This window comes from Zootoca vivipara, chromosome 8 (genome assembly GCF_963506605.1).
Source record: "Zootoca vivipara chromosome 8, rZooViv1.1, whole genome shotgun sequence".
Classification (NCBI taxonomy): Eukaryota; Metazoa; Chordata; class Lepidosauria; order Squamata; family Lacertidae; genus Zootoca; species Zootoca vivipara.
Window position 1 is genome coordinate 34,013,708 of NC_083283.1, and position 144,179 is coordinate 34,157,886.

Genomic DNA, 144,179 nt, shown 5'->3' on the forward strand with positions numbered 1-144,179 from the left:
TATTTATCTACTTGCACTTTGACGTGCTTTCAAACTGCTAGGTTGGCAGGAGCAGGGATTTGAACTGCCGTCCGCCAACCTTCTGATCGGCAAGCCCCTAGGCTCTGTGGTTTAGACCACAGTGCCACCCAAGAACACCCAAGACCACAAAGCTATATTACCGTTATTCAGAAGGAGTTATATTTACAGCATATTATATTAATTTCTGAGCCCAGCTCAAGGTGTTGTTGTTTGCCTTAAAAGCCTAAATGGTTGAGAATCTAAACATCTGATGGACCTCCTTCTTCCATACCAACCTGTGCATGCATCTTCAGCTGAGACTTCCATCTGTCGGACAGGTGCATCTGTAGAACATGGAGGAGAGGGGTCTTTCCATTAGCAACTTTCTATTTTGGGAATGCTCTCCCAGAGGAGTTAGTGGTCCATCTGCACTATAAACAGTACATTATAACTGAAAACAGTCATAGCTTTTCCCAAAGAATATTGGGAACTATGGTTTGTTGAGGGTGCTGAGAGTTAGGAGACACCTATTGCCCTTACAAAGCTATAATCAGCCATAGCTGCCAAGTTATCCCTTTTTTTAAGGGATTTTCCCTTATGCTGAATAGGCTTCCTCGCGAGAAAAGGGAAAACTTGGCAGCTATGTAATCAGCTTAATAATCAATCCCTCTTCCCAGAGAATTGTGTTGCAGTCCAACAAAATATAGAGGGTCACAGGTTCCTTATCGCTGACCTAGCTGATGCAGACTGAAATCTGGCTGTAAACCTGAATTGGCCTCTATACCTCATCTCCAGTGCCTAGCACTCCTCTGGTGTCAAATAAATGCTAAGTACCGACAGTAAATGGAAGCATGCTGTTGCCCCAATTAACTGTATCTCTTCCCTTCCAACTTACAAATGATCTGATTCAGTCTTTAAGATATCTATTATTTCTAATAGGGTTACAATTCAAATGGTTTATTAGAGTGCAGATCAAGAAAAATGAACAGCAGTGAAAACTGCTCATGTAGAAAATAAGGAGGTTTTAGAACAAGGCTATAACAAAGAGGGCGCTTTAAAAAATTGTTATCTGTCAGCTTTTGAGTAAGAGTTAAAAGCTTGGTAAGCAACCTTTCTTGACAGGCATTACTATATAACCCACGTTTAAGTTGCCTTTAAAACACTGTTTCAAAGCAAATTGAAAGTAGACACCTTGTTTGCAGTGACAACATTGCTTTCATATAAAAGCTGCGGGGTTGGAATTTGAGTCATACATTTCTACCATTCAGATTTTATGTATTTTCTAAACATGGTTGCTAGTCAAACATTAGGCGAAACAAATTTTCTGACCAATCTTAAAGAGGTTTTTTTTAAAAAAAACAAAAACAAAACAATTTGCAGAAGATAATTCCTAAGATACATATTTAGAAGAAAAGGACATTAAAAATATGACACAGATTTAACAGAGCAATCATTCAGGCTGGATCTAGACACATCAAAGAAGTGTTTCAGTTAAATGCGTTGCGAACTTTGTATGAGAAATCAGGTTAGGAAAAATGGAACTCCATAGCGCCATCTGGTGCCACAGGGTCATAATGCATATACAACACATATAAAGCGCTTTTTGCAGCCTCTTGCCTGACACATTTCCCATAGCTGTCAACTTTCGGATTTGAAAATAAGGGATCAGCAGCCTCACCTGTCCTGGGGACAGTCTACGGTATATCTAACAATCCAGGATAGCAGCAGGAAACGGCGCTGGAATAAGGGAATTTCCAGCAAAAAAAAGGGAGGGGTGACAGCTATGCATTTCCTGTGCTGCTAGGCTGGTGTGGTAGAATGGGAAGTATTTGATTCTGTGGGATGTGAAACACAAGAGCAGTCAAGTACAACATCCCTATAGTGGACATAAAAGGGGATGTCTGCACCAGCCAGTCGGAACTTCCTGCTTCTCCTAGGCTGGGGCAGACTTCCTCTGCATGTGACTAGAGGTGGCCATGACCCAGGTAACAAAAGAGCAGGACTGGTCAGCCATCTCTCTCTCTCTCTCTGACCACATTCGTCGAAGATGCAACATCTGCTTAGCCTCAGATGCTCTCTTGGCTTGCAGCCAAGAGAGGACAATGGAGCTGTCTCCTTATGGGATAGTTTCCAGACGTATATTACTTTTCTAACTTAAGTCTACCTTCTGGGATCCAATTGTGAACAGAATGTGTGAGTAAACTCTTTTTTATACTTTAATAGAAGACTCTGTCGTGTCTATCTTTTTATGAGTGACTAAATGGGGAATTACCAAAAGGAAAACGTATTTTAGAGGCTTTAGCGAGCCTGAGCAAACGCATCTGCTGTGCAAGTTTAAAAAAGGGGAATGTTCCTCTGCTAAATTGTAGAATTTGTTAACACAAGTTGGAAAGGATATAATCAAACAATATATCCTCTCCTGCATCCCTGAACACGGATTCCTCTAAGTCAAACTTGGGGGTGGCATGTGTGAGGGTCCTGGATTAGGCTCTTGAGGTCCCAGACTGTTAGCCTCAGGTTCTGTGGGCTCCAAACCATCAGTCCTTGGGCTCTGATGACTCAGAAATACCAGTGGCAAGAGCCGGACCTGATTCTCCAGTTGGTGGTACAGTCACCTCAGACTTGTCTGGCTTATTCTCTTTTGACTCTGAGCTCAATACCATGATACAAATGCTCCTCAGTTGGTAAACCTCTAAGTATGGGTTTGCACTATTAGTCAAATAGTAAATTCCTGTATCAGGGGAAACACCTCTTATTTGCACTCTGCTTGCAGTTTCTGTAAAATTAATTGACTGAAAATAAGAGTTCTAATTGCACTTTTAAAAGGTTGCTAATTAATTTTAGTAAAGAACAAGATTTCATTTCATTTAAATGATCCATTGTGAAATGTGAACCACATTCTAAAATGTTTTGAACCAATATTGTAATAGCCACTCACAATTAGCATGTTATTTAAATATTAGACTTGCACATAGTGAGATGTCATTCCCACCCCACAGTTGTACGAGTTGCATGGATTCTGCACTCATGTGCAAATTAAACTCATCCAATAGACACTACAAGCATTGTATTTAATTAAAACAAATATTATTCTTTGAAAATAAGAAACTTTGAAATATATTCAGCTTCTGATTTTTCTAGGCTTGTATCATAATGTAGTGTAGATGTTGGCAATGTGCTCACACAGGCTGTCTGTACAGCTGCATGTGAAGTAATGGATAGAATAATGTAAGCTGGCACAAACTGGCATGGGACATCAGGGAAAGAGCCTGCCTTACACTTTAGGTATTGTAAGTTTACCTGTGGGCTCTCAGCATCCTCAACAAACCATAGTTTACTGTGTGTTTGCCTATATTTGCATTCCCATTTAGTGTCTTGGGCCCAGACAGAAAAACAACTGCTTTCTCTATCAGGCATAGGCAACCTTGGCTCTCCAGATGTTTTGGAACCACAATTCCCATGATCCCTAGCTAACAGGCCCAGTGGTCAGGGATCATGGGAGTTGTAGTACCAAAACATCTGGAGAGCCAAGGTTGCCTATGCCTGTTCTACATTGTTCTTTGCTGAACTAAACAAATTCCATGGCTTTCAGTATCACCCATATGGCAATGATTTTGAGATGATGTAGAGATATCAGACAGAGAGATATAGCAAAGGGTCAAATGTCAAAATTGCATAATCATTAACCATACTGTTGACCAGGTACATGTAGATGACTTTATTTTTATTCCTCCATCTCCTTTGCTTTTAATCCTTTACCAGATAATATTGCTTTGCTCTACACAATATCCTTGGTGAAAAATGTTGTTCATTCTCTGGTAATCATCTCCTTGATACCTTCCTAACCTCATGAGGCTCTGGTAACAGGTGTACCCCAGCCTGGAGAATTCATATCATAAATCACAATTATTACCTGATTGTATCAATACTGTGGCCTATCAGTTCACCCGTCCATTTTTGCTACAGGGCTAGAGTTCTGTATGCCATAGCAAGTGTAAGGTGACAAGCAGAGACAAGCTGAGAAGAGGAAACAAAAGACGGTGGAGAAGAGGCGTGGTAAGCTAAGGAAATATTTTCCTTTATCACAGTTCTCTCAAATTTCAAAGAAAATTATTCAGGAACTCTGTTTTCTCTCTCCTTCTCATACTTTGACACCTTCCATTGTGCAATCTTGGATCTTGCATTATACTCCACTTGCATATTTGTTTTGGCACCAGGAGCAGGAAGTGGCTAGAGTTCCATGGGATTGGTGCTGTTGGTGTTTTCAATTGTTTATGTTTCTTCTGGGAATTCTCCCCCTCCTTTTACATATATAATGTTATAGTCTGGCACGTGGGGTTTGTTTGGAGGGATGTTGTTACATCAGTTCAGTTGCCCTTTAAACACACTTATATGTAACAGTATGGGAGTGATTTCAGCATGATGCAATCTATGTGGTCAGGGTTGTTTTTGAGGGTCTTTTCTGCATAATTGTCATCCAGAATTGCCAGCAGGGAAGCTTTCAATTCAGTGTGAAAGGCCCATGTGATTGGCCTCTTGGTCATACTATTGACATGTTTATCCCTGTAGAGCAGGAGTAAACAATTTTGGAAAATGTCCCACACTACTGGATGTTTGTGTGGAAAGCACTGTGCCTTAAAAAAGTAAAAATAAAATCAATTATAAACAACCTGATAGCATGTCCAGACATACAATCTTGTTCTTGCTAATTCTTAAGATGCTTTATGAAGGAACATGCATTCTAGGCATTTATAATGTGTCAGTGATTTAGCATTATGTCTCAGTCTGATTAAAAGCCTGGAAATTAATTGGTGGTACCCTTGGATTTAGTAATTCCTCTATATAAATAAAAAACCATGAACAGCACTACATCATTTGTAGAAGAATTATGGTTCCTCAACTATTGGAAAAGGAACGTACCTTCTTATATGAAACACAATTCCCCTTTAGTAAGAATGTTGCTTTTTTGATAGTTTTCAAGCGATGCCAAAATTGCGTATCTCCAATAAGTTGCATTCTGGCTTCCACTCTTTTAAACTTTTATATAAATGATTTGCTGCCATAATTAGGCAATGAAAAAACCCCTTCTCTGGTAATTAGGAAAAAAGAGATCTCAGTCTTGATGTATGCAGATGATTTAGTGCTCCTCTCTCTTTCCCAATTGGGCCTCAAAATCTATTTGAGGTATTCAGCACATACTGTAATCATGTCTATCTATAAATTACTCTCAAGGCCAATATTATGATTTGGAGCAAACATAGTCCTAGGTATAAATGGTGTTCAAATCAGCAAGCTAGAACAAACTTACTTGTTTAGATACCTGGTGTACTCTTTAGTAAAACCCTCTCTTGGAAGTGTCATATGTGTATACACTGCTGGAGTCCATAGCTGCCAAGTTTTCCCTTTTCTCGCGAGGAAGCCTATTCAGCATAAGGGAAAATCCCTTAAAAAAGGGATAACTTGGCAGCTATGCTGGAGTCTAAGAAGGTAACTGGGCGGAATGAGTGAGTTCTTAGGTATTAGGGATGTCTGAAGTGTACCAGTGATTAAGGGTCAACAGCACGCCAGGAGTGCTGGAGTTTCTTCCCAGAAGACTTACATTATACTATACAAAGCTGTATACAGTACAAGACTAATTATTTACTTATTTTTATATCCAGATTTTCTTCTTTCATGGAACCCATGGTGGCATTCATGTGGTTCTCAAGGCAGTCCCAGAGTAGACCCAGCCCTGCTTAGCTTCAGCAAGGCTGTGGTTTCCTGTGCTTTCTTCACACATACCCTGCAACCTATCATTTTTGTGAGCTGAAGCAGTATGATAAGAGCCATTGTTTTCCATAGCTTACAACACAATTCTTTTCTCATGCTAATCCTTTTTGGGCGAACAGGTTTTGTAGGTAATTGAAGCACTACAAAACCATGCAAACAAAGGCGAGAATGCAATGAAAGTGAGCAATTGTCAACAATGACTCTTATCATGTCACCTTGAGTCCTTCATCTCCTGCCATCTCGCAGAGAACAGGCTAGAAATTGACAAGGCAGTTGTAGGATGGGTTGAGGGGAGAGGAAAGAAGGAACTGGAGACACACAAAGCGAGGCTGAGCCTGAGAAGTGTGTTTTTGAGTGCAGCAGCAGCTGCAAACAAAAGAGCCGAGTGCAACTTGAGTCCCTTCAAAATGTAACTCAATTTATGTGAGATTCTTTAGGTAAGATAATTAAAGCAGGGGCGAGGAGGGGGAGGAAAAGTCGGTTGGATGTTGCGGCCATGAAGTCTGCATTCAGTCAGAACATAAGTAGAGATTTTCTCCTCACGAGGTGCTGGAGAATGAAGAAGATCGAAGCTTTCTAGGGAAAGAAAAAGAAGATCCTATATACTGAGCAGGGAGACAGAAACGATTGTGAAGAAAGCACCCGCCCTCCCTTTACTCTCCCTTAGCAAAGCAACGGGGGGTAAGCCAGGCGGGTGGAATGACGTCACGACGCACAAGCTCCGTCGGCGGCCCAGCTGCGCATAGGCGCGCCGACACACAGCCTGCCCGTCCGCTCGCCCGCCCTGGCTGGTGCTTCCCTGGGCGCGTGCGCTCGCCTTCGCTTGAGGCTTGCGCCTGACTGCGGGCGCGGGAGAGGCAAAGGCGGCCTCTCTCTCCTGCACGCGCAGCTGCTCTCCCCCCACTGACGCTTCCGTCGCCTCCACCACAGCTGCGGCATCACCAACCGCCACTACCTAGCCCCTCCCCTCGCGCGGGGCCGCGCCTCGTGCCGGACAATAGCGGCGCTGCCGCAGCCGAGTTGTGTCTCATCCTAATCAGCCCGCCGTCGCAGCTCTCGCAGCGACCCGGGCCCGCTCGCCGGCACCCATGAGCGGCGGCACGCGGCCGTCCCGGCTGCGGAGCTGACCGGGGGACTCGAGACGGGACTTGCCGCCGCTGCCGTGGCTGCTGCTTCTTCTCGTCCTTTTCCTTCCTCCTCGGCGCTTGCTTCCCCCTCAGCCTTCCCTAGGGCTGCGTCGGCGATCGCGGAGCGGGGTGGGCCGGGGTGCGGGGAAAGCCCCCTCAGCGCCGCTTCTCTTTCGACTGACCCGTTCCCGGCGCGTGTTCCCTGGGGCAGGTGAGGGCGGCGGGCCTGGCCTCGCTTCGCTCCGGGAGCCTGGCCTGGCTTTTGTGGGCGCTCCAGAAGACGAGGCGGCGGCGGCGGCGGCGGCGCCTCCGTTTCAATGGAAGTATGTTACCAGCTGCCGGTGCTGCCTCTGGACAGGCCGGTCCCGCAGCATGTCCTCAGCCGCAGAGGAGCCATCAGCTTCAGCTCCAGCTCCGCTCTCTTCGGCTGTCCCAACCCCAGGCAGCTCTCTCAGGTGAGGCGGCCCCGAACCCCCCCCCTCGCGCTTCTCCCTCCCCTGCAGAAATGGGGTGGTGGAGGAGTCCGTGGAATTGGGGAGTTTGCAAAACGCACGAGATCAGCAGCAAATATGCCGAAGAGGCGCTTGCCTCTGCGGAATACGCTCTTTGCTCTCTGTCAAGTTTTGTCATTTGTAGTGCTGGGTAGAAATGCACTCCAAAGTACATAGGGATGGATGCCTTTGAGGTGCTTCACTGTACAGTACATTTATACAGTACAGTATTGTCCTGCTTTTGTTGACACGTTTCGCCAAGGAAAGCTACGGTAGCTTCTGCTTTTATGGTTGTCTTCTACTAAATGTTCCTCGGCTAAATAATACTGCTGAGAATCTGGAGGGGGAGCTACCAGCTGGCTATTGCCAATACACTTGTGTTTTTATTTTGTAAGACAGCTGTAGTGACATCTTTTAAAGACTTTTTTTTACCCTTCATGTCAGAGTAGTTATAAAAAATTACACAGGGTGTGATTCAGTCAAGGTTTTAGATGGAGAATTAGTTGTTTACATTTGACTGGATTGCGGCCAGTCTCTTAAATGTTTTGTGAAATATTGGATTCCTTCCCTAGCACCATATGGACTAATGTACAGTATAATGTTCTTCCCTTATCAACCACTGAAAGCTTTTAGATAGAACTCTCCTAGATTTGCAGTGGTTTCTAAAAAAACATGTTGTCTATGTAGTTCACATTGAAGTATCCCATTGTGATTAACACATTTAACCATAATAAATGTAGGTAGGCGGTGGAGTGTGGAAAAATAGATTTTGTTGCCATTTTTGGCTCTCTTCTCTTCATATGTTTTCAGGAATCATTTGCCAATCTGTTGTTGCCCCGATGCAGTCTGCTGAGATTTCCCTGCAAATGATAACAAATCTCTGAACTTTAAAGCATCTGCCCAGAATAAGATATAATGTGCTTGTTTTATTGTCTGATTTGTGGGTATTCTCAAATAGCATAACCCTTGTGTAAGTTTGTACGCCGGCTCCCTCGGCTAATAATGCGAGATGAGCGCCGCAACCCCAGAGTCGGTCACGACTGGACCTAATGGTCAGGGGTACCTTTACCTTTACCTTTGTAAGTTGACTCAGAAGTAATCTGATTTTATTTCTTTATTTGTAAAACTATATACTGCAATAGAATATTGTACAACAGCTACAAAGGCCTGTGGGTACAAACAGTAAGTGGGGCTTACTTCAAAGAGGTGTGTATACGATTGAGGTCTAAATTGAGTATTTTCTAAACTTATTTAGGCTTCAGTTTTATACCCACTACCCTGGAAATAGGCCCCATTGAACTCATGCTGAGGTGATATGTATAAGATTGAACTGTTGGGTATCTAATACTAAGAGAAGAGTAAATCCAAGGTTTTGCCTCTTCCTCTGGTGCATAATAATAGCACGTCAGAGTTTGTTATAGAATATGTTTGTTAGGGAATATTCATTTTGATAGAACATACATAGTTGGCCCAATGTTTAAAGTGCTAGCAGATAGGGCTACTTTTATGAACATTGCCTTAAGAGTGGAATGAAAAGTATGTAAAATATAGTTATTTAGAAGAAGTACAGATTTTGTTTGGTGGAGATTCTCTTATTGGGAACTACATACAGGTAGGTAGCCGTGTTGGTCTGCTGTAGTCGAAACAAAATTAAAAAATTCCTTCTAGTAGCACCTTAGAGACCAACTAAGTTTGTTATTGGTATGAGTTTTCATGGATCTGAAGAAGTATGCATGCACACGAAAACTCATACCAATGACAAACTTAGTTGGTCTCTAAGGTGCTACTGGAGGGATTTTTTTTTATTTTGTGTGAACTACCAGTACATGTTATGCATTAACTGTCCTGAGGTCTTTGTAAAGAAAATTAACTTTAAGGTTTAACGTTGAAACTGCGTGGGAAGAGGGTGGTTACTTCTTTTCCTCTCTGTCATTTTTCTTTGCTAATCCCCCCCCCACAACAGGATGCAGGTAGTCATGCAAATAGTGTGGTGTTGGTGCTTCAGTGACAACATTAAAATGTCCTGTTCTAGCTCTAGTCTAAAATAATTCATACACTGTGTTTTGCTCCTAAAAAGGGTTCATGTAAGAATTCAGGAAAAATTAAATCAAAAATCTGCAGTTCCTGCCCCAGGAAGTGATATGCTCATGGATCTCCTTGTCTGGATTGTGGGGTGTGTGTGTGTTGGCACTAGTACATGAGCCCTAAGTGCTTTTACGCTTTGAACATGTTTGCATGTACAGGCATATCTTAGAGATACTGCAGGTACAGTTCCTGACCACTGCAATAAAGCAAACATTGCAATAAAGGAGATCACTATTATTTTGCGTTTCTCCCTGTGTATAAAAGTTATTTTAAGCTAAGGTTACCAGATTTTTTTCAAACAATCTGGGGACACTTTTAAAAAAAATGTTATTTAATTTTTTTTTTAAAAAGAAGTAATATCTTCTCTTCTGTGGTCGCCTCTGTTGTGCGGCCTTCATCTGGGCTCTGGCCTGCTCTCTTGCAGCGCTATCCGCTGTGGAGTAGGCTCGGGTCGGGTTGGGCCTGGGCTCGGGCACATGTCTTTGCCCTCCCGGTGCTCTCCTACCTCTCCTCCTCAGTGGCGGCGGTAACTCAGCAAGGTCGGGGCTCCCCTCTTTTTTCTCCTTCCTCTTTCTCTCTCTCTCTTCCTTTGCCTTCTCCTCTCCTTCTTATCCCTGCATCGGCTGCAGGGTTTCCCTGGCCCCGGAGCGCCGCTGGGCAGTCGATTTGGGTTGTGGGGTGGGTCATCAGTTTCCCCAGTTGACGTGCCAGACATCCCTGGTACCCCCGCGGCAGTCTCAGCAGCCCGGAGCCAGCCTAGTAATGCAGTTGGCTCTGGGTGGCTTCAGGAGCTGCTCGCTGCCATCGCGCCCACCATTTTGCCTCGCCGGAAATCCCCATATGATGTGTCTTGTGCCATTGAACAAATCACGCAACATTCATTCCGTACTAATAAATATACAACATTTAAAATATAAATCCGGGGACATTAAATGAAATCTGGGACATTCCAGGGACGGATTTTGTCCAGGGACAGATTTGTAAATCTGGGGACTTTCCCCGGGAAACGGGGACATCTGGTACCATATTTTAAGCTATACTGTAGTCTGTTAAGCCAGGCCCTCCTGGCTTCAGGGGTGGGAAGGGAAAACTTGGTTCTAGCCCTAGCCAGCTTTGCTCCTGTGGTAGAGCTGTAAGGTGTGTGTGTGTGTGGGAGACGGGCTAGCCAGGTTTTTTGCCCTGAGTGAAACCTCTGGAGGGGGCACCATTTAAACTCCCAGCCTGTGTGTGTGTGTGTATGCAAATGCATGTGGGGTGTGTGTGCCAAACTGGATCTTTGATCCAGGTGAAATGAAGCCTAGTTGTGCTCCTGCCCGTGGCCAGAAGAGGGGCAGTGGTGGCAGGGTGTGTGCGTGTGTGTGCGTGTGCTTTCTTCCCTTGAGAACGGCCAGGCTGCCTGCAGCTGCACCCACATCCTAGCACAGAGCAATATCTGAGAAGCACAATAAAATGAGGTATGCCTGTATACACATTTTTCTGAAGGTTAGTGAAACTTACTTTGAAGTTTAGGCCTGAGGATCATAGCATTTCTTGACTGATGGCTTTAGCTGAAGCTGCTACCCCTATTAGCTTTTAATATATATATGTCTGTTTAGCTTTGGGGTATTTAACACAAGCAAGTTGGCTGACATCAGCTAACTTTGTTACATGTTAGTCAATTTTCTGTGTAAAAGGTAAAGGTAAAGTGACCCCTGACCATTAGGTCCAGTCGTGACCGACTCTGGGGTTGTGGCGCTCATCTCGCGTTATTGGGCGAGGGAGCCGGCGTACAGCTTCCAGGTCATGACAAAGCTGCTTCTGGTGAACTAGAGCAGCACACGGAAACGCCGTTTACCTTCCCGCTGTAGCGGTACCTATTTATCTACTTGCATTTTGACGTGCTTTCGAACTGCTAGGTTGGCAGGAGCTGGGACCGAGCAACGGGAGCTCACCCCGTCGCAGGGATTCAAATCGCCGACTTTCTGATCGGCAAGCCCTAGGCTCAGTGGTTTAACCCACAGCGCCACCCGCGTCCTGACCAATTTTCTGTGTACTAAACGTTATTTCTGCCTTGGTCCAGGTATCTATTACATAAGAGCAAAGGTTCTTCAAATGTCTTTTGTTTAACAGTTTTAACTATTGTAGTGTGAATCAAATGCCTGGTTATTACCAGTGAAAACCTTAACCTGAAATGCTGAGTTGGAATTCCCCTGAATAACTTCACTGAAGGAGTAGGGTGAGATCTTTTCTTTTACAGGTCAGGCAAACCTCTTTACCACATAATTTTTATTGTCATGAAGTCCCCTTCTCAGTTTAAACTTTAAAGACTGTAGGGTTTGTCATTTGCATCACAAGAAGTGTTCTCCATAAGCAGCCAGTTTGAGAGCCTGGGATAGAGATAAGTATTGCATTCAGAATCTTTTTCCATTTATGCTACCCAAAACAAAAGAACGTACTAATTGATTCTGATGAACCTTTTGTAACTTGTTACAGGTAGGTAGCCGTGTTGGTCTGAGTCGAAGCAAAATAAAAAAAATCCTTCAGTAGCACCTTAAAGACCAACTAAGTTTTTATTTTGGCATGAGCTTTCGTGTGCATGCACACTTCTTCAGATAAGTGTGTATCTGAAGAAGTGTGCATGCACACGAAAGCTCATACCAAAATAAAAACTTAGTTGGTCTTTAAGGTGCTACTGAAGGGATTTTTTTCTTTTGTAACTTGTTTTACAATTGACAAATCAGTTTTAGTAACCAATCAGGTTTAAACAACATGCAATATTCAGGAGGGTTCATAAATCGTTCTAGTATTGTGTTTATTGTACATATGCTGGTCTTGGATGGTGTAGCAGGGCAAGGCCTTGTCTTTAAAAGAAAGCATACTTTTAGACACATTTTGCTAGTGTGGTTAAAATCTTCTTCAAGAGCACTTTCAGCCCCCTCACAGCTGTATCAAAACAGAAGTGAAATACCGTATTTTTCCATGTATAACACACCCCGTGTATAAGACACCCCCTATTTTTTGGGACTCAAAATTAAGAAAATGGGGGGAGATTGCCCCTTTGTATAGGACTACCCCCCTTTAACACTTTTTTAAAGTAAAAAACAACAACCCTAGTCTTGGAAAAGTATGGTAATATTAGCAAACAAAAAAGGCAGAGCTTTCCCCTACAGTCACTCTGTTTTTAAAGTCAGAGTTCCTTTGATAGGCAATATACAAACACAGGGTAGATGGATTTCTTTGAACTCAAGCAGGCAATGAGATTGGATCAGTTGAAATAACTGATAATATCTTGGTTCCTTGACTGTACTGTTGTGTTCTTTTGTCAGCTAACCTGCACGTCTTAACTGTTTATGTTTCATGGGGGTAATGTCATCTTTGGGTTCCTTTCCTTCTGTGTTTCAGAAGTAACCTGTGCTTTCACATGTTCCTTGGTAATGGATAAAAGTAGCTTTTTCTTGAATGATAAATTGTGGCAGGTTTGGTAGTGGTGCTTTGTTAAAGGCAACAATAAGGAGACAGTGGGTTAATTAGTGTGTTTAAGTTAGCAGTGGATTAGTGTTGAAATATTTTGTATATTCTTAATGTTGAGGAGCATTCTAAGGTCAGATAGTAGAGAAAATAAGCAGACCTAACCTTCATCCTTGTTTGATCTGATTTCATAGTCTGATTTTGTGTTAGTGAAACATTAGACCACCTAGTTTTAGAAGGAGTGCAAGCTTTTAAATTGCATGTTCTTAATCAAGCTCAGGGTATTTAGAGAGGGAATGAATCTTGTATGTGGAAGCTGATAAGTGATTAGGTTTTCTAAATTCTTGATTAGAATGTAGAATGAAGTTGATGAGAGTAGGCTGTATCAAATGATGTTTGTCTTGTGCAGTAGTAGTATTTTTCTGAAACTTTTAGTAGCTACCCCATAGACTTGCACACTGGTTGTTCTCCCATGAACATTTCATCTTCCATCCTGGCCCAGGAAAGGTGGATGTGGTTTGCCCAAAAGAGCTAGGCAGGCCTAATTATACCCATGTGCCAGAGGTTCCCCACAATTGAGCTAAAGCTAATTATGGTTAACATTAGGGTAAATGTAACCTTATATCATGGTTAATATAGGGAATGTAGGATGGAATTTGTGTGGAAACGAGGAAGATGGGAGAGAAGTTTGTGTGGCTCTACATTTCTGATCTTCAAAGAATGAAAGCTGAAGAAAGGTTGGTCTCAGCTGTAGCTCCTCATTTGCTTCAAACATGCAACCTGTGTCCACAACACTTTTGAAAACTGCTCCCAAAATAATTTGCTCTATACAAGTACAGTAGTACCTCTGGTTAGGTAACCCTCTGGTTATGTAAACTTCAGGATGCGAAAGTGGCAAACCCGGAAGTATTTGATTGGGTTTTGCCGCGTGTGCATGCTCAGAAGCTGTCCTCAGGTTGCGGAAACCTTGGGATCTGACCAGACCTCTGGAGCAGATCCTGTCCGCAACTGGAGATATCACGGTAATGAGGCATTCCCAATGTCACTAAATTTTTGATACAGTCTTTGCAAATAATAAATGGAATTCTGATACTGAGTTGCTAGTGAATTGCAACTAATTGACTAGAATAGTCTGTACTTCCTGGGTTGCACAATTTTACTGCTGCCCTGTGCACAATACTTAACTTGTACACACAGTCCTTTGGTAGTTATTACTGATTAGTTTCCAAAACCATCAACACTTCTATCAGTGCAGATGAGCTAGGTTTAATTTGGACATGTCATGAACTTGCTATTTCTGAACATAGCTGCTGACAGCATGGAAGGTGTCCTGTGAACTGTAAGCGCACTGTAAATGTTTTGGTTTATTTTACAAAATTTATATATTGCTTGATCATAGTAAAATCTCTAAGCAGTTTGCAAGAAATTTTGAAATTATCATTTTTTTATTCTCAGCAGTGAAAAAGATTAAAATGTGTCAAGAATTATGTGTCTGGATAGGCTTGCCTAAATAAAAACGTTTTAAGCGAACGGGGAAGACTCCTGCCTGATGCCAATAAGCAGGGAGTTCCAAAGTGTAGGTGCTGCCACACTAAAATAACTGTTTCTCACAACCGTGAAGTATTACATGGCCCTTGTAACAGTGTCGGCTCTGCAGATCAAAGAGGTTGAGTGGGTACTTATGAATAAGGCAATTGTGCAGATAATTGGCCCTAAATTGTTGTTAACACCTTGAACTTGGCATTGTAACAGATTGGCAAACAGTGCAGATCCCTGAGTAGAGGTGCTATATGCTGACAGGGTCATACTTACTGTGCCAGCACTATTGCAGCAGTGTTCTGCACTAACTAGAGTTTCCATGTCAAGTGCAAGAGATGATCTACACAGAGTGCATTGTATTAATGCAGTCTTGAGTCCCCAGTGCCTGAACTGCTGTGGTAAAGCTCTCCTAGCTCAGGGATGTTTGAAGTTGTTGTACCTTGTAACAACTTGTAAATGGCACTTCTAGCCATGGAGGCTACCTGGGCCTCCAGAAATGGGTAATATTATTGAAAATTATATTATTATTTCATAATATTTGTTGTTGTTTACTCATGTCCAACTCTTCGTGACCCCATGGACCATAGCATGCCAGGCACTCCTGCCTTCCACTGCCTCCCGCAGTTTGGTCAGACTCATGTTGGTAGCTTCGAGAACACTGTCCAACCATCTCATCTTCTGTTGTCCCCTTCGCCTTGTGCCCTCCATCTTTCCCAATATCAGGGTCTTTTCCAGGGAGTCTTCTCTTCTTATGAGGTGGCCAAGGTATTGGAACCTCAGCTTCAGGATCTGTGCTTCCATTGAGCACTCAGGGCTGATTTCCTTAAGAATGGATAGGTTTGATTTACTTGCAGTCCATGGGACTCTCAAGAGTCTCCTCTAGCACCATAATTAATAATATTTAGCATGCTTTAAAAATATTGTTGATAGTTTGAAAAAACAGTTTGACTCCACATTTAGGTGATCAGCTCAGTTTGTATTATGGCAATATAACAGCATTGATAAACAATGGGTACAAAATTATTAACTTGAAGTAGTCCTTATTGGCTTCCTTGATAATCTATAAATGGTTATTTATATTTTTACACATTTCTTCTGAGAAAGTATTTCAGTTCTTAGCATAAACATTTAGCTGCTTGAATAACTAGGAACCCATAATTTTTTCAGACATGTTACAAAGAGAGGTTACTTTCTCTATCTCTCCCATACCGTGCAGCAAGAGTAAAACTTGGAGCAATCAATAGGAAGATCATATGTCTCTTGTTGATCCAAACCAATCACATGCCTGTAAGCTTTCCATCAATATCCTCTGATATTCTTAGTAGAACCAGCACCCCCTCCTTTGCCATTACTGTAATTATCCAGTATCAGTTATCTCCTTAAGAGTCCCTCACAAAGTTCTGTAGATGCAGACCTCAGTAGGCAGTTGTACCTCATGTAGATATTGCCTGTGAAAGCCATTTTCATTTTAGGGGATATGTAATTTTTTGAGGTAGTGACATAGTGTATTCATTAGAACACTAGACTTCTGGGAAATATTATAACAATTACAGAGCATTATTTTTCTCATTAGAGATAACTTCTTAATGAACCAGTACTGTACTTTGATAGGATTGGAATTTGTGCCTTCTTTCCCAAATGATTCAAAACATGAATTTTTAAAGCAGATTTTTTAGTTGGCTTTTACAGGCATCTCTTACATTTGTTTAAAAGGAAACTTAGCGGATATTTCCTGTTAATGTATAAAAACAGCAGGTAGCTTTTAAAATTATATGGCATTAGAATAGTATTAAAATGTGATATTCTAATCTAACCTAAAATTCTTTTAATATTAATATAAAAATATTACACTATAAATAACAGCTTGAATCCAAAGATCCTGCTGAGCATGGATCATACAGATTTTGTCTTTGTGTGCTTGTGTTGCTAATCTCCTCCCTCCAGCCTCTGCTCTTGAAGTTCTTCGATCTACAGGAGCTTGTTGTGTGGGTGGGGTGCAGACAGGAAAATTTGGTGACTTCCCATTGTGAATAGATGTACCACTTCAGTAGTTAGATTCTACTTGTTTTCTGAAGTATTGGGATATTGTGCTGAAATATGTATAATAATAATAATAATAATAATAAATTATTATTATTTATTTATTTCTACCCCACCCATTTGGCTGGGTTTCTTAGCCACTCTGGGCGGCTTTCAACAGAACATTAAAAACAGAATAAAACTTCAAACATTAAAAGCTTCCCTAAACAGGGCTGCCTTCAGATGTCTTTTAAAAGTCGGATAGTTGTTTATTTCCTTCACATCCCTTGACATCTGATGGGAGGGCATTCTACAGGGCAGGCGCCACTACTGAAAAGGCCCTCTGCCTGGTTCCCTGTAACTTCACTTCTTGCAGAGAGGAAACCGCCAGAAGGCCCTCGGTGCTGGACCTCAGTGTCTGGACTGAATGATGGGGAGACACTCCTTCAGGTATACTGGGCCGAGGCAGTTTAATAAAAACAGTGGAAGCTGGAACATTTGTGCTTTCATTTTGCACTAGTGCAGATAGCACTCTGTTTGAAGCAATTTAGTTTAAACTAATTAAAAACTAGATATAAGTTGCTTGTAATCAAAGCTGGGTCTTCAAAAAAAAAAAAAAAGCCCAGTATTGCAAATACTTATGTCTGTATTTTCTAAGCTAGAGTTGAGTAATCTGTGGGCCTATTATTACTATACCCTACTTTTCACATAACCTGGGTCTCAAAGTGGCCTAATTGTCTAGTTGTTGGACTAGAACTGCCATTCCTGACTCTTGGTCATGCTTTGGTTATATTAAGTAGGTATGAATCTTATACTGTATTAATATTTGTACATATTACTTTCACGGTTGCATGGTTTTAGTTTTTATTGTGAAAAATGTAGTGATTCGTATTTGTTCCCTGTCATTTGTCATTCAACAAATTTCATAGTTTTATAGAGAAATCCCTGCTAGGATACTACTATGATATCTGATATTTAGGAAAAGAGAGTTAGGGTTTATGTGTCCCTAAGTATGATGAAGTAGTATGTTAACAGAAACTAAGTCATAGTTCATATTCTGAATAGTTTGTGTGTGTGTAAGTGTAAGTATGTATCTATATGCTATTTATATTGGGGGTGGTAGAGAGAGAATATAATTATTATGCTTGCGATGATTTGCAAAAGGAAAAAGTTGTGACAAAATTTGAAGTGCCATGATTTCCAAGGTAACATTTGGTAGGTAATAAGTTGGCATGTTTCATTTATATAGGTAACTCCCCATTTACACACATTCAATATGTGTGCGACCACACATACACACATTGCGCCGAACTTGGAAGTGACCCAAAAATGTCACAAAAAGGGGCGTGGCAGGACTGAACGGGGTGTTTGCTGGCTTTTTCAATGGTGTTTCAAATATATGCAGTTTCACTGATGTGTACAGTACCTTGGAACATAACCCCACATAAAGTGGAGTTGCCTGTATATCCAATAATTAATGGGTGATCATACTCAAATGGACATCCATTAAAAACAGTGGACTTAATTTAGTCCCACTTGGGCTTTCTGAATCTGCACAGAGCTACTTTAGGAACTTTCTAGAGCAAGGCAAGTATTTTGGTGAGAAGCCTGCCGTCTTGAGTGCATGATCAAGGGGTGTGACTTGCTTGGACTGCCATAGCCATGTGGATCCTGGTGCATTTTCACTTGCTCAGTTCTCCTTAGAGCATGAGCTAGGCCTCTCCCCTTCTTTCTCTTCTGTTTACTTTTCTTTCTAGTATTTACTTTTTTATTTCTTGTTTTAGTTGTTTCCTTCAGTTTCTCTGTGCTGTTGCCACCCTCATGACTAAGCCTATTGCTCAGAGGACATCATTTTGGAAGTGTTTGGGCTTGCAGCAGCAAGTACCCCACCACACTGATGAGTGCTGCCTGTATCCCCTGTTTGATTGACATGTGCATACCTTCCTTAATAATTAGTAGTAGTTTCCTCAGGGTTTTTCATCAACTTGGGGTCAAAATTCCCCATAGGAATTTTTTGGCTCGTTTTTGGATAGCAAGACCTGTGTGTATTACTTTTTCCGTGTTTGAGAAGTCTCTCTTTTGATAATATTAGTCATTATACCAATCCCCATCTTATCATTCTCCTGTTTGCTTGCCTTAGCAACCAACATACCTCACACTAAGCGAAAGGAGTAAAGAGGACTTGGAACCAAACAGACATGGAAACAAAATTTTCAAGAATTAATGTAGACATACAGAAGTGAGCAAAGACAGTAGTGCTGCTGTCTAGAACAGGGATAGCTAACCTAAAAAAAGGTAAAGGTAAAGGGACCCCTGACCATTAGGTCCAGTCGTGACCGACTCTGGGGTTGCGCGCTCATCTCGCATTATTGGCTGAGGGAGCCGGCATATAGCTTCCCGGTCATGTGGCCAGCATGACAAAGCCGCTTCTGGCAAACCAGAGCAGCACATGGAAACGCCGTTTACCTTCCCGCTGTAGCGGTTCCTATTTATCTACTTGCATTTTGACATGCTTTTGAACTGCTAGGTTGGCAGGAGCTGGGACCAAGCAACGGGAGCTCACCCCGTCACAGGGATTCGAACCGCCGACCTTCTGATCAGCAAGCCCTAGGCTCAGTGGTTTAACTAAATGTTGTTGGATTCCATGTTCCATCAGTTTCAACCAGCAAGGCCAATAGTTGGAAATGGTTGGAGTTGTACTTCAGCAACATCTAGAGGGCACTAGGTTGGCTTCTTCAAATCTAGAAACACAACTATGCCACAGTTTAAGTTTTGGGAAGTTGGGACACAAATCTTGGCGAATGTGGCCAGCATCTTACTAATATAGTCAAAGAGATGGACTGAAGCCAAATTGTGGGGTGTGGTGGGGAAATACGGAAAACAGTTAAAGAGATGTAGCTGTAGCCATAGACATAGACAAAGACATGTATACAGTAATGGTCCCAAGGAATGGGGAGAAGGAAGTAGGAGCCAAGGGAAAGAGAGAGGATAGAAAGCAGTCGGCTTAGAAAAATGCCAGATTACTAGTATATTTTAAAGATGCTTGTTTGTGATTGGTTCTTAGTTAAGAATGGGTCTTTCCTATCACATGGAGTTTGATTCCATATTTGTGGCATCATTGCTGGAAAGCTCTGGTACATATGCCTACTTCAGCACTGCAATGGGAATTTAGACACAGGTGTTCAGGTATAGGCAGATTCAAATCCAGGAGGTCCTTTAGGTAACCTGCTTTAGGTAAGGGCTTTAATGGTAATCACAAGCACTTTAAATTGGCACAGTTTAGTGGCATATTACAGTGATAAGTGGGTTGCGTATAGAACAGGTTAACAGTGCTCTACTAATTAACAACCTCTTTATACAGTTGTTCACAGTGTTTCATCTCTGTTAGTCATGAGCCCATCCTGTATATGCTGGATGGACTTCGCTATTGCTGGCTTGGGAGGAAGAAAGCTTCCTATACACATTTGGAGGTCACTCTTCCATAGCTACCAGTAGCAGACTTGAATGTACATAGCACTCTGGTTTTTAAAGAAAGGCTTTAAAGTAAACCTTTAATTAAAATCTAGACTCAAGCTTTAGTTCTGTCATGCCAGCATTCTTTTTATATAAGCTCACTGGAAAAAAAATGACTAAAAGGAATACATTCTTTATATGTGGAAAATGGTTACCAAGAGAACAGGTGAGAATGGATGATGATTGTCATTCAGCTAATTCTATGCATGTAAAATGCATATTAATGTCTTGCATTCACTACATGAATAACTGTAGTAGGATTACATTCCTAGTGTTTGAAGGTCTATTTGGGTGCTGTAGACTTTAATTTTCTCCAATCATTAACTGTAGTTAAGAGATTATTATTACTTATATTCTACTTTCCCATGCAAAATAGTTCAAAGCAGTTCAGAAGGACAGGGATTGTAAAGATTGGGCTTCAGCACTGTGTGAACTTGCACAATTGAACACTGACCTCTCCCTCTTGCTGTAGCCATGATTAACAGCTACATCAGTGCTGACATTAACTGTAATTGACTAACAAGTGTATGGGTAACCATGTTAATTTCCTATAGATGGGAGGTACGTTGGGAGAAGTATGCTTCAAGTATCTAGCACGGATAACTGACTAGCTCTGGTAAAAAGCACTCCTAGTTAGCACTGCCACTGGAACCTCTGCAAACAGTGCCAGTCAAAAGTAACCCTATACAGTGGTACCTCAGGTTACAGACACCTCGGGTTACAGACACTTCAGGTTACAAACTCCGCTAACCCGGACGTAGTACCTCGGATTGAGAAATTTGCCCCAGGATGAGAACAGAAATCGCGCGGCAGCAGCAGGAGGCCCCATTAGCGAAAGCGTGCCTCAGGTTAAGAATGGTTTCAGGTTAAGAACGGGCCTCCAGAACGAATTAAGTTTGTAACCGAGGTACCACTGTACTACAGTGGTTCCCAGTTAGCTAAGTACTGCAGACCCCCTGTTTTTAAAAAGCCAAGCCATGGACCCCCTACTTTTGAAAATTTTGCTATCTCTTTGGTAGTTTTCTTTAGGTGAATGGTGCAACGGACCTCCTGGGGTCCGCGGATTACCAATCTGGAACTACTGCCATACTGCAAACTTGATCAAAGAGAGTTGACTCTGTCCAAAGCAGGGTAAACCTCAATTTCTTATAATACCAGTATAGTCCTACCTTGTTACTTGAACGGAATCCATTCTGGAAGTCCGTTTAACTTCTGAAAAGTTTGAAAACCAAGGCGTGGCTTCTGATTGGCTGCAGGAGCTTCCTGCATTCGGTTGGAAGCTGCATAAGGCACATCAGACTTTCAGGTTCCAAATAATGTTCGCAAACTGGAACACACACTTCCGGCGTTCTGGAGTCAAAACGTTCAAGTCGCAAGTCGTTTGAGAACCAAGGTACAACTGTAGTTATATAGATAGTAATGAAAGCATCAAACAGCACTTCAGATAGGTTTGTTTGGGATCCTGGTAGTGTGCTGCTAATCACTGAAACCATATATTTATTAAAGTGACTATAACTAATTTTAAATTCTTATAGCAAAATACTTGGTCTTCCATCTTCATCAGTTGCTCTGATAAAGCAAATAGTGAGTGAGATATACATACAGTAAATATCTCACTATCACAATCTCACATCTTTAGAGCATAACAACTATGTGGTTGCATTCTAGAAACATATCAGTGGTTAAAAACATAAGAATCCAGAAGCATAAGTAAGCACTAAGTCTCAAGAACCAGCAGTCTAAAAACATTCTTAAAGAAAGGCAGATTGGAGCAAATAAGCCTCTAACCATGGTTAAGGTGCGGGGGCTGGGGGTGGAGGTGGGAACGTGTAGTCCGGTGACCCACTCCTTTAAACATGATTAATGGAGCTAAGCCATCCAAAGCCTAATTTCAGAAATAATTATTTTTCTGTATTTTTTTGTTTCCAGAGACGTGGGGCAATATCCTATGACAGTTCTGATCAAACTGCATTGTACATTCGCATGCTAGGTAAGTGTGGTTGTTTGTTTCAACATCCAGATGTATGTATATACGTGTAGCTGTCTGCTGTTAATTAGATGGTGTACACTACTGCATTTAAAAACCTTTCTGGTTTTTATTCCTCCCTCTTCAGCTTTTCACAACCTGTGTTGCTGTTGCTTGCTGTTTGGCTCTAAGTATTTCAATATTGTTTAGCACAAATTTCACACACCCAGGCACTGAACAAATGCATAAGGTAAAGGTTATCACAAAATAGGAGATCACAAGCTCCCCAGCAATGCAGATTTGACAGAGAAGAGATGGAGGCATTGGGGTGGGTGCAAATATTAGAGAAAATATTATATTTCAACATTATTCATATTGCACATTTTATGTATTAAGGCTGATATATTTGAGTAGTAACAACCTTTGCTTGCTTTAAAGGTTAGCTCTTGTAGCTGTGTTTCTTACTTCAAATGCACAAGGAGACTAGCAGAAACTTGGTACATAGGAGATTAAGAATTTGTTTTCTTAAAGTTGAACTTGAGTGACTAATATCCAAGCAAATATTTGTATAGGAAAGTTTCAGCTTAAACTGTAAACTGAATACTGTATTGTTATGTGATGGCAATCGTGAAATAGCACAATGGTGACTGATGGGAAATGGATGAGTGGGAGGAGTTTCAAATAAAATCATTTAAATTGCTTGCTATAAATATTAAGTAAATGTTGGAGAAAATTCCAGCATAATATGTAATCAGTGTTCTGTGCCCCTAAAAAAACAAACAAAAAAGCAAAAAAAATTGCTTAGGTTGTTGGCTTATTTATGTTTGGCAGGGACTTGTTAATAGGATTTTAGCTTTGAGATCATTGGATCATGAAGTTGCTGTTGCTGAACTGTTAAATTTCCTACCAGTAGTAGAAATTGATGGCTGTCAGTAAGTTGCACATTTGTTACCTGTACATTCTTGTAGCCTTTCTGAGCATCTCTCATTTTAATCATTCTCACAAGTAGAATAATATGTCCATTTGTGTCCATGCATTTATCTTTGTCACTCTTTGCTCTCTACAGTCCAGCCTTAGAGAATTAGCTGCTCTTTCCAGGACTCCATATAGGATACTTTCATCAGACAGAGCTAGTTTTCAGCTGCACTGCAGCCATTGGTGTTTCTGCTCATTCTCTTTTTAAAAGGAATGTCATTGTTGGTGCCTATCCTTCCATGGATCTCCTGGTGTTTACATTTGTGGAGTCAGCTTTTCCTTAGCATTCAATGTAAACCATTTAGTTTCTACTTGGATTGTTATATACCGTACTCTTTCACAGGGTTCTTTTGAGCTATTTGGATAAAATTCAGTAGCCTTATGTACTATTAATTAAATATGTACATGTAATATCAATGAGTATCAGATCATTAGCACTAATAGTCATTTACTATCTTTTAATTTTGCAGTTAAAGTTTATGGAGATAAGTCATTATATGATACAAGGGGAAATTATGGATTTTCTTAGGCAGAGACTAACATAAAATCCAGTTATTTTATTAATAGAATTACATATCATTAAATGATATTTTATTGGGTCTACACTATGAATTACACAAAAGTTTGAAGGGGCAGCAACATTGGTTTTGCTTGCTGATAACCCCCTTGTGTATTGCGATGTAAGCAAAGGGATCTTTACCCCACCAACTTCCTTCAGTGTGAGCTGAAGTGTGGTCCTTAAGTCAGAGTAGATTCACTGAAAGCAAGTCTTCTCTGAGTATGACTTGGTTGGATGTCCCTATTAAGAGTTCTCTCCCAGAACTTCTGTTTTGCGTCTGAGTTTAGATATAGTCAAATAGAGGTTTAAACACATATACAGAAGAGCTCTGCCAAAGCCTCTGTTGCTGCTCACAGTGGCAAAGAGGCTGTTTAAATAACCCCACAGGAGTAAGTTTTTGAGTGCTTAATAAGTGGGGGCCTTGGGATTTGGGGCTGGGCTGGGCTCATATAGCTTCAAAGCTTCAAGGGAATGAGTTTGTGGGTCACCAGTTGCCTACTCCTATTATAATTGACTTAGGTGTTCTATTTTGTGATGGTACTAATGTTTGAAAGTCATTAAAAAAACTTTTCCTTTCCATCCAGACTACATAGCCCATGAGGGGATTGTTAATTGTGTAGCAAAAGCAACTTTGCTTGTTCTACTTATCTCTAGTGACTGTGGAGGTATATTTGCACAGTAACCTATTTAATTTATATGTGTCAGGAGATAACATAGAAAGTTTTAAACTGTATTGTGGAATTGTTTCTACCCTGCCCTGGAGCTTATGATAAAGGGTGGGTAATAAATTGCAACTAAATAAATAGCGATAGTTTATATACTCCAGTTTAACTAAGGATTTGTTCAGTCAGAATTCTTTCTCTCAGTTATACTAACAGTGAAATCAGAAATGGGTCACAGGGCTTGCCTGACTCTTCCACTTCTGTGTTAACTGGGAGAGCCTGTATCATTTGGACTATGGAGTCTCTAATTAAGAGAAACAGAAGTTAATCTGAAACCAGTGTATAATAGAGAATCTGTTGGTCCAAAATGCCGATGAAATTTTGATAAATAACTTGGGGGCAACTGTAGATTTTTAAAAATGCAGACTAAAATAACACATGCAAATGCTATTCTATGAAATACTGTACTTAGATAACTCTTGTAAAAACATTGGCCTTCAAAGCAGGTAGAATGAGGAAAGAGCATTATGCAATGCATAACTGCTATAAATGCATAACTGCATAACTGTCTATAACCTTGGAGAATTATTGGGCAACAGGTGAGGTCCCTGCAGATTGGAGGTAGGCAAATTTGTCCCCATCTTTTTAAATATAATTTTTATTAACAATTTCTTAGTTTACAAAAATATGTGCATTGTCTCTTTGGGTGGCAGGGGGTGGGGTGGGGAGACCCAACCAGTGGTGAACTTGACATTGATACCAGGAAAGTTCATGGAACAGATAATGAAACAGTTGGTCTGTGAGCACTTAGAAAAGGATGTTGTGATTACCAAGACCCAGCATGGGTTTCTCAAAAACAAGTCATGTCATTTCTTGTTTTGATAGCATTACAAGCTGGGTGGATCAGGGGAATGCTGTGGACATAGTGTATCTTGATTTCAGTTAGGCATTTGACAAAGCTCCTCATGATATTCTAGTGGAGAAGCTGGTAAAATGTGGATTGGACAAGGTAACTGTTAGGTGGATTTGTAGCTGGTTGATAGACTGAAACCAAAGAGTGATCACTAACAGTTCCTTGTCATCCTGGGAAAAAAGGGACAACTGGGGTGCTATTCAACTGTGGAAGAAATTCCCATGAGAGGTGGTGGACTCTCCTTCCTTGGAGGTTTGATGGCCATGTGTCATGTATGATGTAGTTGAGATTCATGCTTTGCAGGGGGTTGGACTAGCTGACCCTCTGGGTCCCTTCCAACTCTAAAATTCTATGATAATATATTGTTATATTGATCAGTTATAGAAGATAAGTGCAAGTTAATGGTCTTCAATCTATCCATTTGAATGCTGACTCATTTTTAAAAAAAGCTAACATATCATAGAATGGCATTGTTAAATACTGATTTTATTCTGCATTTGTTGATCAGTCTCTTACACATTTATTGCACCATTGGATAATATATATAGATCCTTCTTTGGAGTCCAGTTTGCTTCCATTCTCTTTCAGTTTTTGATGCTGCTGTCCTTTTGTTTTTTGGATCTATAGTATAGCCATTATGATTAAATCTTATTTATCACTACATGTGCAAGTTGAGTGAGTATTGTCTGAAGAAGTCCTAAGTAAGCCCTTTTGTCTAAATTTTATTTAGTCAATCTGTTGTGGAATAAATGTAATTTGTGAATGCTATTAAAAGAAATACATACCTTACTTTATATCTAACAGTTGACAACTACTCAGTTGCAGTTTAATTATTTTTCACAGGACACAATCCCTGGTATAAGTAAACAAATGGACACATGCTACTTTAAGTGGTCTACTAACAGTTTTGCTGAGATCATTAGTTAGCTTATTAAATACCCTCTCTTCTGTTTGATAGCATGGTATTTTGCAGAATCTTGTACAACCTTTTAAAATGTAATAAAATTATTTAAAGAAGTAACCACTCTCCCAATTTATTCAATTGATATTCCAAGAGGAAAACTGTATACTGTAATAGACATCCTGAGTTGTCCTTTCCTTACTTGAGGTTGCATCTGTTACCAAGGAAAGTGCCCTTTCTCTCTCTACTGCTTGGTATTTCAGTTATTTCTGGTTTTTATAAAAAACATTTATTCTGTTCCTTCTGTGCTAGATATATAGGGTGATATCAAGTCCTAGTTATACTCAGTCTATTCATTGAATCAAATGAATTTAGGTTACTTAACAGGTTTCAGTGGATCTACTCTGAATATGATTTAGTTGACTATAATCCATTCCCTCCCCCTCAATTATCTGAGCTACTTAGGTACAACTTGTGCAAAATTATATCCTGGATAGGATATAAACAGGGCAAAAGTATATGCAAATCCTCCTAGCTCGCTGGTGTTCCAACAAGTACTACTATGCAGCTCAGTCGTCTGGCCTGGAACTGACTGTTGAAGCAGCTGGATTAGTCTGTCATAGGCCAATATTTCTTCACTTGGGTGGTGGCATTTGCTACTGTATTTCACAGGAGGCAAATTCCCTTCCAGTCATCAAGTACACTAACTCTCAAACTTTAGAGAGCTAACAATTAAAAAAGAAGGATAACACTTCTAAACTTAAAGAGTAACAGAAAGAAACACAGATGCCAACAGCAGCACTACTGCTGCCAATTCAGAAATATATGCAAATATATGCAAAACTTTTTAAAAGCAAGGTAAACTTTTTTTCTGGTAAACTTTGTATCTTGGGGCAGTGACTTTTAAAGGCCCCCACTTCCTACTCATAGATATCCTTAACTTCAGTGAGGGAACTCTCAGCAGGGCCTGCTCAGAATATCTTATCTTATCCAAGAACTGAGGTAAAAGACATGTAGCTTGTTTTAAAACAGGCATCCCCAAACTGCGGCCCTCCAGATGTTTTGGCCTACAACTCCCATGATCCCTAGCTAACAAGACCAGTGGTTGGGGAAGATGGGAATTGTAGTCCAAAACATCTGGAGGGCCGAAGTTTGGGGATGCCTGTTTTAAAACAATAAAAGGAAAAATTAGATGACCTGGCTATGTCTAGACATAAACATTGGTGGTGTAGTATATTTTACTGTAGCATATTTTACTGCTACTTAAAAATGCACCACGTAATTTGCTCTAATTACTGATACCAATTGCTGAGGGCGATGCTAACAGAGTGCGTGATTTGTCCTGGGACAGTGAGTCTTACTAGGCAGTAGTAGTACACTGATCAGCTTTAGCTAAGTAAATGGAAGTGGTCCTTGAACTTGAGAAAGCGTATCTTTTGTGAAGCACTGCTTTTTGAAGAGCTCAAACATAGGGAGAAAAAGAACATTCTGACTTTTGAAACCAAGCAGTGAAATAAGCAAATAATCAGTGGTAAAAGCAAAATATTTAAATCAATGACTGTGAAATTCAGACCTTTTAAAAATCCCAAGTAAGTTTTTGTAGGAACATCTTATTTGTAATTGAGTTCATTATCTGTTTGGGGTCAACTTAGATGCAACTCTGTGGTGCACAGTTAGTGCACAAACACTCTGGCATTCTTTCCTTATATCTGATACTAAAATGCTTGATCAGGGCTTCCCTGGTCCCGTTCTCATTTGAATTTCCAAAATTTTGGTAACAGGCTTAGATGCCATGGTTGAAATTATTAATATTAACACAACATTTAAAGCACTTTGTATGTTAAGATAATAAAAGTATAAGACTCCTGTCTACTGGCTCACAATCACAAGAGGCGCAAGGCAGAGGGGAAAAGGAAGGGGGAGCATTGGAACAGCTGTTGTTTCACTAGTTAGTAGAAGGGACCAAGTTGGTTACTCACTTTCCGTGATGATCTCCTTGGAATAGGGTTGGCCCATGACATTTTGTGTGAATGAAGATCTACACCAGGAACAAGCAGGGAATAAAGATGTACATTGGGAGTAAGGCAGGGAAATCAAATTAACATTACTTGACAGTTGAAGTGGGAATCAAAGGCTGTTGTAGGAGGACAGGGCTCCTCCTCTGAACCACACTGGATCCCAGGAGGGCAGTGCCTTTCATTTCCTCCCAAGTGTGTGAAGAGACCAGAATCACCTATTTGCCAAGAGTCCTCTGTATAGGCGGTATGGGGTGGGGGTGTGGCTTGTCAAGGACGCAGCAGATCTGGCCTCCAAGGAGTGTGTCGCAGCAGCAGCAAACAATGTATTTGTTGGAGGCCAGATCATCTGCCCCTTGTGGATCCTGCCACCTGAGGCAGTTGTCTCACCTTACCTTAAGGGTGGGCAGGGCTGACCGAGCCTTGGAAGACAGGATATACAGTCCATGGTCTGCTGGTTGGTGAAAGAGGTCAGAGTTACTCTTGTTACTTTGCTATATATCTATTACTGTGAAATTGTGACAACATTCTCCTGAGGATGTGTTTTTATAATTGGTGCTTGCAAAACTTGGGGTGCTTAAATTTGATGCAGTGTTATATAAAATGCTACATTTGAGGTTGCCTTTTGTCTTTGAACATGTCTTCTGTGTAAAGCAGAACAAAACTTCTAAGATAACAAAGTAACGAAAACATTTTATTGAGTTGGAAAAGGTTGAATCCAAAATAGTCTATGCTTGTAAGAAGGAACAATTTTCACTTCCAGCTGCATCATCATTGAATGTGAGTTGTAGGGGAAGGCAAGGAGGTAGCACAGTGGGCTGAAGTAGTTGGTGGCTCCTGAAAGCCCATGTACATGCACAAACCTTTTGATTCTAGCCATCAGATGCAAATGCAATGTGGAATCCACAATTCAGTATTGTAGCCATTTGTAGTAATAGATTACTATCAATGTTACAATTAATTTTTTTTGTTCTCAATACAGATTGTATCTTGTCTGTATTGTAATCTGAAATCTAGGTTTAATTCTATTTCTAGGAAAGTTTAATAAAACTCAGCTTAAACATGTTCAGTAGCCAAAGTTTGATTTCTCACTGCACATTTGCCAATTTCCATGCTGAGCATAATGGTGTGCTCTTTAATGTTGCAGTAAATGGTAATAAATCTGACAGATGATTGTATATTGTGGCTACAGTGGCTACAGTAAAACATACAAAATTGAATCAGTGCTTATGATTGAAATATGCTATATTTAGCAACATTAAATTTTGTTACAATAGAACAAAGGTGGAAAAACTCATGCATGGGGGCCAAATGCAGCCTTCCAAACCTCTCTATCTGGTCCTTGGCACTCTTCCCATGACACACCCCTCAACAGCCTTTTTTCACACTCTCTTTGAGTGTTTCGCTTAACTGGAATGTGTGCTTGAACTTTTAATAATGCCTCTTCTGGATTGAGCACGTGTGTTTGTGTAGAACCTAGCCAACTGTACAAAGGTACAATTTTCTTGGTCATCCTGATAGATGATGTTTATTGGGAAAAGGACAGGGGAATGTGACCCTGTTATTCTTCCTAGGTCTCTCGGTTGCTTTTGATACCATTGATTATAGCATCCTTCTGAGCCAACAGTGGTATTGGAGGCAATGTGTTACAGTGGTGATGATCTTTTGGCACCCTGGTAGTTGTGATGTGGGGTGCTGCAGGGTATAATCTTATCCCCAATGCTGTTTAACATCTATATAAAGCCATTGGGAGTGGTCAGTAGGAAATGAGGATTGAGGTATGCTGATGATACCCAGCTTTACTTCTCTGTAGCATCTGAACCAGGAGATGCTAGGCAAGCCTGGATTCAGTGGTGGGATGGATGAGGGCCAATAATCCAATAAACTCTGAATCCTGGCGAGACAAAGGCACTGTGAGTGACTCCCAAGTCCAGATAATTGGTCAATTGCCTGTTGTAGAGGAGGTCATAGGTCCCTTGAAAGAGCAGCCTAGTAGTCTGGGGGTGCTCCTGGATCCATCTTTGTTGCCAGAGGTCCAGGTGACCTCAGTGGCAAGGTGTGCTGCTTCTTAGCTTTGACCGATAAGACCGCTAGCTGCAGCTGGTGCAAAATACTCTATGGTTACTGGGACAGGATGTAGCCAACACACCCCACTGTTGAAAGAATTGCATTGGCTACCAAGTAGCTGCAGAGCTACATTCAAGGTTTTAGTTTTGGTGCATAAAGCCCTATACAGCTTAGGTCCAGAATACCTGGAAAAATAATCTTATCCTAATATTCCTAATCAGTCACTGCACTATGCAGGTGAGGGCCTCCAACAGGTACCATCTCATCAGGATATCTGTTCTGCACAGCGTAACAACTGAGCCTTTAATGTTGTGGCACCCACCATTTAAAATCTCTCCTTTTTGACAGCTGCTGTCTGTTTTATTTTTGTCACTCCTTTCTTAAGGAAGCATTTTAAGTTGAGATCCTTCCCAGTCTTCAACTGTATTTGAATTGTTTTAAATATCACTCGGTTCAACACACGTTTGCTGCCCTGGGCTCCTTTGGGAGGAAGGGTGGGATATCAATTTAATAAATAAGTAAATATTTTGTTTAGATTTTACCAATGTCATTTAATGCATGAATAGAGTTTGGCATAACATGAGCAAGTAGATGGGGTCAAATGCACAGTGCTAAAAGTTCATAAAATGTTTATGTAAATGACTCACAACTCTGTACCAGATATTCCTTGGCCATTATGACATTTTGATTTCCATGTAGTGTTTCAGTGCCCCCATACCTTGAATCAAGTGAAATACAGATTTTTTTATTATAAAAGTATGTGGGGTCAGTTTTACCATTACAGTGGTACCCCAGGTTACAAACACCTCGGGTTACAAACACTTCAGGTTACAGACTCCGCTAACCCGGAAGTAGTACCTCGGGTTAAGAACTTTGCCCCAGGATGAGAACAGAAAACGTGCGGCGGCAGCGGCGGCGCGGCAGCAGCGGGAGGCCCCATTAGAGAAAGTGATACCTCAGGTTAAGAACGGTTTCAGGATAAGAACAGACCTCTGGAACAAATTAAGTTCATAACCAGAGGTACCACTGTACTGTGGTGACTGACAGAACTTAAAAATACATACACATAAAATCCTAGGGATTGAAGTGTCCCTGCAAAATGCTGCTCAGTTTATTAATTTCTTTTCATGGATGTTGTGTTATGCCTGCTCACACCATGGGACTACTACTACTCCTTCCCCTGTAGCTCCTCTCATCTGCTGCAGTGATTTAGGAAACCTGTTGGAGCAGATTTTGAGGGCTTGCGGGGTGCTGGAATATGGGGATAAGAGAAACCAGAAGACCTGCTGTGCAAGCAGATTTCTGTAGTGGATGCAGTGCAGACAAACATAACTACAGATGCTTAGCCCAGAATTTGCTTGTTTCATACGTATTTTGTAAGAAAAGAGAAAATGGGTTATTTGAAAACAATATTTTCATAATCATAATCAATGAACTTTAGGTGATCCTTTTACTCCTATAGGAAGAAATTTGCAAAATATGTTGTATTTTTATAACCAGCCAGCTCTAGCAGCTAAAAACATACACCAGGCAGTGGCTAAGAAATGAACATATTTGTGGAGAATGGAATGTAACAACTGCTGACTTTGTCATTAATGTGCCACTAGCCAGTTGATAAACTAAGGAAAACTGTGGCCCGTTGCAGGGAGGCAGACTGACATGAAATTCCCTCAAGATTCTTTACTGACAAATTCTGGAATATCAGTACCAACCAGCATTTTTGTTCTTAAGGATATTTGATACTGGTAAGTTCATAGCTGCCAAGTTATCCCTTTTTTAAAGGGATTTTCCCTTATGCTGAATAGGCTTCCTTGCGAGAAAAGGGAAAACTTGGCAGCTATGGGTAAGTTACATGTCAGAGAAAGAAGATGATTCTCCTTTTTTTTTTAAAAATAAAAAAAAGCAGTAGTGAAGTTTTGGCTCATAGGCCTAAATAGGTCTGCGAGGGTCAAAGCGTAAGCAGCATTTCTCTTACCCTAAACCTTAGCACTAAGATTAAAGATAAGCTTTTTTCTGCTCCGACTAGTTGAATTTTGAATCAGCTGACATACAATGTCAGGTAATTGACAGCTGAGCAATCCTGCCCACCAGACAAAAAAGCCTGTAGAGCAGGCATCCCCAAACTTTGGCCCTCCAGATGTTTTGGACTACAATTCCTATCATCCCTGACCACTGGTCCTGTTAGCTAGGGATCATGGGAGTTGTAGGCCAAAACATCTGGAGGGCCGCAGTTTGGGGATGCCTGCTGTAGAGTGTTGGCCAGTTCTGAATTTGACCCTCTGCACAGATCAGATTATTCACCCTTGCTTTAATGCAGAATGTTGAAGCAATCTTAGGCCACAAGTTCAAGCCTGAAATCACCATTATAACAAAAACACTTGAGATCATTTCTTTCATTATAATGAAAGTAAAGGTGGTATGGATACTTGTGAAGTGATGAGTCTCTATACCACATTAAAACACTTAATGAAATGGGGGCTAATAATGTATTTTTCAAATGTAGTAGACATTACCTGTTTAAATGCCAGTACTGATTAGAAGCTAATAGCCACAATGGAGTGAGTTTGGAGTTGGTTATACTGTACTCTGAGATGAATGCAGAAACATAGTCATATTATCTGAGGTGTCAAGAGAGGAAGCTTCAGAATTGGTAGGGCCTTCCATCAGGACAGCATAAAAGAGGAAGCTATTGCCTCTGTTGTTAATGTAGAAATAGAAAATTGCAGCAACAATGTGCTTCATGTAACCATTTTGTCTGTTCTACTCGCGCAGTTGTGAAATGTGCTGCTTGAGTAATGTGTGCTATGGTTGCAAGGTCTGTAAGATTTGTTGTTGCAGGTAATTCACAACTCATGATTATTGCACAGTTATACTTGTGTAACTGTTATAATATGTATGTTAATAGCACAATATGTTTTATGTTTTAAAAACTGTGGGGTCAGTTACAGGTAGATCCTACAAACTGTTCTTGGAGCTTTATGTGCTTTGAGTTGTGGGGTATTGTTCACCCTGATAATTTACCAGCAGGTTTTTGTTTTTGTTTAAAACTGAAAATAAAGTTCTCAGTGAAGGCATACTTTAGCTTGCAAATGGTGACATGCTCAATATAGTTCTATTGGAGCACATTTGACTCAAAGATTGTAATTTGAGGCTTTTTTATGTTGACAGCGCTAAGCTCACATAGACCCCCCCCCCCAACTTCCATTGTCAAAGCAATAATAATTTGCCATTATGGTTGAACTGATCAAACTATGATTTGTGCAAGCCCAATTAAAATTTAAAACAAATGAGGAAGTTGGGGTAGGAGTGAGTGTGTTGGTCAAAAGCTAACATGGTTTGCTGCTATTTCCAAACTGGATAATACCGTGAGCTGTTCAATTGTAGTAAGAAGCAAAATAAAATTCTATGTTTAGTTATTTTCACCCCATTATGGTGATAAAGCATAGCAGATGCAACTTCATCTATGTACCTATGGCTAGATTTGATGAGGTAGGAAAATTTTATGGAGAGCATGCAACTGCATGTTTGAAAGATTTTAAAGACTTTGTTTTGAACTATCATCTGTAAAATAAAAGGCATTGATCAGGGCATTGAGTAGGTTGAGTAGGTATGACTGTTACACTACATACAGAAACGTCTACACCTTGCAACTGTGCTTGGTTGCAATTTTCTCTGTAGCTCTTCGACACGGTGTATTTCACTTTTGACCCTATTTCTAGGAGATGTACGAGTAAGAAGTCGGGCAGGATTTGAAACAGAGAGAAGAGGTTCTCATCCATACATTGATTTCCGTATTTTTCACTGTAAGTATTTAAATAATAGCAGAACAGTAATAAAGGGTTCCATTTGTGTTTGGCTGTGGGGCTTCAAATAATTGATGGCTGATTTAAAATGGAAATTTACATATATATTTCTCATTTCCCTGCAAATAATACAGTATCTGTTTGGAGAAATTAAGAATTTACACATTATGCAGGATAGTATATATATATATATTTAATGCATGTGATAGAGGCGAAAAATAAACAGTTTCTTTTAAATTAATGAATAAAAGGTCCATATTCTCCAGGGTGCTATGCAGTCAGCTTAATATGAAGCTGGTCTGTTTCATATTCTTATTCCCAAGTATGGAACCAATACACCAACAATACCTGTGCACCAGTAACTTCTCTCTGTATGACTAATAGAAGAAAATTCATATGTAGCTATGCATGCTGAATATTAATAGTTTCCAGAGATGTAATTACTTAGCTAACTGGACACTGGTGGATGATATTGACTTTTTCTATTTCCCCCTGCTGCCTCCCCTGAAAATTTCCTCTGAAAATCTGCTCTGGTAAGGGGGAATCCTTCAAAACAACATGGTAGATGACATGGGAGAAGGTGAAATTGTTAATTGCCAACCCTTCACCTCTCTTGGATCAGACTTGCTTTTGTGAATAGAATGAGCCCTCTGTGGAGCGGCAAGTCTGTATTCAATCTATTGCCTATGCTGTTGTAATTCATTTGGTAGAGCTTTCTTGTTTAATTGAAAATTCCAATGGTAAAACTTCTCAGCAGTACAACTTTTGGTTTCTAGCAGAATCTTGCTCCCAGTAATTCAGGTTTCCTGAAGTTTAGCTTAGCTATTTTTTCTGCAACATGAAGCCTGTTTCAATAAATACTCAAAAAACAGAGCTGAACCTAACTGCAGTGCATGGAGTCTTCACCTACAATGTCAGGTGTTAATTTCCCCCCCATAATTTTGTTGATTGATTTATGTATACCACTTAGAAATGCACATAATGAAACTGTATATAAATGTATTGAATAAAAGAAGAGAAGGGAGTTTAAATTGCAAAATAACCTCCTGTTTGTGATATTCTTCTCTTTCTCCTCTTGCTAAAGTTAAGAACTGAAAGATATCATGACAAAGAATGAATTATCTTTGTCTATTTTAGCAACCATTATCTTTAGATGGAAGTGGAGATATTTGTCCTTTGGCATGAAAGTTTGAGAATAACATTGACAAGTTTCCTCAGAAAGAGAAATCATTCACTATCCACAAGTAGTAGCACAACAATAGAATGGTACTTGATATGCCTTGGTAAGACATCTAAAGCACTATTTTAGATGCAATTATTCCCAGAGTTTCCCTCTTGGGCAGTACTACACCAAAGACTAACTTTGCATATATATATATTTCTTACTTGAAAAATTATTTGATTAATTTTCTTATCTTCAAAATGAAGATGCATCCATATTCCACAAATATTTCAAAATGTTTAGCTTGGTCTGAAAGCTGCTTCCTAATGTTCATGTTTCTGAGAAGACTTGGCTTGGCTTCAGCTAGACATTGTATAAAGAAGCAGCATTATGCCTGAGATATTTTTCTTCCAAGGGATACTCTTAAAGGCTTACATAAATTTGCAAAAACATCCACCTGATCTCCCACACATTCTGTGTGTAAAGCTTTATTTATAAAATGTTTATACCACTTAATGTAATAAAATCTCTAAGTTGTTTCTGTTGATATAACAATTAGTAACATTTTATAAAAGCTAAATAAAAAGCAATACAAAGTATAAATTGCAAATGAAACTCAGCAATGTGCAAAGCAGAAAATTTAAACTTTGAGTTGGAGTCCAGAAAAGCTTGAAACGGTCAGGTCATTACTGTCTTAGCATTCCAATTATCTGATGGAGAGTATTTGAGAAGCTGGGATGCCAAACTGTGAATAACATGGCGTCTAACTACTTGGAAGAGTGCCTCTCCTTATATAGTCCTGTCCTGGATGGTGCATGGTGGGCTATCAGTATTTGAAATAAATAAAGTGGAAGAGCAATATTGAAATAATCTGTCAGTTGACATGATAACACTTGTCTGGAGGGCTGTTACATAGTAGAGGGGAAATACTCGGTGCTGCTTCAGTGGGCAGGAGTAGATGTAATGGACTTCTTTAGGAACCTCATGCAGGACTTTTGTCATGGTTGTGGAGACTGGACCAGACACTGTTTTCCAGAAATTGAAGTTTGTAGCATTCAACTTTATAGTCACTGAAGTCCCTTAAATTCTGACAAAGTGCTTTTTAAAGGCCCATGCCCTCATTTTTTTAAAAAGCTTGCCTTTTCCAAACAGAATTAACATATGAAGTATCAGTTTCCTTCTGTAACAAGTGATGAGCAAAGTTTGAATCTTGAACTGCATATTCAATTAAAATGGTGTTCTGTTCCGTAGTGGTAATATTCTTGTTCCCTGGTCGTCTGCTAATTCTTAATTTTGAACTGAACAGATAGAGAATTTATCTCTGCAAATTGAGACACAAGCAGAGGGCTTTCTAATTTCTTCCTCAGTGTAAACAGCAATAGAGGGTTTCTCAGGGTTCTCCTCTTACATTCCCACACTGCTCACTCCCCTACACAAAGCAAGACAGGTGAATTGAAGTGAGCAGCCAAAGCATGTAAAGGAAGAGTGCTTAGCAGTTGCTGTTCATTCTTTTCTATGTGGGGTGAGCGGTGGGTGGAAATTTAAAAAGCAGTATGCCTGAGAGTGGTATACTCCTGCCAACCTAGCAGTTCGAAAGCACGTCAAAGTGCAAGTTGATAAAGCGGGAAGGTAAACGGTGTTTCCGTGTGCTGCTCTGGTTCACCAGAAGCGGCTTTGTCATGCTGGCCACATGACCTGGAAGCTGTATGTCTGCTCCCTCGGCCAAATAATGTGAGATGAGCGCTGCAACCCCAGAGTCATCCGCCATTGGACCTAATGATCAGGGGTCCCTTTACCCTTTACCATTATGCCTGAGAGTGGTATGCAGCTTAAGGGGTCAAATTCTATTTACACCTGAGGGGGCCAGATTGAGAAGCAATATGCAAAGCTTTTGAGGGAGAAAGCAATTGAGGTCCATCATTGGGGTGAGATATGGTGGCGACCAAGTAGGAAGCTCTGGGCTGCTTTTTGTTTATCTCTACTCCAGGGCATTATTATTAGCTTGAAGGTTTTGTTAGCTAAATCTTAGGAGGCTGCCTTATGTTGAATCATACTATTGGTCTCTTTAGGTCAGTATTGTTGTATTTGGAAGCAGCTCTCCAGGATTTCAGAGAGGCCCACATGGAGGTGTTGAGAATTAAAACTCTGACTTTCTATGTGCCAAGCATGTGCTTTATCATTGATGTATGCTCCTTCTTTTAAATGCCAATCACAGATTATGGTATTTGTGCTAGGGGTGCGCAAAACATTTGGACAAATGAATAATGGGGCTGCTTTAGACATACTTAGGGCTTGTCTAAATCGAGCAGGATATCTCTGAAGTGTCCTAGACTGAAGCAGGGCGTTCAGAGATGTGGTTTCCGCAGACAGTGTTTCTGCAAAGATGGAAACATTTCTACTGAAGTTTGCCATTAAAGGAAAGGTGTGTGTACTTGGGTGGGAGGGAGGATTAACTCTTTTGTGGCTGATGGGTCTGGATTCTGATCAAAGAGAATGATTTTGCCAGGGTGCTTCAATCACAATGCTTTGGGGAAGGAATGTTAAAGTAATTTATAACTTTGTTATTCTATCTCCTGTCCTGTAATTGTTGTTCTGGGGTTGCTTGCTTGGAACACAATCAGCATCCATTTCTCTGTGTCCACACATCCACTCCTGTCAAATTAGCATTGCACTTTCTATGGACATAATCCAATTGATACGTCTAGTGCAAGGATTTCCACCTGTGACATACTGTAACTTCCCTTCCCTTTTATCTTCTACACCCTCCCTCCCCTGGTCCTCCAAAAATCATCTCAGAAGAATTGGGGGAAATGCATGCATTTAAGGGGGCATGCAGGGAGAGGAGAGGAAGGGGAAGTTGCTGTGTGGCCAAAGTCCTTGCACTAGCAGATCTACTTAGTTTGATACCACCCTATAAGTTTGGGTGCCAGTTGAGCAGAACACAAGCCTGAAGCTCAATTTTTCATTAATCAGAATGTCCTAGCCTGTTCTCTCTTCTATTTGAAATTTTGCAATTACTTTCCTTGGGCACCTCTATAATGTATGACATAGGGGAGAACTCAAATCCCCCCTCCCAGAAATTAACTTTAAAGGCAACTAGTACAAAATCTCCTAGACCTGTTGATAATTAGGCTGGGTTCTTACATTGGGGTACCTCTTCCCATGTATGCTATACTGAATTTTAATGCAGTTCCTCACAAAGCAATTGGGGGGGGGATTTAAGTGAATCTGTTTTACCCTACCTCAAATTGTTATGGTTTCGTTGCAGAAAAACTACTGCAGCTATCCAGTGCAGTGAATTCATTCCTTCAGAACTGGCAATGATGCCTGCATATTTCTTTCAGTTATCCCTCTAAATAAAAATACTGTTCCCTTTTTGGGGGAGAGGAGGGGGCAGTATCACATTTTAAAAGTGCCCAGCAGAGAAAAACCCTGAACCTCTTAGTACGGTAATTCAGCTGGTGCTGTCTGCTCAAGATGGAAAATAGGTCTGCAAATTTCATTCATTTCTTTCAAAACAGAAAAAGTTGAAATTATTTTTTGAAATTCCTCATGAATGTTAATGGAAGGAGCACAAAGCTTCATTTTTCTGTTAATTGGGTTTTGAATTAAGACCCTGAGCTCAATTTTACAGTTTATGAATTGATGTAAACAACAGCAGCAGCATGTTGGTGTATAATAGTGTGTAAACGGACTAAGTTTGTAAAGGGTGCTTTTGATCATTGAAACATTAGTTGAGTTGGAGCATAGAGATATGAGTGTGTGGAATTTATAATTTTAAAGCTCAACCTATTGTATATTAAAATTCAAAAATGGTTATCTTGAGATATATACAGTATGCTCACAACTTATACACATTTAACTTGTGCAGCTTGCTTGGCAATGAAAAAAAAGGGGGTTGGGAAGAGGGCAGTTATCCAGGAAAAAAGACTTTGGTAGTCCTGCCCTCCATTAAACCCAATGTGTTTTGATTATGTGCAACTTTGACTTTAGGTGTGATCCACGGAACATATACCCAGCATAAGTTGTGGGGTTACTGTATTTACCTTTTTATATGCTTTCCCATATTTCTCCACTTTCCTCTTCTTCCTCCTATTTGAATGACATATTTCAATTGGGCTGATGGTGTTTATTTTTTTTAAAAAATAATATGTTCTGTCCCCGTTTTTTCCAGTTTGCATGCTTCTTGTGTAATACTTTTTCACTTGGGTATATCCCCAAATAATCAGTGCTGCTTTGGAGTTATTATGGACAGATACAGACTCATTATTTCATTTGTGTAGGTCTTTTAAAAACTTGTTCTAGAATGAATGGAAGAGAACTTTTCAAACCTTAGGTTCCGATAAAAAAACAGACTGACTGGTTTTTATCTCTGATCAGGATCATGGGATCTTTAAGTAGAGGTGAAAGATTTAAAATCCTGTGGAAATGTCAAGACATTGCCTTGTAAAAAGAGAGCCTGGGGAAGATGAAAGGTTGTGTTCTTGTGAGAACAATGAAAAGTGTTGAAATTCACTTTTTAGTATGATACTGGGAGCATGTGTAAGGTTTCCAAACTGCCATGTATTATTTTTGATTAGCTGAAATTAATGTTTAATGTGTAAACTTGGTAGGGCGGGTAAGGTTATACTGTAAATTCTTCTTTTATTTTGGGAAGGATAAAAACAAAATGGATTTCAGAATTTGCTTTTCACACTATGAAGTGTAGCTGTTTTAGAGGATTTGATGTTCACCACATAATTTTCAACATTTTTATTCGACTGAAGGCAGCAAATGAAAGAATTTAACAATCTAGATCCATTATTAATAGTTCACAAACTGAAAACACAATAAAACCCACATAAAAATACTTATATATACATACATACCACCCTTCACCTGAAGTTCAGAGGGCGGTTTACAACATAAAACCACAAAATGAGAACACAAAAAAAGTAATAAAAGCAAGAACAAAAATGTAAACAAACCCTTTCCACAAACACATTTAAAAGGCCATAGAATGTTAATGAACTAAATGCCTGGATATAGAGAACCATTTTCGTCTGTCCCTAAAGATGAAGCTGCCAGGCGAGCCTTATAGTAAATAAACCTGTAGTACAGACCATTGCAGAGGTGGAGAAACGTCAGCTGTGTTGGTTCTGCTTTGGTTTCTTTTATACTAAAACCCCAAGCCAAGTACAAAAGATATATAGTTGAATTAAATAACATTGTGCCTCTGAGTCCATTCAAAGCCTAGAAACTCATTTCACTACAAAACAACTGAGCTCATGGTCCTTCCACACAAAAATCTTTCTTTTAGCTCTATTTCAGCAGCATGATTTAGATGGGAAAGTTGTTTTGTTGAAATTGTTCTACAATTGGGAGTAAAAAAAGATGATCTTCTGCAAATCACCCTGAAATATCCTCATTCTGCCTTCTGTACACCCTTGAGTTAGTGAATTTAAGAAATTCTGTTTTTATTCTTAAGTCTGTATTTGTTTCGTATTGGAGAATTGTACAGTATAAGGTAATTCCTTCCAGTAGCACCTTAGAGACCAACAAATTTAGTTGGTCTCTAAGGTGCTACTGGAAGGACATTTTTACAGTATTTTGTTTCGACTACAGCAGACCAACACAGCTACCTACCTGTAACTACAGTATAAGATTTTAGTTCAGAGAAAGCAAGAAATATCTTAGTCCCCTTTTCATGCTAGCTTTTGGGAGGGTGGCCTCTTCCCACGCTATTCAGGTAATGTGGGACACCCCTTGTTCTGTGGGAATCCAGATCCTAGAAAAGAAGATGCTGGTGTTTGGGTAAGCCACAATGTGATCCCCTGTAGGATGGGCTGGAGTTTCTCATTCAGTCTTGAGAGGCCCAGGAAGGAGGTGACTTTCAGTGACCCTTATGGCAGAAGAGAGGGACAGAGTGTACTAGTAAAAGATGAAGCAAAACAGTTGTTTTCCTGACCAAATTGTCTCATAACTCCATGAATATTAGGAATGCTTTTGTGTTGGGGAGTGGCTGTAGTGCTTGTAAGAGACCATAGCACAGGCATCCCCAAACTTTGGCCCTCCAGTTGTTTTGGACTACAATTCCCATCTTCCCCGACCACTGGTCCTCTTAGCTAGGGATCATGGGAGTTGTAGGCAAAAACATCTGGAGGGCCGCAGTTTGGGGATGCCTGTCATAGCAGGAACAAATAGTAAAATGAGAAGTACACTTTGGAAATAAGTGCTTTCTGCTTGGTGCAAATGCTCTAGCACCTAGAGACTGGGAGCAGGTATGGGATTGTTAACTCCCTTTCCTACCCACCTCTTTATGTGTTAGTTCCTCACTCCCATCACCCTCCATCCCACTTTACTGTTTATGTTTAGTGGTGCTTAACTCTGTTTCAAATTTAACCTGTTCATAATCCTAAGATTCATTTCAGAACCAAACCTTCCCAGTGTATTTTACTTTTTGGTAGTATTATGTCTGATGCAGATATCAAGAATTTATTCACTGATACAGTAACTATAATACATCAAATATACCACTTGCTAATTTAATCTTGAAACTGATTTTAACAGGGGATTGGGTTTTGTAAATCCCTGTTAACAGTTTAGTTGCAAATATATGATCATTGTAGTACAAAGTAGCCAGTGTGGTTGGTACCTGCTAGATGATATGAACTACAACTTCCATCAGCCAGCACAGCCAGAGATCAGGTATTTGAGAAGTTGTAGCCCACAACATCTGGAGGGCACCATGTTGGGTGTCTTTGTTGTAATGAATCAAGCATTACAAGCCTAACAAGTTTTCCAATAGCTTTAGTGTGTTTGGAATTCAAGAGTTGGATCCTAAGGTCCCCTGAATGAAGCTCCATTTATGGAAAACATGTTCCCAGCATCCTGTAACAGAAGGGGGACCATGCTTTTCACCACTCCCTCCCTACACTTTTTTGCAGGTGCTTGCACTTTCTGGAACTGTGCTGTGAATCCTCCAGAATAGCAAAGGAGAAGGACTGGTGGATTGGGGGTGCTATAGTGAAAGGGAAATAGCAAAAAATACCTCCTCCCTTCTGTTAGTGGTTGACTTTGATAGCTGTAACCCTAAATGTGCAGTACTGTTTTAGGTTACCATGGTTCTATTTACAAATATGCTCATGGTGCAGAACACACTGTTTGAACTGAATGCTATTCTTATAGATCAATTTTTTAAATCTTTTATAGACTCATCATGCATTTTAAGGCTCTTTATTTTCCCCTCAGCAAATTCTGAAATTGATGTTTCTGTGTCTGCAAGAAATATACGAAGGTTACTGAGTTTCCAGCGGTACTTGAGATCTTCCCGTTTCTTCCGTGGTATCACTCTTCCAAATTCTTCAAACATTTTAGATGATGATTATAATGGACAAGCTAAGGTCAGTTTTTAAAACTACCATATAACTTTGCCGTGAATTTTTTTTTGATGTGTGTTAAGATTTGCAAGTGACCATGTATTGCATGTACTAAATACTTTTGGACTTAGATTTATCTTCCATAAATAAATAAATAAATAAATAAAGTAAAATAATAATAATAGGAGGGTATGAGAATAATCAATAATAAGATTACTACAGTTGGCAACAGGAAATAGTTTGAATCTGCTCAGAAAATTCATTCACTGTGATGGCAAGCTGAATGTGTATTGTTTTAGAAATTATAGTAGATACTGTACTAGACTTGGCCAAAATGTCTTCAAAGGCAATGAAGTATAAAACCTAATTGGATAACAAAGTCAAATGCTGAAACTTCATTATATATTTGCATTTAGTTGTGTTATAATTGGCAATACCTTATTCAGTCTGCCTCTTTTTGTTCTCTAGAACTAACATTATTTCCTTCAGATATTCCCCCTCCCTTATCACTTCATTAGTGGTTTTAGAAACTGGACACCTCTTGAGTAACAACAAATATTTCTAGATAATCATACATGCAGTAAACTAAAAGTTTTCCTCTTTAGTATTGTTTGTAAGGGAGAAGTCCTGTCTGCCAATGCTCTAGAAAAAGTCTTAAATTATGGCCCAAAGCCACTTGTTCTACTTTTTCTTCCTGTCCTGGTATAGGTTGTGAATGTGCTCCAGGAGCGGCATGCACAATATGACGCTCTGCTCATTCTGTGCATAAATATGTATATGCGGGTATATGTATTGTATATTGGGATGCGGGTGGTGCTGTGGTATAAACCACTGAGCCTCTTGGGCTTGCCAATCAGAATGTTGGTAGTTCGAATCTGCGCAACAAGGTGAGCTCCTATTGCTCTGTCCCAGCCAGTGCAAGTAGATAAATAGGTATCGCCATGGCAGGAAGGTAAATGGCTTTTCCGTGCACTCTGGTTTCTGTCAAGGTGTTCCATTGCGCCAGAAGTAGTTCAGTCATGCTGGCCACATGACCCGGAAATCTGTCTGTGGACAAATGCCGGCTCCCTCGCCACACAACCATAGTCGCCTTTGACTGGGCTTAACCATCCAGAGGTCCTTTACCTTTTTACCTTTACCTTACAAATACGTATAATGACTTGTGCACAAGTTTATCCCTTGTTTCCACAGGGGGCTGCTTAAATCAGTCTTAGGGTATTGTTACTCTGTACAGTGGATTTGCCACATCTTCTGGCACAATATAAACTGAACATTTTCAGAGCCTGTGATGAAATCCTTTTAGTAAGCCAATATGTGCATGAACTACATGTACTCACACACAGCCCCCTTTGCTCCTCCCTTTGTGTGAATTGAACAAGCTAGGAAGCCACAGTTAACCATACTTCCTGTTGAGAGCTATCTGGAAGCCAACTTTTAAACCATGGGTTCATATTCTAGCTTGTCCCGTCCCCCAATGAACGGAGGAGTGAAGTGGAAGCAAAAGGGCTATATGGGAGTGCATGAAGCTTGTGCATATACCTGTTTATTAAACTGAGATTTGGCTATGTTTGGGTGATCAGGGTATCTTAAGGAAAGAGTGTTTATCAATGCTTTTTCCATATAAGATAATATTGTAACTTCCAGAGGAGAGAACATTGTGGCTGTAAGAAGCCAGCTAGCTGCAACTTATGACCCATTAGGCAAGATCAGTTGCAGAATGACAGTTTCTGGGGTTTGTGAAACAGAAATAAGTGGTATGGTTACAAACATGCTCCTGATCACATTTTAGATCTTTGCTAGTTCATTTTCAGTATCCTGTCTTGATTTGTGGGGTGAAAGGAAGGTGAATCAAATATGCAGTGTATTCAGAGAAGTGTTTTTAACTTATTTGAAACTTTCTTGTTTTACTTTCAGTGTATGCTAGAAAAAGTTGGAAACTGGAATTTTGACATTTTCCTTTTTGACAGGTTAACGAACGGTAAGATTAGTTTTTTTTATTATATTACTCTTTATGTCAGTTGTCCACTAAGCCAGTCCCTTACTCCTACTTTGCATTGGAGAAAGTACCTTTTTAAAGTTGTGAATGAGTGGCTGTTTCATGCAAACATTAAGTGCACGCCCCAGGCTCACTACTGATACTGCATTATTCAGGTATGGATAGCCCATTTGACCTTGTTATTTTTAACAAAAATATGCTAATTCCTTACATTCAGCCCTTTATACCTTGATTACCATGTATCCTGTATGGACTTAAATTTGTAGTGTTGGGAATAACTTCTTTCTGAGAAAGAAATCCTGTGACTTAAACAACTTGAAACAGCCAGTATATTCAGTTTTAAATATCTGTTGTACACCATATATTTGAAATGGGCAATATTTATGTAGGTTATGGTTACCATATTTTAAATTTTATTCCTCTTAATGTAAAAAATATTACCATGTATATTAAAACCCACTCAATTCTCTTTGATTAGCTTTACAGAATGTAGTTGACTGTTAAATTTGACCACTTGTCCTGAGAAGCATTTGCTAGACACTTATGCTGTTTCCGTGAAATGAGATAAAGTTACATTTTTAAAAGGTGACTGCACATTCCATGAAGTCTGAATTTTTAAAGTGGTTCTCAACCTTTATGAGTATGCGTACCCCCCTTTAACCTCCCCATTTATTTATTTTTACATACTTGTAGAAGCTTTAAGATTCCCCCCCAAATGCTCTTATTTGAGCATCCAGAGGCACAGAGGGCATTGGGATGGGGTTGCTATATTAAAGCCCTTGGGAAAATATTTCTTTGAAGGAGCCTCTCCCTCCTTTAAACTAAAAATGTGTTACATTTCACAATTTTCATATTTGTTTGAGTAGATTATCCAATACAGAAATTTCATTTATATGAGATCTGTGTTTTTATAAATTTCTGAAGAACTGACAAATGCTATTAAACTGATGGGTTCACTTTGCATTACTGAGAGAGATTTTTCTCAGTCCCAATTCATTGCTGATGGATCAGATGTTTTACACTGAAGTAAAAACACTAAATCTTAAAGCTTTAATTACTATTCTGCATGAGTAAAAAATAGAAACAAAATGTGCTCAAAATTCTTAATCATTATGTTGAATGAAACCATGGTTGTTCTGTGGCACAGGAGGAATAATTATGGTAACTTTATACCACAGAGGTTTGCTAGTAATGTGTATAATAGAGATAATAGAATATTAACTGTCAGTTACTTGCAAAAACTAGTACCGTAAGTAAGATTTCCTGTAGCTGGTCTGGAAGCATGTGCTGTATCAATGGCTTGCTTCAGGCCCATGCAATAGAGTGCCTTAAAACATTTAGCCTGTCTACATTTTTGATGCTTCCCATTCAAGATGATTTTGTGTTTTTTGGTTGTTGTTTTTTAGGAAACAGTTTAGTCACCTTAACCTTCCACCTGTTTAATCTTCATGGACTTGTAGAGCACTTCCAACTAGATACAATGAAGCTCCGCCGATTTTTAGGTAAATATATTCAGAGGTTCACTTAAGTCAGTTTTGCAAAAATAGGGTACAACAGCCCATTTGCTACTTCAGATTATGCTGTCCAGCATGGAGAGCCCTAAAGAACTGGGGAGAAGAGAGAAAAGAGTGATAGACTCATGAAATGGTTGGTATTGCTGTCACTGTCATGCTAGTTGCCAATTTATTTTGCAGGTTTTAAGGTGTTTCTGTTAAAAGTGGACACACATCTTTTAAATACTTTTTAAAAACCTGCTGTATATAGTTTACTGGGGTGGGGGTGGGGGTGGGAGGAAAGAATGTTGCATGGCATAGGTGCTAGCCAGGAGTTGCCATGTGCTCCACCACATCCGACCATGCTTCACAAAGCACTGTGAAATATACTCGGAGTCGAGAGTGAATTTCATGCTCTTTATTCAGCTCATAGTCATCAAGGAGGAGAAGAGAAGACGAATGGCTCTTTTCCCAAAACCATCTGCTTATATACATTATTTACACAATGGGCCTTGCGTGATTGGCTACTTCAGGGCTACACCTGTGGGCCAATTATATTGTGGATTGACTTCTGCCTGCAGCCTGATTGGCTGCTCCTACAGGCCAATCAGGTAGCAGATTCACTTCTGCCAGCCGCCTGATTGGCTGCTCCAGCAGGCCAATCAGGTTGCGGATTCACTTCCACCTGGAGTTGGATTGGGTAGCTCCCGCTGATTCTGAATCCTATTGTTCTAGGATTCAGCTCAGTACATAACACCCCTCCCCTCTAAGTTCCAGTCCTGCCCGGGAAGTTGCATTCGTAGTCCCCAAGGTCTGCTGGCCGCCTCCGTGTGCGTTGTGGCCTGGGGTGTTCCTTGGTCAGGGGTTCTGGTTCTGGCTCGTGTTCCGAGGCTGCTGGCTGTGCCGGGGCTGTCTGGTCTGGCGCCACTGAACCACTAGGTTGTAGCTCTGGTTCCGGTGTCCTTCCAGCCTCGGGGCGCCCCTCTGTGCCTACTGCTTCTGCTTCCCCTGCCCACCCCTCTCGCTCTACAGGCCTCACTGCCCTGCTGTCCCCTTGGGACCCCTCTGTCCCGCTCTCCTCCCGGGTTCCTTCTGGGAATCGTCGCCGTAGCTGGTCGCAGTGGCGGCGCCAACATTGCCCCCCTTCCGTTAGTACCTCGTACGACACGGGACCGGTCACCTTGGTGACTGTGGCGGGTACCCATGCTGGGCCTGCCCCAAAATTCTTTGCATACACTGGGTCCTGGGCCACAAATGTCCGGGGGTTCCTGCCTTTCCCCACCACTACCTCATCCTGAGCTCTGTCGGGGTGAAGTCGGTCCAGTCTAGTTGCAAGGCGCCGGCCCATTAGTAGTTCAGCGGGGCTCCGGCCCGTCGTTGTGCTTGGGGTGCTGTGCTGTGCTAGAAGAAATGCGGCAAGGCGGTATTCCCAGTCCCCTTGTGTCATGCGGCGGAGGCTGTCCTTGGTGGTCCGCACCATGCGCTCCGCTTGGCCATTGGTGGCAGGGTGGAATGGTGCTGAGCGGATGTGGCGGATGGCGTTCTGCACTGTGAAGGTCTGGAACTCCTCTGACGTGAATGCGGTTCCATTGTCCGAGACGAGGGTGTCAGGGAGCCCGTGGGTTGCAAACAGCTTACGTAGTACCCGGATGGCTGCCGCCGTAGAAGTGGACGGTACCAGTGCGACCTCCAGCCATTTGGTGTAGGAATCCACCACTATGAAGAATGTTTTTCCCTGGAAGGGGCCAGCGAAGTCCACGTGCAAGCGTGACCATGGATGTCGGGCGGACTCCCAGGGCTGGACTGGGGCCCTTGGGGGATCCGGGCGGGATTCTTGGCAGGTCTGGCAGTGTTGGACCCAGGCCTCTATCTCTCTGTCAATCCCCGGCCACCACACATAACTCCTGGCAAGGGCCTTCATCCTCACTACCCCTGGGTGTGTCTCGTGTAGGGCTGTGAGGACCCTTTTGCGGAGGGGCTGCGGAACAACAACCCTGCTTCCCCATAACAGGCACCCCTTGTGGGCCGACAGTTCATGTTTGCGGTTTGTGTAGCCAGCGAATTCTGGCCCGGGGCTGCTGCTGGGCCATCCTCGCCACACCCAGTCCAGGACCCGGGAGATGACCCTATCTTTTGTGGAATGGTGCGCAACTTCTTGTGCCTGAATGGGTCGGTCGGGAAGCAGCTCCAGGGTCATAACCTCTTGCGCAGGCGCTGGGTCGGGGCCTGTTTCTGGTAGTGGTAGCCTGCTGAGGGCGTCTGCGTGGCCCATCGCCTTCCCAGGGCGGTGGATTAGTGCATACTGGTAGCCGGCAAGGAAAATTGACCACCTGAGGACACGTGGAGACAACACTTGGGGGGTCTGCTTCTCGGGGGCAAACAGGCCAAGCAACGGCTTGTGGTCAGTCACTATGGTAAAGGGCCGCCCGTACAAGAAATCATGGAATTTTTTTACGCCCTTCACGATTGCCAGACCCTCCTTGTCAATCTGTGAGTAGTTTCGTTCGGCTGCAGCAAGCGTCTGGGAGAAGTATGCCACCGGCACCTCTCTTCCATCCGGGAGTTGGTGTCCCAGGACAGCGCCGATGCCATAGGGAGAGGCGTCGCATGCCAGCACCACTGGCAGCCTCTCGTCGAAGTGTGCCAAGACCGAGTTCGAGACGAGCAAGTCCTTGACTGCCTGGAATGCGGCCCTTTGTCGCTGGCCCCACACCCAAGGGGCCCTTTTATCTAGGAGTCTGTGTAGGGGCTCCGCTACCGCTGCCTTATGGGGAAGGAAGGCATGGTAAAAGTTCAATAGTCCCAAGAATGACTGAAGTTCGGGCTTGCTCTTGGGCGCTGGGGCCTCACAAATGGCCCGTACCTTGTCACCGGTTGGATGGACCCCTTCTGCGTCCACCTTAAATCCTAGAAAGTCCACCTGCGGCACTCCCAGTAAACACTTTTCCCGCTTCACCTTGAGGCCCGCCGTCTGGAAACGGTGCAGGACGGAGCGGAGGCGGTCCTCAAATTCCTCTGGTGTGGGCCCGGCGATCAGTACATCATCAAAGAAGGGGGTGACGCCAGGGATCCCTTTAAGGAGAGAGTCCATTAGATTCTGGAATATGCCTGGTGCCACGCTAACGCCAAATTGCAGCCGCTTTACTCTGAATGCCCCTCTGTGCGTCACAATCGTCTGAGCCTCTGCTGTGGCTTCGTCCACAGGCAACTGTTGATACGCTTGGGCCAAGTCCAGTTTGCCAAAGATTTTTGACCCAGCCAGGGTGGCGAGGACATGGCTGACCACTGGCACTGGGTATGCATGGGCCGTGAGAGCCTTGTTTATGGTGCATTTGTAGTCTGCACAGATGCGGACCGAACCGTTAGGCTTGACGGGTGTGACAATTGGAGTTTCCCAGGGGGCGTTGGGCACCGGCTCCAGCACTCCTTGCTCCACGAGCCGGTCCAATTCCTCGTCTATGCGGGGTTTCAGGGCGAACGGGACCCGGCGGGCCTTGTGCCTGATAGGTCGTACAGCGGGGTCTAGCTGTAGGGCAATGGGGGGTCCTGTATATCGTCCCAATGCCCCATCGAAAACCCCTGGAAACTCTTTGCATATGGCGTCCACGTCCACTTGTAAGCTAGTGCGGTTCACCCCGGTAACGGCTAGCCCCAGAGGTCCAAACCATGCCAGTCCCAGTAAGCTAACGTAGGGGCCCTTAACTACCAGCAAGTCCAATTGTTGCTTTCGTCCTCGATATTGCACCCTGAAGGTCCCCACCCCCATTGTAGGGACCTTATGTTTCTGGAAGTCCCGGAGGGTGAATGGGGCCGGCCTTAGTTTGGGACCCCCATTAGGGCACAGTTCCCTTAATGTTCGGGCCGAGATTATGGATAGAGTTGAACCCGTGTCCAGCTCCATGCGGCATGGGGCTCCCTCTATCTGTACCTCTATATAAATTTTCTCTGTGCTGGGATGGGGCAACTGGAATACCTGGTAGTCTGTGATCTCCGTCGAGTTGCCTTGGTGCATGGTGCCGTGTGACCTGGGGCTCCTGGGTCGGTCATCTGATGCTTGTCGACGGGTGAGTCGAGCCCGACACACCCGGGCGATGTGTCCCAATTTTCTGCACTGCCTGCACTCTGCGTTGCGGAAACGACAGGTCCTCCTCTCGTGGTTCTCCCCGCAGCTTGCACAGTTCCCTCCTTCTCGTCGAGGCTGCTGTGGTGTGTGTGCTGCTTGAGTGCGCCGCTGTACTCGGTGTACTTCCTCCCTGTCAGATTCGGATTCGTCAGTGAGGTCTTCGTGGTAGACCCTCGGTTGGGATGGCGGGGCCGGTCGTGCCTCTTGCGTTGACCTCTCAGCGGCTTCGGTTGCCAGGGCTTCCTCCAGAGCAATCTGGAACGTGAGGTCTTTTTTGGCGTAGAGGCGTCGTTGCAACATCTCGTCCCTCAGGCCACCAACGAGGCGGTCACGAAGCATGTTCTCCAACTCTGAGAAGTTGCATAACCGGGCGGCTTGGCGGAGGGAGGTCGCAAACCCAGTTATGGTTTCCCCCGGGGCTTGCCGCTTTGCGTAGAAGGCATTTCGGCAAGCTACCACCGAGGGCTGTGGTGAGAAGTGCTCCTTCAGCCGTTCCATTATTGTTTTGTAAGAGACGGTAGCGACATCTCTAGGTGCAAGGAGAGCCCGGGCGATTTCAAACGTCTCCTCTCCACAGACGCTGAAGAATGTCGCCCTCTTCATGGCATCGTTGGTGACTTCTTTCGCTTGCAGGAGGAAGTTGAAACGGGCGGCGTACCCTTCCCAGTCTCCTGATGCTGGTTTGAATGGCGAGAAGCTGCTGTCGGTTGCCATTCTGGGTTCCTTGGGTCCTGGAGCTGAAGCCTGGATGCACGGTGCGAGGCAGCGGTGCAGCAGGTGGCGGTGCTGCGGTGCAGTGCGTGGTGGCGGTCAGCTCAGCAGGATCCCATCCTCGTCGCCAGTGAAATATACTCGGAGTCGAGAGTGAATTTCATGCTCTTTATTCAGCTCATAGTCATCAAGGAGGAGAAGAGAAGACGAATGGCTCTTTTCCCAAAACCATCTGCTTATATACATTATTTACACAATGGGCCTTGCGTGATTGGCTACTTCAGGGCTACACCTGTGGGCCAATTATATTGTGGATTGACTTCTGCCTGCAGCCTGATTGGCTGCTCCTACAGGCCAATCAGGTAGCAGATTCACTTCTGCCAGCCGCCTGATTGGCTGCTCCAGCAGGCCAATCAGGTTGCGGATTCACTTCCACCTGGAGTTGGATTGGGTAGCTCCCGCTGATTCTGAATCCTATTGTTCTAGGATTCAGCTCAGTACATAACACACTGCAAACCACAACAGATGTGGTTTGGAAGCCTGCATTAAAATATTACTGAAAAATGAGAAGAACCCACATCTAAAATGCTTCCTTGGAGAAAGGTGGCTCCTTTGCAACAATTGTGTTACAGTTTTGTGTTATTTAGTAAGCAATGCAAAACACTAGTCAATAAAGGTTTTTGTTTCAATGTTACATTTAGATCTGTATATCAACGCATTTTGTATCATGGGATTTTCCTATTATAGAACAGCTTTACAGTTGTACCTTGGGTTACGAACACCTTGGGTTATGAACACCTTGGGTTACAAACTCCGCAAACCCAGAAGTATTTTTGCCACGTGTGCGTTCTGCAAATTACTATATTTTGAACCTGCATTTCTGAGGCAGCAATTGCCATTGTGCATCTGCTAAATGCTAGGTTAATATATAATGCAAGTACACATGGGTGTATGTATTTTGCTTTATAGAATGAAAAATGGAGATTAGCATGTTCTGCAATTCACATTTCTCTAAGTAGTGTAGTAAGGAGACAAACCCGCTTGTTCTTGTGAGGGCAGTGGAGAAGCAGTTACTCCTAAAGAACAGGCTTTATTTTGTCCCAGATATGTTACATTTTGAAATAAATTGTCAGGGCTTAGCAATGGTAATGCCATCAAAGACCAGCCACTGTTTGTCAGTTATTTGTTTGATGCATGCAATTATATTATATTCTTTATATATCAGAAACCCTATGAGTAAGGAAATCTTTATTTCCCCCTAAATTTATTAAAGTTTTAAGAACTAATATACTGGTCTGCTCCCTGACCTAGTAATCTACAGTAATTCTTCTTTTTAAAATTAATACAAAACCACATTCTTTATAAGCATGCCCATTTTTTTGGGGGGGGGGGAGACTGGATTAGTTCGAAATCCTCTATGAAGAAAACTATTATTGAAGCTCAGTCCTACAACATACATCCTGATGGATAGTTTTGATACGTATAAGTACTTTGGGTAGTGTCCAGCTGAACAGTTCTTCTAAAGCAAGGGCTTTTAGCTGTGCATTAGAACTTTCCCTCCCCCTCCCTGCATACTCTCTAAATCTGTTCTGTGGGGGTCCCACAACCCCCTGGATCAGATTTACTGGTCATGTGGGAAATGGGAAGAGCAGGGAAGTTCTGTTGCACAGCTAAAGTACTGGCAGAACTGTTTATAATTGGATACTGTTGTTTAGTAGCGCGCGTGTACACACACACACACACACACACACACACACACACACTTGAAGATGGTTCTGCTTAAATAATATACTGGTCTGTTGAGTTGGTGGCACAAGTGTATATGCCTTGGTTTATACTTTTAGTTGTGTCTGGAATGCTGCAATAGTAATATGGTTGAGTGGTGTAAGTTTCTTCTAAAATTTATATGCTATGTAAAGTGTGAGTTAGATCCTCTAAGTGAGCACCTGATAAGGGCGAACGCCTGGTTTACATGATTACTCCTCCACCATTTTTTGATGTGGGGGAAATAATGTGCACTGGGACTTTATGGACAGATATTCTAGTGCATACAGCCTGATTTGCACTGAAGATAATCTGCATGGTGGAAGGAGGATCATGGGCTCAGACTCCTGCTGGCTGAATGTGTGACCAAAGCTGTTTGGTTTTTCAACAGTAACTTATAAAATAAAAGTGCATGATAATATGAAGGGTAAATTAATGCAAGATTTCTTCTCATTTGTAGTAATGGTTCAAGAAGATTACCACAGTCACAACCCGTACCACAATGCAGTTCATGCTGCTGATGTGACTCAGGCCATGCACTGCTTTTTAAAAGAACCTAAGGTAAAAATATCTCCTTAACAGTTTTGAGTGAAGAAGTTACACAGTTTCAAAAGCAGATTTCATGTGGCATAGGACCTGCCTTTTTTAAAAACAAATAAGTAAATACTAGTTTTGTGTAACAAAAATGTACACCTCCCTTGCTGCTTTATTATTGGTCTTCCTACAGAGAACTCCGAATCCTATATTCTAGATAAAAGTATAAATAAATGAAAGAAGAATTTGATGCATTGAAAGATGAAATTCAGTGCATTTTTAAAAAGAACAGATGCAACCCAAGTTTGCTTGAAGTGTCAGTAGTGAATATTCATGTGGCCATGCTTTATATGTTACAGCTTTCCCATTCTCTGACTCCATGGGATACTCTTCTTGGCTTAATTGCAGCTGCCACTCATGATTTGGATCACCCAGGTGTTAATCAGCCTTTCCTTATTAAAACAAACCATTATTTAGCAACTTTATACAAGGTAAGTGAGGAAAAATATTTCTGTTCGGAAAAACATAACCAAGTGCAAAAATGCTTACTTGCTGGTAGTCACAAATTCTTGGTGGGAGAGATTTTTAAAGGAGTGATTTAATTATTTATAGCAGCTTTGGGGAATGGATTGGATCAAAAAGTGGCCACACCTCTGGGAGCAATCTTTGACTGGTGGGAAGGTCTAAATCTGCCAGAAAACATTGTGTCTTGTATTTGGTGTTGTTTCAATTCAGCACTGAATGCAAGCCATGCTGCTTTCAGCAGAAAACTTCCCCGCTTAGGAGCTGCAATTCCCACGAGGAATCAATTCAGCCGGGGTTGCGTTTAACATAATATTTACGGTAAATAGCACCAAATGCAAGCTCTGCTGCCAAGGAACAATTGGGATTGTGCTTTACGTGCCAATTACCTGATGCCATATGATTGACAGCTGGGCACGGCCAAACAGAAAAGCTGTACAAGCTAAATTGTCCAGCTTGGGGTGCCTATTGCACAACGATCTGAAGCTAAAGTTGGTTGGGGCAGACCTTGTGTGACTTAAGGTTTTTAACATCAAAGCCAGTGCCTGGGAGCAAACCGGTAACCAGTGAAGCCCATAGAAGAGCTATGTAACGATGGTCTGAATGGAAAGCTTCTTCCAGCAGCCACATTCTGGAATCCAAAGCTGTAAATGAGAGAGCTGGGTAGCATCTTCTGCATACTGATGATGCCGTATCCCAAAGCTCTGGGTAACCTCCCAGTGATTTCATGTAGATGTTGAAAAAGCATGGGACAAGGGCGTACCCACCATGGGGCAAGTTAGGGCAGCTGCCCTACTCTAGAAGCCAGCTGGCAGCTGCCCCTCTCTAGAAGCAAAAGGACGCAGCGAGGGAGAGGAGGGGAGAGAGCGCAACACCCTCCTGCTGGAGCTCGCCCGGGCTGCCTCCCCACAGCCTTCGCTCGTTCAGCTCATTCTGCCGCTGCTCTTACTAGAGCAAACAAGGAGGGGGGAATGGAGAACCAGAATTGGAAGAGCTGGGGTGTGGAATAAAACACTGTACGTAAAACACCACACTCACTCTGATGTTCCTCCCAGGGATCGCGGTGGGAGGGAGGGGGGAAGAGAGCGAGAGAGAGAGAGAACTTGAAGCTGGCTGCTGAAGGATTGAAGTCAGTCAGTCTCTCTCTCTCTCTCTCTCTCTCTCTCTCTCTCTCTCTCTCTCTCTCTCTCTCTCTCTCTCTCTCAAAGAGAGGAGGCTGGACAAGGCGAGCCTTCCAAAGCTCCTGTGCCAGTATTTAAGATACAATTTGTTTCCTTGTTTCAGGTAGCAAATGGTCGGCACCACAGCTTTTACTCTTGTCCTTGGGGAGGGGGGATCTTTATCAGTTTAATGAAACCTCCAGCGATAATGAGGTGTGAAAGGAGTTCCGTTTTAACTGGGTGGTTTTGCATAAGGAGGCTTGGAAGGCATGGGAATGCAATGGTGTTATATCTTTCCCAATTGTCCTCCCTCCTTTGTGTCTTTTATCATCCAAGCTGTTTGGGCAGCCACTGTGTGATGTGATCTTAAAAGATGTGTGTTAGAAAGGGTGGGCATGGATGTCTCAGTTTTCTCTTTCAGCCTTAAAGGGCCAGCACCCCTTTATTGCTATAAAGCAGGCATGTCCAACAGGTAGATCATGATCTACTAATAGATCACTGGACGTCTGTGGTAGATCACTGGCTCCCCCCAAAGAAGCTCAGCAACTTTGGCTCCCCTAAAAAAAGCTCTACATCTTTGCCCTGAAGCCCCCAAAACAGGGCTTTCCTTCCTAAAAAAAGCTAAACTTTGACCTGAACCCCCTAAAACATGGATGGCTTTCCTTCCTAAAAAAAAGCTCAACAACCTCAACCTGAACCCCCAAAAGGAGGTAGATCAATCACTGCCAGTTTTTAACTCTTGGAAGTTGGCCACCCCTGCTATAAAGAGTCTGCATGTAGCTTCATTGGAAGCGATGGTATGTTGGCATTGACAACAGATATTTTTTATGTTGTTATGTATTACGGTTTTTAGTTTCTTTGCTGTCTCACCAATAGAAAAACCTGGGTGGTCACTGTTAGGGAATTTTATAGGGGGGGCACCCAAACGAGGCTTCATTTGGGAATCAAGATTGGCACAAATGCCCTCAAGGGGACCCCATTTGATCCTACAACACCACTCTAGTATCGCACCAACACGAACCCCCTCAAGATCAAGCCCTGTGTAATAAAGGCTCCCTTTCCTACCCTTTCTCTGTTGCCTGAGACTCTATGTAACCATATTTCTTTATGAATGAATACCGTGTATCTTTATTTCTAAATGAAACCCCCTTTTGCTACTCTGGCCAAGGGCTCTCAGGGATGCAGGGAACAGCCATAATCCTTTAAGCAAGAGGTCAGGTAGCCAGGGTGGTGCTCCTCTGCATATCCATAATCCATTCAGGTACCATCTCCTGCCATTCCCAACCCTCCGAAGCCAGAGGCAATACTCACACCTGGACCCATTGCCCCCCCCCCCGCCAGGTACTCAAGGATCCCCTCCCAGATACTTACTGGTACTTGCTTAACAATGTCCTGGGACATCGTGCATTGTTACCTTATGTTAATCCTGTTTACCTCCTGTTTACCTGTATGCTAATGCCCCTTGCCCCTTCCCCTTTTCTGACGTTTTACCCTGTCACAAGTGATGTATGTATGATGCTTTCGATGTACATTATGGGATGGTGGTGGGAACTTTTAAAAGTTCTTGCAGCCCTGTTCATGGTGTTCAGTCTGGCATTGAACCTGCTGCGCAGTAATAAACCTTGCTGTTTGCTCCGGATCGTGGCTGGACTCCTTCCTTTTATACTCTGCAACGACCACAGGCCCTTGCCTGATGAGCTGGGTGGCTGAGCATTCTCGCACCCAGAATTTTGCCCTAACAGTCGCTTTTTATCTTTGGGCGATGCTCAGAACAAAACAGGAAGAAAGCAGGTGGTGGACTTTTGGGGGAATTGGAGTCCTTTTACTTCTTCTTCTCTCCTTTAGGAGGAATATAACTTTCCATCTCCCTCTCATAACGAACTTTGCCACTGTTTGCCATGTCTTCAAACTTGCCTATTTGTTTTGCTGACATTGTCCACCATTCAGACGATTGGGTTGCATTTCGCAGGGCAGAAGAGTCCGGACCTTGGTGTATTCAGCTTGCTAGGCTTACAGGAATCTGGACGTATGAAAGGGGTCGGTCTCGCTGTGGGCAGGATTCCTGCATTACCGGGGGGTGGACTAGATGACCCTGGGGGTCCCTTTCAGGCCAGCTCTACAGGATTTCTGTGAGGGGTTCAAGTGAAAGGAGCGGCTGTAGATAGTTTCTGTGCTTCAGGCTGCTATCCTATACAGGCTTACCTAGGCATGGATTGATTTCTTAAGATGGTTGTGTGAAAATTATTATGGACAAAGTATAATTATGTAGCGCCTGTATTGTAGGCTCAGCTTATAAATATGTGTAAATAAGCAATACATCATAAAGACACCACTATCTCCACTGTGGAAATATGAAGCCTGGGCAAGTGCCTTGGCCCCTGGAATCTCACTGTTGTGGATATTGGGGTGGCATGGAACAATATTAAAACTTGCAGTTTGCCCCCCTCCTCCATTCCCTCAATACTTTTCATATAATCATAGAATCACAGTACTCCAGGTGAGGTCTGACCAGGGCAGAATACAGTGGTACTATTACTTCCCTTGATCTAGATACTATACTCCTATTGATGCAGCCCAGAATGGGATAAGGCAAAATATGGGATAAGGCAAAAGCAGACAAACTTTAATTTATTTCTGTACAGCAGGCTTTGCTAAGCTGATTCCCCTCCGTGTGCTTTGGACTACAACCCCCATCTGCCTCTGGCAGCGCAGTTGTGGTCCAAAGCACGTGGAAGGTGCCAGGCTGGCAAAGGATGCTGTTCATTCATAATATGAGTGCCCATGTGCGTAGTATGGGATATGCCTTGTCCTTGCTCTTGCGTAACCACAGCTGGTCCTCAGCAGGCTCATTGAGAATGTCCCTTTTTATAGCTGCTTGTCCTGACCTTTCTCTGATCCTCCTTATTATTTCCCTGGATTTCCCCCCTTTTGGTGTTATTAGACTGGAGTCAGTTTCACCTGGGCTCTGTAGCCCCACCCACATCCCCACTTTGTGACACCTCCCCTCCTGTGCCTTGGCCCCGCCCCTTGCCCCTCCCCTCCCATGCCTTGGGCCCACCCCTTGCCCCCCCCTAGTTTTGATCCTGGGTACGCCCCTGGCATGGGAGATTAAATTAAACTTTATGCCACCCAAAGGACCCTGCACCACATGCTGGAACTTTCCCCTACGGTAGGACTGGAGCCATTTTGAGCCACAATATTGCCTACTCCCAAGTTGGAGAGAGAATTCTGAAGGATGTGATCATGGATGGCACTGAAAGCCACAAAGACAACCAGGAGAGGTTGTACTCCCCCTGTCTATCCCCTAGTGAAGTATTGGCATAAAGGAGTGTTCATTCATGAAAATACAATTCAGAATTCAGTGAATATTTGATAACCATAATTCTCTCTCTTCCTCTTCCCCTTCCTTTCAGAATACCTCAGTACTGGAAAATCACCACTGGAGATCTGCAGTGGGATTGTTGAGAGAATCTGGATTATTTGCACATATGTCACTAGAAAACAGGTATGTGTCAGATTTGCAGTACCACATGCTTCTATGGAAAATAAATTGGAGAACATTTTAAATGGATGTGAAATGGAAGTAAAAACACATTTCCAAATTATATAATTTACTGCTGTTTCGTATGATGAAGGCAATTGTATCCCATCCACCCCAATCAAAACAAAACAAATCTTGATGCCTAACTTTCTACACTTGTAAAGTGTACACTTTTCATGTTTATCACAATAATTTTGAGTGATATGAAGACTTTGTTAAATCATTGAGCTGTTGCACTGGGTCTTAGTTTGTTAACAAAACTGTATTTTATAGTAATTTAATCAGGGTTGGCCTGAACTTTGTGTAAACAAAGACTGTTTAAATGTTGGTCACTTATTTCATTCTTCTTTCTGTGTATCTCCAATTTAAGGCAGCTGATGGAAAGCCAGATAGGAGCACTGATACTTGCCACTGATATCAGTCGGCAAAATGAATATCTATCCCTATTTCGCAGTCATTTGGACAAGGAAGATTTATACTTAACAGAGGAAAATCATCGTCATCTCATTCTTCAGGTAATTGTTTGGTCCCTAAATAGAAAAGTAGTACAACTGTTAGTAACAACTGCTTTGCCATCTACTGTACAATAGTTTTTGGTTGATGCACATAGGTTTGAAGATGGCATTCTGTGTTCTCTGATGGCCTAGTTCCATTTGTCAGCAAAATGGTTGCAACTCAGTAGCAAATGTTTATCTTACTCTGTTCACCACAATCTTAAATCAATTGAAATTATTAAAAAATAAAGATATCTTTAACACTTTAAAATCCTGTTAATTATCTAAGTGATCTTGCTGTTGTTGCAGAACGTTGGGAAGTGAGAGTAGCATTTTTTAACTGAGCACTGAGGAAAAATGCTAGCTACCTGCTTTACTTACTATCTTACATGTACAAGTAAAACAATCAAATTGCTTTCCACAGCCTCCAGCCCCAGTGGCTACAGGCCTAAAATAACTCCTTAGGAATCAGTCCCCTGTGCTCATTAACATGGAAGTAAGCACCACTGAACACAAGTGGGACTTGTGCGTCTAAAGCATACCATAATCAGGCCGGATTAAGATTCATTGAAGCTTTGGAGGTTTGCTAATTTGAGTGAGAGAAAGCTGAAAAACATTGCCATTTATAGTACAGAAATGCATTGTTCTGATTAAAGGAATCATAATTTGTTGCCTCCAAACATTAAATCCCCATTTGCAGCCATTTTATACTTTCTTATATGTATTCACAGCAGCCTTGTAGTTAGGCTAGGCTGCGAATTGGTAAGTGGCCCAAACCAAGAGGTGATCAAAAACAATGATGAGAAGGGGGCCCTATTCTGGGCATTTCACCAGACCCCCAACCACCTTAATCCAGTCTTGCTTCTGAAACTTTTCCAAACAAGAAAGCAATAGCTTAAGAATGTAAGAAGAGCCCTGCTGGATCAGGCCACAATCCCATCTAATCTGTTCTGCTCTCACCATGACCAACCTGATGCCTGGGAAACCACATGCTGGACCAGAGTGCAACAGTGTTTTCACCTTCGTGATTCCTAGCACTGGTATTTAGAGGCATACTGCTTCCAATAGAGGAGTCATCATGGTTGGTAGTCACTGATAAGCTTATCCTCCATAAATTTGTCTAATTCTTTTTTAAAGCCATCCATGTTAATGGTCATCACTGCCTCTTGTGAGAGTGAATTACGTAGTTAACATTCCGTAGCCCAAACAGTGCGCTCTGTTGCCCTGGACTCCTTTTGGAGGAAGGGTGGAATACAAATTTTAAAAAGAAATAAAAGCAACGTTCCATTAATTTACAGGCAGGCATTCGTAAATGGTGAAGGATGAAGTGCAGTGTATTGATGAATGATCTTTCATGATAACCAGACATAGCCATATTAAATTGATATAGCTTGCTATCAGACTTCTTTTTTGGTGCTATGGAAGATGAATGTTTTCATAATTTTCCAGGATTGCATGGATGTTTCTGGGAGAGGTTAACTCATATATGTTTAAACATATTTCCTTCTCAAAACACACCGCTTGTTCAGCTAAGTTACATTGGATTTAGTGATCCACATGTGTGCTGCCTTGTAGCCCCCTTTGTTACTTGGTGTCACTTGTCCATTACATATTGTTAAGGATTTTAAAAGAAGCTGACTTAGAAGTCACAGAATGAAAGAGTTGGAAGGGACTGTCAGGGTCATTTAGTCAGCCTCCTGCAATGCAGGAATCCTGCTCACAGCCATCCCTGGGTGGCTCAAACCACCATCCTTCTTTTTAATAATAATATTAATAATTTATTATTTATATCCCACCCATCTGGCTGGGTTTCCCCAACCACTCTGGGTGGCTTCCAACAAAATATTAAAATACAATAGTCTCCCTAAACAGTGCTGCCTTCAGATGTCTTCTAAAAGTCTGGTAGCTGTTTTTCTCTTTGACATCTGGTGGGAGAGCATTCCACAGGGCGGGTGCCACTACTAAGAGGCCCTCTGCCTGGTTCCCTGTAACTTGGCTTCTCACAGTGAGGGAACTGCCAGAAGGCCCTCGGCACTGGACCTCAGTGCCCGGGCAGAACGATGGGGGTGGAGACGTTCCTTCAGCTCCTACAGCCAGATGCACTGACCCATTGTGCCATGTTATTCAGTTGGGCCCAATATTCAATTGGGAGCCGCCCAGAGTGGCTGGGGAGACTCAGCCAGATGGGCGGGGTATAAATAATAAATTATTATTATTATTATTATTATTATTATTATTATTATTATTATTATTATTATTATTTGACACTTTGCATTATCTGAAGTTGCAAAACTGAAGTGTGTAGTTGTTAGCAGGCCACAATATCTTGCATAATATGTTGCTGATGTTTTGCCTTATTTACTAGATGGCTTTGAAATGTGCTGATATTTGCAACCCCTGCCGGACTTGGGAACTAAGCAAGCAGTGGAGTGAAAAAGTAACAGAAGAATTCTTTCATCAAGGCAAGTAGCTAAAAGTGATTTCAGAAAATGATAAAAGAATTGTAGTGAAGCATAGCTCTTACAGAAAATAGAAAATTTTATTATTTGCAAGTGCCCCTAATGAATGCAGCTTGAATGGTTTCCACAGACAAATTTTACCATATAGATTGCAGCTTTGTAGAACACTTGACATTTCTGCCTTACCTTGACTTTAACTGGATGAGAAGCTATTTCATAGTAATAATGGCTTTATTTTCACCTGCTACTTCAGTCCAAAGCCACATGTATTGAGAAAAAAAGCTGAATTTATCTCCGTAGAATTGCTGGATGATTAAAAAACATTTAGGACTGTGCTATGCAAGTTAAAAGGTTGGACACACCGTTTTGTGTACATGGATTAAGGGTTTTTTGTGCCCTAGGCGAGATCACCTTCTGCCCCCCCCCGGCGTCTGCCTCCTCCCTGCGGGCCTGGCCCAGCCTTCACCCCCTTCCCTTCCCAGCGCCCCTCCCGCTTACCTGCGACGTCGAAGGCTGGGTTGCTCTGGCCGCCCTCGGGCTTCAGCCACGGACCCCCGGGCACAGCAGCAGCTGCTCCCGCCTGCCCTAGAAGTAGAGCGCGGTGATGGCACCTGGAGCCGAAGGGAAGGGAAGGGAAGGGGCTGCTCTCGCCCCATGTGTCTCCACCCGCTGCTGCCCTCGGTGCTCTGGGCACGCCTGGGCTGCACCGGCACTGCTGCTGCCGCCTGCCCTGGGCGTGGGTAGGTGGGGTTCGGGTTGCAGCGGCCGCGCGGCAGAGCGAGTCCTGTGAATCCAGCAGCGCTCCCCGTCGTGCCAGCACCCCCTCCATTTTGGCACCCTAGGCAACTGCCTAGTTCGCCTTAATGGACACGCCGGTCCTGGTTGTCAGTGCAGTTGAGAAGGAATTGCAGTTAGGTTTCTGGAGTCTTGCACTTTTTGAAACTGTACATAAAATCTTTGTGCAGATCTTCACTGGTATTGCATTAACTAATTTGTAAGCTATTAATGATATTGATAACAACCAATGCCTACTCATTAGCTCAGTTTTTGAGTACAATATACTGTTACTGGATCATTATCACTTCTCACAAGCAGCGATTTGCCTCCAAGTAGCAAGCGAAGGTTTGTTAAGTCTTGTCACTTTCCTCACTTAGGATTTTTTGTTTTTGAAATGCATTTATGTATTTCAGCAATATGGTTTTTAAGGCAAGGAGTGGGAGATTTTGAACCTGAAGCAGCTAACTTGGCCCTGTGGTTTGCATCTACAGCCTGAAAGTTCACCTACAACCTTTCTGCAAACCATTCTTGTATGAGAGATTATTACAATAGTGATAATCATGGCTGTGCTACAGGTCTTGTGAAGTAGTTCAACTTTTGATATATTTTTAATGGAAAAATTCATAATGGAAAACATGCTACTGATCTTTCAAGTTGCATTTGCTCATTGAGAGATAAATGGGTAACTTTCCTGCTGGGTCATTCCATATCAAGTGATCCAACTTTTTTACCTCATGTCATCCAATTTTCTCAATATTTTGCACACTTATTGAATGATAAAAACGAAGTTTAAATCTAAATTTTAGCATTTTATCTCATCTTGTTGCTCAGCCCAGCATTGAGATAAGTCAAAACTAAAAACACCAATCTCTTCAGAACCTCATGGGCTTTAATATGTGTCACAAGATGGACTTACTTTAAATTTTAAATTGAAGTTACAAAATTTAAAATTTTAAAAAGAATGGATACAATTAAAATATTTCAAGAAAATCTATTATTTAATATTTCTAAGAACTACAGGTACCTGCAAAATTTCATCTTGGGATCTCATTGAAAAAATATTTTGTGTATATGTGTATGCCTTATTGGGCTCTTTAGGATAAATGGGTCTTCTTGGAGTAAAATATAACAGAAGAAACAAGACTGCAAACTATAATATCAATTACTTCAGGCAGTTCTTTAGAAAGTTATGCAATTAAAATATATCTGAAAAGCTAGTTAGGCTTTTCTTGTAAAACCGTGTTCCAAAGCAGAGCAACAGCTTGTTGCATTATAGAATTAACGTTTAGAAAGAATTATTGTTAGTACTTCATTTCATGTGCAATACAACAAAATGCTAGATCATATATGCTAGATCAAGTGTATTCTTTCATTTATATTTTTAAACAGTTATGAAGCTAGTGTTCAAATGATAAAGCTGTGGTTTTAAATATTGCAGTGTTATTAAACAACTGAAATTACATTTCTTAGATCTGTCTGGTATGTGTTAAAATTAATGCTAGTTAAATGAAAAACCTTAACACTTTGTTTTGTTGAATTGTAGAAAACGGCTTATTAAATCAGTATTCTGTTTATAGGAGATGTTGAGAAAAAATACTGCTTGGGCGTGAGTCCGCTGTGTGATCGACAGACAGAAACCATTGCCGACATCCAGATTGGTAACTACAGATCTATGTGATAAGTTACTATAGTTTCCATTAATATATAATATAGGGAAGATAAACTATGTGATGTTTAGTTTTTAAGAGAACATTTTGCGTGGTATTCAGCTACGTTTTACTGAGTGTAGATCCACTGAAATGATGAACATGTCCAAGTTAGGTGTATTAATTTCAGTTATCTACGCTTGAGTAAAGTTTAGTGAATGCTACCCTATGTTTTGTTGTTGTTGAAATGTTCATTTCCATGAAATAGAAAGTGTATAGAGAGAATTTTCTGTTCTGGCATTTATATTTCTTTGCCTGGATAAATTCTGACAGCTGTTAGTGAAGAGGGTTTAATTGTGACTTTAAGTCAGATTCAATTTTGTGGCAAATTATTTATTTTAAAGAAGATGCTTGTTTTCTACTGGGCTACTTATGAATCACTCTGAGATTTATGGATGAAGGGCGGTATACAAATTTATTATTTTTACTATTTTTAAAAGATGGAAATTTAAACATTGACAGTGTTCAATGAAAGAGTTGTGCTACTGCAAGTGGTGCCCCCTCTGCCCTCCCAGATCTGCTCATGAGGGTTTGGGGGAATCCACAGAACAGATTCAGGAACTGCACCAGCGGTGGGGGTGGAGCGGTGGGAGGAAATGTTCCATTTGCTTCATGCTGTGTTCCCAGAGTTGGAAATTTGGTTTGAAGTGTGTTTTTTAATTCTGGGTTGTAGGCAAACTATGGTCAGCATGTCTTATTTGGACATCACAGCAAACCATGGAGACTTGCATGCACAACAACTCCTTTCCACACATCCTGGTTTGATGTGGAGGAAGGAGTTGCTATGCACACAAGTCTCCAGCATGTTTGGTCTCAAGCAATTGAAAGCTAGTAACAAAAAGAAGCAGCATTTAAATCTCTTGACCAGTATTTACCCACTAAGTCCCTTACTTGATTCATGACTGCACTACCACATGTTTCCTGTCATAGCAGCATGGTGAAATCAGAGGGATTTCCTTTATCTGATCAGTTTGAAGTAGCAAATATTTATGGTTACTGATCTGACCCATATGAGATCTTTTGAACCCAGGAGGTTTGTAATTTCATGCCTCTTAGCAGTTTTTGTTGTGACTCAGTAGCAGCCTCAACTCTACACAAAAAAATATGTTGTATTCCTTAGGGCTTGAAAGAGAGAGCTTCTGTGCTGCTTTATTTTGCATTTGTACTAAAATGTATACAGTATATTATTTTATTTAGTTTATAAATTGCCTTTCAAAAAGCACTCTGGGCAAATGTAATAAGTACAGGAAGATAAAACACAGTAAACTCATTCAAATAACTCTTACTATTGCAATGTTACATGGGGTTCTAATTCCAAGGTGTTTTTTCTCGTTAGGTTTTATGACCTATTTGGTGGAACCGTTATTCACCGAGTGGGCTCGTTTCTCAAACACCAGACTATCTCAAACGATGCTTGGTCATTTGGGATTGAATAAAGCTAGCTGGAAGGGTGTGCAGAGAGAACAATCCAGCAGCGGTGATGATACTGATCCTGCATTTGAGGAAATGGACTCTGATGTTATACCTCAGGAACACCGGCTATCCTGACCCCAGGATCTGCTTAACAAAAACTGCCTCTTGCCTGGTATCTATGGAACAGGGTTTGAGGATAAATTTTGTCTGACTGCCAAGGTTTCAGTGTAAACAATGCCAGCATTATTTATTTCCAAGTTTTTCCTTTGATAAATCATTTGAACCCAGTTTTCAGTTACAAGACCTGAACATAGAGCAATATGCATATGCCTTGTTTGGCTTCTGCATGGATCCTTGAATATGCAAACCAGAGGAGTGGTTGAAGCTTGACTGAGGGGAAAGTACGAGAAAATATTGTTACGTGCCACATCGCTTAGTTTTTATTTGTTTTTAGAGAAAATTTGAAATCTGGCCTTCAAAGTTGCCACATGACATGGTGGATGTTTCCTTCTCTTGGAATTTAACAAGACTCATTCAGTCCTTGTCCAAAATGTGGAAAAGTGAAGTGCCCCTGCTTGGATGCCTCTGGCAAGAACTGATGTTTACAAATGTACTTGGAAACTTATAGGTTCTAAATTAATCTTTCTGCATGGCTGTGAAGGAACCACTATTTTTTTTTTTAAAAAAGGAAAACAAAGAGATCAAATCTGAAACTGCAGCTCATTTTCCTGCTAGTAAAAAAAAAAAAGTATCCCATGTGTCATAATTTTGGCTGTGCATTGGAAATAGCATTTTTTTTACATAAAGCACAGCCAAGCTTTTACTCCAGTGCAGAATGGGAATGCAATTACAGCGGGCAGAAATACTTCTGGATTTTGGGAGGGGATGTGGGATGGTATAGAGGAGGAGAAGAAGAGTCTTCATTGTGTTAAGATTCTGCCGTGGAAACATTTGCATGTTGTTTTCACTATTGTACACTTGAACTGCACATGCAAGGGAAAACAGGTGGAATGATTATGAACTCCAGAAACAGCTCAGGGTATTTGCCAATCTGAAATAAAGTGGGATGGGAAGTGTGTCCTTCAGAACAAGGGTACAAATGCCCCTTTCGCTGCAGTGTGTGTGTATGTTGTGTGTGTGTGTGTGTGTGTGTGTGTGTGAGAGAGAGAGAGAGAGAGAGAGAGAGAGAGAGAGAGAGAGAGAGAGAGAGCGAAACAGTGTGTGTGTGAATGAATACTTGGGGATGGGGGTGGGATGGGGAGGAAGGGAACAATGGGAAGGATTTGAAAGGCAATTTTTTTTTAATTTATTCTTTTTAGAATGTGACATTTTCATGAGCAGCCACAGGGGGGAAAGGAACAGGTTGCTACAGCTGCCTTAAACTATGCACAAAGCTAAGTGACCAAATTTTGTTGTTGATTGAAAAAGTGCATTGTTTACTTATTCCTCCCTCTACTGAAATGCTACCCATTATGGGGTTTTTTGATGTGAAAAGGAGAAAATGTTTTTAAGGACAAATTTTAAGGACTAATTTTTAATCTTCAAGCATTCCTTTTTTGTAATTTGTTTTTTACATTGTTTTAAGTACTGTAAGCACAACTGTAATCTATTTTGAGGAATTGGTGCTTTCTTTTTGTTCATTTGTATTTCCCTTGTTACTGTAAAGACTGTTTATTCCATTCTGTTTACAGTTTGCAACAGCCATTTTTGGGAGAGAGCTTCAGTGTAAAGCCATTTGTAAAAGGCTTTGCCATACTCATTTTAATGTGCCTGTTGCTGTTAACCTTTGATTAATAATAAAAAACTTTTCACATTATCTTCTGAGTCCAGCCTTAGAAAAGTAGGTGAAACCTTCTTAACCACATATTCCCTTTGTAGCTCCTTTGAGACTTGTTTAAACAGGTCATTACAGTGTTTCAAACTTACTTTGATCATAAAATTGAGAAGGCATAGGAAGGAAACAAGTCTTTTAGGTTGCAATCCTATACCTGCTTACCTAAAAGTAAGCCACATTGAACTCAAAGGGGCTGGCTTTTGAGTAAAAATATATAGGATTGCACTGTCAATTGCACTTCCTATTTGTCTTCAATTTAGTTACAATCCAATTTCATGGATTCAGATAGACCAGGGGCTACCAACCTTTTTAGACGAGTGCAAACATTTTTAACTTTGAGTGCTGGCAGCACCAATCACAAAATGGTTGCTAGGTGGTGGGGCATACCACAAAATTAGAGTGCTGTCATAGCATAGTTTTGAACCTAGCAGTTCGAAAGCATACCAGTGCAAGTAGATAAATAGGTACTGCTGTGGCAGAAAGGTAAATGGCGTTTCCATATGCTCTGGCTTCCATCATGGTGTTCTGTTGTGCCAGAAGTGGTTTAGTCATGCTGACTACATGACCCAGAAAGTTGTCTGTGGACAAACACTGGCTCTCTCGGCCTGAAGCAAGATGAGTGCCACACCCCATAGTTGCCTTTGGACTTAACCGTCCCAGGGATCATTTACCTTTACCTTTTTGTCATAGTGTTTTCCCCATGCTATTTCCATACTATAAAAAGTTTAACCTGTTTAATTTCTGCCTGCCATGCAGATGTTAAAGGCACAAGAACCCTGGTTTCCCCCAATGCCAAGGCTGCCATCCTGTGTCAATTTTCCTGAGAGTAAGCCCTATTAAACACAGAGACTAACTTCAGAATAGACCTTGTATGGGTTAACTATGTGGTAAATTCTTAATAACGTCCTGATCTTTAGCGCCTGCACAGCAGAAGATAAGCCTAAGCCCTTTTGCAAAGTTTTCATATTTGCCTTTTGAGGGGAGGGGGATTACTTAGCATCCACCTACATCTATTGCATAGTAACATTTGTAGAACATAACTTATAGGCAGTAACGGATGTCAGACAAATCTAGCTGTAACTTCACTCATTGGCCAGGAACACCAACGGGGGGAGCAGCCAGACTGGTGCATTTTCCCGAAATCCCTGAAAAAGATACTTGCAAATTTTGCTTCATAGCTTTCTAAGAGGACTAGATACTTTTTTAAAAAAATTAAAAGCTGTCTTCAGCCTCTGCCAGTCTTTGTGGCATTGGGCTGGTGACCTGAGAGAAACTGCATTTCAATGGACAGATTGTCTTGGGATTAGGAGGTAGAACTTTAAAAAATGCTCTCTTTCTGGGTTTTGAACCTGACTATATTACATATCCCTGCAGAAGAACTGACCCAAATCCTTATGGTCTGAACTGCAGTAAATGAAAAGCAGCATTTGGCTGAATCTTCCAATTGCTGAACTGTTGCAAACCATCTCTGAATGAGCCACAATTCAAGTCCACATTTACTGTATTTTGAATTAACCATTGAGTAGTAGTTTCTGCCTCTAAATGTTCTCAAGATCCCTCTGTATAATCATTTTAATGTTTTAGGCAATTCTGGAGAAATCAACAGTGGGGAAAGCTTATTGCAGTTTTCAATAATGGAAGAGTAGATTTCTGAGACAAAGTATTAGTAGCTTTAAAATATGGATTTAAATTTCCAGTCATTACTTTTTCCGGGTGCGTGTGGATTTCTGTAGTTGTTATGCCTGCTGTCCCTTTAAATCAATGTAGGGCTACTAACCTGTGGTAATGTTAGGAGACAGACATGCAAAGCTGTCCTCTTGCAAGGAAACAAGCATTTTTTTTTGTATGTTGTGAGAGGCAGGTGTATAAACTCCTAACACATCTCACTATAAGATGTGCATATTATGTGGCACATGCAAATAGCAGGTTCATGCTTGCCTTATATTTTTACTATTTCTGCCACTTGGTAGTATGTAAAGACACCTCCTGTACTGCCTTAGTGACAGGTTCTAAACTCTAGGTGGCTTGATAGTTAGCTGCATCATCATGTGCATAATCCAAGTTTATTCTGCTACAGGTAACATTCTCAATTATACCATCTCCTTATACTGTGTCTTAACATTGGGAATATGTTTGGGAAACTGAGAGGATTGCTTTAGACCAGTGGTGGCCAAACCTGCCCCCCCCCAGCTCTTTTGGGACTACAGTTCCCATCACCCCTGACCACTGGTCCTGTTAGCTAGGGATCATGGGAGTTGTAGGCCAAAACATCTGGAGGGCCGCCGTTTGGGGATGCCTGCTTTAAGTGCTAAGCTAATTTAGATAGAAATTGTAACCAAACCAACATAAAAAGCAGTGGGCTATTTACCATCAACAATTTAAGCTTTCCCACAAATTCCTGTTCCATTGGGCACATATTTTAAGAGGCAGCAAAGGTTGGTATACTGAAAGGACTTTCTGCTTGGGCTCCCTGCAGTCACTTCACATGCAGTTATGACTGGTGTGGAGAACCTTTGACCTTCCAGAAGTTGCTAAACTGCAACTTTCATCATTCCTGTCCATTGGATGTGCTTACTGGGGCTGATGGGACTTGTAGCTCAGCAACATCTGGAGGGCCAAAAGTTCTCCAGATCTTAGGAGTTGCATCTAATTATTATACATCCTGCCCTATCCCTAGTGTTGCCATTCTGTTGTATCTGTTTTGATAAAAACAATTGCTAAGGTAACTGCATTAATGAAAGACTAGCCCTGTATGATACATTTGAGTAATTTGAAGAACCAATTGAGCACACCTTAGAGGACTCATCAATGCTTATAAAACAGTTATATCTACGCTTTGTTTTCTTAGCTGGTGTGCTAAATTTTGGAGAGCATTTAACCGGGTTGTACTATCTACTTTGAAAAAATACTGGAATATATTGTTTATATGAAAATAAAGTGAGGGAGAAATAAGAACTGAAACAAAGAGAATAAAGTCCAGTATGGATTTTTAAAAATAAATTTATATGCAGTCTGTAGGCACCACTAGAAGGAATCTTTCAAGTTGTCATATATATGAAAGAGTACCCAACATGAACAAAAATTACTGCTACTTGGCAGTCTTTGATATAGGTGTGTATATTTTATGTATTTACTGATAAACTTTTAGAATACAAATAAGTCAATAGCTTATAACTAAAATATAGCAACTGAAAATGTTCAACCAATTTGTAAGCTATGCTTCATTGTTTTAAGCATTTGTCAACATGAAGTCACTTATAGAAACAGATTATCAGGGACTAGGTTTGGTCCAAGCACCACTGAGAAACATGGCAGTGTGACTTCAAACTTCTATAACCAACTAGCACAATGTATGCTATTTTGAGGAATTCAAAGCTGTATATTCTCGTTCTGCACCTATTTTTTTTACAGGTAGGTAGCCAGGTTGGTCTGACGTAGTCGGAACAAAAAATTTTAAAAATCCTTCCAGTAGCACCTTAGAGACCAACTAAGTTTGTCATAGGTATGAGCTTTCGTGTGCATGCACACGAAAGCTCATACCTACCGTATGACAAACTTAGCTGGTCTCTAAGGTGCTACTGGAAGGAATTTTTTTATTTTCCATTTTTTTAGGCATTCAAATATTTTTAGGATACATTTTCTTATATACAGGATTGCAGCCTATATCTGATTTTATTCCTAAATACATAGGTAAAAATGTGTCAAACTTACTGAACATCCACCTATCACCAAGTGTCAGTGTTACATGCACTCTTGTTACCTCTACAAACACGATGTGAAACCTGTGACCTCCCACCAGTCTGTGCCACAAGGGATGATGGGACTTGTCTCCTAGCAACATTCCTGATTTGAATCTCACTTCCTGGGCCTAGGCAAGTCCTTCTGTCTCAACACTCCCATATGGGGAATAATACTTGCCTTACAGGTTTGTTGTAAGGATAATAATTCGATAAAACACGTGAATTTCTTTGAAAACTCAATAGCAGCACTATCTAAATGTATTAGTACTTGCTGGGCAATTGAGGTCTAGGGATTTTCCCAGCACTACCTGAAAACAGCTTTATAGTACTTGTTATCTAATTCTATTATGAATTTGTGCCTCAATAGCAGTTCAAAAGCACATCAAAGTGCAAGTAGATAAATAGGTACTGCTCCAGTGGGAAGGTGAACGGCGTTTCCATGTGCTGCTCTGGTTCGCCAGAAGCAGCATAGTCATGTTGGCCACATGACTTGGAAGCTGTACGCCGGCTTCCTCGGCCAATAAAGCGAGATGAGCGCCGCAACCCCAGAGTCCACGACTGGACCTAACGGTCAGGGGTACCTTTTAGGGTTAATTACTCTGACATTCCAGTCCAGTCCAGTGGGACTTTCTCTGCTATGTATGCCCTTAGTGGACCAGATCTTTCCAGATGCTATTCCCTGTGTACTTGTAGCAGCTGTCTCAACACTGAACTAATGCCTGCATACATTGATCATAGAATTTTAGTTGGAAGGGACCACAATGGTCATGTAACTCAACCCCCTGCAATGGAGGAGTCTTTTGCCTAACGTGGAACCTGAACCCAAAACCTTGAGAGTAAGAGTCTCATGCTTTACCGACTGAGCTATGTGATGAACGAAAAATGAAATCAAGAGCCATCTTTCGGATTTTAACTTTTTACATTGGTGGTACAGAGCTAAATGCACATGAGCGTAGAGAAACAACATTTGGCGTTAAGGCATCTTGCAGCATTCTACAGATCAGATAAAAAATAATCCATAAAACAAAGTTCTAAATTTAAAAACTTGAAAGTTTTCAAACATTTCAGGGACACTATACCACCTAGATAAAATTAGTTAATCTTCTATGATTAGTTAATTTCTATGAAGAACAGTGATAATTGTTTGACCACATGGGGTGTCAGTGGACTTGCACATGAAAACAGTTCTTCACCTCCCCTCTTCCACTTCACTCCCCTCAAACATGCTGCTGAGGGTTGGAGCACATTGACGGGCTGTAGGGGGAGGAGGTGAAGTCTCACCGTATCTGCTGTTGCAATGTTGCGTATTGCTATTGTAATCTAAGTAACAAGCATTCACAAAATAATTGCCTTTTAATTCTAGAAATGAAAATTTATGCAGTGCAAAAAAAGAACTACACCGTACCCTTTTCCAAATACAACTTTTCAGTTTCCCCACCCAAAAAACCTAGCCAGGATGGGTCTTGCTCTACATCTTCAGTTGCTTGTTCCCTGTAAAAGTGCAAACTCCTACTGAACTGACTGGACTTGGTACCTGTCAAGTTGCTGGGACAAATACTGCAGATGTTGACAAGAATGATCATAAGAGAACAACTAATAAGAAGAAAAATACAACCCAGGCTCTGTAACCTTACAGTTTAAGGTCTGAGGTGAAGAAGCCCTGCTTATCATTCCATTGGTAAATTATATATTCTGCCCTAGTTTCCTAACACAGAATATGCAGCATTACTTCTATTGCAGTTATAATGTTTAGTCCTGTACAAAAATAAAGTCCAAACTTTGGTTAATTTATTGCCTATAAATATGCCGCAATGCAACATGTGTTTTGAAGCAAAAATGAGGTGCTTTATTGAAAGATAATTACTAAATTTTGAAGTTTGTATTGCTGGAGAATAAATAAGGTTTTTAAAGCCATGCCTCCTTCAAGGTTATTGTTTGAGAGGTAGAGTAGCTTTAGTAAAGTCTGAGTGCTTCATTTAAAGAAGCTGAAAACACAGCATGAGATTTCTAAATGCAAAACGTAGTTCAAAATTAATGTGTAACAAACTAAAAATAAGTCATTAAAAATTCCCCTTACATTATACCAGTTATTGCACTGGAACTATAATAACTTAAACTTAATTATTGTACACATGTTGTGTTTAAGAGTGTCAGTCATTCTTACACAGTATTGTATATTAATACTCTAATACCAGATTGACATTTCTGTACTAAAAAGCTGTGTTACCACAATACAATATTTATATTCTTAAACCTATTACTCAGGCCCCTGGATTTTTTTAAAAAAACAAGACACCTCATTTCTCAACAAAGCAGAAATAGTTGTAGAAAGTCCTTTTGTAGTGAGGTAATCCCCCCCCCCCCGCTTAAGAGTTTTCAATTAGATTCTTCATTTTTCCTGTAGGCTTCAGCATGTGTGGCCCAAACTATAAAAAGAGAATGAGAGTAAGCATAAGGATTTGCACATATTGGAAGTAAGTTCATACACCCAAGGCTACAGCTAGCATGTACTCAGAAGTTTTTCTTACACATTTCTTCTACTTGTGGTCTTTCAAACCCAGAAGCGAAATAATGGAGCTTAAAAACCAAATAGGGTTTATAAATATTTACATTTGTTTTTAAACTGCTGATTTTATTTATATGAATGTTTAACATTTGATTTTTAGTTTTTGCTTTACATAAACTGCATAGAGGTTTTTGTTGCTTCAGTGGTACATAAATATCAAAAAAATAAAAGAGTGGAATTCAGTTACTGGTCTTGCACTTGTATAAGGGCATTTGATCCAGCAGATGCATTTGCTGACCGAAGAGCATGATGTGGGTAAATTTTTGACAAATCCTCTTTCTTCCTATACCTTCCCTGCTGCTCCACAAGGCCCCTCAACTCTCTGGGGCCAATCTCCTGCAGGTGCTAGGGGAAGAGTGATTTGGCAAAAACGGCCTCATTTTCTGTTAGCAGAGGCACCTGCAGGATCAAAAGCACTTCTGTTAGGACCAGGGCACCAAATGGAGTCAACCCTGTATCAGCATTCTTGAAGTACAAGTAAACCTTTGTTTGGCAAGAAGCTCTCTAGTTAGAATTAGGCTTCACCATCATGTCCGTCTTGCTTTCCAAACCCCCTTAAATTCTGTGTACCAGTACCTCTAGTAAGTTATTTCATTACATACTTATTATTGACCACTAACTGAAATAATGAGCAATAGTTGCAGCATACCCTCTGACTAACTTTTAGAAACTTTTTTGTTTAATTTCCAAGCAAAGGGTCTGCTGGTTTCTCTTTAAGGTTTCCAGACTCAAAAGAGAGCAGGGCAATTAAAAGCGCAGAAGTCCTGTCCTCTATTGAGTCTGGCAACCCTAGCTGGCTGGAGCATGTCAGAAAGAGTCCAAGTCAGAAAAGTTCTCAGAAATTGTGTGCATAGGGGGCAAAGAGACTTATACACATTCCAGTGGCAAGCCAGGTCAATTTCCAGTCCATGATCCTTAAGATATATGCAGTTGGCTACAACTACAGTTTTAAAGGTCAAGGAAGAACTGGGAGGGAGGATTAAAATCCTAGTCACTAGAGTCCAGTGAATCATAATTTGGATGCAGTGCTTACCAGCCTGGTGTCAGATTCAGGAGCCTGTTTCTCAGTTTCACTTGGGCTGTCACTTCGGTATCGATAAGCAAATTTCTTTTTAAGAGCTTCAGCTATTAGTGCGGCAGGATCTGTTGGGTCGGCTGCTTTTCGTTTGGTGCTCTCATTTGTTCTTCAAAAGAATAGAGCAAAACTGTTGAGTTGTATACACTTCAAATGGCTGCAAAGAGACTGGCTTCCTCTCTCTCTCTCTCTACAGCCCCCCAACCCGGAAGGGCTAGTACTACCAGCTACAAATGGTACAACACATCTTCCAGCCTCTTATTTGATACAGCACATCTCATGTCCCTGAGCTGCTAACTTTACCTAAAGAGGGATGTGATATTCCTCCTAATCTGAAAGTGCATGATGGTGCAAGAGGGGGCTGCAGTGGGGTATGTGTTACCTTGATTAAGCAAAGGAATGGCTACTTACTACTGTATGTAACCTAAGCAACCATCCATTGTTAAGTTTCCTCACTGAAAGCCCCCCTCCCCACCTTCCTGAACAGAGAGCTGTAGTAGATTCACCTTTTCACAGATCGCAGCTTTACATTGTTCATATCTTTGAGAATATCTAGCATGTTTGGTATTTCAGGCTTCTTTGAATCATCATCTATAAAAGTCCGTCCGGAGTTTACTCTTTTCCCTTTGCGCTCCTTAATAAGATCAATGGCAGAAGTGTTTTGCTGGAGCGGTGGTGGAGGTGGAAGGGGCGGTGGCGGTGGGGGCGGTGCTGGCACTCCTGCTAGGGCAGGAACAGATGCTGCAGAACTTATTCCAGCTGTAACAAAATAGTCCATTTAATTATGCAACAATATTATTCAGTAAATAATGATTATCATTTCAAAAACAAAGCCCATTAAACAATGTAGTATTTTTCAATTGGGGACAGACAACTGAGGAAACTCAAGAAGAGTAGAAGGTGCCAAAAGGGCTTGGAACCCCATTCTCTGGTTAGGCTTACTAGCGTTGAACAAGTTTTAAAATTTCTACCCCATGGGTGTGGATTCTGTTTAAGCCACTAGAGAATGCTAGAAGTCTTAAGTATGACAAATGTATAAATGAAATGCCATCACCAGCCATCTTATAAAATGATGACCAAACCAGACATATTTGAACAGTGCAGCAGTGCTTTAGAGCTTACAATTGCAGATACTGGGTTGATTTTGGCAGCAGTCTCAGAAAATTTAACGTGTAACACTAAAGACCTTGCCAGCTAGAAAACAAGGTTGTTCTTCTCGTCCTTCCAATACCCTCCACTGTCATGTTCAGATTGCTATGAAAAAGTAGATTATTAAAAGGGGATAAATGAGACAAAGGAAAGGGAATGCAAGCCAATCAAGTAGTTAATGTCTTTATACTTCTTCCAAGAAGTACTGGCAGTCTTCCAATTCATGTTTAGCAGTCACTAATCAGAGATGAATAAGTTGGAAATATGGCTTAAAGAATAATTCAAATCCCAAAATATGTTAACTGAAGCTTTCATAAAGTTCTTTTTAGACATCAGAATAGTAATCAGACAAGCTTTTTCAACTACTGCCATTCAGCACCTTTAAAGTCAACAATGTCAGATAACACAGCAATGACTCAATATCACATTGAGCCTATGTTTCTGCAATTGTTTACGAAGGTATGAATAGTCCAGTGGATGGAACAGCAAAGTGTGACCCACTTCTAGTTCTCTCCTGTCAAGGTGAGTTAAGAAGTGAGATACCACAACTCGTTCTATGGAAGTCACCACTTCTAATGCAAAGAATAATCAGACCCATTGGAATGAAAGCAAATTTGAGAGAAAAGTTATAAAAGTAGCTTTGTTATAATTTTTTTTAAAATACCTGCTGTCATATTCTGCTGTTCTTGTACGCTTACGATTTTGGCTATTTGCGCTCTTAAACTGGCAAGTTCATTTTCTAGCACACTGATTTTCTGCAGAGCTTCATCATTTGTGGCCACAGCAATCTTGGAGTCTTCTTTTTCTTGCAACGGCTTTGGCAAAGGTACTTGAACACTTGGATCTCTTCCTGAGCAGCCTTCACCTCTAGGATATGTTTGGGATTTTGACCAAACGTCTGACCTGTAATCAACAAAACAATATAGAGTAGTACTTACTTTAAAAAAAACCACCCCATTATCAAACAAGCTTAAAGGCAGCAATGGTGAGGGGGTGGGGAGAGGAGAAGGGGAGAGAAGAGGAAGGGGAAGTTCTGCTGTGTGATTGGAGCTCCATGTGCACAGCATCTTACACAGCCTAAACCTTCTGTAGGCATGAGGGGTTTTTTTTTAACTACTTCTTTGTACAGGGAATGGCTGCATAGGCTATTAAGACTGCCATACCTAGCTAGTTCTCACTTCAAATTGAATCCCCCAAATGCATAGCTGCCAAGTTATCCCTTATTTTAAGGGATTTTCCCTTATGCTGAATAGGCTTCCTCATGAGAAAAGGGAAAACTTGGCAGCTATGGAAATGTTATTTTTTTTCATTAAGACACAGCCACCCCTTTCTCATCTTTCTGTAAATTTAATGTATAATGGCAGCCAAAAGATTTTCATGTGTCACTATCAACACAGGAATACACATCAACCTATAGTCACACTTAAGGTGAAACACTACATAACAGCATATAAATTTCTGCAGGAATGGAAGAGAGCACTGGCAATACTGTGGCTTTCTCTGCAGTCATCTCTTGCTTTATGGACTGTAGGATCATCATTCAGTAATGCAAAATGGAACCAATGTCCTCCCAACCCCACTTTACCAATATGGCAACTCTCTGCTTCTAATATTGTCAAAGTGAAACTGGTGTATCCCAGAGGCAGTTCTTTGGGTTTATGTCAAATTACAGAGTCCTAGCTTACACCCAGTAATCTAAACATTGGAAGCACCTGCCTTTGCATTGTTCATTCCCTATCTTCCAAGTGTCATGGGTGCTGAAACTTGTGACTGTCTAGGTGACTCTGCTGTTTCTCTACCCATGGAAACAACACTTGACAGCATTCAAATGAACAGGATATCTAGTTCAGTTCAACACACTGTTTCTTCCCTTAACACAGGTTGACTTAAAGAATCAACCACAGAGGGGCAGCTTCAAAAAACATACCTGAGCCGTGTAAAGACTTCACTTTCTTCTTCAGCAACCCACCCCACATCTGCAAGGGAGGCCACTCCATCATCTCTCAGTGGGTTAGAATTACTGCCTTCTGCAGACTGAGATGGAAGCTAGATTTGAGTGGACAAGATTACATATTAGAATTCAAATAGCATTAAGTTGACAATGATTTCAAACATAGTTTTGCTTCCTTGAGGGTAGTGGGAGGATGAAACATCCTCCTATTATGTTGGAGAGAATAGATTGAAAAGGGGAGAAATATTTCACACCAGGGTTAAATCCCACAATGCCTTGAAGAATATTGCTTGTGAACTAAACACAGAAATTTTAGTATTAGCACAATTAATCTATGAAATACAAAACATGAACTAATACAGCACAACAAATTGCAAATAAACCTGTTTTCCGATGTGTACAATGCCATACAAGTTTCTCTTCAACCTGCACCATGTCACTACAGTAGTTGCAATTTGGAAAGTTATCTAAGCTAATAGTTACTGGCTACAGTCCATGGACAATTCAGTAATCTCACCAAGCATTTAGCAATGCCATTCTTTCAAAAGTGCCAAAAAGGAATGTTTTCATGCAAAAGAAGGTTCAGATTAAAGTTTAATGTAAACAGGGGAATAATCTTTTACATGGCAGAGCTAGTAAGAAACCTGGCCTGCATTCAATGTGTTCTTCCAGTTAGTAATACTTTGGTGAGAAATAGGAGTAAAGATAGAAACTGCAAAATATACACTGGGAATATGCACTATGTGGCCAAATGATGTGGGTGCAGTTCTAATATCAAATAGTATCTGCTTCCAGATCTGCCAACAAAGCTAAAAAAGCAGCAGGATCAATACATAAAGGGTTGATACTGCTGTCTAGCAACTTTGGATTTTTTTCCCCTAGGCCAACTCCAAATATATGAAATATTTTTCTAGCCTTAAAGTCTTGGAGCCAAATTTTTACAGGCCTAAGCAGAGGCTTGCTATTACATATTCTGTTTGGATCTAGTTTTTGAGACAGACAGACAGACAGACAGACTGATAGACAGACAGACAGAGAGAGACAGAGAGATTGTCAAGTGCACCTATACCTTGGCTATCGCTGGGTTACTCTGACATGACTTCCAAGGTGAGTAAAATAGCAAGTTGCAGTATAGTTTTGAACTCTACATTTGAAGCTCAATTAAGACATGACACTCAACTGCGACTCACACTAACAGTAGTTTAATGCAAACCATGTTTGAGCTCCCAGATGTACAGGCTCATATTGGTTTAGAGCAGGCATCCCCAAACTGCGGCCCTCCAGATGTTTTGGCCTACAATTCCCATGATCCCTAGCTAAGAGGACCAGCGGTCAGGGATGATGGGAATTGTAGTCCAAAACATCTGGAGGGCCAAAGTTTGGGGATGCCTGGTTTAGAGCAATGCTACTCAAAGTGGCTGAAGCAACCCAGCCAGATCGGTGGGGTATAAATAATAAATTTATTATTATTATTGTAAAGTGGTTGTCCATGGACCAGTGCTATTCTGTGAGTCATCAGCTGCTGGCCCCTGGCAACTCCACACAGCCCAGGTTGGGTGGGGCATTTCAGGGACCAAATATGTTTCTAGTTCTTAGCACATTGGGGGAGGGAGTAGCTGATCCATCACATCAAATAACTTGAGAAGTGCTGGTTTAGAGCTTTTCATCTTCTTACTGCTTCAGTCTCTAGGTTACGGGTAGCCAACAAGGAAACCTCCAGATGTTAGATTACAACTCCAATTATCTCTTTCCACTGGCCATGTTGGCTAGGGCTGATGGGAGTTCAAGAGTCCCATATCCCTGTCTGTGGCAAGCATCCAAATCACCCACCACACATTTCTTTGTCCAACTATACTACAACTTTAAAGTCACAATGTCTTATTAAAGCCGCAATCGTATGCCCACTTGAGCAGAATAAGTCCTATTGAATATAGTGATTCTTGCTTCCGAGTGTGCACAGGACTGCCTCAATAGTTTCTCTCCCACAGTTGCAGAACAAAAGTTGCAGCAGTTAAAGCCCCCTACGTAAGCTCAAGCAGAAAATTAAGGCTCTAAAAGTTAATTTGATTTATGGTTCTTAATAGCAGTTCATTATGATTACAAGCATGCACTAATAGCTTAATCAAGTTTAATGAGAAAGGACAAAACTGACTTACTGCAGGTTCAGTACACGATCCTGTGATATAATAGCTAAAGCAAGAAAGAAAGAAAAAAGAGGGAAAGAGAGAACGCTATAGAAAAGTTTCAGTGTAGCAACAATCTAGAAAAAAGCACGAATTCAACCTTGGCATGCAAGCTGATTCTGCTGCTGTGACACATATCAAATCCTCACAACTGAATAATATAAGGCTGTTCAATTTAGAGAATGGATAAAGTATCTTTTTCAGCTTGGAAACCACATTAACCGTACCCGAAGAATATGTTTGCATACTCTCTCCTCTAGCCGCTGCCCACTTTTGTTGGAAATATCTGTAGGGTTCACACATTCCTGGCTCAGTTCCAGAGAAAGCCATCATTTGTGCCCACCATTGATCCTCCCTGGCACAGATGCCAAAGGATTTACTGAGGGGTGTTTGTCTCTGTGGTGCTGGGCTTCTGGAGCAGGCTGGAGCCAATCCCTTGTGCTGCTTTTGCATGGTCAGCAGCACAGAAACCGCCATCCTCTCCCCACTTCTGCAAGTGAGAGGGGAGGTCTCATGTCCTACCGAGCTTTCAAGCAATAGAAGCAGGCTCAAAAGCTCAGTGTCAAATAACAGACTTCAGTGAGTGAGGATACTCTACATTATCAGGAATCCTGGCTTACCAGAGGGCCAAAGCTCTTATTCCTGGTGAATAATTTTCTGGATGCAGGTCAGTGAGAAAATTTTGCAGATAGAGAGATGAAATATTATTCCTTGCTTCCTATTCCTTTCTTTCCCAAATAAACCTTGTTGATGCAGTCCATTTTCATGTAAAGAGGTAACATCTAAACCTCAAAACCCATTTTAACTGTAAACAGGTGAGTATGTAACAAAGAAGTGTGAATGCAGGTGGACCAACAAAGGAAGGAAACATCTGTTCTTTTTACCTTTTATAAAAGGCTAGAAACTATGCTCATTTTAATGTATCATACAAGCGTATTTTGAAACAGCTAACTTCAATGTAGTCATAAATTTAAAGTCATTACTATACTTGAATATATTTTCTCTTCAAGAACAATTTAGAACCCACAAGATTTCAGTAAAATTAAATGCTACTGTCATACGACTACAATAAAAACACAGAATTCACAACTAATGTACCGTAAAATTCTCTGAAAGATTTCTTTCCTCCCACTTTCAAATTTGAAGAATGAATGCTATTGTAAATCACGTTTAATTAAAACAGTAACTTCAGAACTGCATGCATCACAAGGACACAGTTTTATTTAAAATCTGTGACACTATTGTCAGAAACGTCGCAAAAGAACAAGCATATGCAAAGCCAGAATCCTGGGTGGCAGTGGCACCCTCAGCCTACACTGATCTGGTATTTGGCATATAATCACAGTATGATTTGTATTATTACAGAACTAAGATTCCAAAAAGGTTACACTTGTTTATATTGAAGGAACACATATTATTCTAAAAGTCAAAATAATGCTCTTTATATTTGAAACATGTATTTCTATTACATTTGTTTGCCCTTCAAAGATTCTATGTATCGATTTCTCTCCACCTTTACATGAAGTGTCAACACTTCATCCCCAGCCCTGTTTCACCATTTTGTTCCATCTGATTTTCACTTAATTATAAATGTCTACTATTCTATGTTTCATTAGGACTCTTCATCCAACTCCATCCCATGTAACTGTGTTTCCACAACTCAAAAATGCACTTATACAACTCCAGGCTAACATTGAGAAGAAATAACTATGAAAGTGAATACAGTATATTAATCCTCCAGCTGGGAAGCAACGTTAGTACTGTATCTTTCAGCAAAAATGAAGAATTTTGTGGCACCCTAAAAACAAACACATTATAATATATACTTTTGTAAGCTCATCTGATTTAGTGGACTGTAGTCCATGAAAGCTTATGCCACAAGAAATTTGTTAGTCTTTTAGGTGCCACAAAGCTGTTATTTATTTATTTATTCTATTTAATTGTAATTATGCTGTGCCTTTTCCCCAGAACTAGGACTCACAGTTGCTCACAAAAATTAAAACAAATATCAATAAAACACAAATAGCTAAAAACATATAAATGGTTATTGTTAAAAAGTAATTAAATTGTATTTTGAATTAAAACAATGTAAAAAACTACTAAAATGCAGATAGTAAAAAACCGTACAGCACACTATTAAGAGGCCTTTCCTTAAGAACAGCCAGTTCCCAGAAGCCTGGGGGGAAAAGACTTCAATTGCTGGCAAAAGGACAAGGAGGAAGCTAGTCCAGCTTCTTTAGGGAGTTCCGAAGTCTCAGAGCAGCCACCAAGAAGGCCCTTTCCTGCATCCCCATGAGGCATGCCTGTGAAGGTGGCAAGAGTAAAAGTAAAACCTCCCTCAAAGACCTGAGCTTGGACACGTTCATATAGCAGAATATGGTCCTTCAGATAGCCTGGACCAAAGCTGTACAGGACTTTAGATATCATAACTATCACTTTGAACTGTGCCTGAAAACAGACTGGTAGCCAGTGAAGCTCTTGTAACAAGGGAGTTGTGTCCCTATTAACCCTCTAGTTATAATAATATAATGATTTTGTACCCTACCCATCTGGGTGGGTTGCCCCAGCCACTCTGAGTGGCTTCTAACAGAATATATGAAAACACAACAGAACACAACATGTTAAAAGCTTCTTGATACTTTTTATCCTTTGCCTGACCTTTCTTAACACAGCTGAATCACAAGCAGCTTTTACATGGCAAAGTGTGGGTTGAGTAAATGCAATTAGAGCCCTCCCTTCTAAGCACATAGAAAGTCTTTGTGCAAGAGCTGGCCATATACAGATTTTTTTTCAACTCACAGTGACACCTTAACAAGCCACTGCTGAACCCCATTTCCAAAGTTTCATAACAATAACATAGAATGGGAATACGGGTATGCAGTGAAGGAAACATCCAAGATGATAATTACCATTTACTCTGTCAACATGCCTAGATTTAAAAAGAGTCATAGATGTGACTCCTGGGGCTGTAGACAAAAGGAGCTCTGTTTCAATTTTAAAAATTCCCAAGTTCAGAGCCAATTTCTAGCTGCATTAGAGACAATCACTCACTCAACATTTGCAGTAATAGGCTCTGCTGCTCCACAAAGTTACTCTACAGCAAGTTAATACAACATGCATAATCACTCTACAATAGGAAGAAGACTGGGACAAATCCATCTTCTAAGATGACAGACACACAGCGACACACAGCAAAGTTTTAAAACTGCTTACTTTATTTTCATGAAAGCAAACTTTTCAAAGAATAGATCTACACTAGGAAGTGCACCAGAATAGTCATTGGAAGAGTTCCCTGGACTTGTAGGCAAATGTTTAATGACACCTATCTCTACTACTCCCCAGAGTCAATACTATTAAGCTTCCAAATCACAATATCTTGCTGAATAAATGTTTCCATAAGATGTATTTTAAGACGTTTCCCTGTGACATTCAACAAATTTAAAAACAACTAACAGAGGTACAGTTTTAAAGGAAGTTATACAAGGTGCAAAACTTGTCTCTTGGGTTAGCAGGCTGCTCAGAAGATAGAGAATGTAAACTATTAAAACATAATGACAAAGGTAAATTGTAATAATTATACAGAACCTTCAACAAGATGCTGTAGTGTATCTCCAGGTCCTAAAAGGAGGATCCTTGAAGGTATCTTTGTGTATAGCACAAAGAGGTGAGTATTGTAAGCTCACAAACACATTTGCTATAAGTTTTAGGTCAGGCATCCCCAAACTCGGCCCCCCAGATGTTATGGGACTACAATTCCCATCATCCCTGTCCACTGGTCCTGTTAGCTAGGGATGATGGGAGTTGTAGTCCCAAAACAGCTGGAGGGCCGAGTTTGGGGATGCCTGTTTTAGGTGCTTCAACAGATCCATTCTCTCTCTCCAACTCCCAACACCTCACCCGACACATTAGTACAGTGTTTCTCAACCAGTGTGCCTCCAGATGTTTTGGGACTACAACTCCCATCATTCCTGACCACTGGTCTTGCTAGCTAGGGATGATGGGAGTTGTAGTCCCAAAACATCTGGAGGCACACTGGTTGAGAAACACTGCATTAGTACATCTTGAAGGCTGGTCCTTTCAAGCTTTTTAAAATAATATTTTTTCTCTTTATTTGCAATTGTCTCCTTACCTGGAGAAGCCTCCCCCCCCCGGTAAAACATCAAAGTCTGCTTCAGATACACTGTCCCTTCTCCCTGCCCACCATCTGTCATGTGAGGAGGAAGAAGAGATCAAGGGAGGCATGCATAGACAAACTACATGGCCTGCTCTACTCGCCATGTTATATTGTTTCTTTTTATACTTACAAATTGTAAACTGCCTTGGCAGAAAGGCAGTACAGTCATACCTCAACATCTGAACGCTTCAACTTCCGAAGGTTTTGACTTCCGAAGTCGACAACCCCGGAAGTCTTTTTGCCGCGCGCTTCGACATCTGAAAACCTCGACTTACGAAGACGGCTGCGGAACGGACCGTCTTCGTAAGTCGAGGTACCACTGTATATATGAATGCAATGAATGAATGAATGAATGAATGAATGATCATTCCTTAATTTTTGATGGTTACTGTTTTGTTTAAAACTGTGAGACAGTTGTAGTAGTTTCCTATTAGAGAAAAGTATGCTGGTTATGAGATATTTGACACAGCTTTCAAATTCACAGATGCAAAAATGTACCAACAGCCTAGACCACGGGTAGGCAACCTAAGGCCCAGGGGCCGAATGCGGCCCAATCGCCTTCTCTATCCGGCCCGTGGACAGTCCAGGAATCAGCATGTTTTTACATGAGTAGAATGTGTCCTTTTATTTAAAATGCATCTCTGGGTTATTTGTGGAGCATAGGAATTCATTAATATTCCCCCCCCAAAATATAGCCCGGCCCACCACATGGTCTGAGGCACGGTGGACCAGCCCATGGCTGAAAAAGTTTTCTGACCCCTGGCCTAGACCAAGATCCCATTAGTTTGCTCTGACCACTAAGATTAATTTAATTTCCCTCTGGAAACTGAAACAAATATTTAAAATCTTACCTGAAACTGAACTCTTGGACATTGTATCAGTGAGAGGTTGGTGCCAATTTTCCTTACGATACTTCTATCGCGACCATAAGGCTTACTAGACCAAAGCAACTGGAAGGATGAAAGAAAAACAATTTTATTACTGCCTAACATGATCTGCCTATCATGGAAATAATTTGTTTCTTTAAGTTTCACTGTGAATCCAAATCACCTGGGAGTAAGCCCCAGTTAACACACCTTTGAATAAATATGCAGATGTGCACTGCAATGCCTCTGTATGAAGAGAAGTACATTGTGCAACATCATCCATCATCACACAAATGCTTGTGCAATGGAACTTTTTCATTCTCTCTCTCTCCCCACCCCCACCCCACCAAAAAAGATTTGATTCTTTGATTCTTTGATTTGATTGAAAATTTTGATCTGATTGATACTTGGAGATTGAAAAATCCATTGGAAAAAGACCAGACTTTTTTCTCAAATTCTCAACAATCGTGGAGTCGTCTCGATTACATATGGATTACAAGAGAGTTAGGACCAAAAATAAACAATGTTGAGATCTGCCCAAGAACTTGCTCCGACCATAATGCTGTACTATTAGATCTAAGGGTATCTCTCCAGGGAACTTTCAGATGGAGAATGAATGATGCGTTAACAAGAAATGAGAAAGTAGTGGAGAAAGCCCAAAAAGTATTGAAAGATTATTTTGAGATAAATTTAAGGACTACAACGGAGAAAAAAATTGTATGGGATGCCAGCAAAGCTGTGATGAGAGGATTTCTAATTCAACAAAATGCTATAAAGAAAAAAGAAGCCAATGCAAATAAAGAAAAGATTCTAAATCAAATGAAAGAAAAAGAAAAGAAACTGAGGGAAAATCCTAAAAATCAACAGGTGCAGAAAGAAATTAAGGCATTGCAAGTTCAATTTTCTAAATTGATGAATCAAGAAATTGAATCTAAAATTAAATGGATGAAACAGAAATCCTTTGAGTCAGCAAATAAATGTGGAAAGTTACTGGCATGGCAATTGAAGAAGAGGCAGAAATTGAACACTATTGTAAGTTTAGTGCAAGATGGAAAGCATCTGGAGCACCCGACAGAGATACAAAAAGCTTTTCAGAAGTATTTTAAACAATTGTATAAACAGGAAAATCAAAATAAAGAGGAAGTGGAGCAATTCTTGGACAAATTTGGGCTGCATAAGATCCCAGAAGAGAACAAATCCCTACTGTCTCAACAGATATCAACGCAAGAAGTGGAATATGCTATACAACAAATGCAGTCGGGCAAGACCCCAGGACCGGATGGTTTGACAGATGCATATTATAAGACAATGAAAGATTGGTTAGTTCAACCTTTGAAGGATTTATGCAATGAAATTTTGAATGGAGGAGAGGCCCCTGAATCTTGGAAAGAGGCTTACATCACTCTGATACCAAAACCGGACACAGATAGAACGCAAGTTAAGAATTATCGCCCAATATCCCTACTTAATGTGGATTATAAAATATTTGCTAACATTTTAGCCTCCAGATTGAAAAAGGTTTTGAAAGACTTTATACATCAAGATCAAGCTGGCTTCCTTCCGGGGAGGCATTTGAAAGATAATATTAGGAATATAGTTGACATTTTGGAAATGCTGGAGCAGAAGATAAACAAAAAAGCCATTCTTATGTTTATAGATGCGGAAAAGGCGTTTGACAATATTTCTTGGCTATTTCTAAAAAGAAATTTAGAAAAAATGGGAACGGGCAATGGTTTTCTGAATGGAGTAAAAGCAATCTATTCAGAGCAAAAAGCTAAGATAATCGTGAATAATATGGTGTCAGATGAGATTAGAATTGAGAAAGGTACAAGACAAGGGTGCCCTCTCTCTCCTTTGCTTTTTATATCGGTCCTGGAAGTCCTGCTTGACAGGATTAGAAAAGATGATGAAATAAAAGGTGTAACTGTAGGGAAGAGACAATATAAACTTAAAGCCTTTGCGGATGATTTGGTGTTAACTTTACAAGATCCAGAGTCCAGTGTTCAGAGGGCTCTGGAAGTTATTCAAGAGTTTGGAAGGGTAGCAGGTTTCAAATTGAATAAATCCAAAACTAAAGTACTAGATAAAAATTTGAATAAGGAAGAGAGAGAGAAATTGCAAGAAACAACTGGTTTATCTTTTGTTAAAAAAGTGAAATACCTTGGAGTGTATATGACTGCAAAAAATTTAAATTTGTTTAAAGATAATTATGTGAAATTATGGAATGAAGTTAAGAAGGATTTAGAAACGTGGACCAACCTGAAATTGTCTTTATTGGGCCGTATAGCAACGATTAAGATGAATGTATTGCCAAAGATGTTGTTTTTATTTCAATCATTACCAATAATTGAAAAGCTGAGTTGTTTTAAAGAATGGCAAAAGGTGCTATCAAAATTTATATGGCAAGGGAAGAAGCCAAGAATCAAATATAAGATATTGACTGATGATAAACAAAGAGGAGGCTTCTCTCTACCTGATTTTAAAATTTATTATGAAGCAGCTGCCTTTTGCTGGTTGAAAGAGTGGTTTACATTGGAAAATGCTGATATTTTGGACTTAGAAGGTTATGATAATGTTCATGGTTGGCATGCATATGTGTGGTACGATAAGGTTAAGGCCCATGGAAGTTTTAAAAGGCACATTGTTAGAAATTCACTGTTCAAGGTTTGGTCCAGATATAAAGATTTATTAGAAAGAAAAACGCCAAATTGGCTCTCGCCTTTGGAGGCCAAGGTTCGCAAAAGATTAAATATGGAGACCGGTTGGTTAAAATATAGAGATTTGTTGATTCAAGATGGAGACCAATTTAAATTAAAAACATATGAGGAGTTGAAAGGTAAATTGGATGATTGGCTCCAATACCATCAGATAAATGAAGCGTTTAAAATGGATAGAGTAATTGGCTTTCAAATTGAGAGGTCAAAGGTGGAAACAGAATTGTTAGAACCTAAGACGAAAATACTCTCGAGAATGTATAAATTGCTGCTAGAATGGCATACAAAAGATGAACAAACTAAAAATGCTATGATTTTGTGGGCAAAGGATGTGGGACATAATATTATGATAGAGGATTGGGAAAAGTTGTGGAAGGAAAATATTAGATTTACTGCGTGTAGTTTATTAAAGGAGAATATAATGAAAATGATGTACAGATGGTACCTTACACCAGAAAAGCTAGCAAAGATTTACCACAACAATGACAATAAATGTTGGAAATGTAAGAAAGAAATAGGTTCATTTTACCACATGTGGTGGACATGTCCACTGGTGAATGACTTCTGGAATAAGATTTATAATGAACTTAAGAAAGTGCTAAAAGGCACATTGGTGAAGAGACCAGAGGCATTCCTAGTGGGCATTGTAGGGAAGGAGATTCCCAAGAGAAAGGTATCCTTTTTCATGTATGCCACTGCAGCTGCGAGACTGTTGATCGCTAAATACTGGAAGCAGCAAACGTTACCAACGATTGATGAATGGCAGATGAAGATGATGGAATTTATGGAATTGGCAGAGATGACCGGACGAATCCGCAACCAGGGAGAACAAGCAATTGAAGAAGAGTGGAAAGATTTTAAATTGTATTTAAAAAAATATGCTAAAGTAATATTTTAAGAATAGAAATTAAGCGGTAAATAAATCTGTGGATTAGGTAAAAGAGGTTATTTTAGAATAGAAAATAAGAATTTAGTATTAAAAGTGAATATTTAGAGGTAGAATTTGCTAAATTGGAAGTGTGTTTGAGAAACACAGGGACGGGAACCCGAGGAGGTCCCAATATACACTGTGATAAAGATAAGTTATATAGTTTTCTATTTTTTCTTTTTTATTTTTTGGTTTTTTCTGTTTTTCCTGACTTTTGTATTTTTGCTTTTTTGTATATCCCCCATCCCTTCTAAACCTTTGTAAATCCCTTTTCTATTGTGAAAATCAATAAATATCTATTCAAAAAAAAAAAAAGAGAAAAGGGCAGGTTTGGGGATGTGCAGGGGGGAAGGAAATCTGTTCGGCTGTCAGAACAGCTACCATGAGATTTCATGTAGTATGTTTTAACAAGAATGATGTGATCTACACTGGAATTCTCATGTGGACAGAAAACTAGAGCAAGGATAAGGAAATGAATCTGGCCAGTGGGCCAGACCTTGAGTTCCTCCACCACCATCAGGCCATTTTGACAGTTTTGAAGTGGATGCAGACAAACAAGCCCACTCACTTGCCAATCCCTTGACGTAAGGTGAGTCATTTCTCTTTTGTAGCATGACAAGCCATAGTAAAAATAGAAATATAAGCCAAATTAAGCAGGGCTTGAAGTTACTGATGATCAGTAGTGACTTCAAGCTCCACTTTTAAATTATATTGAAATTGATGCTTTCATTGTTTTAATCTATTCTCCCAGTTTTAAGTAATCCTCCTTGGAACCTTAGGGTGAAGGATGGCATAAAAGCCTGAATAAATAAAAAAATTAAAGTGTTTATAATACAGTGGTACCTCAAATTACAAACACTTCAGGTTACAAACTCAGCTAACCTGGAAGAGTTACCTTGAGTTGAGAACTTTGCCCCAGGATGAGAACGGAAATTGTTTGTTGGCGGCGCAGCGGCAGCAAGAGACCCCATTAGCGAAAGCACACCTCTAGTTAAGAACAGTTTCAGGTTAAGAACGGACCTCTGGAACGAATTAAGTTCGTAACTAGAGGTACCACTGTACAGAGATTTGACTACCCCTTCTAATGTAGCATTCCTCTAACTCCTGGGCAAAAAAGGATACTGTGATGTGTTGACAAAAAGTGTACGATGAAAAGGTCAAATGCACTTTGGAGGAGAGAGAGTTCTATAACCTGGGGGCCACAGGCACAAAAATATCCTCTCAAACACTACTCCCCCATGACCCTCAAAAGTGTGGAACTGTCAATAGGGTATTTCACACTGATCCTAACACCTAGGCAGGTCTGTACTTCACTGTAACACTTACTGATTCCATAGTCAATGCTGCTTGCTCAAATATCACTCTAAGTAGGTGCTTAATCCAGTAAATCATCTGGAACAATTTAGGGTTTCCACAATCTTGTTAGCTAACCACCTCAGTTTGATGGAATGCAAATGTTCCATAGTCACTCTAGGGAGAAAAAACACAAGTGTGAAACAATGAGTATCTGTATGCAACTTTTTCAAATTATGAGAAATGATCTAGAAGAAAACATATCAAATAAGCTAAGTCCACAATTTTCACTGCAAGTACGCAATCAGTATTTATTGATTGTAATTTGTAAATCACTTTTAGGCTCTGTAAAAAAACTGTCAAGTAGGATTTCCATAAATTGAAAATAAAGTTCTAGCGGGCAAGCAGGTTTGGTCAGCAGTGTCATCAGTATATTGATGTCAATTGGCTCTACTTTTCCTTTCCATGTTCAGTTCCCAAGGAGGCTGTTGAAATCCTAAACCAGTACCTGGTGGCAGTTCTGGAATGGATGCAGGCAAACAAGCTAAAACTGAATCAGAGCAAGATGATGCTGTGGGTGGGGAGTTACCCAGTTCCAGAAGATAGTTTACAACTGGTTTTGGATGGACTGGCACTCTCCCTGATAGAAGAAGTGTGCAGTTTGGGAGTGCTCATGAATTTGGCACTGGCCGGGGAAACCCAGTAAGTTATCAGTGACCAGGAGTGCTTTTGTTTTTTGTTTTACCAGAATTGGCTTGTATCCCAACTGCCCCTTATAATGAATGGGATGACTCTGCCACAGTCATCTACATTTTGGTCATATCCCAACCAGACTACTGCAATGTGTTCTATGTGGGGCTGCCTTTGGAAACTTCAGATGGTTCAGAATGTGGCTGCCAAGGTTCCACTCTGAATGTGTGTATCTGTATATCTATGGAACATAACTGACAAGAAAGTAGTGACAATTAAAAGACAAGATTCTTAAGAGCTTATGTTTTTAAGAAGCTTATATTTCATTCAAACACCTCTCACAAGGAACGTTGGTTATATATTGTGCACATCTAAGCCTTACCCCACAATGTTTCAATTTTTAGAAATCTTACACTGCTTCCAGTCCTGTGATAAATGCCCAAAATTTGTCTTTTTAATTTTTTTATAACAGAAACAAATAATGAATGATAAAACTTGATTTAAGATAGCATGAAATAGTTGGTGAGAAAGTCTTTCAGAAAGTAGCCTTGAGAGCTGCAGTTCTCACTATGTCTCCATTTACACTTTGGTCTCACATACCCACATTTACATGGCAACTTGACTAAGGGTCAATATGTCCTTGGCCTGAAAATGGTGTATTTCAGGATTTTTGAATCAAATGCATATATCATAAAAAACCCCCACAAATACCTACTGTTCTCAGTTTAGTCCCTCAAAGGAACAAGACAAATTTGATAATGTGAACATAATTATGATCATTTTGGAAACTTGTTAAACTTCTTAGTCAGCTACATAATGGAAAAACTGAATGGAATTTTAAAAAATGACAAGTCAGCGGACTACAAGACACTTGGGACAGTTCTAGCAAGAACTGTTGTAGTTTATTCATTGCCAGTGCTTTCATTACAAGCTTGTTTTAATCAACAATTTACCACTCCTAGTAATAATATCTTCATGTGGAAACTTGGCACGGGCAACCTCAGTTGCTCTGCCTTGGGGTTTACCGTTTATGGGATGTTTGAGCTGCTGGTGCAGCTGTTCGGTTGACAGTTTCTCACATGCAGTACATGGTATGCAGTTTAGGGCTGTCATTTATTTTGTATCCCTTTGAACCTGGAATCATTTTCTTAGACTTAGATGGATCATTCCAGAAGACAAAAGCATACAGTACTTGCTTAAGAAAGCACAAATATCTGCTAGCAGCAAGTTATTCTCTGACCCATTTGGGAAATAATGTATCACCCCACTCTCAAACCTAAACATGATGTTTACGTACTGTAATTCCATGTTTCTGTTCTGGAAGCCATAGAAGGGGAAAGTATCAGGAGCCCTCTTCGCAAACTTTGACTTCCCCTTGGCTTCTCAACAAAGCAATCTGAAATTATTATGGGTACCTGCATGGCTTTCTACTGCCACTTATTTGTGATTATCCCCCTACCCCTATCCCCCCCATGCCACCGACCCACATTAACATTTAAGGGCTAGCAAATGTATTATGACACAAACCTTCAGAGATTAGACTCTAGTCATGATTCATCAGATGCAAGTGAATTTATATTCATGAAATCTTATGCCATAATATGACATTTTCTGCTTTTGCTGCTACAGACTAACATGGCTAACTTTTTGTACCTATCTGTACCGGAAAAGATGAAACAGTCTTCCAGGTGAGCCTATCTGACTGGAAATGGCTCTCTAGAGTCTTAGACAGATTTTCTTCCACTACATGATCCTTTCAACTGAAGATGCCAGAGTTCAAAAAGGGGACTTCATGCATGCATAGTATGTGCGCTACTACGCACTGAGCAACAAATCCCCTCCTTGGCCTCTAGTCATCTGCCACTATCCCCATTTTAAGCTAGATAGTCTGAAACAATAATGCTCATATTTTAAAGTCCTACAAATACCTATGATAATGAAATAGAAATACAAGGCTTTTATATTCCTTTTAAAACATTTGCCTAATTTATAGGTGCAGATAATTTTCATTTGTGGTACAAACACTGGTTGCCACAATAAGCACAGTATACTGGAAGCTGCTTTGTATCAGAGATCAGGATACTTCCATCTATCCCAGTATTATCTCCCTTGACTCACAGCAGCCCTCTGGGGCCTCAGGCATTCTCATCACCTGCTACTTGATCCTTTTAACTGGAGATGCCAGTTTCTGCATGCAAAGCACCAGGAGCACTGGTCTATACGGTAGCTCCTTCCCCAAAATGCTGTCTGAGCTTTAACAGAATACACAAACTACATAATCCTAAAGAACAAAGATTCCTCATTTTTATGTCATCTTAAAAATGCTTGTCTTAATAATAATAATTTAAAAAATAATAATTTTATTATTTATACCCCACCCATCTGGCTGGGTTTCCCCAGCCACTCTCAAAACATCAACATTACAAGACAGTAACTTGCAATTTCTAAATGACTTCCACCTAAATGCAACTATGTTTTCTACACACTGTTATTCTCTGCAAAACTTGCTTTTATATACCCAGCAATGTAAGAAGCACCAGAATGAACAAAGTCTAGCTAGGTTAGATACAAGTTTTTGGTGTGTGTGTGTGTCTTAATTATTCAAATGTGGCAAAAACAAATCTTGATCTCAGTACTGACAAAAAAGTCAAAATGCTTTGCTTCCCCGCCTCTGCTTTTTGTTTACAGCAGTCACCACTGAGCTGGCACAGGCAGGCAAGTTTCAAAGTGCTAGCAACGATGGCCCACAGTGTTGTTTACTGGGACGCAGCAGGAGAAGAGAACAGAGTTTCTCAAGGTTAGTCGCTGTCTAACCAGTGTCCTCACACGGGAGACAAAGAGAGAACTCAGACAGCGGAGCATTTTGACCTTTCACTTGACTCCTTAAAAAAAAAGAAAAAAAAGTAGTGCCTATTTTGTAATCCAAGGAGCCGCCAGATTTAGGCCTACGCTGGAAATCAGGCTTTTCTGCCCACGGTGTGCCCTTATTCCTCGACAACGCGATGACGGGTTGCGATTACTCAAGAGGGGGGCACTGCACATGCTCAGAGGCACCCTCGCCCTCTTTTTTTTTTTTTACTGTTAGCGCTACCGTGCTACATGCTCCCAGGTTGGAGTGTGCCTCGGATCAAGGCCCGCTTTTAGGAAAAGCGGAGGGAAAGCGACAGTGCTCTCAACGAACTGAGGGGCTAAGCGGCACCCGGCGCGAGGAGCTCTGGGGCAGTGGCCACCGCCAAGCCACTCGCTCCCACCCCCAGCCGCACCGGGGCGAGATTGGCGGGTCCCCTCAGGCGCCTATGTGGGCATCAAGTCCGGACGGCCAACTTCTCCCTTAGCCCCCTCCGAAGTATTCAAAATCTCCTCCTGTACCAAGGGCCGCGGATCCTGGGACCGCAGCACGGATAGAGAGGGCCGCTGCCGCCGCTCAGACTCACCGTCTCGCCCTGCCGGTAATACTCCTTTCTCGGTCACCTCAGCAGCCGCCAAGTCCCGGCAGTTCATTCCCACACACGCTCCTCATCTCTCCCTTGCCCGTCTCCTTCAACCACCAATCCTCCAGCAGCACCGGCTACAGCTCTTGGCCAATCATCGTTTGCCGTTGCGGGATGTGAGGCTTCAGCTCCCGCCTTATCCGGGTCACAAGACGTTAGTATACCATCGAGACGGGAAAGAAACCGGGTGACTTAGTTTGCGGACAAGCTGGGAAATTCTTGCTCTTCGCGTGAACAGTACTGAAGGATTGCGTGAGTGCGCCATCTGCCGGTACGGAGCACTCGGTACAACCGCCAATGATTACTTAAAGGTACGGTAAAGGTACCCCTGATTGTTAGGTCCAGTCGCGGACGACTCTGCGAAGGCATGCTGGTGAAAGAGGAAATTAAGGCTGCTATCCAAGCCCCACATGCCCAGGAGTAAGCCCCATTCAATTCAATACGACTTACTCCTGAGAGTAAAGGTACCGCTGACCATTAGGTCCAGTAGCGGACGACTCGGGTTGCGGTGCTCATCTCGCTCTATAGGCAGAGGGAGCCGGCGTTTGTCCGCAGACAGATTTTCCGGGTCATGTTGCCAGCATGACTAAGCCACTTCTGGCGAACCAGAGCAGCGCACGGAAACTCCGTTTACCTTCCTATTTATCCTACTTGCTCTTTGACGTGCTTTTGAACTGCTAGATTGGCAGGAGCTGGGACCAAGCAACGGGAGCTCACCCCGTCGCAGGGATTCGAACCGCCGACCTTCTGATCGGCAAGCCCTAGGCTCTGTGGTTTAGCGCCACCCGCATCGCCTTACTCCTGAGTAGAACTGGCTAATAAGGCTGCCTGGCTGCATTCCTAAACCAGAGATGAAGAGGGAAGAGCCATTCAACGCAGCGGGGCTTACTTCCGAATATACATACACGGGGCTGCGCTGCAACACTTCCTTTTCAACCTGCGGTAGCAAACCCCTGTGGAAACACATACACACCCACGAATAAATCCCGCTGAACGGGAGCGGAACTCGCTTCTCATAAGCGCGCACAGAATCGCTCTGTTTATCCTCTCCGCCTACAAGCCCCCCTCGCGCCATACTCTCGCGTGACAGCAAAAGCACACGACGTCGAGAAAGGGCTCCCTGGGACTTGTAGTTTCTTTGGTCCACCTTAAAAAAAAGCCATACCGGCTCCAACCCACAATGCCGCGGGACTCCAGCCTGCCGCATTTAACCAATTAGAGGCGAGCGTAATAAGGCGAGCCGCGACTGGCCAGGAGGTTCTGCCGGCTGCAGCCAATGGGGTCCCTCGGAGCGCCGAGGTGCCGGAGACCTGTGAGCGCCCGCCTGGTTGGGTGAATGTTGTCTCCGGGGGTAGAAGGTTCCAATCCTGCTGACCTCTGGCCGGGCGCCCCGGGGTGCAAGGCGCCTTCTCCCCGCCCGGCCTCCGTTTGCACGAGGGCGGCCTCCGCGGCAGCAGATACATCACCTGGACCGTTCCTTCTTCTGCCGGGGCGGGAGCAAGAAAGCGCCTCCCCTTTCGCATCCTATGAAAGTGAGGGCGCGTAATGGGGGGGACCTGCGGAGTGCGGAGTGGGTGGGGAGAAGGAGGCTGGTGAGGGTTAATGGGTATTGGGCCACTGAAGGCAGGGAATGCCAGACCAAGGAGAGTGACCCCGGGCAGGGTAACATAGAGTCCCCTGAGCTCTTCCCACCCCAATCACAAGCTCTTATTTTAAATAACCAAATCATCAGGGGTTTCTAATGGCTGCCTTTCTCTCACAATATCATCTTATGTATGTTTACTCTGAATTAAGCCCAATCTCGTTTAGTGGGGCTTAGTCCCTGCTAGCCTAAAGTGTGGTACTATGTGGGTCTACTCAGATGGAAATCCCATTGGGTTCAATGGGCAACCCTCCCAGGTAATTGGGGATATGATTGCAGCAGAAGCTGATTTCAGCTATCTTCTCCTGGGGAATGAGGAGGAGGGTTTAACCCTGGCACATAAGGTAGCAATGCCTTGTGTACTGAACTTCCGATATTTTTGCGATACAAACCAGTATGTGAAATAGTACAAATGACCAACATAGCACCTTGGATGTCCACATCTGGGAATAAGTTCCATCGCAGTGAGCTAGATTTACTTTTGGCTGACTATTTGGTTAACGGATGTTTCATTTTAGAAAAGGCTTTCTGCAGCATCTAAGACTTGGTGTTTGGATATAGCCACAGTGCTATATGGTGAGTTGCTTTTGTTTTTCAAGAGAGAAACAAAAGTGATTTCTTTGGGTCTTGATATTTTTTTATCAGACTGTGCATATGCTTGCAAGTAAGTCCCATTGAAACAAGTAGGACTTCTAAGAAGGCATGCATACACCTGGCAGAGTTTGAGTATGAACTTGTGCATGCTTACCAGGGAGCAAGCCCTACTGGCAGAGTGGGATTTATAAATAAACATGCATACAGGATTGTGCTATGTACTGAAATAAGTAAAAAACAACAACAGTGAAATAGATGAGGGATATTTGTTTTAATGAATCACATATAATTCTTAATATGAGCATGTTGTCAGTCTCTGATTCAGGTTGTCAGAAGCTGTATCAAGTTTCTTTAGTGATATTTGTGTAATTCAGAATCAGTAAATAGCACAAATATTTGTCTGTGGCCCTAAGAACCACCAATTTCAGTAAAAGCCACTTACAGTATTTAGGGTTGATCCTAAGCACAGCTTTTGAAGTTAGCTTCATGGAAACAAATATCCTGATTTCCAGACCAGTTTAATTTCTCTATACTGTACTTTATTCATGGTGGAGTTAACTCATATTTTTAGCTCAATGGTTTTCAGATTCCACCTTCAAGGAGCCCTTTCTGCATTGCTTTGTCTGCTGCAGAGCTTGAGGGTGTCTACCCTCAAGAACCTTGTGCATTCAGAATATTCTGGATCGTGTTTACTAAGGTGAACAGACATTTCATAGAGAACACCAGCCATATTGGTCCTCATTGTTGCTGCATGTGAGCTGTAAGTGCACCCTGGATTATACTCAACAATGTCTTCATACTATGCAGGGAGAAATAGGCAAGCTGTCTGTCTAGGAAGCTTGGGTTGTTGACAACATTAGCCATACTTAGAGTAGACTCATTTAAATCAGTGGGTTTGCTCTGAGTATGACTTGGTTGGATCCAATTCCTTGACTGTCATCGTGGCTCTTTCAATTGAGGAACCTATGGTAAGCATATGAGGATTCTCAGGAGCAAAGTTTGAAAATTGCTATTCTAATAATCTAGTTACTGAATTTAGGTTCTGGCAGTGCTTTGTGTTTTGTTTTGCCAGGGGTGGCATGCAGCAGCTGAGAAGGTTGCCTTTCCACTACTTATGCCATGCTTTCTTTATCCAGATGATAATTCCAATGCACATTTTTGGAAATTAGATCGTTATGGAGATTGTGTACCTTCATATTCCATCCAGCATTCCAACGGATAAATACATATGCTGTGTGAAGCACTGGTCAAGACCTGAAGAACCAGATGCCTTCATTTGCTTACCCAAGAGAATTCTGACCTGTTTACTGTATAATAGTCCCTTTAGGCACTTTTGAAAGCTGTATGTTCACAATGCATGGAAGCCCTTTTATATCTAAAATAGCATTTTGGATTCTGACTGAAGCCTTCACAATATTAGAAACTTGGGGCCAATTCTCACTATGTTTTTGTGCTTTGTGTGTATGTGAAGGTGAAATGCAAATGCTTTAGTGATTATTTCACCCACCCATCCCATTTACTTGCTTTTGGGGTAAAGCTGGAAGTCCTTGCAAGCTTTACATAGCTATATGTACAAGATGGTGATAACTGTAAATAGGAATGATTCTTGCCCAGTAAGAATTATTCTGTTACTGAATGAATGGCTAACTTCTGATGTTGATAGCTGAAATAGCGATAAGATGTGCAATGTATTCTCTTAGAACTTAGATTCTTTGACTTGCTGTCTGATTTTGGTGGAAGGAAATGGGAACTTTGAGTCCATTAAATATGTACTAAAATTTAAAACAATACATACTGTGTCTTAGGTTTGCTTTTTTGTTGAATTTTGAATAGTAATCTGAGCAGCATGTGCTGACTAGTGTCTACATGTAGTCTTTTTAAGACTCCTAAAGAATTACTTAAGGAAATCTAATTTGAACCACACCAAGCTAAAGGCAGTGGCCATTAACTCAACAATATTACTAATAACATTTCTTTTCCAGCAGAATTTTATGTATGACAAGCAAAAATGAACAGCACCATGAGCGAAGAGCCTGATGCGTTATCTGTAGTTAATCAGCTGAGGGACCTTGCAGCTGATCCCCTAAACAGAAGAGCAATTGTCCAGGATCAGGGATGTCTACCAGGCCTTATTTTATTTTTGGATCATCCCAATCCCCCAGTTGTCCATTCAGCCCTACTGGTAAGTATCATCTTTTTCCTAATTGTGCAACTTTCCCCCTATGCATTCTATAGCATGACAATGTGACTGGCACTCTGAATTTTAGGATTCTGGTCCATGGGGTCACGAAGAGTCGGACACGACTAAACGACTAACCAATAACAAATCACTCACTGCCTGTTGCAACCATATTTTACATTAGTGTGTTTCCATAAAATATCTTAAAACTAAACATCTTAGAAAATTTTACTGAAGAAGAAAAGATTTATTGTAACAGCACAGATTCTTAGCCAGAGAGGATCACCTAAACGTGACAATCCCAGATGCAGTAAAACTGAAATGCAGTTTATGCTCATGTCACTCTGGCACATTCTGAGAAACTATGGAATTGAAATGGAGGATTTATTACAAAAGAAAGAAAGAAATGTATTGATGCAAGTTTGAATGATACCAAAGTTTAGCAATGTACCGTATATCAAATATAAGAGTTTGGGAGTACAGTGGGACCTCGACTTACGAGCTCCTTGACATCCGACGTCTTCGACTTACGAGCGGGAAAAGTGGCCACGCGCTTACGTTTTTCCCGACATCCGAATGGAAAACCCGTTCGCGGCTAGATGCGGTTTCCTCGACTTAGGAGTTTTTAGATGCGGTTTCCTCAACTTACGAATTTTTCCGTTTCCAATGCATTCCTATGGGAAACCGCTTTTCCTATGGGAAACTCGACTTATGAAGTTTTTGACCTATGGGTGTGCATTCGGAACGGATTACATTCGTAAGTCGAGGTCCCACGTACCAGAAATACTATTTAGCAGGTATTAGGGCAATGGACATGCTGTATCAGAGCTGTTATGAACTAAGCCAGGCATCCCCAAACTTCGGCCCTCCAGATGTTTTGGACTACAATTCCCATCTTCCCCGACCACTGGTCCTGTTAGCTAGGGATCATGGGAGTTGTAGGCCAAAACATCTGGAGGGCCACAGTTTGGGGATGCCTGAACTAAGCAAACATTAACGTTGGCACAATGCCAATTACACAACACAGTGACAACTGGTTCAAGGTCCTCTTGTATCTGAATGTCACTTAATTGTGACACATGCAGTCTTAGAGCTCAGAGAAAATATGATGCTAAGTAGAACAGTGAAAAACCCAAATTGTTTGTATGATAGCAATTTACCTCCCAAAAGCAAATATACATACAACATCTGTCAACTAAACTTATCCTTCTCCAACTGAACAAGTCTATTCATCTGAAAGATTCAGTAACATCTACCAGCATGGGATGTATGTGGAAAAAGGGTTGCAGAATAGGAGAGAGGAGGAGAGAGGAGGAGGCATGGAAATGGAAGTGATCTGTGTCAAGGAAGAGTTGAGAAAAGGAGTAGGATGGAGGAAAAAGGAGTGAAGGTGAAAATGGGGGTGTAAAGATGGTTGAAAAAAGGAGGGATAAGAGGCATGGGAATGGAGTTGAAGATGAAAGGGGATGGAAGGTCTAAAGCAGGCATAGGCAACCTTGGCTCTCCAGATGTTTTGGAACTACAACTCCTATGATCCCTGACCACTGGCCCTGTTAGCTAGGGATCATGGGAGTTGTAGTTCCAAAACATCTGGAGAGCCAAGGTTGCCTATGCCTGGTCTAAAGAGTAGGAGGCGATGGTGAAAAGGGTGCTTTGTAGGTGCAATGTGTCAGAGGAGGAAGGTGCAGGAAGTTACCATGAAGGTATGCAAGGGGGATTTGCGCAAAAGGAGGGGGAGGAGGCAAGGACATGGGGTGAAGGTGAAAATGGGTGTAAAGCAGGACTGCAGAACGAGAGAGAAGTGGCTTCAGAAATGAGGTGAAGGTGAAAGCGAGCTTAGTAGTTGCATAGTTGGGATGGGGAAGTTGGTAGGTGGGTTGATGAGAGGAGCGAGCAGGAGTGCAGCCCCTAGTCTGTCCGACTGTCTATCTGTCTCTATCTATCTATCAATCACAAAAACACTCCTTCAGCAGCAACAATGCAAATACAATGCTTTGGACAGCTGCACACTTAACATTCATATTTTATCCCATTATACGCAACGTGCTGGAAAGGTTAACTTAGTTTTATATGATACTATATTTGCTGATAGACAACTGAAAGAATCAGTTCTCTTAATTCAATATTTAGTCAAAATCCTATTTATATAATTACTGGAATTTTTCAAGACAAGAATACACCAAATATATTTTGGGGTGCAGCTTATTACCTACGTACTAACCATTACATAAAATCTCTTCAAAATTGATATTGTTTATTTTTGAGAGATTTATAAAAGAAAAATTAGAAACACTAGCATTTTTCTATTAAATTACTTTAACTTTCCCTTTCTTACAGGCTCTCCGCTATTTGGCGGAATGTCGTGCCAACAGAGAAAAGATGAAAAGTGAACTAGGTATGATGCTGAGCTTACAAAACGTTGTGCAAAAGTAAGTATAGTGTGCTGTCTGTAGTAAAAGTACATAATTTATCATAGAATCCTAGAACTGTAGAGTTGGAAGGGACTCCAAGAGTCATCTAGTCCAACTGCAATACAGAAATTTCAGCTAGAGCATCCATGACATCCAACCTTTGCTTTAAAATCTTCCATTGAAGGTTGGAGTAGTACGTATTTCCTTCCTACCACCACCTTCTGAGGGAGTCTGTACTCCCTTACAAACTATCAGATTATTGTGGTATATATTGCGTTTCTGTCTTAAAATTGTTTTAAGCATAAGGGACTTGGGAATTAGATTGCAAAGGTGGCTTCCTTATGTAGGTTCAAGTAGATCCCTTTCATAATCTCCAATACATGAATTCCTGGCTTTGCATGTAACATTGAAAACACTGTGAGGATACTGATATGTTCAGTAATTCTTGATACTAAGTGGCTAGTTAATGAAAGCAAAATTCCAATTACTTGGCTCGAAGATAGTACAGTATGCCTCTTCCAGAGTCTCATACTGAACTACTTGAACTAAACCCATCTATTCCCCCCTTTATTATTTTCCTAAAATGATTAGCTCAGTAAATATGTATTTAATTGCACAGGAGTCCCTTTCAGGTATGATAAGGTGCACACAATCCTGTAACCCAAGCCACTGCCTTAGTTTTGATTTCACACAATTTTAATTGCTTGTACTTCTCATGAATAATGGTTAGAAGGTCACAAGTAGCCTTCTAAAATTGGGCCCTTTGTTATGACACCTTCCCCATAAAAGGATATTTGAAGAAAAAGATGCCCTCTCCGACACTACAAACAGGATTATACAGTATAGATGGGTTGTGAACATTTTATACACTTAGCAGAAAGATGAATTATTCATGCACACTAAGAGTATTATACAGAGTTTGGGAATGCAGTGTTGGATTAATTGCAAGACATCTTAATAAAAGGTAATATCGCCATCTAGTGCGTCAAATTAGAACAGGCCAAAATAATTCTACTTGATCAGAAGATACACCTTGTTTTGTTATATGTTTAGTCAGAATTATAATTGTTGGTAGGAAGGAAATACATACATGCTACAAATTTTCAGAATTGAAAATATTTCAGGAATTCGGAGTTCAGTAAGCAATTTGCAAAACAACTTAAACAAATTAAACAAATACAAATATTATGTTCTGCAATCATGCTAAACATTAAATCTTCAAAGCTGGTTAGGGGCTCATCTATAGCTGTACCAAAACACTCCCCGAATATCATTGTCCCATTCACAACCTGCAAATTTGGGTGCCATTTCTCCACTTTCCAGAGGGGAGGGTATGTGCTGAAATTCACTCTTTGCTTTAAGCAGTCATGTCACTCCATTTTTTTTTTAGTGGAAACCATGATCCCCCTTAAAATAATATGTCATCTGAATCATTTTGGGCTTCATTGCATAGAATCGGAAATAGGTGGTGGTGATGGAACAAGCAGTATTTTAAAGCATCCATTAAACTTGATAGCTGGGCATTGTCTGAATTCTGAGATGTTAGAAATGCTGTAGTCTTCCGTGCAAATCGAAAAGCTATGAAGGGAAAATGCTGAAACAGGCTCTTGTCTGATATGCCGTCCTTTCTTGACAGCTTGCTGGAATAAAAAGCAAAGATTGCTCAAGCTGCTGTTTTTAAAAGGGGCAGCATATTTTAATTTGACGTTAGTGTATGTGAAAGATGCCAGACTGACAGTATTGCAGACTGAGGTCAGTACCTATGGGAGGGAAGTAGCCAGACTGGCAGTGGACTTGCTTCTTTTCCTCTTACTCCTTTGACTCAAAGGGTGTTTTTGCAGTTACCCAAAGGAGAGCAATGTTGCTTGGTCCCTCTGTTGTCAGCTGATGCAGAAAAACTGCTTGTGTCACTGAATACTTCCCCCCGCTCGTCATATTTTCAGTACTTTAAAATGCAAAACCCATTGCTTTCTGATCAAATAAAGAACCACCCCACTGCTCTGAGCAAGAAAGAAAACCCTGGTTGGGGCAATGCAGATAAGTTCAGTTGGTTTTCTGTTGGTCTAATGGTGCTGTTGGACAGCATTCTGTCAAAACTAAGTGGCTGCTGTTCACTCTTATTGTGAAATGCAGAGTATCTGTGGGGAGAAGACAACAAGGAGATCCATGGTTTGAGACAGGAGAACGAGAATGCTGCAGGGATGTTATGGGGAGAGGAGGGAGAGCAAGAGGAATATTGGAGAGAGGACAGAGCTCCAGAGAAAACTTTGCAGGGAGTAGGGTTGAGGTGAAGAAGCCCAGTTCAAAATAACTCCTAGTCAGCTGGGGATCTCTGCATAGTATGGGCAAGAAACCTGCAATGGGAATTAAGTTGGTGCATACAGTTTTGATAGTCAGATGAAAACTCTTCATATTTGGGCATTAGAAGGGTCATGCAGACAAGGTACGGAAGCCATGGATGTCTGCCTGGTTTTCATGCTGTTCGGGGGGAGGGTTGTGTTGGGGGGGGGTTTGCTTCTGTTGCTGCTGTTCTTTTTTTGTATCTTTATATTTTGTTGTGATTTATGTGGAAATTGTTCAGTTTGGTTGTATATTTAATGTTTTATTTATTGTTTATAAATACTTTAGTTACGTTGTAGTTATGTGTTTTTTAATGTTGTAAACCACCTTGAGGGGGGTTTGAACTGTGAAAAGGTGGCATACAAATAAAATGATGTATGTATGTATGGTTCCCAATTCAGCTAAAGATAACCAGACAGCTTCATACTGAGAACCTGCATTTTGGAAATTTATAAAACTGCTGAGGCAAAGGGTGTTGGGATTCTGATGTGGGTGTTTTCCTTCAAGGTTTTTCTTTTTCGTTTAATTCGTCTTGTGTGGTTTGAATTGACTGTGGGCAATTATTGGTGAGAGGAAGGAGTACCAGGGGCAGGGGGTGCAGTTCATCTGTGTGACTGATGAGGGGCCGCCTGCCTTTTTATTTATATTGCTCTGTCAGTGAATGGTTTCATTGTCTCCCTAGTTTTTGCAGTACACTTTTGTGCAGTGGAAGGACTTGACTGGTGAAAGTGGTTGGTGATTGAGTGTGAGGTGTTGGAATCATTGGTGGGCATGAATGAGGTGTGGGTGTAGGTTGGGACAAGTGATACTGAATAAGTAGTAGGTATCATTGATTTGTGCAGATGCAAGGCACTTGAGTGTGGTGTGTAGTATTTGGTGAGTCAGGATGTACCTTGGTAAGAGGAAGGCTGAAGGGGGAAGGGATCCATGACTCTAAAGGTGTTTCAGATATGGTGCCATGTTTTTGTTCTTTCAGATTTTATTATTTTACTAGCTGGCCCTGCCACGCGTTGCTGTGGCTCAGTCTGTTAAATGGAGACTCAGTGTCCCCCTTCAGACTCCCCTCACCTTCAGAGTCCCCCTGTTTTATGCATGTTCTATTTATGCAGGCGCATCCCTGTGAGTCCCCCCACCCTGACGGGGTGAGCTCCCGTGACGGGGTGAGCTCCCGTTGCTTGGTCCCAGCTCCTGCCAACCTAGCAGTTCGAAAGCACTTCAAAATGCAAGTAGATAAATAGGAACCGCTACAGCGGGAAGGTAAACGGCGTTTCCATGTGCTGCTCTGGTTTGCAAGAAGCGGCTTTGTCATGCTGGCCACATGACCTGGAAGCTATACGCCGGCTCCCTTGGCCAATAATGCGAGATGAGCGCGCAACCCCAGAGTCGGTCACGACTGGACCTAATGGTCAGGGGTCCCTTTACCTTTACCTATCCCTGTGAGTCCCCCCACCCTGTGCTGATCCATGACGTATCCCGCCCCTCCCCCCGGCTTATCCCTGTGATTCCCCCCACCCTGTCCCGACCCATGACGTATTATGTCCCCTCTTCCCCCAACCCTCGGCTCATCCCTGTGACTGGTCCCACCGTGTCCTGACCTATCCCGTCCCCCCCCTACCCCAACCCCCACCCAGGCGAGTCAGTACCTCCATTCGGCCTAGTATGTAAACAAGAGCCGAGATGCTGTTGAGAGGGAAGGTTTTATAGGTGCAGTACCAGTGTATCTGTCGCTAGAGGGCGCTGGTTTGCAACCTGGTTCTTTTCCCAGAATGCATTTTCATCTGAGTGGTGTGCTTTGAAACACGGGGGTTTTTTTGGGGGGTTACCTGGCACAGGTGTGACATCTGTCTTTGAAAATGGTATGGTGTTGGTCTCAAATTCGCATGCGGCATTGTATCAAAATTTGAACGCAATCGGTCAAGCGGTTTTGGTGAAACGTGGATACTAACAGACATGGCCAGTTTACATTTATATATATATAAATTGCATTGCATTGTACTCTAATTTCTGAGTTATGTATATTGTTTTATTTGTAAATTGCTTAGAGACTGTATTAAGCTGTTAAGATATATATTTAACAAAATAAAATATGAAGGATTGTAATGCAAAATCCATACAAACCTCAGTTTGCTTTGCCTTAGGACCACCACACCAGGAGAGACAAAATTGTTGGCTTCTGAAATCTATGATATTCTTCAGTCTTCCACAATATCCGACGTTGACAATGTGAATGAGATGAATTCGCGGCGCCGGAAAGCTCAGTTTTTCCTGGGAAGTACAAATAAACGTGCTAAAACAGTCGTGTTACACATAGATGGCCTTGATGATTCGGTAAGAAAAGGGTGTTTTGGGGCATACAATGCACACTTACGTATCAAGGTGTGTGAAGGGCACCTTGTTTTCTGTAAGCATTCCTTGAGTTTACAGCTTAAATTGCTCTGTACTAAATGCCATAAACATAATAACATTTATGAAGTCTGTACCAATCTCTCAGATGTCAGTGACTTGTAGGAGTTGATCTTAGTAGAATTTACTATGCATCAGAATTTACTGATGCAAAATGTTAAATACCCCTAAGAAGCTGACTGTAGAAAGATCACATTAAATAATTGACTGCATTAAGTTTGGACATCAGTACATCACAAGCTGCCTTTTTCTGAGTCAGATCATTGGTCCCTCTAGTTCAGTACTGTTTGCACTGACGGGCAGCATCTCTCCAGGGTCTCCAGTAGCAGTCATCCCTTCGCCTACCCAGCAAGTGATACTTTATACTAGAAAAGGTTGATCAACCAAGCCATCAGATAAACGGAAATCCACCCCCCCCCCGGCGTTTTTTCTTCTTCAGAACATGAGACCATCATAACAATTTATCAACTTCCTATTGCTCAGGCCTAAGGAAATGTTGAATTTTCTTAGCCGACTCTTCCTAACATCTTTTCTCATTGCCTGAGATTTCTCTTGGCTATTGGATAACTGTTGTAATAATGAGGTCTCAGTGGATTCTCCATGCAATGTCAGAATAACTTCTATAAATTTATCCTCCATTCCCCTGTAGATAACACCCCAGGGCCATGTTTGCCTTTTTATGGCTGCCAAGCAGCATGCAAGGCTGTTTGAGCATGTTACCCACAAGTGCCCTCAGGTCTCTGTGTTTCAGTTTTGTAGCCTTTTAAATTATCAAACCTGATCTTCTGCTGCACTGGCTTACATTTTATTTTTTTTAATATATTTTTGCTAAATAAGCCTTTTAAGAGAACCAGGTCTGTATATATCCCATCTTCTTTAATAAAGTCAGTGGCTGTTAATCTGATGAATAATGAGCATATGCATAACCCCTCCTTTCCCAGAGTTACCTTCCTTCTCTTTTTGCCACCACCATTTTGCTCTCCCCTTATATTTCTCTCTCCCCTCCTCTGCCCGACCCGCTTCTTTAAGCCAGGTTTAATCAGTTCCAACAGTCTTGTCCTTATTATGTTTACTGACTTGGTAGCTCATTTGTTTGCCCATCACTGTCTCTAAAGCTTCTCTAAACGCCAGAAAAATGCTGCCTGTTTCTATTTTGTCTGCCAATTTAAATATGCGTTACCACCGTAAATGGTCTGTGGTCAGCATATCTCAAAGCTGCCTGTATTGCTCTCCTAAAACAATGCTAATGCAGATCCTTGCAGTTTCACTCCTCTCTGTTGAGGTAAGGCTGCTTGTTTCTAGTAGCCAGTATGGAGTAAGAGGTATAGACATACTTAATTTGAAGGGCTTCCTTAACTGCTGATGGCGTGGCAGCATATTCCTTCAAGAGCAAAAAAGGGACAAATGTGTATTAAAGTTTATTTTGTTTTTTAGATTGTCCTCAAAACTTTCTCTGCTCTTAGGGAGATTTTTACTTGCTTTTTAGTTTGTGCACAGCATGCCATTTCATTTTGACCTCCAAGTGCTATCTTAAACTATAGTCAGCACTTGCAGCAATTCTGAGTTTCAGAGAGGTGCTTCTAACATGGGCACCTACATTCATCCGTGAAATGTAAGCTATCTTAAATGTAGACAGATTAGTAGTAGTATTAGTATTACTATTAATACAGTAATAGAAGCTGGGATAATCATGTTCTGTTTGCCTCTTTTTCTTAAGATTTTAGGCAGTTAAAAAAACCTAGAAGAACAAACAGGCAAGCAAATGCAAACCCTAAAGGACAATAATAACTGAACAGCTGTACTTTGTTTTTCACAGAAATGATACTAATTGGCCTCTCTTGTGAAATCTTATGTAATTACTGTCTAAAGCTCTATGTATATCCCAGCAATATACTTTAGTGGGCATCATAAGCTTTTTGTCATCACTCTTGCTTGCCCTGTCATCTCATCAGCATCACCATCATTTGTTTTGTATGCTGCCTTTCCATAGTTAAAACCACGGTCAAGGCAGCTCACAATGTGAAAAGATTTGCATAATTACAAGCATAACAAAAATAATCAAACAATAAATTAAACGCATCAAAAAGTGCACAGCCATAATTGAACCATTTCCACATAAATCATTATAAAATAACAGTCACAACAACCCCTAAACAATACCACACACACACTCTCTCTCTGTATGTGTGTGTGTGTGTGTGTGTGTGTAGGTGTATGGAGGACTGTTCTCTTTCTCATAAATACAGACTTCCAATGCATATTCAGGTGTATCTGCATGTTACTCTTGAGGCAGAAACCCTGATAAAATTCAGCAGTTTGACTTAATTTTGCCAAACATGAATTTGTTGGATTTTAGTTTATTTTTCTTCCGGCTTTTCTGAATATTTACTAAAAGCTTTGGGCCTCCGTATAGAGGATGAACTTGGTGTTGGTTATCTGTGCCCTAGTTACACCCCGGCTAGATCACTGTAATGGTGCTCTCTGTATGGGGCTGCTTTGAAGCAAAAAACACAACTTGAAAATCGGAGCACATTTGACTAACCTTATTTCACCTGTGTTGGCCTGATGTACATGCTGAAGTTTTACATATTGTTTCAACGGGTGTATTCTCTGGTTCAGTGGTAGAGCACCTGTTTCGCATGTAGAAGATCTCAGCTGCAGCCTCTGACATATCCAGGTGAGGCTGGGAATGTGTCCTTCCTGAAACCCTGGAAAGCCACTGACACTCAGTGTAAATAATACTGAGCTGGCAGATGCACCAATGGTATGACTCTGTTTGAGGCATCTTCCTATGTTCCACTGTGGTTTCCATTTCTAGTTTTGCAGACAATTACTGTTTTTTTGTTTTTTTTTTACAAACCACAGCTTTCCCCATATGAATGTAGCATTAGACTATTATTTGCCAAGCACCAGAATGTATAGGGCAGAATTGGTGATTTATGGAGAGAATACATAAACCTGAAAGTTGCTCATGTAATGTCAGACCATAGTTTGATACTACTTATGAATGAGTCTCATGTTTGTGTGCTCCCCACATATTGTGTTGCCTGCGAGGAGACTGGGAGTTCCCACAAGGTAGGGACTTGAATCTATACTTTGGCTAAACTTAGTTTTATAAACACACTAGGCTCTGAAATCATGGTTTGATCCTTTCTTGCTCTTAAGGAACCTGCATTCCCAAATTTTGATGCAATGGGAAACTGGTGGCCATGCAGAAGAGGAGAAGGGAAGTGTATGAGCCTGAGGCTTGTGTATGCTTGTTAACATGGCAAAACACCATGGCTTCCTGTTACATCTGAGCCAACCTGCTGCGTTAGCCATAAACTCTGGGTATGGGGAGCTAGGCTTGAGGGGGGGAGTTAAGAATGCAGTGCCAGTTGAGAACATGTTCGTGTCGTAAGACACCAAGCAAGCAGCTCGTATACATGATTATGTAGGCCAGGCTGTGTTTCACACTGCACTTGTGGTAGTTCCAAGAGGCCACTTATTTGTATGCTGATGTCTATGAGACACTCCGTAAATGCACGGACGCACGCTGAGCTAACGTAGAGCAGGTGCAACTAGCACAGGTCAGTGTCGTGTTGTTGCACAGTAGGCCCTGTCACTTGCTTTAAACGTAACCGTTCACTTGTGTGTTTTGTGAGCGGACATTTTCCTTTGCAATCAGAGTTCAGTTTGTGCAGTGCAGTGATGTCCATGAGCTGCCACAGATGAGGTAGCTGAAGGATACAACAGCTGCTTTGATGCATTCAGTCAGTATGGATACAAGGTGTCTGATAAATAGCAACTTAAACACTAACTGCTCATCAATGAGCATTGCAGTCAGTCAGAACTTAACCACAGGGGACTGTTTAGCTGATCATACGGAGAAAAGCTTGCTTTGCTTTTCAGCACTTTCCCCTCATTATTCACAGTTGATTCCATTCTGGTTTGTCGTCAAAATGCAGGCAGGAATGTTGTTTTTAAATTCTCTTACGGCTAAATTCAGAGCCATTCCCTCTCCTCTTTTTAAAAAATATATATATATTAAAAAGCATCATTCTGCTTCAATTCATGTGTCTCGTTTCTTAACTGATCTGTGTTTAACGTACACAATCATTAGGTGTTTGCAAATAACTAGTGCCGTTAATTTTTAGTCTCGGAGAAACCTTTGTGAAGAGGCCTTGCTGAAGATTAAAGGGGTCATCAGCTTCACATTTCAAATGGCAGTTCAAAGATGTGTAGTCCGAATCAGATCAGATTTGAAAGCAGAGGTAAGGATTTGCAGCGGTTTGCCTTTTACATTCCTCTGACGCTGATTAAAGACTTACTCACCTGCTCTTCTTTTCTATTTTTCCATTTTTTTGTTGTATAGGCACTGGCAACAGCAATAGCATCAACCAAAGTTATGAAAGCCCAGCAAGTTGTGAAAAGTGAAAGCGGAGAAGAGGTGAGAGAACGCTTCATATTTTAGAAAGCAAGCCTGATGGTAGTGTTGGCAATTAAAGAAAAGCAGTTAAACGCAATTGGTCCGTTCTTTGGGTGCAGTAATAACCCCACTGGCTGAACATACATGAAATTGTATGCAGATGTGATGGTTTTTTTTGGGATGTGTGTGTGTCGTCTCCTTTAATTTCTATTTTGAATCCAAAGCATATTACATCTATGCAAATATAAGCAGCAGTGTGTTCATACAGGGCACCTCACTTCCTGAAACAAGAGACAGCTTCTGCTTGTGTGGAGCTTTCATGACAACTGTACATGGAAAATCTGGTAGAAGTTGAAAGTGTGTCATAGGTTTTGCATTGTAGAATATTGATTTCAGTTAGCAAGAGGTGCAAAATAGCCTTATGCAATGAAGGCGTTAATGTCATGTTGCCAAGAGTGTTTGCAATCTTCTGAATTACAGTGATTATATTAAGCACAAACGTTTGGGAAACTCAGATTAATTACACAGGTCTCCAAGAGCTTGGTCCAAAGCTTGCTATAGCGTAGGTAAACTCTTCCCATTGGTTGAGGGGCATGCTTATCAGGAAGTGAATGGAGGAGTTATTATTATTTTTCAGACCTATAAAGTTATCTTGCATGTCACAGTTCCTAGTTTTGCTAAAACTCTGAACTATGTCTAAAACAGCAGTTGTATGAATGAGTGAAGCTGAGCTTCGTAGCAAGGTCAGATTGGGTAAAACAGCTTTCTGAATCCCATTAAACAGATGCTGGTTCCATTCCAAGATACTCCTGTAGAAGTGGAACAGAATACCGACCTCCCTGAGTATCTGCCAGAAGAAGAAAGCCCTTCGAAGGAGCAAGACAAAGCAGTGTCCCGGGTTGGATCACACCCAGAAGGTGCAGCCAGCTGGCTAAGCTCAGCTGCAAACTTTCTCTCCAGATCCTTTTACTGGTGACTTTGAGTCAAGGCTTACAGGACTGTGTGAACCAACAGGGGGCCAGTTTTCCATTGGTGTGGTGAACTGCCAAGTGCAATTTGCAATAAGTTATCACAACAAATTTTTAGACTACACAAAACATACGCTGTCTTTTACATTTTGTTGGACATTTCAGGCTGGTGAGAAAGATGGAGGCATTTGTTAATGCCCTTGCCCTCACCTCTGTTCTCATATGTTTTATTGCCTCACTTTTTAATATGGGTCCATGATTAACCAAACTTTGTTGAGTGTATAGAGCTTTAAGTTAATATTAGTGATAAACACATACAGAACCCATTCAGTACAAATCTCAGGACATCTGTACAAGGAAATTGTTAGCCCTTAATTTTGCATAGATTGAAATGCCTTTTTTCTTTTTATTTTGCCTTATTTCAGATTATATATTTCCCCTGGAAGGTCATTCTAATGGGGGAAAACCTGAATTGTTTACCATTTATTCCCTTCCTCTGCACACTTGGTTCAGAGCTGGTATGTCATTATTCCACTTAGTGCGTTGCAACAAGAATGATTCAAACTTGAACTTTACAGCCCTTGATGTGCTGGGATTTTTTGTTTTGTTCTAAACTGTCAGCCCTTCACCACTCACAATTTGAACATTAGTAAATAAATGAAGGTGGAAATGTGAGCGTGTAAGTAAATAATCTGTAAAAACAAAAATAATGCTTGTAATGATGCCTATGACTTTGTAAATATGATCAGAAACCACTGATTGCAATTTAGGTTGGATAAAGAAGTTCTGGTTTCAAAAGTTGCAACCTGCTCCAGTGACATCTTGGTTGCAGAATTTGTCTGTGGTAGAAAGTGTGATGTTGGCCTTACTCTGATACTGTTTTCAATTGGTTTAATGAGAGCTAAAAATGTAACATAGTGGCCAGTGGGTGGGTGGGAGGGAATTAAATGCCTAATATGCCATTGTGCCACTGCCCTACACTTTAGGCTTTTGTTGCTTGGTGGAAATTTCATGTATAATCCCAGTTGCCTTTTATGCTTCTCAATTCCACCTTTACGCCCTGTGGACAACCATTATGAAATATGGAACAATCCGAAAATTGTTTGTGATGCCTGGAGTAGGGCAAAAGCCAGCATGTGCCTGATGCCCAGAGGGGGGGTGGGCATCCTGGGAAAAGTCCTTGTAAGTGCACTCACTTAGTCTAGTCAACAAGGAAACCTGCGCCTGAAGAATTGGCTTCACTTGGCGATCTTGCAGATAATTAAGGTGCTTGGACCATCGCATCTTGTCTCTGCCTAGCTTCCAGAAAGGATAATGCAAGTAATTATTCAGTAGGCAAAATATTAAGCATAGCAATTAGGTTACTGAAATATTGTCTGGGATTTTTCTCAGTACATTAGAAAATCTTTTCCGCAACTGCACCACAGGAATACAACTGTGACACTGCGATGCTACCCTAAAGTTGATTCCGCAGTGCTTCTTTTTGTGGTATGATCCATACAAATTTTTACTTAAATCAGTGACGTACACGTATCAAGGCAGAGTTTTTGCCCCTTTGGAGGTCTTATCTCTGTGTCTTGCACAGTAGCAGTAATTAAGTAGCATCAAGACGCTTATTAGTAAAAATAAAATTGCAGGGGGAAGTGAAAAGTTCCAATGATAAATCAAAGTTATCATAAATTCAGCCTACTTTTGAGATAAAGAGCTTTCAGATTTTATTTTATTTTAATTTTTAATGTACCTAGTTTATTTGGTTGAAGTTTACACGCACAGAATACAAGCTTTCTAAGGCATGTATTGTATTAAATATGTATTTCGAAGCATATTGCTGTCTAGAATGTTACAGTACCAAACGTGTTTGCAAAGCCCTCTGTTGTATAGCCATGGGTACAATGTTTACTTTTTGTTTTAACATCTCTCTCTCTCTATCTCTGTGCAATTTGCATTGCCGCACAGCCACTGTACCACCTGACACACCCCTTTGGATATTAATGGTTCAGTACAAGTAGATATTAAAACTTGTGTAATCAATCTGTAGGTATATATTTTTTCCCTTTGGTCAGTATTGCAGCTCTCCCAGTTAAAGCATCTATAAAAGAGCTTTTGAAATACTGTAAAATAAAAGTGTAATATAATGAACTGGCATTCCTCTAGTTCTATAAGAGTTTTTAAGGGTTTTTGTCTCTAGAGCAGGAACAGGGAACGCGTGACCATCCAGATATTGCTGGATCACAGCTCCAGTCATCCTCCCCGTTAGCGACACTTTTTGGGACTACAGGGAGTTGGGAGTCCAAGAACATCTGGGTGGCCACAGAATCCCCATCCCTTTCTTTAAAGCTGGTGCTTTTTGCTTTCAGAATTCACAAGGATCAAAATGTGCTCATGGTCACAATTGAGGGAACAGGGCTGCACCTTGTATTGGGGGTGCCTGTGTATTGATAACGAGAAACTATTATTATCCATGGAAGTAGAGTTCAGGTTGCCATGTCCGTGGATGCAAGCTACAGAACGTACTGCTTGTTAGCAGAAACAAGGTATGGATTCTAGTGTATAGTTGTTGAGACTTGATTAAGCTCTACTCCTTACTATTCCATTGTTGAAGGCCTTGTCCTCTTGCCCTTGGCCACCTGTAATGATAAGTCATGATTGGTATCAAAACGCCATCGGTTTTCTTTATTCTTCCAAAAGTCAGATTACTCCATTTAATTTGCTAGAGAATATGTATTCTGATTAGATGTAATGCCCTATTTTTAATAGCTCCAAATCTCTGTGTGTCAGAGTTGCAATTTCTCATCATTCCTCTTAAGCCCTATTCTTGTGTACAGTGGTACCTCGGGTTAAGAACTTAATTCATTCTGGAGGTCCATTCTTAACCTGAAACTGTTCTTAACCTGAGATACCACTCAGGTGTGGCCTCCCGCTGCCGCCACTCCAAGCACGATTTCTGTTCTCATCCTGAAGCAAAGTTCTTAACCCGAGGTACTATCTCTGGGTTAGCAGAGTCTGTAACCTGAAGCGTCTGTAACCCGAGGTACCACTGTATTCTTATCCATTGACAAGCACAAAGTCTTTGGCTCCCTCTTTACTTTGCCCCCCCCTACATATTTAGCCTGTAACCAACTCTTGTTTTTCCAATATTGCAGAAATGCAACCTTTCCACCCCTCTCAGCAAAAGCCAACCTTCACACTAGTCATCTCTCACCTGGATTACTGCAACAGTCTGCACTCTCATCTTCTATTCTTGTATGTCACCCCACAAATTGAAGTTTTCCTTCCAAAGCTGCTTTCTGGGAGGCATCATATTTTAAAATAAAACCCCATATTGGGGTTCACTCTTTTTCTTTTATTTAACTCATCTTGAAATTTAATACATGTTCTGCCAACGCAGCACTAGATGGCAGCATAGAAATATTATTGCAGAAACTCAGTGTCTGAGAAAGAGACTGGACTGCAAGCTTTTGAATTGCACTTAGGTTTGATTTTTGGATGCATGATGATTTATCTTGGCATTTTGCAATATGTAGATTAGCGGCAGGATAGCCTATGAACTGATGGACCACTTCTGTCTGTCTGTCTGTCTGTCTGTCTGTCTGTCTGTCTGTCTGTCTGTCTGTCTGTCTCTCTCAATATCTGGTAGATTCCTTTTTAGAGTCCTCATAGAATTTTAATTTTTTTTATGCTGAGGTGGAGAGCCCATACAGGAAATGTGTGGTTTTCATATGATCTTTCTTTTTTGACATGAATAAAGTGTATGGTTAATATGGGAAAAGTTGGGAAAACTCCACAATTGAATATACTGTTTATAACAAGATAAATAATTTCAAAACATAATGCCAATCCATCTATCCAAGTAACCTGCAAAATCATAGAATCATAGAATCATAGAATCATAGAGTTGGAAGAGACCACAAGGGCCATCCAGTCCAACCCCCTGCCAAGCAGGAAACACCATCAAAGCATTCCTGACAGATGGCTGTCAAGCCTCTGCTTAAAGACCTCCAAAGAAGGAGACTCCACCACACTCCTTGGCAGCAAATTCCACTGCCGAACAGCTCTTACTGTCAGGAAGTTCTTCCTAATGTTTAGGTGGAATTTTCTTTCTTGTAGTTTGAATCCGTTGCTCCGTGTCCGCTTCTCTGGAGCAGCAGAAAACAACCTTTCTCCCTCCTCTATATGACATCCTTTTATATATTTGAACATGGTTATCATATCACCCCTTAACCTTCTCTTCTCCAGGCTAAACATACCCAGCTCCCTAAGCCGTTCCTCATAAGGCATCGTTTCCAGGCCTTTGACCATTTTGGTTGCCCTCTTCTGGACACGTTCCAGCTTATCAGTATCCTTCTTGAACTGTGGTGCCCAGAACTGGACACAATACTCCAGGTGAGGTCTGACCAGAGCAGAATACAGTGGTACTATTACTTCCCTTGATCTAGATGCTATACTCCTATTGATGCAGCCCAGAATTGCATTGGCTTTTTTAGCTGCTGCATCACACTGCTGACTCATGTCAAGTTTGTGGTCAACCAAAACTCCTAGATCCTTTTCACATGTACTGCTCTCAAGCCAGGTGTCTCCCATCCTGTATTTGTGCCTTTCATTTTTTTTGCCCAAGTGTAGTACTTTACATTTCTCCTTGTTAAAATTCATCTTGTTTGCTTTGGCCCAGTTGTCTAATCTGTTAAATATTTGAATATTCAAAACTTTTGGTATTGGGCTGTCTATACCATTTTGCAAATCATACAACAGTAAGTCTACATGAAAAAAGGCTATCATGGGTGCAGTTTAACATATTTTTTCCTGCACAATTTCCCTTTAAACAAACAGAAATGTATTTTTTAAAAAAAAATGAACCAAAGTTGTGCAAGAGCAAACTGGTAGGTAGATATTGCCTAGTGTGTGTCTATATCTCCTAGTAGCTTTTGCTACTAAAGCACCCTCTTACGTTCTGTACCAATCTTACAACACAGTCCTAACCATGTCTACTTAGAAGTTAAGTCTTATTGGACTCGTTGGGGTTTATTCCCAGGTAAATCAGGTTAGGATTGCATCCTTAGATGTTAGAGAGCCTGTGGAGTGTTGGGGATGGGCTATTGAACTTGAACTGCAGATGATGTATGTCCAGATTTTGCTCAGTTATGAACTGAGTGGTCTAATCACTTTTGGACCCTGCTTTGGGAGGAGGTAGCCTTTGGGGGACCCAGGTGGCGCTGTGGGCTAAACCACTGAGTCTAGGGCTTGCTGATCAGACGGTCGGCGGTTCGAATCCCTGTGAGCTCCCGTTGCTTGGTCCCAGCTCCTGCCAACCTAGCAGTTCAAAAGCACATCAAAATGCAAGTACCGGTAGATAAATACGAACCGCTATAGCGGGAAGGTAAACGGCGTTTCCATGTGCTGCTCTGGTTTGCCAGAAGCGGCTTTGTCATGCTGGCCACATGACCTGGAAGCTATACGCCGGCTCCCTCGGCCAATAATGTGAGATGAGTGCGCAACCCCAGAGTCGGTCATGGCTGGACCTAATGGTCAGGGGTCCCTTTACCTTTACCTTTACCTAGCCTCTTTTGCCCCCATCAAAATGAATCAGTCAACTGACTACCAATATCTTTTATTTTCTGTTTACAACAGGTAATTGTGTGTATTTATTTGGGGCCGTTTTCTCACATCAAAGTATATTCTGACCATGCTATCCTTGCTTGGGTACAATGCTGAGGTTATTCATATGCCAGTGATGTAGAATCCGGCCATTTTACAAAAAAAAAAAAAGAACCTGGAAAGGGAATTGGTACCATATACACATTTGAGGTATAATTGTATGTATAATTAGAAAGAATATAATATACCTAGGGTCTCGTTCCCCGTTTCCTTTATATTTTCAAGGCTTCCAAGATCTGTGCTTAGGATTTTGCAAAGGTTAGAATTTTATACTAGTTGGGTGCTTAGTGATCAAAAACTGAGCTTCCTCCCCCCCCGGCACACTAGGAAAGTGGGCTCCTGAATGGAGAGGTAGCCAAAAATCTTATTTCCTTCCCCAGACTCCGAGTTGGTACTTGGTAAGATGTTTTAATGAGCACTGGCAGTTCCCCAAAAAGCAGAATTGAATGGTACATGAAGTACTCAAGTGATAGACCAGACAGGTTGTGTAGAAGGGATTGCAAAGGGGTTTCAAGAGTTGACTGTTTCACCTCCTGTAGAAATCAATGCTTGTAGAAGACAGTAAAAAACACATCGGCAAGAGGCCTGGTTTGCAGAAGCAACTGATAAGGTGGCAATGTCAGTCTTGTTCGGAAGTTCACCTCATTGCATTGGAAGAAAGCAGGGCTGTGCTGGCTAACTGTGCCCCAACTTGCGCCCCAGCTAGACCTGCCAATGACATCTGCACGCACAGCACAAAGGTCTGTGGGAAGAGAGCATTCTCATATGCAGCTGTATTATGTGAAAGCTTTCACACACTGTGGGACCCACAGGAAACTACAGTAGGTCCCATATTAGGTGGTCCCCATAATTTTCTTCTGAGGCTTTGCAGCAGCACTTTTTTCAAATTAAGAAGGCGTGCACATAATATCTCTGTGTGGTAAACCTCCCCTGAAACTGCCTACATATTTAAACTGCCTACATATACTATGTTATATTGAGGCACTATAGAAGCTTGCATCCCCCTCTTTTCCTCCCTCAGCTGCTAGATATATTTGTGTGTGTTTTGGGGAGTGAGAGGAGACTCCTATAGACTAGCCTGGAAGGTGTCTCCCTTGGTGATGGAGCATTTTAAAGGGGTAGTCACCATCTCCAGTGAGGAAACTAAACACTGTATTTGGGGTTCTGGTCCTCCTGTCAAGGTGAGATAATTTAGGCTTCTTCCTTCTTTACCTAAGTGTTCTGTGGAGCTCTTGGGACTACTTGGAGAGGATAGAGCAGATGCAACGACTGCATAATATAAATCAGTGTGTTTAAAAAGGGACAGGGAAGCTGTGGCTCTCCTGATGTTGTTGGTCTCTCTAACTCCCATCAGTTCCAACCTAGCTTGGCCAATGGTTGATTAGAGTTGGAGTTCAACAACTTCTAAAAGACCACACCTTCCCCACGCCTCCTCCGAGTAATGTAGTTGTATTCTCTAGGTGAAGCTGAGTCTTGAGTCCCATCAGGGGAAAAGGTGGGGTATAAATCTATTATAATGGTTAATAATAATAATAATAGTTGGGGAATATATGTCAGAGATTAGCTTTTTTAACTCATCATGCAGCTCCACATCCTGACTTTCATTTTATGAAGTTGCTGTAAGGAAATAGAATCATAGATCCCTGAGGATCATTTAGTCAAATTCCCTGCAATGCAGGAATATGCAGCTGTCCCATACATGGATCGAACCTGTGACCTTGCTGTTATCAGCACCATGCTTTAACCAACTGAACTATTCAGGCGCGCAAACACACATTTCGTATAATGAGAGCCTCATGATGTGTCTTTCTTTGTCACTGATAGATTTAATGCTGGACTTCTTGTTGGGCTCAGTCTATAGCCTGGGTAGCAGATCTCCTACAAAACTCGATCCTAGGAAAGCTGCAAGCATATATAAGTTTCACAAAACTGCACAGGGACAATGCAATGCTGACGGTTCTCCAAAATAAATCAAGCCAGCGGTACTCCCACACCCTGCCGAAAACGTACAAGGAAGCCCTAATGTTCCATACTGGCATAAGGCAAAGTGGAAAGTTGTGGGTGTTGTTGATTCTGCTACCAAATATTTTGATACCAATTACAGAGCGGTGCAGCTAGGGATGTTTTCAGCACAGTTATGAGACAGAAGTACAAATACTGAGTCAGATCATAAAAGTGCAGAAAATCGCTTGCACCACAACAGATGTATAACAGCAGACGCTTATGTATAGCAGAATATGAATCAGAGAGGCCAGGCACAACACTGCATTTTATGTAGATGGTTGTGGCTTATGTCTTGCATGTGGAGGAGTAGGAATGAATGATTAAAACAAAAATATTCTGAAGATCTGCTACTGTCTTGCCCTGTTCCTTATAATGCAGGGCACAAGGAAATGGGTGGCCCTCCAGATGTTAGATTCTAGCTCCCATCAGTCCAAGATAGCTTTGTGTATGGGCAATCAATCCCAAAGATATTTGTGTTTTGAGGAGTTTGGTGATCTAACTCAGTTGCCTTCTTTCTGCCCCCTGTTCCTTCATTTTCTCCCTCTCTAAGCTCTTTGATGGCTGAAGAACAGCCTTTAATTTCCTAGTCCTATCTGTTGGAAGAAAGTGATAGCGCTGGGTACCTTCACCTTCTTTGATGTTAGACATTGTTTGAAGAAAGGCATTGGGAGAAGTGGCTAATGAATAATCTGCACGCAGCTATATTAGTAGCACGTAGGTTGTCAGGCAAGCCACACAGGCTAAACAGGTTAGCTATCTATAAATCGGGTATAGTTTTTAGAAGCTCATGCACGGACTGATCCATCGCAGAGCCGTGCAAACTGAGGCTACTTGGGGGAGTTGCTTTGCCACTTCTTGAGGGCTTCCAAGTGGCAGATTGAAGTGCTTGTTTGGTAATGTATATAATGCTTGCTGTTTAGAATAAAATAGTTAATCTTCTCACTCACTTGTGTTTGTATTGCCTCTGGTTCTCAAGAACTGCCTTGCATTTGGCTAGACACTTTTTTTTTAGGGATGATGGGAGTTTCTAGCCCAGCAAAACTCGGGGAACCACAGACTGCCACGGGATTTTCACAATGAGTTGGTTTTTTGTTTTTGTTTTAAATGCAAACTGGTGTGGAAATGTGGAGAATGGAATTTAAGATTGGAAAAATGAGAAACTGAGATTGACATATTCACCCATCCCTTGTGATTATCACTACCATGCCCCGCCGTCCCTTGATTTCCTCCTATCTCCAGTCACCAAATGGGTGGTGCAAAGCTGTGCAACTGCCCCTCCAGGCACCTGCGGCTCTTCACATCATTGCTATCCCCATTATACTTTTTCTAAGAAAAGCTGTAATTTGTGTTTACGTCCAGTTTAACAATCCAGTGCGGGTGGCTGCATCCTAGTACGCCTCGAAGCTCCCCTTGTAGTTTTGAAGAGACAACAGCATCCTGTCCTGTCTCTTGTTAAATGGCTGTCATGTTATTTATTTTTAGAGGTTGAAGTTAGCCTCATGGATAAATGGAAGCAGTTTGGGATTCTTAGCATTTGTGCAGAGAGCCTTTTACTATCTTCACACAAGTTGGATTAAGCCTCCTGCTTGAGGAGCTGTCAGCCTGAATGCCCTCAGAAATTAAGCTTTCACAGTTTTCCATCTGGGTCTTGGATGAAGCTGAAAAAAACTGTTTCTAATTGCCTGTACCATTTACTTAGAGAGAAAATTAAAGTCATACACACACCTGCTAAATGGTTATATTAAAGTCTTTCCAGATGATAAAAAGCCGATAACCTCCCCCCCCCCACTCAAAAAAGTAAGTTTTTTGCTAAAAACAAAACAAAACAAAACACCGCATTTCCCTGATCCAGTGCATAGCAGCAGGATACCCTATTCTACGTAATGAAAGGTGGGCAGGGGAAGAACCTATGCGCTACCTTAAATAACGCCAAACAATTAAATGCAAGAGAAATGCTCCGAAGAGTGGACAGGATTAAAACAAAGTAGCATTATAAAAGTAAAGCAAAAGGAGAACAGAAATTGGTGGGATTCTATGGGAAGGGCCAGCCAAAGGCATTCTGTTGCTTGAAGCAAATGAGAAGACAACACAGTCCACTTGCCTCATTCCATGTCCAAAGCTGACCACACTGGCAACTGAATCTTATTTTGACACTGGCAATGGGGCACTAGTCCTCCACTGCACCTGAGGGCAGAAGACTAGCTTAGGGGGTACAGGGCAGATCAGGTGTGTCATACACAGCTCTGTTTCTATTGCTCAGCATCTGCTGTCTGAGGTGGCTGCCTCTCTTTGTCTAATACAGTCATACCTCGGTTTAAGTACGCCTCTGTTTGAGTACTTTCAGTTTAAGTACTCTGCGGACCCGTCTGGAACGGATTAATCCACTTTCCATTACTTTCAATGGGAAAGTTCGCTTCAGGTTAAGTACAGACTTCTGGAACCAATCGTGTACTTAAACTGATGTACCACTGTAGTAGGACTGGTCCTGGCCAGGGGAGTAGACTTCCACATAGCCAATACTCTCCCACCCCACTTCTGTTTAATATGGTTACATGAGTCAGGTTGCGTCAGTGATTGTATCTGTGTCAGGGGAGGGGCTGGTGCACACAGACCCACTGTCCCTCCCTCAGCATTTACTACATGCATGGGGGGGGGAGCTATTCTTGAGCACAGCCTTTCTATGAATTGTGTCTTCTGCCATGGATACATTGATTGCTCTTGAGTCTCGTCTCCGCCTCAGATGTAAACCAGTGTTTTGCTGTCCACTGTATTTATAACCTGGGGGATGTATATTTTACCTCAGACTGGCTAGGGGGAAAATACCCTGAGCCCTTGGGGGGGGGGATATATTTTGTTACAAATAGTCTTTGACAGCTCTAGGTTCTGTTTCTTCCTTTTAAAAAAGCTTTTGCCAAAGACCTTGTGGAGTGCCCGATTCCATTCATATTCTCCAACAGGGTTTATTTCACTCGGGTGATTATCACATAACCATCTTCTATGTGCAACGGAATTAACAGAGATTCCATTTGGTGAAATCATATGGAGACTGCAACTGTACTCTGCCTTATTACCAAATGAGTACAGCATGCCCTTCAATAATTCTCTAAACTCTCAAATGCCTTGGAAATAATATGCTGGAATATTACTGAACTGTGACTGAAGCACCATTTGTGCTAAATGTGACAGTGCACAAATGATATTCCTCAATAAAAGTTCAAACTACATTAATCTTTCACAGAGGTTCATTGACCAGGAAGACGCCTTGGATACAAAATAAACTGGGGACAGCCCCTTTGAAATTACTTCTGCACATTTTTGCTGTGTCTGTTTTTCAGAATCATATACATTAATTTCTCCCTTATACGCATAATTTTAGCATGGGGCATTCTAAAAAGCAATAAATTGTATTGTTTCTACATCAGTATTAGCAAACGCATTAGGTCTCTGTTTGTAATACAGAAATCCCTCTTGGATCATGCTATCATTAAATATAATGTGTAATAGTCGGCAATGTAATATACTTCTTATTTTCATTCCTTTGGGAAGAGCAGACATAACTCACTAGCAGATTTGCTCTCCTTGGCTAGATTGAGTTACAACCATTCCTAGCGAGGTGGGGGTGGGGTGGGGGAGAGAAGGGTTTATTGTGCTTGCAGTTAGACATTCTTTCTTATGTTAGCTATACAACCCCCTAGCATCACACATAGCAGTCTTCCTACACTATTTTTAAGAGAAAGTACGTACTCTATGCAAGTATACATACGATAAAAGGGAATTAGTGCAAGCAGTCTGTGCAATCTGTAATGTCTAAAGCCTGGCAAAATATTCACCATGTGTGTTTTGCTATGCATTTCTTTTCCTTCATGGAAATGATACGTGTGGTAACAATGACCATATAAGTTCCTTAGGGATAAATAAGCTGTTTCCTGACATTGGCAATGGTGTGTGTGCATACAATTTCTTGAACATGTCAACAGCCTGCAATCTCCGAAAATATGGACATATCTGCAATTGATCACCCAATGCTGGTGCATGTTTTAAACACTGGGCTAACAGTATAGGGACCCAGGTGGCGCTGTGGTTAAACCACTGAGCCTAGGGCTTGCTGATCAGAAGGTTGGCGGTTCGAATCCCTGTGACGGTGTGAGCTCCCATTGCTTGGTCCCAGCTCCTGCCAACCTAGCAGTTCGAAAGCACGTCAAAATGCAAGTAGATAAATAGGAACTGCTACAGCAGGAAGGTAAACGGCGTTTCCATGTGCTGCTCTGGTTTGCCAGAAGCGGCTTTGCCATGCTGGCCACATGACCCGGAAGCTGTACGCCGGCTCCCTTGGCCAATAATGCGAGATGAGCGCGCAACCCCAGAGTTGGTCACGACTGGACCTAATGGTCAGGGGTCCCTTTACCTTTACCTTTAACAGTATAGTAAGCTTGTCCAAAATTCAAAGTCTTTAAGGCCTATCAATAGCCATGAAGCATTGAAGAACAGTGTGTTCCATACAAACTCACCCAATTTTGGATGGAAGAAGCATTGCTCAGTGGTGGATTAAATGCTTCCCATACACAAGGTCCTATCCTTGACCTCACTAGTTAAATGTTCAGGGAGCAGATGGTGGGTAAGTCTCTTCCCCCCCCCCCCGGCTGCAGCTAACATTGCACCAATGGAAAACCTTGTTTTGTGACTTATGAACCTCATTAATTTACATTTAAAGCAGTATCACGCCACTTGAAGCAGTCATAGCTTCCACAAAAACATCTTGGGAACTGTAGTTTGTCAAGGGTGCAGAGAGTGTTAGGCAACTCCTATTCCCCTCACAAGGCTACAATTGTTAGAGTTGTTTAACAGTCAATCTGTCTTCCCAGGAAACTCTGGAAATTGTAGAAGAGAATAGGGGTCTCCTAACAACTCTCAGTACCCTACCACTTCCAGGGTTATTTGAGGCAAAGCCATGACTGTTAAAAGTGGTATGATATTGTATTAAATGGATAGTGCAGATATACTGATGTTATATAAAATGTTTAACCCTGAACAAGAGAGAGAGAGAGAGAGAGAGAGAGAGAGAGAGAGAGAGAGAGAGAGAGAGAGAGAGAGAGAGAGAGAGAGAGAGAGAGAGAAATTAATGGAAGAGCAGCTCTTTCAGGAAGCCAACTGACTAGGGATAGTCAGCTGCTCCTGATAAAGATGAGTAACAACATTTTTGTTCCCTCATGAGCTTTACTCATGGAATGTTTCTAGTCAAATGCAGCGCAATACATTCCTTCCTACACTCTATATTATGAGCTGTATTGGGTGAGAAAATTATTAATATGCAGGTGGGCGGTAAGTAAATATTTAACAATATTTGTCTTGATGAGCCCTGCATGAAAATGAAATATTTGATCTGCAATATTATTTAATTTCCTACATTCCTCTCTACTGCACACCTAGGCCTAAAGGGGTTTTGGAGTTGTGTTCCTCGAGCAGCAGCCTCTCAGGCCACATAGGACATCAGCTTTGAAACGTTGAACGATCCTTCAAATATAGTTTGTGATTTGGCATTGGGAGCTGCCTCCTGTTGCAAGACAACTTTCAAAAGAATATTATATGTTAAGGACTTGAATTGAATAGTGTGAGGAGTAACACTTCCACTTATGCGAGTGGTTTCCTCATATCGGACAATTCTCTACTCAAGGAACCCCTTCTGCCTCATCCAATACCATTTCCACACCTATTGGGGAAAGCTTTGGAGGTGAGTGGGAGCAATGCAGGGACTGCAACAGGAAGGAGGAGGCAAGAAAAGTTCATTGTGTGAGCAGAACTTCACTTAGGAGGCTACATCAACCTAGTATCTTCTACGCCTATGCTGCGTACAATGGCTTTGATGATTTCTGATGAGTTTGTTCCCCTTGCCCTGCCTAGAAAAAGGACTGAACCAAGGGCCTTCTGAAGGCAAAATGTGTGTGCTACCATGTCTATGCCTTCATTTTTATGCAATTTTATGGACCCAAGCCAGGCTGCAGAGGAACATCACTAAAAAGATTGGAGAACATACTTTTAGAAGGACAGAGCCAGTGTGGTGTAGTGGTTAAGAGCGGTAGACTCATAATCTGGGGAACCGGGTTCGCGTCTCCGCTCCTCCACATGCAGCTGCTGGGTGACCTTGGGCTAGTCACACTTCTCTGAAGTCTCTCAGCCCCACTCACCTCACAGAGTGTTTGTTGTGGGGGAGGAAGGGAAAGGAGAATGTTAGCCGCTTTGAGACTCCTTTGGGTAGTGATAAAGCGGGATATCAAATCCAAACTCTCTATAAAACACAATTTTGTTTATCCACATTATTCTACCCTCTTCTCCAAATGAAATATTTATAGTTACAGGTAGGTAGCCGTGTTGGTCTGACGTAGTCGAAACAAAATTAAAAAATATTCATTCCAGCAGCACCTTAGAGACCAACTAAGTTTGTCATTGGTATGAGCTTTCGTGTGCATGTACACTTCTTCAGATACACTGAAACAGAAGTCACCAGATGCTTATATATAGTGAGAGGGTGGGGACGGGTATTACTCCCTCCTTGTGAGGGGGGTGGGTGATTGACTGACTGATAGCTGTTGAAATATTTATGATGATAATAGTAATAAATCCCTGCTTGAGTTAGCTAAATGCTGTTCCTCCAGATGTTGTTGAACCAACACCCATCACCCCAAGCCAGCATGACTACTTTTCAGTCCAATAGTCCAACAACACCAGGAGCACCACAGATACCACACCTTGGCTTTAGAGCCTTCTCCTCCCCTCCAAAAAAAACTGCCATTGCCATTCTGTACCATTCTGTGCATACCTACCCACAGGTTAGAATGAATCTTTACACCTGTATGGGGCCGATGCGGACAACAGAGACATTTTTAGGAGACAGACCCAGAGAAGCAGAGATAGCGATACTGTTTTTGGAGTAAGTAAGACGACACTAAGCTAAGTATTTTGAAACCTTGGGCATGCCAGCTTTTCTGGCATGAATTTTCTAAGGAGGAATGATCCTTCAACCAAATGAATCTTGTAAGCAGCCTTCGAACAAAAGAAGCAAATTCCATCTGCCATTCTACCTCCCACGAAATCGAAAAAAGAGGCTACATTTCTCCAACTGAGCAGAAGTCTCTGATTGCTAAGCATGAGGTCTAATTGATCACAGTGGAACATGGGGACGAATTCTTTGCTTTTGGAAACCGCTGGCATAGATTTAAGTGCAGGATGGGGGGCATGAAACCATGAATGATTTATTGGTGAGCTCTAGATCATCTCTCAGAAGGTGAGTTCAGCGGCTTCACTTAAAAGATTAACCACCTAATCCTAGAACAGCAATTACAGCAAGAGCAACCTTATTAGGCAAAACACATTACATAATTTAGAGTGCTAACTCTATTGATAAATCTATTCAGCAAAGCTGAACTCAAGGCAGACAACCTATGCAGGCAAGTGGTTAACCCTTTTCATCTTTTGACGATCATGAATCAGTGGCCTGGTGCATTAGTGAATTTCCATGTGATGTGTTTTGCAAATTGCATTTGCAAATGCACATTTCCCCTGTATATGTGTCACACCTGTGATGCTTTGTGTGTGTGAATGCATTAAAAGTGTTTCCCATCTTATATCGCATTAATACAATGATCTTTGCACGGAGCCATAAAAATTCTAGGTAAAACAACAATGATGGTCTTGGTCTATCTAATCCTTGCATTAAGAGGGAAGTGAAGAAGACAAAACTGAGGGAGGATAGGCATACCTGGGAATGTTTTAGGCACAAGTGGCAGGTGATTAATTATTATTGACATTTCTATCCTGTCCTCCTTTGCAAAGAAGTTCAGGGTGGCAAAGTAACAAAATGATGAAATAAAAAGTATAAAAATATTTTAAAAGAAGAATTTCTAAAAAAGTTTTAAAACAGCCGCTTCTACTCACAGTGAACAACACATAGGCAGGAAAGCTAGCCTCTGCTAAATACCAAATTTCTGTGGTCAAAAGTATCCAAATTCTGCAACCTGAATACATAATGCAACCTTTTTTCACATTCTTTATTGAAAAATAAGAAGTATAAAATTAAAATAACACCCGTATGAAAACCAAACAAAAACTATAAACATTACATGATTATTATTGTAGTTATCTTAAACCTAACCTAATACAGTGTTTATAAAAATGAATTTCAAATATCATTAAATTTGTCCATGGTGAGTCTACTTTTCTACGTGACTTGTTCATGTGTTGCAAGTTTGTACATATCTTCTATCCAATCCCTTGCTTCTAAAGGGATTAATCAACCCATTAATCACTTGAAGATCACAGCCCTATTTTAAAAGCTCCTTCATTTAAGGGGCTACCGGTATAACTTGGGATATATATATCCTGTTTCTCATATTTTAAGACATACCCATAAAATAAGCCATAGCAGGATTTTTAAGTATTCAAGGAATATAAGCCATACCCCCAAAATAAGACATAGTGATAGGCGCAGCAGCAATGCCGGCCGCGGCAGGAGGAGGAGGAAAAAAATAAGACATCCCTTGAAAATAAGCCATAGTGTGTTTTTTTGAGGAAAAAATAAATATAAGACGTGTCTTATAATATGAGAAACATGGTGTATATATATATCCCTAATAAAAATAAAACATTTTAGGATTCTCAGGAAGAACAAGAAGACCAACCTGGTCCCATCTATCAGCCAGGAAGGAATCAGCTTCAGGGAGTGTATTTTAGCCTCTACTAGAAAGAACACTTACAAGAACTATGTAACTCTGAGAAGTAATGCCTGAGATCTCCCCCTCCCACATCTCAATCCCTTTCCTTTTTGTTGTGTTCCTTAGATTGTAAAAAAACTGTCTTATGTGTCTTATTATTGACCATTGCAAGCCACTCTGAGAACCTTTAAAATTAATATAATTTAATAGAACTGTAGCGCATGAAGGACAGAGGAAGGCAATGAAGAAGAAGTCAGAAATAATGCTAAACGGATGATCCTTTCTATGTAAAACAAATCTCTGCTGTGTTTGAGTATTCCCTAGTGGCATGTCTCTTCTCCTGCAGAGCTTCAGTTCAGTAGCCTCAAATGATGACATGTGTCCCTGCCTATGAGAGCTTTTGGCTGAGGCTGAGCAAGTTTCTGGTAAGACAGATGTTCACCCTTTGGATATATAACAGGAAATTCATCTGATGTCTCATCAGCACAAAACCGATGGTGTGGTTCAACGTTAGAGGCCTTGCGCCCTATGCAAACTTTTGCATGGATTACTTTGAAAAGGGAATGGCAGTTTCAAATTGGATTAAAAACAACAACACCCCACCATGTCCCCTAAACCCAGCCTTGTTGCGATTCCATTGGTAGAGCTTTGTCACTGCATTCGTCATCACCTGGGGGAAAAGTAAAAAAAAAAAAGCACCCCATTCTCTGGAATGCCCCTTCCAGCCAACGCAAACAGCCATGCAACTGTTTCCCACACTTCAAGAGTTGGGCTAAATCAGGGGTCAGCAACCTTTTTCAGCCATGGGCCGGTCCCAGGGCAGTCTCGAGCAGGTCACACGCCCTGGCGCTGAGGGGCGGAGATTACTCTGGCGCCCCCGCCCTCGCAGGGCGCAGCATGGCTTCCGCGCGGCTTTGCCGTGCAGTGCCCTGCCTACCGGCCAGGCGCCCCACACCGCTGGGACTCTACCTAGAGCTGTCCCTGGCCGGTCCACTGTCCCTCAGACCTTGTGGTGGGCTAGACTATATTTTGAAAAAAAAGAACAAATTCCTATGCCCCACAAATAACCCAGAGATGCATTTTAAATAAAAGGACAAATTCTACTCATGTCAAAACACAATGATTCCCGAACTGTCTGGGGGCCGGATTGAGAAGACAATTGGGCTGCATCCGGCTCCCGGGCCTTAGGTTGCCTATCCCTGGGCTAAATGATTCCTTTGAGAGCTACCGTAGTGACAATTGTATGAATTGGCTCAACTTCAGAGAAACAGGACTCTACCAGCACCACCTGTACTTTAACATGCAGCCTTATAACAGTCAGCCCATTTCCATTTTCAGGACTACTTTAGTCCGATTTCTCTACAAAGGGGTTGCCTAAAATGATCACTTTATGGATTGCCTGGATCTGAAAAAAGGGTGGGAGAAAGAAGTTTTACAGGCTGACCTAGATCTGCTCCAAAACAAATTGGTTCTGAGAATGTTGCTCAGTTCATTTCTATGGGGCACACAACATGCTTTTTGAATCTCATGTTCCACCCCCCTTCCAAGCTAAGTATATTCCTTTTTTACTAAGATATTTCTATTTTGCTGGGTAATATTTTTTTTAAAAAAAATAAAGTTGTAAATGCTGGGAGGGGAGGGAGTAAGGGAGTGTAATACTTCCTAATTTTTAAATTGTTGTGACTTAACTTCCCATGGACTGCTAGAAGATCAAACCTATCAATTCTTAAGGAAATCAGCCCTGAGTGCTCCCTGGAAGGACAGATCGTGAAGCTGAGGCTCCAATACTTTGGCCACCTCATGAGAAGAGAAGAATCCTTGGAAAAGACCCTGATGTTGGGAAAGATTGAGGGCACTAGGAGAAGGGGACGACAGAGGACAAGATGGTTGGACAGTGTTCTCGAAGCTACGAACATGAGTTTGACCAAACTACGGGAGGCAGTGCAAGACAGGAGTGCCTGGCGTGCTATGGTCCATGGGGTCACGAAGAGTCGGACACGACTAAACGACTAAACAACAACAACAACTTCTGAGACAATGCAGAAAAGCTTAAAACAGGCTGACACTGTTGCCATAACAAAAGAAACTAAGCCTGAGCATCATTATACTAATTGGGCTAACTAATCCCTTGATTTCTCTGCACTCCAGATGTTTTCCTTGAGAGCCGACAGAGGGAGAGAACAAGTACCTGTTTTGCAGATATTTAATCTCAGTTCCTTTGAGTGTTCACAGTCAGAGAATAACTCCATGTGGCACTGGAGCCAAATGAAAAGAAGCCCTGGCAGTCATTTGCAGCTCTGCACTGCAGAGCCTTTGCAAGGTTTGGGGCAGTTTTGCAACAGGAAAAGGCAGTAAATTATGGTGCACTTAACCAATTCACTACCAGCTGGTTTTCTCCAAAACTCTCATTCCCAAAGACAAGAAAAACACACCTCTTCACACCTGGTATTTGACATCTAAGATACATATTATAGGACCCACCTTATTTTCTTTAACCAAACGTATACCCTGCTTGATTGTACTAAAGTGCTTTATGAGAAATATTTAAACTCATCAAGAAAAACAGTTAAAAACAAGTAATTAAAAATGTTTAAAAGGTAATTAAAATTGACAGGAAAAGATTACACGTCTACAGGTCTAAGTAGGCTTACCTAAACAAAAATGTTTTCAGCAGGTGCTGAAAAGAGTACAGTAAAGGTTCCAGCTTGAAAGGTGCCTGAAGTGCAGGTTCTGCCACCATAGGGGAACCAGGCAGAGGGCCTTCTCGGTAGTGGCCCCTGCCCTGTGGAATGCCCTCCCATCAGCTATCAAGGAAACAACACCTGACTTTTAGAAGACACCTGAAGGCAGCCACAAGGGTGTACCCACCACGGGGCAAGTTAGGGCAGCTGCCCTACTCTAGAAGCAGGGCTGGTGGGCAGAGGCGGAGCACAGCCCGGCAGAGCGCGAGTTCGTCATTCCCGCCCCGCCCCGCCGCGCCGCACCCTCCCTCCAGCTCCCCGGCGCGCCCTCAGGCAAGGCCAAGCACGGCGGGGAACCAGGGAGTGCGGCGCGGTGGGCGGGAACGCCGAACTCGCGCTCCGCTGGGCTGGGCTCCGCCTCCGCCCACCAGCCCTGCTTCTAGGGAGGGGCACAGCCCGGCGGAGCGCGAGTTCGCCATTCCTGCCCGCCGTGCTGCGCCCTCCCTCCAGCTCCCCGTCGCGCCCTCTGGCAAGGCCAAGCGCGGCGGGGAACCAGAGAGCGCGGCGTGGCGGGCAGGAACGCTGAACTCGCACTCCACTGGGCTGGGCTTCGCCTCCGCCCACCAGCCCTGCTTCTAGGGAGGGGCACAGCCCGGCGGAGCACGAGTTCGCCATTCCCGCCCACTTTGTGGCCCCTCCCCTTCCGTGCCTTGGCCCCCCCTTGCCCCCTTCCCCTAGTTTTGATCCTGGGTACGCCCATGGGCAGCCAGGTGTTTTTAATATTCTGTAGGGAGCCGGTGATGGAGCGAAAGTTCCCGCTCCCCCTCCTCTGTTGTTCTGTTTCTCCATAGCGTCAAATATTTCTGACAAGTCAGGAAACCAAAGCAGTTTTTCTGCTGCGTTGTTACAGGTGAGCAATCCCCCCCCAAAGGTCAACAACTTTGGCTTCCCCCCTCCCTAAAAAAGCTGGGCGGATCTTTGTACCTGGCGGTGCATAAGCTAAAGACAGACCTGATAATGTTAATGGTGACAACTGCAGCCACATTTTTTGGGTGCAAATTTTAAAGAACTGAGTGCAAAATGTCCAACTGTTTGATTTTAGCATTGTCTCTTAGGCAGATGATTATGGCCACATATGTCTTATGCTATACTACTTTTGGGTACTTGTTTGGTAGGCTACTTGGTTTGAGTAAACATTTTCATTTCAAACCAGGGCAATCTTATGAAATATTGCTGTACTTTATGTTCAGAGTGTAATCCATGTAAAAACACCATGTACAGGCTTTCATAAGCCATAAAGACAGGCCCCTGCCCCCAAGGATCTTCAAATGCAAATGTGGAGAGCGGGGAAGACAACGGGAGGGAGAGACAAGGGTAGCAAAGGATAATTGTGAGCAGATGCAGTTATACTTACTTAGACTTGGTTACAGCTGGGATGAGGCTTAAGAGAATTCTTGCTTCATAGATGCTTCGTACTACTCTTCGCTGCCTCCCCTCACCCACTTTGCCTGGGAGTTACAGTTGAACTCAAAGCGATGTACCTCTGGGTGGATGTGCATAAGATTGTGCTGTGGTAGAATGAACCAGAGGCAAAACATTCAGAATGATGGGCAAAAGCAACAAAGCAGCTATATAGACTTGGGCGGAAAGAACCCCAGCTCGGTATTGGGATCCTTCCGTAATGGTTGACCCAGTTAATTTGAGAAATGTAAGCCTATTAGAATGAGAAAGGCATGAGAAAGGCATGTGCCCGTGCAGTGAACAACTTCGTAATACTTCTCCAGTCTAAGAACAAAGGCTCCATGTAATGTAAATACAAGCATGTTAGCAACCCGATAATACATAACAGAAGAAATTAAATGCATTTGACAGTAATTGCCTGCAGAAAAGACCGGCGATAAGCTAGAAAACACACACAAACAAAACAACACGACTAAGCGCATAACTGCCATATGCCAATGTTATATTAAGAAACAATGCCAAGTGTGTTTAGAAGCACAACCTTCACTAAGAAAGAGACATATTTCAGAAACTGGCCCTGGCTTTCGAAGGGATGGTGTGTTGTTGTGTGAGTGTGACTGATCATTCCCATCCATGATGGATACTAAGTGGGGAAGGAAATGTTAAAACTGAAAAACCATTCTTTTTCCATTTCTCAGTCTACTTAGAAGTAAATGATGCTAATAAAACAAGTCATAGCTGGCTAACAAAGTAATTTCTCCCCATATAAATCTTGACTCGGAATAGATTTGTATCACATCATGCTCACTCATCTCCACATCTCCTACTAGTGACAAAATGTTGTGATCTGGATATTTCTCCCCTGGTTGTGAAATTCTTATAAAGCGTAAAACGGCATTGGTAATAGATTTATTAATCTTGTACTGCTGCATAAATTACAAGTTAAAGCTGGCTTCTGAAAAAGTTCAATTTCTTTCATGGGTTGTTGTGGAAGGATGTGGGATACACACACACACACACAACCCGAGGACAGGGATTGCTGGGTTATTTCAAACTGGAAAGATTGCTGGGAATAAGAGTGTAAGAACAGCCTTGCAGGATCACACTTAAAGGCCTATCTATTGCCGCAGCCTATTCTCACAGTGACCAACAAGATGTTGGTTACTGCTTATGTTGGTTACTGCTTATGATAACCAGCAAATGGTAATCTGATGCGACCGTTATGACGCCAGTTCTGGATAGATTTCATTCTGCTACCAGGTCATTTGGTAAGCTATAATCAAGTTACCCGGTTGTCTCATAGCTGCCAAGTTATCCCTTTTTTTAAAGGGAAATTCCCTTATGCTGAATAGGCTTCCTCGTGAGAAAAGGGAAAACTTGGCAGCTATGGGTTGTCTTTGTCCATGGAGTTTTCTTGGCAGGGATGCTGGAGTGGGTTGCCAGTTCCTGCTCCAGTCTGACCAAACTGCGGGAGGCAGTGCAAGACAGGAGTGCCTGGTGTGCTCTGGTCCATGGGGTCATGAAGAGTCGGACACGACTAAATGACTAAATGACTAAACAACAACAACAACAACAAAGTTACCCAGAGGAATCAAGAGGGGATCAATCCTACACTGAAGACACTTGAGGCTGCAACACACAGGCGGACTGAGGGCTTCCTGAATTTGTGGTTTTTTTTCCAGCCCATGCCAACGCCAACCTTTAGCTATGCTGCTGGCTAAATTGGTCATGTGACTCTGAACACTATGTGCTGAACTCAGGATGCTGCTGCTGCTACTACAGACCCTGATAGTAGTATGGAGATGCTGACCTGTCCAGTCTATCATTGGATTCCTATCAAACAGGTTGCATTTGTTTTGCAAAGGCCTCCGTTGTGGTTGCTTTAACTCATTCATAACTCATTCATATCTTACCCTTCTTCCAAAATATGGAGATTAGCTCTTTTTATTCTCACAGCAACAGTAGTTAAGGCTGAGAGAAAGTGACTTGCCTGAGGTTATCCAGGGAGCATCAACACTGAGCAATGTTTTGAACCCATGTTTCCCTACATCCCAGTCCAACACTCTAGCCATTACATCATATACTCTCCAATGAAAATAGGGACATCCTATTCCATACCTGCCAACATTTCTCCAATGAAAGTAGGGACATCCCAAGAAAAAGCAGGACATTCTAGGACAGGGGTCATCAAACTAAGGCCCGGGGCCCGGATCAGGCCCAATCGCCTTCAGGTTCCGGCCTGTGGATCAACGTGGGGATTCTGTTCATTTGGGCTGCACAATTCCTCCCCTGCACCATTCCATTTTCCCCTCCCTCTCCCTCACACACACCGCAGCGGTGCCTCCTCCCTCCCTCCTCCTGGCTTCTCCCTGCCCTGCCTAGAGGAGGAAGTGGGTTGGGCTGAGCTGGCTGAGCACCATTTTAAACAGCCCCTCTCCGGAGCCAGCCCTTTTGCGCCGCTCATCTTCCCTCCTCCTCCTCTGCCGTCCTCCTGCTCCTGTGGGCCAGAGAGAGGAGTGGACGAGCTCCCTCTGCCTACCCACGAGAAGCAGCAGTGGCGGCCGTGGCGGCAGCCCCTGGGAAGGTAAGCACTGGGGCTGGGGCTGGGGGAGTGGGGAGGAGGACTACTTGCCCCTCTCACCTCTTTTTCCAGCTCCCCCCCCCCCCCAGTGCCACTTCTCCGGTCCGCCACAAGGTCTGAGGGACAGTGGACCGGCCCGCGGCTAAAAGTTTTTGCCGACCCCTGTTCTAGGATCAAATCAGAAACTGGACAGCTTCTGTAAATCTGTGACTATTCATGGAAAATAGAGGCACTTGGAGGGTCTGACACCACACTATTGTTTTATTCTCTGTGATTTTTTTTTTACATGGTTCAGTTGAGCCCAACTGTATATGTTAGTTTGAATTTGCTCCATTTACTCAGGCTGTTTAGAAAACAGAACAAGAAACAATGGTTAGTTTTTGCTGACACCTTGCTTCTGAGTCCCTGCTTAAGAAACACTGGTGGTGGTGGGTTGTTGTTGTTGTTGGCAGCTTTGTTTTAGGAAATACTTGTGATACTAATTGATAATAAAGATACCATTGAATGCCTGAAATATTTCCTTGAGAGGCTGGACAATTGTAAAGAAATGGCCAAAAAACTGATTAACAAGCCAATATCTAATTGCTCTTGTAAAAGGTAGACATAATATTTATGAAGAAAGACAGCAATTTTCTTTAAAAAGACTTAGAAAACACTTACACGGAATCCAAGAATTCAAATTCAAGCCATGTTGGGGCTTTCATGTTTGAAATCTATCCATTAGTTTAGGTGGAAGGGTCATAAAACATTCTGTGAAATCAGGCACTGATGTATCACTGTTGAAGGGTGTTAATTTGGTTCTTTAGCACTGATTTGTTTAGTAGAACATACTAATTGCTTGGTGGATAGAACGAAACCATTTTGCGCTTTAGAAGGAACCCCCCCCCCCGGGAATCACTCAAAATAAATTGCTGGATCCAAGCAAGACAATTGTTCTGTTTATATCAGTTTGATCTGCAAAAGTAAAACATGATTATTCCAAATCTAAACAACACTGTGGTAAATTCTTCTCAAGTTTTTGGGGACTTCTTGCTCTTAGGCCAGCCATGATAAAAACTTGTGATATACTCAGAAATGGGCTGTTAACATAGCACAATGAACTACAGTTTGGAAAGAAGCTGGGGGAAAACATGAAACAAGCAAAGGGTCTCTCTGCTCGACTGGCTTAATATCAGATTAAAGGACATAAATGTTAAATGCCCTCCAACCCCCACAACCCCTGAATACTGTATAGAAAATTGTTCTTTTTTTCACCTGCAAAAGGCCCCAAAGTTCAAATCCTGGCATCTCCAGTTAAAAAGAGACCAAGTAATAGGTGTTGTGATAGATTTCTGCCTGAGACCCCAGAGAGTCATTGGTGGACAGAGTGGACCTGGCGACACCCAATATAGCACCTTTGGGTGCCCCAGTGCTCCTGGACAAGTCCCTTGGTGTCTGATGCCTCTGTTCCTCCTCCTCCTCCTCCTCTTCTTCTACAGTGTCTCACATAACCCTCTTCAAGTACTTGTGGTGGTTACCTCAGCCTGCACAGAACCCCCAGACGTTTCACGGTCCATTGGTACCTGCACCAACCACGTTTTAATTCCACTGCCACCAACCAGTATATGTCTGGTAATCTCTCCACTCACTCCAGTCAGGGATAACATTGGAACAAACTATGTTTATTTAGATTTAGTACATATGCATGTGGTTTCCAAAAGATTAGTTCTTATTTCCTTTCATAACAGTTCCTATACCAGCCTATACCTATAGCTTATAATCAATAACAGTTCCAAACTCTGTCTCCCTTACGGTTACCTCGCTACCTCTGCCTCATCCTCCGACTCTCTCCACTGCACCTCCTCAAACCTCCCACAACCAGCCCCAACAACAACAACAACCTTCTCCTCCCAGGGGTGGGTTTATATAGTCCTCCTAACCCCGCCCCCTAGGTTCTAACTGACTAATCCCTTTAACTCCTTCTATGCTGTCCCCAAATTTGGGTGATCGTCACAGTACTCTCCAACGTTCTTGTGTGAGATTCATTGATGCTATTAGGCCTTTCCATTCCCCACTGACCTGATTGCTGGTTAGCACCTGCCTGCCATAGAGCAATGCAGCCATCTTGGGTCCAGCATGTTGAGTGTCTTTCAGTGAACCCATGTAGACCATGGAATAGGAGCAGTGTTGCAGCTAGGGATGCCTCTCAGGGCCCAAGGTCCCAGGACCCACAGAAACACCACCCAGTTTGTTCATTAATTAATCTAAGCCACAGTGCCTTCCAAGGTTGCTTCACAAAAGCGTTTTGAAAGTCACCAAAGACTACTGAGTAAGCTTAGTAGTCGGGGAATAAGAAGTGAGGTCCTCTTGTGGATCAGGAAGTAGTTAAGTAACAGGAAGCAGAGATTTGGAATAAATGGACAGTAGATGGACCTATGGTCTGACTCTGTAGAAGACAGCATCCTATGGCCCTAAGTATTATTTATGTTTAGAATCACATGTTGGGATGTAGCAGGGAAGCTCTTTATTTACCCTTCAAACAGTAAAAAAGCCAATCCGTTTTGCTTCTAAGACATCAAATGCTAATGGTGATACTGCTTTCTCATTCTGTTCATGTCACACAAATCACATCCTTAGACTGATTTTACACACACACACACACACACAGAGAGAGAGAGAGAGAGAGAGAGAGGGAGAGAGAGAGGTTTTTTTTTGCAATGTTGAATAGAATTTGTATGGTTTAGTTGAACATCACTGTTTTGATCACATGTTGCGAGCTGCCTTGGCCTTTTACTTTTTTTTTTTAAAGGAAAGGCAAGATAGAAAATTTATAAATAAAATAAATAATTATTTTTCTTTCTTTCTTTTTTTTTAAGCCAGCAAAAAATGATTATCCTGAGCACTGCCAGTTAGCCTTTGCCAAGTAAAATGGCTGGAAATGTGACAGGCAGTTTTCTGCAGTGATCTTATTGAAAGATTTTGTGTGGGGGTGGTTGAAAAATATGGTCCTGTGTCTTTGGTGCCAAACTTTCAAGCAGCGTCAGCTGTCTCTTTACATGAAAGAAATAATATGTTGGTTTAATGTTCAGAACTGCATTTGTCTCATCACCAGAATAAGATGGCTATAAAAGGATACCAGAAGGTTAGCTACTGTCAGGTAATTCTGATGTTGCATGCCACAGGTTTTTATTCTTTTTTAAAAAAAACATGTATTTATTTGCATGGGAGCAACAGGTGCAATTGGATAATTTTATGGGGAATGCTCATCTTTAGCTAGTGTATTAAAGGTAAAGGGACCCCTAACCCCTTAAGTCCAGTCTGGGGTTGCGGCGCTCATCTCGCTTTACTGGCCGAGGGAGTCGGCGTTTGTCTGCAGACAGCTTCCGGGTCATGTGGCCAGCATGACAAAGCCGCTTCTGGCGAACCAGAGTAGTGCACAGAAACACCGTTTACCTTCCCGCCGGAGCGGTACCTATTTATCTACTTGCACTTTGATGTGCTTTCAAACTGCTAGGTTGGCAGGAGCTGGGACCAAACAATGGGCGCTCACCCCGTCACGGGGATTTGAACCACCAACCTTCTGATTGGCAAGCCCTAGGGTCGGTGGTTTAAGACCACAGCGCCACCTGCATCCCTAGATAGTGTATTACTTCGCTTTAAAATGCGGCGAGCCAACCTTGCTGCATATGGGGGACCCCCTCAACACCTGACCTCAAAGTGTTGTGCAAAAGAGGCTCCAACAAAAGGCAAACATTATACCAGAGTGTGGACCAGTTCAGACCATTAGCAGGAACAAGTGGAAAAGCTTTTTCTGGGTGAAGCACTTCAGGCTGCAGGCTAGTCTGAACTCTTGTCCCTGGCATGCTAGTTTTGTACTTCCAGGGAATATTTTCTTCCTGTGGGTTGTTTAGACATATCACTTAACCTTCAGCATCAAGAATGTTGGTGAAGGCTTACGACTTGAGTCTGCTGACTGTGTGGATTGGTCCAAAATCATTATACAGTGGTACCTCGGTTTACAAACACAATAGGTTCCGGAAGTCTGTACTTAACCTGAAGCGTACTTAACCTGAAGCAAACTTTCCCATTGAAAGTAATGGGAAGTGGATTAATCCGTTCCAGACGGTCTGTAGAGTACTTAAACTGAAGCGTACTTAACCTGAAGTGAACTTTCCCATTGAAAGTAATGGAAAGTGGATTAATCCGTTCCAGATGGGTCCGCGGAGTACTCACCCTGAAGCGTACTTAACCCGAGGAAGAGTGTAATTGGTTCCGGAAGTCTGTACTTAACCTGAAGCGTACCTAACCTGAATCAAACTTTCCCATTGAAAGTAATGGAAAGTAGATTAATCCGTTCCAGATGGGTCCGTGGAGTACTTAAACTGAAAATACTCAAACCGAGGCATACTTAAACTGAGGTATGACTGTATATGTCAGAAAAAGCATTTCTATAATTCTATTTTGAGACCCTTATGAAGAAGCTGAATAGCTGTCTAGAAGTACTTTTAAGAAGTATTTGGCAGAAGAATTCTCCTGCAGAGAAATACAATCTGATGAAATAATTTAGGATGCAATCCATCTCAATGAAAGTCAGTGGGAGTGTGGTCATTGACTTCAAATGGATGTGGGCTGCAAGCAGAGTTACCTCAATGTCTGCTGTAGATCAACCTCAAATAGATAGCTCAGTAAACTAAAGCCAGCTGTTTGATCAATTGAAACAACTGATGCACTGCATGTGCCTGTGTTAGTGATTTGTTTCCAATGACATACATACAGATGTATCATGTGAGCATCCAACCTTGTTATCTAGTTTTAGTTTGGAAATATGTAAAAGAGAATTGAGATCTCTGTAGAGAAATGTTGAATAAGCAGGTGATCATCCTATCACTTAATTGCTCCCTTGCCCAAGATGAACAAGAAATAGAATGTTGTGACAGACCTCTTTCTGCTCCATATCTACGATATATCTATCTGCTTCATGTTTATATCTATATCTATATCTATATCAAATCTATCTATATCATCTTACCATTAGTCACTTTCCGCCTTTAGCTCATTGTATTTAGTTATACCATCAAGAACAACTTCTTTAACACATGGAAATTAGCTCAATAAATTCCAATATGCATCCATTGATAAACTTTTAACAAAATAGTTTGGTATCAATTTTCATAGAGGTTGGGAAGCACTATCTGATAGATTTTCTAAACTGCTATTATTGTTATTCAGTAAATTGCATATGCTGTTTATGTTCATATTTATTTATTATGCATATATATTTAATTTCCTGTCTTTCAGAAAAATGCCCTTATGGAGCAGCTCACAATATATATAAATTAAGCACATTTATAATCTCTCTCTCTCTCCCTCTCCCTCTCCCTCTCCCTCTCCATACAGCATCATAGTTAAGGCTAAAGAACACACAATCACAATGAAATTACTAAATAACAGTAGCCCCCAATGACATTAAAATAGCATTCTGCCCAGTAAAACCATAAAACCACCAACATAATCAAAGATAAAATAGAACCCTAGAACACAGCAGTCCAAATAAAATCCCTGAAATCATGGGGAAACAGCAGCTAAGTTTTCAAGGTCCACTCAAAGACCTGCATATATATTTATTTTTGCTTAGTGACATGATGGGATAACTGACTTCACCCCAGAGTCCAGCATGAAGTCAAAGAATGCAGTATCACCAACTAAGGACTAAGGAACCAGAGTCTGGGTCTGTGGCTGTGAGAGTCTGTGCCTGACAGGCAGGCAGGAGCTTCCTGAACCAGATCCTGCAGCGCCAAGGCCCATAGAACACAGACTCTCAAGGCATCTTTCCCTTGGTTAAAGAACCAAGTGCCTCCAAGTCTTTGCTGATCCAACAGCGCAGGAAGTGCACCCGAAAGAAGGCTTGGAAACACAGAAGTGCCTGTCTGGAGGCCAGAGTTGGCTGTTTAAAGATTAAAGATTGCAGCTCCCACAATAAAGGTGAAGCCTAGGAGAGGTGTACTGGAGGCAAAGGCTGAAAAGCCCATCTCTAACTTTTGTTGGAATAGGTTGGGGGTTTCCTGCTTGGCAGGGGGTTGGACTGGATGGCCCTTGTCAGGGCCGGCTCTAAGGCAAGCCTGGGTGGTGCAGGGCCATCAGGGGGTGCCGCGCCTGCCAGACAGCCGTGGTGAGAAACGGGGTGGGGAGGGCGCCGGAGCGATCATTGCACCACGGTGCCAGGGTGCCCGATATGCCCTGGCCCTTGTGGTCTCTTCCAACTCTATGATTCTAGGTTGCTCACTTGGATCTCTCCATGGTGCTGCAACACTTGTCCTGCCTTGTCCTGTGGGTGCCATCACTAGACTGGAAAAGGTCAGAAAGCATCTGCCAGTCAGTGTTTCTTTCCATGGCTGTATGTGACATACTAAGCTCATGTACTTGTCACTTGTGATATTGTACACAGAGTGCACATGCAGTCACATACATAGAAGGGATATCCATGTAGAGAAACTCATAAAATGTGAAACAATGTTTGGGAGTGAAGTTGCAGGCCCAGGAAAATCAAACATGGCAGATATAACTAGCGAGTGCTCCAATATCTCTCTGGTCAACCAGTTATCATCAGATTTATTAGCTCTTTGTGACATTGTTGTCAGACAGGTCACCTAGTGAAAATGAGAAAGGGAAGAGCACTTTAAAAGATGTATGGCTGCCTAGAAGGGAGATTGCTGAATGATATGCACAGGAGGCTTATGAAAGCTGCAGAACACCTGGGGAAATGAAAAAAAGATAGGGGGAGGATCACTTTTTGAGACATTGAAATGTGGGATCTAGGGAAAAGGGAGGCTTTCTGGAGCACCCAATGATAAAACACCTGTTGTGGATCCTCTGATTGACATCACCTAACAAACTTATGGATCCAGCTTTCTCGCTGGTGACTTGGTAAACAGAATGCTCCACAGCTTATTTGCACAACCTGTAATAAGATTCATATGCTTTTTGAATGGTGTTGGGTGGTATTCAACTATAACTCAGAGCAGATGTACTGAAATTAATGGACATAACTTAGTCATGTCGATTTCAATGGGACTACTCTGAGTAAGACTTCGTTGAATACCACCCTTATTTTTTGCTGGAAATGAAAATCAGCTCCTCATGTGTATAAAGGAGGTAGAGTTCTCTCCAAACAATCTCTGAAACATTTCAACTGTATTAATACCAAAAGGAAAAGAGAAAACATTGGATGTAGGCACGATTAAAAAAAAAAGGATTTTAGGAAAGTACATGTGGGTGAGTGTGTGTAATGTATCTTTTAATAATAAACTGTGCTTTATTTCTCTCTGTAGCATACCATATTGCTGATTAACCACTGCTTTCATAAAGTACAAGTGGGCCATTTAAACTGTTTCACTGCTGGTTAATGTACTGTATTGCGATCATTCTTTTTTTCCTATGGTACCTAGCTAGTGTTTTGTTTTTATTACAAATTCACCTACCCTTGTCTGCCGAGGAGAAAAGAAATTACACGACAGAGCCCCACAGCACATAAAACAGGAGAGATTCCTAAATAAGACCAGCCTGAAAGAGAAGCCTCTGCCTGCCTGCACTGTAATGAAATGCATGACTACAGGAGATAATAATAATTGCAGCAATAGCTCGTTACAGCTCCCAGATGATTTGGTGCTGTCAGGAGTGCACTGTCCTCTTGACATCCCAGGAGGTGAGAAGCATCACTGACTGCAGGCCCTGATTGGTGCAGTGAAATATTGCTGGCAAAAATTAAAAGGTCTTGGTGTCAAAATAATTCATGATATGCATATCTTCCATTCTGATGAAACGGCTGATATCCGGATTAGCAAGATAATAAAACTGATCAGGCTACAGTTAAACAATTTAAGTTGGAGGGCTGTTCATTTTGTAGGTGTCACTTGTCAGATCAAGGGGTCAAAGCAGAATGAAAGGCTCTCCCCAGTAACCTTCTGATGATTTGGATCTGGAATGTTCTTCATGATTTGTCCAAAGTTTTCATCACAGCACTGCCGAAGAGCATTACCGCAGCGGGCTGCATTCTGACATTCAAATCCCAGGAATGACAGGTTATTAGGAGAAGAGAACCGGCTGTACATACATTAAGCCTCATATCTTTGACCTGTAATTTGAACTGATAGTGATATTGTAATTGAGTGAGTAAAAAGGGGGGGATTCTTTATTAAAACACAGGAAGATGAAGAAAACGTTTATTTTCCGGAGATTTATAGGTTCATAAAATAAGCCTTTTGATGATGATTTATTTTACAATTTTTGAAATGCTGAACTATGTGCTTAATATTTATTTGGTTGAACAGCTATTTAAAATAACACTGTCTCCAGCTTGTTCTCCAGAACCTGCGTTTGCACAGATGGAAAGATATTTGTGTGATATTGGAGTTCATGTAGTGGAATAGTTCAAAGACTATTCTAATAAGATGTACCTATGGAAAAATACAGTGCCCGCTTAATGGCTACGGTGTTAAGGTTCCCTTGGCTGATTTCTGCAGCTTGTGTGTAATGCATTGGGGGTTTTAGAATCACGATTACAAGGAATGGGGGAAAGTGGGAACTGCCTTCTGTGATGCTTTTGAATGGAAGGATGGCACACCTGTGAATTTAATGAGGTTTGTTTCTTCAGTGTTTGGTCAGACTCAGGGGTTTCCCCCCAAGGGGAGGGGCACTTGGGCAAAATGCCTTCAGAGGTCTCTCTCTCCCTGAGTAGGCACATCTCAAAAGAACATAGAAAGCTGCCTGGTATTGAGTCAGATTATTGAGCTAAGTAACCAGTAGCAGCTCTTCAGGATTTCAAACAGGAGTTCTACCTGGAGACACAAGGGGCTGAACCTGGGATTTTCTGCATACAAAGCAGATGCTCTTCTCCTGAGCTATAGCCTCTCTTCAAGTCTCTGCTCAAATGCCCAGCATTGTTGCCTCCTGACCAGATCGATACCCATGCCCAGAGGAAGATGGCAAAGTGAGTGTTGGCTGTGGTTCTTTCCCTTTGCTCTAGTCCAGAGATGGCGAATGTGTGTTCTTCCAGATGTTGCTGAGCTACAATTCACACCATCCTTGATCATGGCCTCTGCTGGATAAGGCTGATGGGATTTGGAGTCCAATAGCATCCGGAGGGCCACAGATTGTCCAGCCCTGCTCTAGTCACTGCTCACTCATTTGGAGAGGGCCAGTAAGCAGTCAGCAGCATCCACGAGTGAGATTCATAGATTTAGGGGACCTGGGGTTATTAGACCTAGTCCGAGTATGGACCTAGGCAGATGCCTGATGATGACAGACACTGAAACTGGCTGAAATATCAGCACTCCAGGACAAATGTACCTCCTCTGTAACTTCTAAACACCCCTTTGAGCCCTTTCTAGCCAGCTACAGTTCTCCTGTACTTTACAGGACAATTATTTTTTTCAATGTAGTGGCCAAACTGGCCTTTCAAGAGGTTACATTATAGGAGATTAATTCTTCTGGATATTCTGATTAGGAACATAGGGAGCTGACTTGTGCTAGCCTTGCATTGGTTCAGGATTGCTCACACTCACTGGCATCAGCTCTCTAGGAGTTCAGACAGGTATCTCTCCCAGCATACCTGGAGATGTCAGGTGTTGAATCTGGGACCTTCTGCTTTACTCCTGAGCTATGGGCCTTCCCCCATTCTGGGGAATTGAAACAACATATGTAAGGAACTCATGAGGCTGCACAGAGTAGCTCTGTCTCCCACCATAGACATGCTCAAGGACCACACCCCTGCCACCTACACATCCAGCAGGTATGGTAAGAAACCATACATGTATTGATGTATGTGTGTAAAAGACCTACATATGAGGGGGGACCCTGATCAGGCCAGGCTCCCCACTCTTTGTGTGCAGAAGCTCTATGTCCATACATTGCTACATGTCTAGAACCCCTTCAAAAGTGCGCAAAACAGCAGTTGGCAGTGGGAGTGCAGACACTGGACATATTAGTCAGAGTTAGTCCTCATGACCCCCTAAGGGGCGGAGGAAGGGGGGTGCGGCAGGTGCGGTTCGCCCCAGGTGTCACCACTGAGGGGGTGACAAAATGCCAGGCAGCACTCACCTGGGAGTGACACAGTGGCTTGAGCGCCCCCAGGCTCCACGCTGCCCCAAATGGTCTGCCCGCCGCCTCACTCTCAGCTGTAGGGCGGCTGAGTGGGAGGAGGCAGGCGGACTCCTCAGAGGCCCCATGGAGCGTCCGGCCCCGCTTGCCCTGCCCCGGGGGCAGCTGGCCCCGCCCCCGGGTGCGGGCCCAGGTGCCCGATCGGCTTGCTCCGCCGCTGACCCTCTTACGCCCTAACAATTGTTGCATAAAATGGAGCCAGTACAATGTGACTGTACAATGTGTTTGATTGAATTTAGCAAGATATGCTTAAGATGAAATTGGTTCTGCAAAATTGGCTTAAATTGTGGAATAAGCA

At 41.8% G+C, this 144,179-nt stretch overlaps 3 protein-coding genes across 8 annotated transcripts; 2 read left to right on the top strand and 1 right to left on the bottom strand.

Annotated features, from left to right (window-relative positions):
- The first annotated feature begins 6,612 nt into the window (after positions 1-6,612).
- PDE7A (phosphodiesterase 7A) lies at positions 6,613-65,741 on the top strand. 2 transcript variants are annotated; one of them, XM_035125219.2, is made up of 13 exons: positions 6,613-7,351; positions 21,920-21,980; positions 33,768-33,851; positions 42,244-42,395; positions 44,286-44,349; positions 45,774-45,869; positions 52,919-53,019; positions 53,352-53,483; positions 58,088-58,179; positions 58,586-58,730; positions 61,075-61,171; positions 63,523-63,603; positions 64,988-65,741. In XM_035125219.2, the coding sequence occupies exons 1-13, from the start codon at positions 7,214-7,216 to the stop codon at positions 65,197-65,199; spliced, it is 1,455 nt and encodes a 484-aa protein (XP_034981110.1). In that variant the 5' UTR covers positions 6,613-7,213; the 3' UTR covers positions 65,200-65,741. The 2 variants fall into 2 exon arrangements, with proteins under 2 accessions (XP_034981110.1, XP_034981111.1); XM_035125220.2 differs by lacking the exon at positions 33,768-33,851 and having other exon boundaries at positions 6,614-7,351.
- Positions 65,742-72,111: 6,370 nt separating this feature from the next.
- On the bottom strand, positions 72,112-94,766 carry MTFR1 (mitochondrial fission regulator 1). The gene is made up of 8 exons (XM_035124970.2): positions 93,662-94,766; positions 89,571-89,714; positions 84,588-84,686; positions 77,356-77,474; positions 76,093-76,331; positions 74,786-75,038; positions 74,238-74,388; positions 72,112-73,064 (listed from the first exon to the last, which is right to left on the bottom strand). Exons 2-8 carry the CDS (start codon positions 89,634-89,636, stop codon positions 73,005-73,007), a joined length of 987 nt encoding a protein of 328 aa, XP_034980861.2. The 5' UTR covers positions 89,637-89,714; positions 93,662-94,766; the 3' UTR covers positions 72,112-73,004.
- On the top strand, positions 94,011-111,588 carry ARMC1 (armadillo repeat containing 1). 5 transcript variants are annotated; one of them, XM_060277779.1, is made up of 8 exons: positions 95,013-95,250; positions 95,879-95,936; positions 97,940-98,136; positions 100,471-100,562; positions 105,023-105,212; positions 109,424-109,540; positions 109,642-109,716; positions 110,480-111,588. In XM_060277779.1, the coding sequence occupies exons 3-8, from the start codon at positions 97,963-97,965 to the stop codon at positions 110,669-110,671; spliced, it is 840 nt and encodes a 279-aa protein (XP_060133762.1). In that variant the 5' UTR covers positions 95,013-95,250; positions 95,879-95,936; positions 97,940-97,962; the 3' UTR covers positions 110,672-111,588. The 5 variants fall into 5 exon arrangements, with proteins under 5 accessions (XP_060133763.1, XP_060133762.1, XP_034980863.1 ...); XM_060277780.1 differs by lacking the exons at positions 95,013-95,250; positions 95,879-95,936 and adding an exon at positions 94,011-94,029; XM_035124972.2 differs by lacking the exon at positions 95,879-95,936 and having other exon boundaries at positions 97,937-98,136.
- Positions 111,589-144,179: the final 32,591 nt, after the last annotated feature.

What these genes read in the sequence shown, in the direction of transcription:
- PDE7A (XM_035125219.2), top strand. Translation starts at nt 7,214, where the DNA reads ATGGAAGTATGTTACCAGCTGCCGGTGCTGCCTCTGGACAGGCCGGTC. An exon ending in ATTTAGCAACTTTATACAAG is followed by an intron (nt 53,484 to 58,087) that starts GTAAGTGAGGAA and finishes CCTTCCTTTCAG; the next exon opens with AATACCTCAGTACTGGAAAA. An exon ending in CATTGCCGACATCCAGATTG is followed by an intron (nt 63,604 to 64,987) that starts GTAACTACAGAT and finishes TTTTCTCGTTAG; the next exon opens with GTTTTATGACCTATTTGGTG.
- MTFR1 (XM_035124970.2), bottom strand. Translation starts at nt 89,636, where the DNA reads ATGATTTACTGGATTAAGCACCTACTTAGAGTGATATTTGAGCAAGCA. An exon ending in ACAGCAGAATATGACAGCAG is followed by an intron (nt 75,039 to 76,092) that starts GTATTTTAAAAA and finishes ATTTTGTTACAG; the next exon opens with CTGGAATAAGTTCTGCAGCA. An exon ending in AAGCTGCGATCTGTGAAAAG is followed by an intron (nt 74,389 to 74,785) that starts GTGAATCTACTA and finishes ATTCTTTTGAAG; the next exon opens with AACAAATGAGAGCACCAAAC.
- ARMC1 (XM_060277780.1), top strand. Translation starts at nt 97,963, where the DNA reads ATGAACAGCACCATGAGCGAAGAGCCTGATGCGTTATCTGTAGTTAAT. An exon ending in TTACAAAACGTTGTGCAAAA is followed by an intron (nt 100,563 to 105,022) that starts GTAAGTATAGTG and finishes GCTTTGCCTTAG; the next exon opens with GACCACCACACCAGGAGAGA. An exon ending in AAAGTGAAAGCGGAGAAGAG is followed by an intron (nt 109,717 to 110,479) that starts GTGAGAGAACGC and finishes CCCATTAAACAG; the next exon opens with ATGCTGGTTCCATTCCAAGA.